Raw genomic sequence first — 129,919 nt, forward strand, 5'->3', positions numbered from 1 at the left:
TCCATGCCCTAACTCCTCTCGGATCCCCACTCTGCAAAGGCAACCATTCTCAACTCATTTGCTTCTTTTTTTCCCTGTGTTTACCTCCATGGAACATGCTTATTCTACTCTTTTTGAGTTTCAACTTTAGACACTTTCTTTTTAAATTTTTAAATTTTATTTATTTATTTATTTGAGAGAGAGAGAGAGAGCACAAGCAGGGGAAGGGAGGAGGGAGAGGGAGAGAATCTTAAGCAGACTCCACACTCAGTGCAAAACTGAACTTGGGGCTTGATCTCATGACCTTGAGATCATGACCTGAGCAGAAATCAAGAGGTGGACTCTTAACCCTCTGAGCCACCCAGGCGCCCCAACTTTAGACACTTTCTATTGACTTGCTCCCACTGAAGATTTTGTTTGCTTTCTTCCACCTTCTTCCACAACCCCCACCAACCCCACCGTGTTTGTTCCCAATGTAGTTGTGTCACCATTTTGTTGAACTTGGTGCTACTGTCATCACGACTGTGTACTTATAGCTCACAGCAAAATAGTGTATTATGATTACATTTTCTTCCTCACCTATTTTTTCCTCTTATAGTTAACTATTCTTTTCATTTGTTTGACTTTGTAAGTGCCAGCCGCTCACTTATCCTTACATTCTTGGACAAACTCTATGGCACCTCTCAACATGCGAAAAATCAGGTACTCTGTGAGTGTCTTTGCTTAGATTCCCTCTTGCTCCTTGGGTCCCTATTTGGACTGGTGCTCTCCCAGCCTGCAGCCCACTGCTGTCCTGGGACTGCTTCTCACAGGGATGTCCCTTCTTGCCTCCTCAGGGCTGGGTCTCATTTCTTGGATACTTAGCCTTCCTCTTTCCCGGTGAACTTTCTGGTTTAGGCGGAGCACTTCCTCTCACACATTCTAAAGTCATGGCACGTGGGTCCTTGTGTGACTGAGATGTCTTTATTTTACTTTCTCTCTTGTGTGGGAGCTTGGATGCTACATAGAAATCTGGGTTAGAAATAATTGTTCTTCAAAATGTTAAAGCTGTCACCACTGCTGTTGAGAAGTCTGTAGTCATTCTGATGGCTGGGGCTTCATGTGTGTCTACTTCTTTTCCTCCAGAATCTTTCAGTGGAAGTGGGGTGGGTGGGGTGCAGGCCTGGCAGCCAGGGGTCTGGGAGCTGAGTGGGGAAGAGGCCGGGGGCTTCAGACTCTCTTGTAGCCCCCTGTCTTCGGCTGGGCCTTAGTGCCCCAACCAGGGTCCCCTGGTTCATGTCTCTAGATATAGTGTGGCCTACAGATAAAGCACAGGATTCCTAGTTGAATTTGAATTTCAAATAAGCAGTGGTATTTTAGAATGGTGTCCTATGCAACATTTGGGACACATTTATACTAAAAAAAATTATTAGGTGTTTATTCGAAATTCAAATTTAGTTGTGTATCTTGTTTTTAATTTGCGAAACAGGGCAACCCTATCCAGAGACAACCTCTTTTTTCCTATCTGGGAAGGTCAGTCACCTAGCTGAGAGGGCTGGGGGAGGCATACCTGTACAGAGGGGACTTTCCAACCCAGATTTCTACAGAGCAGCCAAACTCATACAACGGTGACAATAGATGGAAGACATTTCAGCCATATGAGCTCCTATAGACCCAATCCTCCTGTCTTCAGCCTCTCTTGGCACAGCCCTGCCTCCCCAGGGACTCGGCACGCTAGTTCTCACGTCTCTCCCGCCACACGCCCCACTCTTGCAAGCAATGGATAGAGAAAGTGAAACGAAATCACTCCGTGTCTGTCTGTTTTCCAGATTAGGAAGTTCCATTCACATCTTTCACTTGTTGCCAACTCTTTCCTTTTCTCTTTGGTCTAGCAGGTTTTTATCTTTTTCTTCTTGAATTATCATTTCTTTTTTTTTTTTTTTAAGATTTTATTTATTTATTTGGCAGAGAGAGACAGTGAGAGCAGGAACACAAGCAGGGTGGGGAGTGGGAGAGGGAGAAGCAGGCTTCCCGCTGAGCAGGGAGCCCGATGTGGGGCTTGATCCCAGGACCCTGGGATCGTGACCTGAGCCGAAGGCAGAGGCTTAACCACTGAGCCACCCAGGCGACCTTGAATTATCATTTCTGAGGAGTGTCCTGAGGGAGCAGAGAGAATTGAGGGGTGAACTTTCGGTAAAAGATGTACAGAAAAGTGTGTAAATCATGAGCTCAGAGTGAGATGAAGTCTTACAAGGTGAACGCGACCATGTGACCAGCACACAGCTCAAGAGAAAGAAGTGTAGTTAGTACGCCAGAGGACTCCTGAAACCCGTTCTAGTCACTACCACCTCTTTAAGGATAGCTGCTACCCTGCCTTTTGGAAAACTTTTTGCAAGGGATAAATAGGAAATATCTTAATCTTTTCAGGCCAAAGGGTCTCTTTTGTAGCTACTGAACACTGTCCTTGTAGCATGAAAGCAGCCATGGGCAATAGTAAGTGAATGGACTTGGCTGGGTGACAATAAAACTTTATTTATAACGGAGTCTTGGGCAGGATTTGGTCTGTGCGCCGTAGCTTGCCAATCCCTGTTCTGGAGAGTGGCTTTGCCTATTGTCCAACTTTACAGAAACGGAATCATACTGCATATATTCGTTTGTGTCTGGCTCTTTCCCCCTCAGCATTATGTTTGTGAGAGTCAACCATATTATTGCATGTAGTTATAGTTTATTAATTATTTTTAAAAAATCTTTCTTTCTCTCTCTTTCTTTCTTTCTTTCCTTCTTAGATTTTATTTTTTTGAGTAGTCTCTACCCTCAATGTGGGGCTTAAACTCAAAACCCTGAGATCAAGAGTCACATGCTCTACTGACTGAGCCAGCCAGACTAGTTTATTAATTCTTTTTGCTGTATAGTATGTTGTTGTGTGAACATACTACAATATATTTATCCATTCTACCATCTGTGGTCATTTTGGTAGTTGCCAGCTTTTGGCTGTTACGAAGAGTGACACGAACAGTTTTGTACATATTTCTTGGTAAATACACACGCTATTTTCCTTAAAAAACGTATACTCCTAGGAGTAGGACTATTGGTAGGAGGTTTAAGTAATTATTTTTGATCAGCTGTATTTCAATGGGAGCTATTTCTTGACAGGTGAACTTGGCCACTTTGGCTTCACATTCTCCTTCCTTCTTCCCAGGGTTCCACCTAAATAACCCACGGGGTGTGTGTCCAGTTATTGGCTGGGCTCTGTTCAAAGTGGCCTCGCTGGAGCCAACAGCTCCTGGTCCTCAGATTCATCTACAACAAAATGTGGAACATGCTTGGGGCGCCTGGGTGGCTCAGTTGTTAAGCGTCTATCTTCGGCTCAGGTCATAATCCCAGGGTCTTGGTATTGAGCCCCACATCGGACTTTCTGCTCGGCGAGAGGCCTGCTTCTCCCTCTCCCACTCCCCCTGCTTGTGTTCCCTCTCTCGCTGTGTCTCTCTGTCAAATAAACAAATAAATAAAGTCTTTAAAAAAACAAACAAACAAAAAACCAAAATGTGGAACATGCTCTTCAGGCCGTTGTTGGAAGATCATGTAACAGGGCGTGTGTCTGGTTCTGAACATGTGGTAGAAGCAATTGTTGCCACTCTCTTGAAGGGTCTGGGCCCCTTCATAGTTTTGGATGATTGATTGGTTTGGGGATCTTGGTTTTGCTCAAGAACTTTAAAGAAATCACAGGTGAAAGTGTCTACTAGTGTGGGCCCTCAAAAGGTGCCTGTCACCTGGAAGGAGCTCAGTTCATGTCTTAGTTTGATATAGTGACTTTGGGCTCAATCTGGAAAAACAGATTGCAGCCTGAGACACAGAGAGCCCACAACTCAGTGGTCCCCGCCTGGGTATTTGCCCTGGAGAAGCGCCTGCCCCTGTGTATATCAGGAGGCCTGCTTGAGGGTGACCAGGGAGCTTTGCTGGGACTGGCAGAAAATTGGAAATAAATTAAGTAACCATTGGCAGCCAAATGGATGACTACATTTGGTATGACTGGAGTACTTTACTGCGGTTAAAATAGATAAGTTAGACCTACATGGGTCTGCACGGGTTCACAGGGATAAATCTCAAACGTGTAACGCTGAGTAAAAATATCAAGTTGCAGATACATATGTAAGGTCTGATAAGATGTATATGAAGTTTAAAACACAAAATGATACTCTGTTTTGTTGATGGTTATACACACACACGGTATATAATATTTATAATATATGTGCAGTAAGTGCCTAAAAATGTGGAGGAGAAGGATTCATGTCAACTTTAGGGGAATGCTTACTTCAGGGAAGGGAGAGAGAAAAATGGGTTTGGGGAGGCCTAGAAATGAAGCTAGAGTGGCCAATTGTTCACCTTGTCAAAGAAGAGTGTTTGTTGCATTAGTCTCTGCATTTATATATATATATTAGCCCCAATTGAAAAACTTTAAATTATTTAAAAAATGCTCTAAGTTCCATTTCTGGAATGGAAGCATGAGGAGCTCCATAGATCTACTAAACAAGCAAAACCGGTACAAACCTTGTAAGAAATCATTTCAAATCTCTGGAAATTGTCATAAGGGCACACAGCAAAGGAAGAAATGTTTATTCAAGAAAACCTACTGAAACATGGTAAGAACAACAAGTCTGTGGCATTTGAACCACGACCCATTCTCTCCCCCACCCCCTTAGCTTTGACGACAGAAGCTCTGCTCAGGTGGGGGCTCAGCCAGAGCCCAGGTCCCAGCTCCTCCCAGCTCCCAGTTCAAGGTTATGGTTTCACCCTGGGAGGAGCAGGCTGCCAGTTATTTCTATCACTCCTGTGTCAGAAGGTCTTCCAGACCATCCCGAGATTCTGTGATTTGCTGGAAGGACTCAAACAGCTCAGCAGGTAGTCATACCATGGCTGGGGCTTAATAAGGTAAAAGCGTGCAAAGCAAACTCAGCAAAGAACACAGGCCCATGGGGGGAGCCCAGTGGAAAGAGATGCTAGCTTCCCAGGGTCCTCTCCCAGCGGAGGACACAATTAATGTCCTCCACAACACGCGGGGGGGGTGCAGCCAGTCAGGGGAGCAGGTGAGAGACGTGTTGACAAGGATTTTTACTGGAGATTGGTCACGTAGGCCTCTTCTGCCTAGCATGTAGCAAAATTCTAGACTCTGAGAAGGAAAGCAGGTGTTCAGCGTAAAGCATGTTGTTTGCATAAATAATGAAGCCCAATGAGCCAGTCTTACCAGTCCAGGGAGTGGGAACCTTCCAACCCCAACTTCCCAGATGCCGGGCAAGGCCAGCTTTTTCAGCAGGCCTTTCCAAAGGTAGCGGCGAGGCCTTCAGAGTTAACTCTTTTCTGCACCTGAACCTCTCCCCACCCGTCAGCTTCCTGTTGCAGAAGCTAAATTCTAGATGAGGGTGGCCACGAGGTCCAGGCTCCTTTCTTCCACATAGCTCCCGTTCATGGAGTAGAGGCTCTACCTCAGGCATGACACACTGAAAATAATGAGGTCCCTGTCCCATTGTCCTAGCTCGTTCATAGGGTGGAAATTCCACACCAGGAGAGGCAAGCCGAGAAGCCAGAGGCAAAGCCAAGTGTCACTCCAAGAGACCCCTTCCCTCTGCCACAAACACGTATGGCGTCCTGTTATAGACTGGGCAAGCTAGGCCAGGGGTGTGAGGTGACCGGGCCTGGTCTCTATCCTCAAGGAACTCATGATCTGGGGGGACAGCGGGCCCATACCCAGAAGATTCCAGCACTGTGGCCTTTTCAGAGGTCCCACAGGCCTGACTGGGAGTGGCCACGGGGACAAACTTCTATTGGAGTGTTTCTCAAAACAGGGAACCTGTACTACCTGCAGGAGAGTCTGGGTAGGAGTGGGAAGAGGGAGAGGAGAAAGAGCTGGGGTAGGGGAGAAGGCAGGGTGCACAGGAAAATGTATATTCTCAGGCCTCTCCCTAGGCTTTCTGACTGGGACTCTGCACTGTTAGAGTGTCCCCAGGTGCTTCCTATCAGCCTACTGTAGAGGCTTCAGTGCAAGGATTGCATTTTTAATGCAGTTAAAATGCCCTGTCTTCTTCATCTGAAATGCACACCCTCTTCCTGTTTGTTGAAGCCCTTTTGACTCAGCTCTTTGGAGAGAGCTTCCTCAAGCCCAGGATTCCCCAGAACTTCATTTGCTTTCTACCGTATCCATTATACCACCTGAATAATATTAGAATATTTGGTTTATATTTTCCTTTAAATCGTTTTTATATAAATACATTTCTTTCAGAGGAAATTTTTATTACGGTAAATGGAAAACCAGTGCGACCTGTCATAATCGAAGGGAACTAAAAATACCAGCTGCGAACACCAAATGAAGGTATCCCCCATTTTTTGAAAGTTCACACTGCGCCACTTTGCTTTTATGAAAGACCTCTTAGGTATCAGTATTCGTTTCCGCTAACCGAAAGAAATCCAAAGATTTTCCCTTACGAGAAAGGGCGAAAATAGTGTTCAGCGTTTGTCTTGCAGCAAGCGTGCTGAAAGAGGCCGCGAGCATCCCGAGCAGCAAAACGGGCGCCGCCCAGCGCCTTCCGCCGGAGCTCCACTCAGCATCTCAGCATCAAGACTGTATCCGTGCGCATCTGTGCCTTATTTCGATTCACTCTGTGCATCCATTAGCAGGATGTGTCCTGAGGGACCAGAAAAGCCTCAGAGAGGTTACTTTTTGAATCTGGATATGACAAAAATTTTTCCACATAAACGAATGGTGATTGCTCCTTCACTTGACGCCACTCTGGCTCGTGCGAGTTTTCAGAGGAACGCCCTACTTTTGGAGAGCGGGGGAAACCTGTAGGACCATTATGTTTTCCCTAGGTGCTTGCCGAGGCTCCAAGGCCGGGGCCCGCGGTCTCTCTGGTACAAAGGGAGATGAGCTCGTGTTGGAGAAATGTGAAGCATATTAGACCCATGGAGACGTCTCCTGGACACGTGTGGAAGGATTGCAAGGGAACTGAAACAGAAATGACTATTTTGCCAGAGGACTTGGTGACCTTTTATCTTGGGATGCCACCTCCATTGTTGGTGGGCCCCCAAGGCAGAAGACGAGGGGTCAGCCACCCGAGCCACCCTCATGGCCTCCTGTGGGCTCCTGCTGTCCTGTCCCCTGAGCCAGCCTGGAATTGTCAGTGCCCGCCTCGCAGTGCTCCTGGCCAGTGACAGGCACGCCATACAATCTGCTCAACGACTGACTCTTTCATTTCTCTTGACAGGGTAGGTCTTACTATTTTCCTACTACAGAAAAGGAAGCTCAGATTCAGACAGGTTAAGTGGATGGGCCAAGGTCACACAGCCGGCGGTGGAATAGCTGGGGTTAGAGCTAGGGACTGCTGTGTAGGTCCCACTCTAAAGCCATGTTTTAAAAAAATATTGTACACTTATAAAATATATTTTAAACAGATAGGAAAAAAATAGAGAACAATACAACAGATGCTCATGTGAACCTCACTCAGCTAGAACAGATATTCTGATGTTGTGGCATGTACTTGGGTTGGGAATCCTTGAAGTCCGGGGAACATTCTGATGAACCTGAAGTCCGCTTTGGGTCCTTCTCCATCGCGTTTCTCTCTCTCCCTACACATAACCCTGTCTGAGGTCATTGTGAATCTTTGTCATCCATGTTATTTACTTTTATTACATATGTATGCATCTCTAAATGACAGCAGCATCATTTTGCATGTTTTAAGCTTTACATAAGTGGTTTCATGCAGGATCTATAATTCTGCTATTTGCTTGTTTTCATTCAATATAATGTTTCTGAGGTTTATCCACACAGATATGCGCGTTCCGGTTTGTTCTAACTTCCGCAGAGGGTTGAATGCACCTAGAGTAGCCATCCATTCTCCTGTCGAGGGACACAGGGGTCATTTTCTGACACCCTGCCTGTTCCTACATAGAGTGCTGTTGTAAATGCCTGGTGTGTGCATGCACTTCCGTGGCCTGGGGGTAAGGGTTTCGCCCCGGTCTGCACCTAGGAGGGCCCGCAGGGCATTTGCACCTTTAGCTCTACCAAGTAATGCCCAGCCATGCTCCAAAGAGGCTGCACCGCAGTGGGGGTGGGGGACAGTGCAGGTGGGGCCAGGCGGGGTCAGGACAGCGCTCCTGGCCCTGCGCTCCGCTTTCTGCCAAAGGAGGGGTGCGAAGTGGTCTCTTCTTGGTCCGACTTGCTTTTTCTCTGAATTCTAGTGAGGCTGAGCATCTTTTCATTTGTTTACTAGCCATTCAGGTTTCCCTTTCTGTGAAATCAGCTCATCCCTGTTGCCCGTTTTTGTTTTTTCTCCCCCTCTAGCTTTTTTTGCTTATCACTTTGTAGACCTTCTTTCCGTACCCTGTTCCTAGACGACTTCTAAGGAACGTCGTCTCTCCTGTTTTTGCTTCTCCTGATCCCCGCGGTCCGGGTGGTGTCTGGAGCGTGCTCTGCACCTGCGAGGTGGCTGCTCCGGCCCACCGCCTCACGGCCGGAAGCCATCCGGTGCTGCCACCAGGGGGAGGAGCTGCTTCACTGACCGCGGTCTCTCGCTCCCTGCGGCCGCTAGGGGAGCGCAGCCACCGGGAGAGGGGCGGGGCGGGGCGGGACGGGGCTGGCGCCCCAGGAGGGGCGTGGCCTGAAGCCGAGGCCGAGTGAGACCCCCCTCTGGCCCCCCCTCCCCCGAAGGTGGCACGGGAGGTGTGGCGCTGGCTTAGCCGGCGCTTGCTACCGGGCACCTGACGCTTGGGCAGGGCAGCCCTTGTCCACGGGACAGTGATCCCTTCCCTGCCTGAGTAGACAGGGGTCTGGGGCTGGAGCCACCAGGTGGCCCTTGGGTTTTTCTGCTCAATATGCTACCATCCTTCATTCTTCCTGGTTTTAAATGAACCAAAGAGCAATCCTGGCTGCTCGACCTTCCTCTTCCAGGGAGCCTGATGTAATCAGTGTTTGGCTCTGGAGTCCTGATTCCACTGAGTTTCACATCCCGCCGGCAGCCGACTCCTGTCTGACCCACGACCGCTGCAGGCGGGACTCGGGCTGGGAGGGGCGCAGGGGAGCCAGGCGAGCTGAAACGCTGGACTGGAAGAGTCTGGTCGGGTGGCTCCCAGCACAGAGCCGGGGCTGCAAGACTGAGGGCTGAAGGTCCCCAGGAACCAGCCGATGGGTGCTCCCACTGGGAGCCATGAATTGGAGGGACACCGGGCACGTTGTTGGCACACAGGAGCCGGTCTGGGTGTGAATCCCGATCCCAGTGTGCCCCCAACCCTGTGACCTTGGACAAGCATCAGGTTTCCTGTCTCTTAAAATGCTGTACCTAACAGCAGCGCCTGCCTTGCCGGGCTGGCAGGCTCTTTGGAGGTTAAATGACTGAAGCATGCAGGGCGCTGTAGGGAGCTGCGGTTGGGTTAGCTGCTATTAATCATATAGAGAAAAACCTCCAGCAGACAGTGCAAAGTGATGGGAAATTATGCATTTTTCTGAAAGACAAACTATGTGCTTTGTTCAATTGCCACACAGAGTATATAAAAAAATAACGGTTTCTCCCTTTCATCTCTGACCCCAGTCTCCCAGTTCCAGAGTCCTGGAGGGTGCACTGTACCAGCTTCTTAGGACTCTTGCCACATAGCCCCATTCCCCGCCCCCCCATACATACATACACACGCATATACATGCACACTCAGTGCCATATATGTATAAACACATACATACTGACATACTATTGGGAAAATAATTACAATCTCTTGTCAATCCAGAAAACCTCTCCACAAAGGGGGAAGAGAAAGAAAACAGTTTTTATTGCATAAGCATTGAACCAGACGGCAATGCAGGGAATCTGCTAAAGAGATCACAAAGCTTACCCTTTCCTTTTCTCTCTCTCTCTCTCTCTCTTTTTTAAAGATTTTATTTATTTATTTGACACAAAGAGAGAGAGCACAAGCAGGGGGAGCGGCAGGCAGAGGGAGAAGTAGACTCCCCGCTGGGCAGGGAGCCCGATGTGGGACTCAATCCCAGGACCCTGGGATCATGACCTGAGCCGAAGGCAGACGCTCAACCGACTGAGCCACCCAGGCGCCCAAAGCTTACCCTTTCCTATAGCCCGGCAGGCACAACCCATTGCACATGAGTTAGTTGTCCTTACCCAAAGGAAAAGTGAAATTCCTCCTATCCCTGGCTTTAAACTCCTGGGAAGAATGGAGACAGGCACAAACCTTCCGAATGTTTACATTTTAGAGAGGGAAACTTGACTTAAGAAAAAGCCAGTCCTAGGTTGCAAAACTGTCAAGAAACTTATTTAGCTTTTATTTATTTATTTAAACGTTTATTTACTTATTTTTTCTACTAATCTCTACACCCAGTGCAGGGCTCAAACTCATGACCTTGAGGTCAAGAGTCACATGCTCTTCTGACTGAGCCAGCCAGGTACCCCCTTATTGAGTTTTTAAAAAAGGTTTATGTATATCTCAATGAGACAGAAATAGCATTTACAATTTCAACTTCTCTAAAGGAAACGCTGAAGTGGATGAGAGGGTTTGTTTCTCTTTTATGTACCAGATAAAATTCAATTTCTTTAGTCATAGGTTTTTTTTTTAAGGTTTTTAGTTTTTTATTTTCCGACTGAAAAATTATTTGTTTAAAATTTTACCGTATAAAAAGTAGAAAGTAGAAATTGAATAACTCCCTGTAAAATCCTATTGTGTGTGTCTGGGTGCATTTATATTTTTTGAAACAAAAATAGGATCAAATTACATATGATGTCTAAATTATGTATTTTACCCTTATAGTGAACACACATTCACAAAGACACACACTCATACACATACATGTACATACCCATATACACATACACCCACACACCCACCCACACATATCCACACATTCTTACATATACACATGCATCTGTGTACACACACTCATAAACACTCTCAGACACACATGCATACATGGACACACACATATATGCGTGACTGTGTGTTGTGTGTGTCTTGTGTGTGGAGGCGCTCATGGCCTTGTCCACATCCCACCAATGGAACCAGGTTATATACTTAGTTCTCTGTCTTGCCTTTTTCACTTGGCATTGTACCACAGAAGTTGTTTCTTCTCGGTAGAGGGATGATAATGATAATGCGGACCCCTAACTTAGGTCTGCTGATATTCCCTTAAGCACTCCATTTGTGGGGCGCCTGGGTAGCTCAGTTGGTTGAGCGACTGCCTTCGGCTCAGGTCATGATCCTGGAGTCCCGGGATCGAGTCCCACATCGGGCTCCCTGCTCAGCGGGGGGTCTGCTGCTCCCTCTGACCCTCTTCCCTCTCGTGCTCTCTCTCTCTCATTCTCTCTCTCTCAAATAAATAAATAAAATCTTTAAAAAAAAAAAGCACTCCATTTGTGTGCGTTTTATATGTGTGCTTTTAACCCCCATGCCCTAAGAGGCACATACTGCTATATGCCCATTTTACAGATGGGGCAACAGAGGCTCAGAGAGGCCCAAAGGGACACAGCTGGTGCCACTTCGTGGTCTTTAGGCAGTGATGTTTTCTGTCACGTGTGTGCACATGAGTGAGTGAGGAGGGGACAGGGTTCAGCTCTCTGGGTTGTGCCTGGTTCTGCAACTAGCTCCTGGTGTGGCCTTGCCCAAGTTCCTCCTGGCTTGGGCCTGGGGTCCCCCTTCTGGTGGATGAGAGGTTGGGCTTGTGGCATGTCTAGGCCAGCTCTGAGTTTCGCTGGTTCAGATGCACCCAAACCTGTGGGCCCATTACCTCCTGAGAACCGGGTCCTGCCCACCGAGTTCTTCAGTGATTCGGGCATCCTGCAGTAATGGAGAAGCCTGGGCATGGGAGCAGAGGGCACCTGCTCGTTGAGGGTCTCTCGTCCCTGTCGTCGCCCCACAGCCATGCCCTCCTCTCCTCCTCCTGTTCCAGTTATGAACTCTGGCTCAGGCCCTGCGTTACAGTGAACTGATGTAAACACCAGTCATAGCTGAACCTATGCTGAGCTCTGGCTACCTTTCCTCTCTTACTAATGGTGTTATTTTCTCTGGGATTAATAATGCCCTTATTCTTATTTAATTTTTTCCTTTTGCTTAACTTTCTACGTCCCCTAAGCATTCTGGAGAGACTGAGAGAGGAGGTCCCTGAGCACTGTCTGGGCCATAGTAGATACTCAGCAAATGTGTTGCAAGAATGGAGAAATCTTGGTACTGTCGGGGAGCTGGAGAAATCAGAGCAAGGGAAGACTGGTCTCTTCACAGCTCTAAATGCGTCTGCCCTTCACAACTATCTTGAGACGGATGCTGTTCTCACCTTTCTTTTTGTGGATGGGGAAACTGAGGCACGCAGCGGTTTCAGGTCACACAGAGTAGGTGGTGCCAGATGTGGCCCTGGGGAGCCATGGTAGAGAAAACCCACAAGAATACGCCCCCATGTTAGGAAATGTTTCCCCTCCCCCCAGAGGAGATAGCACATCACCTCATTCAATTCTCCAAAGCCCTGCAAATGAGGTAGGAATTATTAGTTCTACTGTCTAGATAAGGACATGAGGGATGGGAGAGGGGAGGTGAGGTGCCCAAGGCCACACAGCCAGGGTGTGGGGGCTGGGGTGGGAACTGGTGGCCCCGAAGGCTCTGCTTCTTTGGTACCCAGCTACTTGCACCCGGGAATGGACAGTGAGAGAGGCCAGGAGGGCAGTCCTTGGGTGGGTCTGCTTTTGAGACAGAAACCTTTTTTTGGTGGGGCTGGGTGGCTATTAGAGAGTATGTGTGCTGGTTCCCCCCCCCTTCTCTCTTTCTTTCTTTTTCTTTTCTTTTTTTCCAGTAATCTCTAAGCCCAACATGGGGTTTAAACTCATGACCCTGAGGTCAAGAGTTGCATGCTCCACTGACTCAGCCAGCTAGGTGCCTTAATTTCTCTTTTTTTCTAACTGAAAGTTGTTCACACAATGATCGCAAACCACTTGAGCAGAATAAGTGCAAAACGCCTTATTATCCAACCCCTGCAAAGATGACCGCTGTTAATGGGTGGGGGACATTCTGTACGTGCACAGCTGTCTGTTAACACCGGTGTCAGGACACCACTCTGCTCTGCACCGCACCCTGTTTCCCCACTTAATGATCTGTCTCAGTTGGTACACACACACTTCCTTCTTTTTAACAACTCTGCAGTCCTCCATTGAGTGGTCAACGTCATTTATTTAGCTAATCTGTTACTGGTGCCCATTAGGTGGGAGAAATTCTTTTAAAAGTAGCTCAGCCCAAACTCATTAGTAATTAGAGAAATTAAAATCAAAATAACAAGGAGGTATCATCTCACCATATGGGTGAACATTAGAAAGGCCGGTGCGGGTAGGGGTAGTGCTGGAGGGGTGGAGTCCCAGAAAGCCTTGTGTCTGCGGCACGTGGGACTGTGCAGCCGCACTGCACTGCGAGGGAGCTGGCAGAGGCGGGGGAAGCTAGCGTGAGCCCGCCGTGCCTCCTGATGTCCCAGAGGGTGGGGGTGGGGAGGACCTGAGTGCTCACAGTGGCCCTGGAGTAGACACAGGTGAGCATGTCTCTGTTGCATTGTTTTTTGGAGACTTGGGGACAGTGCGAGTGGCTGTCAGGAGGGGAAGGACAGAAGGTATTGAGCACTTGCGCTGTGGCTTGTCCTAACTGAGATGTGCAGTGGGAGTAAAATGTACACTGGATTTTGGAGACTTAGTAAAAAAAAAAAGTCAAATATCCCATTAATATTCTTTTATATTGGTTATGTGTTGAAATGACAATATTTTGGATATATTGAGTTAGACAAAATTGTATTATTGAAATGCATTTCACCCATTTCCTTTTACTTTGTTTAATGAAGCCATTAGGTCATTTAAAATGATAGGTGTGGCTTTCATTATGTTTGTGTCAGCCGGTGCTGCTGGGAATACCCTGCAGAAGTTAGACGCCCTGATTAGATGAGATCTTCCTAACATCTTTTTAGAGTTTGCCGGCCTCTTCTATTTCAAGATAAATCTTGCTTTTTTTTATCTACCAGTCTGATAATCTCTGAATTTTTGAGTGTCTAGCTTATTTCTATTTAGTGTAGGTATCCATATGTTTGTGATTACATCTCCCATCATGCTCTTCGTTTTCGATGTGGCTTCTGTTCTTTGTGTCTTTTCCTTCTTTTCCTGTCTCCTTTGCACTAGCAACGGTATTCCCTTTAATCATCACTATTGTTAGCTGTACCTTTTTATTTTGTTGCATTTGCTCTAGGGTTTACAATATGCACCGTCAACTTCCTGCATTCTACTTTCAGATAATATTATACCTCTTCCTATATAGCACAAAACCCTCTTTTTTTTTAATTTAAAGATTTGTTAATTTATTTGAGAGAGAGACACAGAGAGAGAGAGCACAAGCAGAGGAAGAGGGAGAAGCAGACTCCCCACTGAGCTGGGAGCCCAATTTGGGGCTCGATCCCAGGACCTGGAGATCATGACCTGAGCTGAAGGCAGAGGCTTAACCATCTGAGCCACCCAGGCGCCCCAGCACAAAACCCTCCTAACAGCATACACTTTATTTCTCAGTTCCTATCTTTTGCTCTGTTGTTTTTACATAATTTACTTCTGCATATGTGATAAATTCCACAATAACTGTCATCAGTTTTACTTTAAACAGTCAATTGTCTTTTATTATTTCATTTGTTTCTTTATTTATTATTTATTATTTTGTTTAGTTTCAGAGGTAGAGTTTAGTGATTCATCAGTTACATATAACACTCAGTGCTCACTACATCAAGTGCCCTCCTTAATGCCCATCACCCAGTTACCCCATCTCCCCAGCCCCCCAACAACCCGCAGTTTGTTCCCTTGAGTTAAGAGTCTCTTATAGTTTGTCTCCCTCTCTGATTTTGTTTTATTTTATTTTTCCTTCTGTTCCCCTATGTTCATCTGTTTTGTTTCTTAGATTCTACATATGAGTGAAATCATATATTTGTGTTTCTCTGACTGACTTATTTCACTTAGTATAATACCCTCTAGTTCCATACACATTGTTGCAAATGACAAGATTTCATTCTTTCTGATCGCTGAGTAATATTCCATTGTGTATATAAACCACATCTTCTCTATCCATTCATCTGTCGATGGACATCCGGGCTCTTTCCATAGTTTGGCTCTTGTGGACATTGCTGCTATAAACATTGGGGTACGGGTGCCCCTTCAAATCACTATGTTTGTATCCTTTGGATAAATACCTAGTAGTGCAATTTCTGGGTCATAGGGTAGCTCTATTTTCAACTGTTTGAGGAACCTCCATACTGCTTTCCAGAGAGGCTGCACCAGCTTGCATTCCCACCAACAGTGTAGGAGGGTTCCCCTTACTCCACATCCCCGCCAACATCTGTCGTTTCCTGACTTGTTAATTTTAGCCATTCACTGGTGTGAGATGGTATCTCATCATGGTTTTGATTTGTATTTCCCTGATGCCAAGTGATACTGAGCATTTTTAAAATTTATTTTTATTTATTTTTAAGATTTTATTCATTTATTAGAGAGAGCTGCAGAGGGAGAGGGGGAAGCAGGCCCCCCGCTCAGCAGGGAGCCCGATGCGGGGCTCGATCCCAGGACTCTTGGATCATGACCTGAGCTGAAGGCAGATGCTTAACCGACTGAGCCACCCAGGCGCCCCGATGTTGAGCATTTTTTCATGTATCTGTTGGTCGTTTGGATGTCTTCTTTGGAAAAATGTCTGTTCATGTCTTCTGCCCATTTCTTGAAACAGTCAATTGTCTTTTAAAAAATCATTCATTTCAGACCCAAGTGGTACACTATAATTAAATTTCTACTCATTTATGCCGTGCAGTCAATCCTTGAACAAGGTGGGGTCTGCCTCCTCATTCCCACTGTTCCACCTTCGTTGGCCTCTTTCCTGGACTCTGCCAACAGCCTTCTATCAGGTGGCCTATTCCTGTCCATCCTGAGGTATGGCCATCAAAATGATCTTTATAAAATCCCATGCTGGCTTCCATGCATCCACACCCAGGGTCCTTCCCAGCCTGGCCCAGTCTGCCTCTCTAGCCACCAGTCCGCATACTGTTGGCACAGAACTGCTCTCTGTATCCAGAACACACTGGGCCTTTTCCCATGCTGGGTCCTCTGCCCAGGCTGCCCCTTCCTTTTTGTCCCTCCAGCGAACTCAAGCCTGAGGGTCTCCTGCCCTGTGAGCCCCCAGGACCCCCTAAAGCCAGGAGTCCTCTTCCCTGGGCCTCCCCTGCAGTTTGGGTCACTCTGCTTGTACCAGAGATGCATTTAACTTAGGTTATGGCTTGTGTTTAGTGGTTACTATACTTCTTCGAGCCTTATGGCTTGTATCAGAGGCTTCGTGTTAAAGCAGAGTGGAAATAATCGTGCAGGCAAGGAGGGTCTTTCCTTGTCACGGTTCCTCCCCAACCCCCATAGGGATGTCCCAGAGGTCTCGGAGACCACAGCTCTCATGGCCACACATCTGCATTTACACTGGCCTTGTTAACCCTGGGGCCCCAAACCTTTGGTGTGCCTGTGAAATCCTGTACAGGTTGTGCACAGACATATTCCACGGGTATGTTAGGCATTAGGTAGTGTGGCAGGCAGAATAATGGTTTCCCCCAAATGTGTACATCCTAATCCTTGGAAACCTTGCATAGCAAATGTCTCGTGGCAAAGGGGAATTAAGCTGCCAGCTAGCTGACCTTAAGATGGGAAGATGAGGGGCGCCTGGGTGGCTCAGTTGGTTAAGCGACTGCCTTCGGCTCAGGTCATGATCCTGGAGTCCCAGGATCAAGTCCCGCATCGGGCTCCCTGCTCAGTAGGGAGTCTGCTTCTCCCTCTGACCCTCTTCCCTCTCGTGCTCTCTATCTCTCATTAAAAAAAAAAAAAAAAAAAAAAAGATGGGAAGATGATCCTGGATACCTGGGCGGGATACCTGGATACCACCAGAAATGGGGAGGGATCAGAAGTGGGAGACAGAGGAGGCGATTGGGGCAGGCAGAGCAGATGCAATCCTTGGCTTTGAAGATGGAGGAAGGGACTGCAAGCCAAGACATGCCAATGGCCTCTGGAGACTGAAAAAGGCAAGGATGTGGATTTGACCCTCGAGCCTCACCTCCCAAAGGAACGCAGTCCTGGGACACCTGATCTTGGCTCACTGATGTCCATTTCAGACTTCCAGACTATGGAAGCATGAGATCACAGCTTTGTATTGTATCGAGCCACTAAATTTGTGGTTGTTTGTTCTGGCAGTGATAGAAACAAATGCAGGGATTCCCTGAACTACACTACACTTTTCCTGTTGTGGGTGTAGACCCTAACCTCTCATAAGATGTCACTTCACCATGTTTGCCTTCTTCCCTCCTCCAGAACGTGAACTCATTGAGGGCAGGGCCCTGCATCATAGCTCAGAGGCTCAGAAGAGTGAGAAAGACCAGGTTCTTCGACTATTCAAATAACAGCTGGAGGAAACAGCTGAAATCCCCATCCCTTGGTGATTTGTTAGAGAAATTATGACAAATCTAGGATGGCGCACTATACGGCTGGTAAAAAGAAAGTGTATGGAACACTCTTTTTCAGCTATATTGTTGAGTGAAAGCAGAATGGAACAGAACCATGATTTAGATATAAAAACAAAGGAATAGGTATTTATTTTCCTTGAGAATTTATATATTCCCTTAGCTCAGTATTTTTGTTCAAGAAAATTTGATGGAATGTGCTGGAAGCTGGCAAGCCTTTTCTGTGAAGGGCCAGATCATAAATATTCTAGGCTTTGCGGGGCAGAGGTCTCCATGACAACCCCTGGGTTCTGCTGCTGCCGTGGGAAAGCAGTGTGACCGTGCCCCAGTGACGTTTTACTCACCGAGACAGGTGGTGGGTGAGATTAGTAGTAAATAAAAATGTGGAAGTTTTGAGAGGCAAATACAAGAGAGGTAGCCCAGGAACCATCGGCCCGGCATGCAGAACTTACCTCACTGTGATGAATGAAGATACCTCATCACCAGACATCCCAGTGACTCACCGGGATGGTTTGTGTCCTCCCCTTTGGCTAGCGTGTCCGATGTCAGCCCCGGAGAAAGTGGCTGTGAAGGGCGAAGGTTGGAGTATGGAAATCTTGGGCTGCACGTAACTCAAGGAGGCCTGACCACTTGGGAACCTTTATCATAACAAGTGGCATGGAGCACAGAGTCCCGTGGCTGGGTCATTCAGTGGCTCCAGGGTGGTACCCAGGACCTGGATCTTTCCATGTCCCCAACCTGTCCCCTCTGTGGACCAACCACAGTGGTCTCTGTCTGCTTCCTCATCACCACAGGGCAGTGGCTGCAGCTCCAGGGGCATGCAGCCTTGGAAAAACTCGGCAGAGAAAACCCTTCCACAAGTCCCTCCAGAGATTTCCCTCCATGTCCCCTGGGTGGAAACTGCCATATGGCCTGTTACAATAGCCATGGTGCAAGGAGTGGCTTCCACGACAGTTCAGGCAGGATTTCCTGATGAGCTGGGACTGCCTCCTTGTGACTGCAAACAGGGATGGGGACCAGCTGGGGCTGCTAGGGTTGGCAAAGAAGTGGGGCAACTTGGCTATATCCCAAAGCCTCTCCTCTGTCTTGGTGATCCCCAGCTGGGCCTGGTGTGAATGGCTGAAGCCATCTGGGTGGTAGCTGTCTTTCAGGGTCACTGGTGGAGAGTCATGACCCCTTAGAAGATTTTCTGGTGTTTGGTTTTGGCTGACTGGCCATTGTCCTGTCATAAAGACCCCAGCATCTCCCTCCTCTCTGAATTGGCCAGACACACTCCATTTCTGTACAACGGACTTGCTGTTCTAAACTCCCTGCTGCCAGGTTAGCTCGGCTTCAGTGACAGGGACGCATGCCTGCTCTTACCCTGTCTGTCCACACTGCGCGGTGGAGGGATGTTCCCGTAGGACCTCCTTGCCTGAAACCCGGGTGCCGAGGAAGAGACCCACTCTTTGGTGTGGCGTTTGAAGTCTTTTGTGATTGGCCTCATCTCCTTTTCCTGACACCCTCCTGTGCTTTAACCATCCCGACAATGGGGACACCTCCGCCCCCCCCCCCCCCCCCCCCGCCCCCTCACATGCCCTGGCCGCTGGACCTTGCTTGCTCCTATGATTTTCCGGCGAATCAGTCCTCCCTGCCCTCCTTGGGATTGCTCAGTACTTCCTGAGCACAGGAACCCCTTCTTCAAGAGAAATCTACATTGAATTGCAATATGAAAAACAACAAAGGCGATCTTTCATTAGTAAATTTTTATTTTGCAAGTTCAAACTGAAAGCATCTGCTCATTATAAAGTCAATCAGCGAGAACAGTGGCGCTTTCTTAGTGGGCGCAAGCAGAACCCGGATGTGCTGATGGCTGCCATCTCTCGCCAGCCTCGGCATCCAGATCGTTTCCCTACTGTGTTCTGTGCTCAGTGTGCAGAAATCCTGCTTCACAAAGATAAGAACTAGCAAAGAGTCAAAGTTTTCTAAGAGTACTCCATGACATGCATGTCCCCTCACTTATGAAGAGACAACCTTCACTTGAGGTGAAAACAGGAGCGGGAGGAATTCAAAGTGGAATCCCTGACAATCTCTGACAACAGGAGGGTAGAGGTGTCTTGTGTTTAGTAACAAATATGAAAGTCAGACAAGAAGCACCCAGGGCTTCAATTGGATACTAAAAGCGAAGCTTGCTTATTTATTTGCACACCATCTGGAGGAGCTGAGTGTGAGTCTGGGAAATGAAAAACCATCTCACATGAAGGCATAGCTCCCCTACCATCCCACAAGAGTCCACTCAAGTACTGGGTCATTGTGGGCACTATGCTTTGGGAAATGCGGATTACAATGATAATGATTCTAGAAATAATGGCAGCTGAAGGCTGTTTATTGTTTTAGTATCTGACAGGCACTTTGCTCAGCACTTTCTCACTCAGTCCTCATACCAACCCTAAAAATGATTTTTCTCCCCTTTCTGCATATGGGGAAAATAAGGCTTTGGAAAGGTTATGTTGCCCAAGAGATCACACAGCTAGCAAAGTAGCAAGCCTGGCACTAGAGCCTAGATCTCGAACCCAATGCATCGACAAGATGTATCATGACACACTGACAAGTGTGCTTCCCTCCTTGATGCAGGGAAGTGTGGCAGCTTCTAGTATGTGCTTGTGGGTGGAACAGGCGCAGTGGTTCTGTTAAGAGGAAGTCAGGGAAACAGAGCTGCCGGGGGAGGGGGGGCTCTCCGCAACCACGGCTGCCCACACCAGCACAGCCCACTCAGAGGAACTGCTCTGCCTTTGCGGCAAGAAAAAAACCCCACAGGTTATGAGCCTCCACCAGGGAGAAGGATCAGCTCATTTCAACTCATGCAAGAAATGTTCTTAAAACCCTCTGTATAAACACTAGGGAATGGATGCATGCATAACTGCCTAAAAGTACACTTTGCTCAATGCAGGTTCAAAGTGGTGCCACCGCCAAGTGACAGGTGTGGCTCCTGCCCTCCTAGAGTCTGGCCTATTTGGGGACAACCTGTGCTGGGTCTAAGTGGACCCCTGTCATGTTGGCAGAAGCAGGTTTCTCACTGGACCTGCCTCTTCTGCCTGGTTTAGCAGCTGGAACCTGGGAACATAGGCTGACCGTCATCACGGTCACACAGCTCGGCACTAGACAAGAGCTGTCTCAATCTAGCATTGTCTCCCTCTGGGAAGGTTCTAGGGAATTTACTGACCACTCCTGTTTAAAAAGGAGCCCTGTGCAAGGGGAAACTCCGGAGAAATTATCGAGGAACAGCTACCAAAATGCACTCTTTGAATCCACTGTGCTTCCAGAAGTATGGATGGCAAATAAAATAGATGGATTCCCCATGTGTTGTTTAAATGTCACCCCTAAAGTGTATTCTGGGAGTGGCTGTTTTCTGATTATGCTCAACTGTGGGCTGAAGCAGGCAGCTTCATCCCTACTGGCAGTCTTGGGGAAGATACTGCAAAAGCTAGGTAAGAGAGCAGGCAGCCAAAGCGATGTGTTTGCTCTCTCCTCCACACCAGAGCCTGCTCAGTGCCAACGTGCAGAAGGTCATGTGTGCTGGAGGGCAGCTTGGATAAGTCTAGTCCAGGACACCCCAGAGTGGGCCAGGGCAGCAGAGCTCCCCATATCTGTCCCTGACACAGACCTGGCTGAGGGTGGAGTTTCTTTCCTCACTGTGGTTGGGCTTGAGTGCCTGGGCTGGTAGGAACTTGTGGTCCACCACTAGCCCCATTTTGGGCAATGTCGCTGTAGTAGAAGAGAATAGAAAGTCTCTACACGAGAATAGAAAGTCTCTGTAAGACTGAAACTGGAACAGAGCGCAGAGAGAAGTCTTCCTTTAACATCACAAGATTTTGAGATGATTCCCCTGCTCAGAGACCAGGTCCAAAGTCCTTGCTTTTCCAGGTGTTGGTCACTTATCTACAATCTCCTTTTCCAGCCTTAGTAGCAGAGCCTATGGCCCAGGCAATCTGACCCAGCTCTGGTCAGCTGTTTCTGTGATGTCCCCATGAGCTGCACCCATGGGATTGCTTCTTCACCGTCTGAGGCCCCAGTAAAAGGTCTGCTCCTTGGCAATGCTCTCCTTGAGTCCCCAGCAGTGTGAGGTCCCTGTATCCCTTGATTCCTATGGCACTCACCCTGTGGTCTTCCTGTGCTTCTTGACCTTGTAATGTCTTGTCCATCCTAGCCAACTGGGGGTCCTTGAGCGCAGACTCTGCACACTCCCTATCACAGCATCCAGCACACACTGCTTTGCACATGGGCCGCTATGCATGTAACACACAATAACCAGGGTGACTGGCTGGTGCCTGGGGGCTCTCTCCATTCCTAATGCTTCCTGTGCAGACACAGCAGGAGGTCTTACCGCAAACACTGACCTCAGTGCTCATTGCCTTCTTCCACCAGATCTGAAGGCGGGGGGATGAGGTCTCGGGGGTTCATCCTGGCCACCAGGCAGACATCATAACTGTCATGCATGAGGACATTGATGGCTACAACATTCCATTGGTTTTCCCATGGGTCCAGCTCCAATATTTCTTTGGAGATAACCTCATGTCGGTCTGAAAAATAGCAAAGTAGGAAGACAAAATATCATGGGGGTACGAAATTCAGAGGTCATCTTCACTCTATTGAACAACTTCCTCTAAAAGGCACCAAGCACCAAAAAGTAATGAACAAACAACGGAATAAACATACTTTAAATGGAGGACACAGTGCCCCTAACATTTAAGAAACTAAAAAAGGCCATATTACAACTCACATTCAAAAATTATTTGAATAATTGATATGTTAACAGCGCATACCATTGTCTAAATTTAATAATTTATTAATGTTGGGAGCTAGGGATGAAATTGTCCTTATTTCTACACCTAGGGGGAGATACAGCTTGTGACCTTGTGTGAGTTGCTGACCTCCCCAAACTTATGTTTCCTTAAAGGCAGACAGGGATGCTAATACTCAGCCAGGGTTCTTGCAGGAAACAAATGGCTCACCCTAAGTGGGTGATTTGAAGAGAATTGATTGAAGGAACTTTTGGAAAGGTGTGGGAAGGGTTCGGGAAGACCCACTAAGAACAGCAAGGGCCATTACCACCCCTAGACCTGAGAGGCAGCAAGGGGAAAAATGGGTACTTGCCTTGGAAAGGGCAGCTGTTAAAGAGTGCAGCCTGGAAGGAGGAGACTTAGGCAGGGAAGATGGAACATCCATCCTCAGCAACCCCACAGGGAAGGGGCAGCGATAATAAGTGCCCTGACTCTACTCTCCTTTCACCCAACAATCTCTGCTCTTGCCTCCCACCAGATGGACTCAACCAGAAGCTAGAGGAGAAGGGTGTCTGTGAATACACACAGTATTTGTCAACTTCACAGGACACAGAGCATGATAGAGAATGGGGCAGAGTGAGTCTGGAGGGGCAAATGGAAGATTTCCAGCCTAGTTGACTATTTCACAATTTTATGATGATCAAAGGAGATAATGTATGCATAAGTGCCCAGTCCTTGCATATTAAAGTCAATTTTTGAAAATGGCCCATGCGTGCTTGTAAAGGATGGTTATTTTGTAGTTTTTGGTGTAGTGTTCCATATGCATTCACTAAGTCATGTTAGCCAACCCTTCTATGTATTTATGGATTTTTGTGGGCTTATTCTTCCAGTTACTGAGAGAACTGTGTTAAAATATCCCACTAAGATTGTGGATTTGTCTGTTTCTCCTTTTAGTACCGTCAATTTTTAGTCTACACATTTTGAGTCTGTTATTAAGTACATATAAATTTTACCATTTATAAATTTATCATTATGAGTGATCCTTGTACTCTAGAATAAGTTCCATTCTTTTGACTGATATTATAAATTCTTTTTTTTTTTTTTTTTTAAAGATTTTATTTATCCGACAGTGAGAGACACAGTGAGAGAGGGAACACAAGCAGGGGGAGTGGGAGAGGGAGAAGCAGGCTTCCCGCGGAGCGGGGAACCCGATGCGGGGCTCGATCCCAGGACCCTGGGATCATGACCTGAGCCGAAGGCAGACGCTTAACGACTGAGCCACCCAGGCGCCTGATATTATAAATTCTAAAAGGTAGGATTTTAAGAACTATTCTAATGAACTTTGTCTTTTAATTGGAGCATTTAGTCCATTTACATTTAATGCAATTACTGATATATTTTGGTTTATATCTACCACCTCATTTGTGGATTGTCTTTGTCTTACTTGTTCTTTCTTTCCTCCTTTAATGCCATCTTTTGGATTGGCTGAGCATTTTTTTTTTATCATTCCATTTGCTTTACTTTACTCATTTAGAAGTTATAAACCCTGTTTCTATTTTTTTTGGTGCTTATCCTAAAAAGTAAAACATGCATACTTAACTTATCAAGACCTAAACATAATCAATACTTGACCCTCTTCTTGGAGGGCTTTAGAATAGTTTAATTATATTTACCTCCCTCCTAATTTATTAGCTACTGTTGATGTGCATTTTAATTCTATATATCTTTTCGCTCTGCAAGATATTATCATTATTGTTTTATACAGTAAATGTTCATTTAGAATTAACCTTTTTTACACATTTACACTTTTACACTTTCATTGCTCTTCATTATTTCTTGCATCTTAGACATTTCATCTAAGATACTTTTCCTGCACCTGAAGTATGTATGTTAGAGGAGGTCTACCAGATTTTGTTTCTCTAAAAATGTCTTTTTTCACCTTCATTTTCTGAAAGAATTTTCACTCCCCAAACACCATAAAATAGTAAGACTGATACTCATTCTATGTCTGCTGTGTACTATGCTTACTGTGTACTATGTTTATGGTGTACTATGCTTAATGTGCTGGCTGCATTTGAGGCATTATGTTATATCATCCATGTAATAAGCCTGTGAGCAGGTACTATTGTTATTCCAGTTTTACAGGTTAGGAAAAACTTACAGCAATTAAATGCTGTGCCTACAGCATACAGTTAGAAGTGGCAGAACCAGAATATGCACCAGATATGTGGTCCTTAAGACCTGTGCTCATAACTACTAAGCTGTTGAATGGAGGACATCATGGTATCACTGTATTTTTACAGCTTATTGATGAGACCAATAAGTGGGACCTAAATCTTATACAAATTTGGTGGTCCTCTTTAAGGAAAATATTACAAAATCACAAGTACAAAATTAGGTATGAAAGCGAATATTTACTTTTTTCAGCTTTACTGGGGTTGATTGACAAAAATTGTATATGTTTAAGATATACATTGTGAAATGAATACCAGAATCACGCTAATTAACACATCATGACTTCACCTAGTTACCTTTGTGTGTGTGCGCATGTGTGTGGTGAAAACACTAAAGCAAAGTTCAAGTATACAATACAGTATCGTTAACTACAGTCACCATGCTATGCATTTTCAGAACTTACTCATCTTATAACTGAAAGTTTGTAGCCTTTGACCACCATCACCATTCCCTCTATCCCAAGTCCCTGGCAACTACCATTCCACACTCCACATCTTTGAACTTCGCTATTTTTGATTCCACATATAAATGAGATGGTATAGTATTTGGGTGTTTTTGTTCCAGATTATTTCATTTAGCATAATGTCCTCCAGGTTGTGGCAAATGGGCAGGATTTCTTTCCTTTTAATGGCTGAGTAATATTCCCCTGTGCGTGCACGTGTGGTATATCACATGTTCTTTATACCAACTCTGTCCAGTAGAACCTTCTGTGATGAAGCAAATGTTATATAATCCATGCTGCGCAATACAGTAACCATTAGACACATGTGGTATTGAATGATTTAAAATGTAGCTAGTGAGACTGAGGAACTGATTTTGAACTCTTATTTAATTGTAATTAGCTTAAATTAACACAAAGCTCTACATCTCTTTTTGTTTCAGTTTTTTAAAAATATCTATTTGATCTATCAATTTCTGAGGAAGGTATCTTAAAGTCCATGCAATTTTTGTGGATTTATCCTTTTATCTTATGATTTGTAAAAGTTTCTATTTTATATATTTCAAAGTTATTAAATGCAAAAGGGTCATGCCTGTTGAATCAGTTAGGGTTCTTGGTAGCAACAGCAGAAGCCAATTTGCGCTGGTGTTAGCAAAATCGGGATTTATTGGAAGGAAGGTAGCTCAGCAGATTGAGCAGAGCGGGAGGCATGGCGGGAGGCTGCGTCAGGGCAGAGTGCTACCACGGCTCCTTCACACGGCTGGCTGCTCTGGGTATGGGCAGTGCTGCTAGAAAGCCTACCGGCACGTAAAACATGACAGGTGTCCAGTACAGCTGTTCCGTCTTCTTGCTTGTTACTCGCTACGGAGATGACACAGCCTTTTCCGTCTTAGTTCCTGCCATCATCTTGGAATGCATCTTTTATCATTGCCACACTGGCTTACCATTTTTGTTTTGCTTTGTTTCAGCTGGGTGAAGGCTTCTGGTGTCCTTATTCAAATTAATGCAGGCTGAGGCCTTTTACAATTTCAGAGTAGAGAGTTTTCTTCACTAATTTTGCTTCCTTCTGCTCATTTCAGTGTTTATTGGGGAGACTTTTTTTTTAAGATTTATTTATTAGAGAGAGCAAGCATGTGGGGGCAGGGAAGGACAGAGGGAGAAGGAGAAGGAGAGAGAGAATCCTCAAGCAGACTCCATGCCCAGCACAGAGCCCAATGCGGGGCTTGATCCCAGGACCCTGAAATCATGACCTGAGCCGAAACCAAGAGTTAGATGCTTAACCGACTGTGCCACTCAGGTGCCCCAGGGAGACATTTTTTTTTTTAAATCCATGTATGCATATTACCATCTTTCCTAGATGTCTGTTACGTTATTTACCTGGAATGAAAATTACTGCATCAGTAGCAAAGAAGCAGACAACCAGTGAGTTTTCTTTTTTTTTTTAAGGATTTTATTTATTTGAGAGAGAGAGCAAGAGAGAGAGAGAGTATGAGTGGGGTGAGGGGCAGAGGGAGAAGCAGACTCCCCATTGAGCAGGGAGCCCGATCTGGGGCTCGATCCTAGGACCCTGGGACCATGACCTGAGCCGAAGGCAGACGCTTAACCGACCGAGCCACCCAGGCGCCCTGCGAGTTTTCTTGAGTATGAAAGCTCTGAGATAGTGTGCTAGATCACAGGCCTGATTATGGAGACTTGAACTCTGGAAGAGTGCAGACCCCACAAAAGCTGTCACCTAGAATCACCGGGCAGCGCCGCAGGCCTCCGTGGGGCCATCCTGAATGCTGTCCTAAATTTCTACTAACAGAGCTCATAAAGTGAGGAATCAGTGCTTGGCATTTGTGTTTACTTATTTATGTGAGTTTGGGTTCTGGAAACATTATCACACTAACAAGGGAAAAGAAATGGGAGGTTGAACTCAGTGTCAGCTTTTTTCAATTCAGTTAATTTTCCAAAAATAGACACACTTAATGCAACAGCATCTTAATTATTAAAGGAGTTAGGAAGCTCTCCCTGAATCCTGACACCGCCAATAGTAAGCAATTTAAAACCTTATTTTACATGAAGTAAATAAAAAATTCACATGATTTTTTTGAAGTAAATAATGAGATGGCAAAGAAACTCCATTTGTGTGGTAGACTGCCTTGGGCTGTACCGCCATGTGTTTTAGGCGGTGCTCTCTGCCGTTGGAGGTCCTTCTGTGGAAAAATTTGAGAAGCACACTGCAGTATAAATTTCATCCTTGAATTCAATCAGACTACCAGAAAACCAAAAACTTAGGGTATTTTTAGTCCTTTGTAGAATTTTTTCCTTTTGACTTGCTCTTCAATGAAATGCTAACTTGCCATTTTATTCATTATAGGAGTATTATTGAGGGCATTTCCCGCTACTCTACATGAGGCTACGGTGAGAAGTTTCTCCCATGTTTAAAAGATATGTACCTTCTAAGCAGTGGTTTGCTCTTCCCTCGAGGACACTGCAAACAGGGCATGCTCTCCTTTCTGCTCTGGCCTCTCATGAGAGCAGAGGTAAACTGGCTAGTGAAATACAGCTAGGGAAAAAGAACTTTATTTATTTATTTATTTAAGATTTTATTTGACAGAGACAAAACAAGAAAAGGAACACAAGCAGGGGGAGTGGGAGAAGGAGAAGCAGGCTTCCCGCTGAGCAGGGAGCCCCACGTGGGGCTCGATCCCAGGCCCCTGGGATCATGCCCTGAGCCGAAGGCAGACACTTAGCAACTGAGCCACCCAGCCACCCCTGAAAAAGAACTTTAGGTGCATTTATGTACCAACTTCACCTCCTCTTCCTTGATTTTATTTTTCTATCTTTATTTTCCTTCCATTCAATTTCCCGATTTATTTTAATCTCTATCTTACTGTGGTGCATGCATCTCTCTATAAGCCATCTCAAATTCAATTTCATTTTGAATGAATTGGCCTGTGAATAAATAATCAATCGTAGAATGAGTAACAGACCTGAGGCTAAGTTGGCTTGTCCTCAGCTGAGGGGTGTTACCTGCCCTTTCTTGTGGTGAAGGAGCCACGGGCCAGTGAAAGTCTCCATTTAAATGCCCCTGATTCAAGCAGGAAGAGGAGGGTCATGAGTGTCACAAATAGGCATGACCAGCAGCTGATGGCCTCAGCTAGTGGAGGAGGCCAAGAGTCCATTCAAATGGGCAGAAAAGAAACAAACGAATGGCTGAGTAGATCCAATTGTCTATCTGCAAAGGAGGTGGAAGGGGGAGCAACAGCTCTTTATAGCCCTCTAAAGATATCAGTGTAATTACAAAATCATGTTGCATAGTTACAGTCTTTGTATATAAATTCAATTAGTTGATCAAAGATTTTATATTTTCCACCAAGTTGAAGGAATGGATATGTAAAACCACTTGTGATCCAGGGATAATTGGCATTCGACATAATGGATTGTGTCCACCAAATCCTACTAAGTATTCTAGGTTTATTTATAAGAAACATAGAATGTGTTTTATGCTTAAAGTTACATGTAGGAGTTAAAATAGGAAATGATTCTTTCAAGAAATTTTTTGACTTTCATTTTCCCAAGAGGAAGACATCGTTTTTTAAAATGAGATTATGCTTTCTTTAAGCACAAGTGGAAGGTCTATGAGACAAAATTATCCAATACAGACCATTATATTTAATATAAATATTGGTATGTTTGGATTTAGGTCACTATTTTATTATTTCTTTTATTTTTGTACCTTCATTTCTCCTTTCCTTCTTTTTGAATTATTTGAATATTCTTAATATCCTATTTTAATTTGTCTTGAGTTTTTAGCCACACCTGCTTGTATAGTTTTTTTAGTAGTTGTTCTAAGGATCACAATATACATACTTAACTTTTAACAGACTAATTAATATATTATCATTTCGAGTGGAACATAGGAACCTTACTACCATGTAGTTCCTATGTCTACCCTTGGGGAAATAGTCCTCTCTGTATAACATTAACATACACTGAAAACGGGGCACCTGGGGGCTCGGTGGTTAAGTGTCTTCCTTTGGCTCAGGTCATGATCTCAGGGTCCAAGTAGGGCTCCCTGCTCAGTGGGGAGTCTGCTTCTCCCTCTCTGCCTACTCCTCCCCCTGCTTGTGCTCGCTCTCTCTCCCTCTCTCTCAAATAAATTAAAAAAATTAAAAATAAAAAAAAACCCATACACTGAAACACTGTCAGACCATTCACCATAGCAACTTCTTTCTAACTACGTCTCCTGAGGCAAGGGAAACAAAAGCAAAAACAAACTATTGGGACTTCATCAAGATATAAAATTTCTGCATGGTGAAGGAAACAATCAACAAAACGAAAAGGCAACCTATGGAATGAGAGAAGATACTTGCAAATGACATATCCAATAAAGAGTTAGTATCCACAATATATAAAGAACTTATCAGACTCAACACCCCAAAACCAAAAAATCCAACTAAAAAATGGTCAGAAGACTCATGAACAGACATTTCTTCAAAGAACACATCCAGATTTCCAACAGATACATGAAAAGATGCTCAGCATCACTCATCAGGGAAATGCAACTCAAAACTACAATGAAATATCACCTCACATCTGTCAGAATGGCCAAAATCAACAACACAAGAAACAACAGGTGTTGGTGAGGATGTGGAGAAAAAGAAATACTTGTGCTTTGTTGGTGGGAATACCAAATGGTGCAGCCACTGTGGAAAACCGTATGGAGGTCCCTCAAAAAGTTAAAAATAATCACACTACTGGGTAGTTACCCAAAGAATACGAGAACACTAATCCAAAGGGATACATGCATCCTTATGTTTATAGCAGCATTATTTATGATAGCCAAGATATGGAAGCAGCCCAAGTGTTCATCAACTGATAGATGCTACATCTATCTACCTATCAACTGATTGATCGATAATGGAATGTTACTTAGCCATAAAAGAGAACGAAATCTTGCCATTTGCAATGATGTGGATGGAACTAGAGTGTATTATGCTAAGTGAAATAAGTGAAATAAGTCAGTCAGAGAAAGACAAACACCATATGATTTCACTCATATGTGGAATTTAAGAAACAAACAAGCAAAGGGGAGAGAGAGAGAGAGAGAGAGAGAGAGAGGCAAAGAAATTAAGAAACAGACCCTTAACTATGATGGTTACCAGAAAGGAGATGGGTTGGGGGATGGATGAAATAGGTGATGGCGATTGCACTTGTGATGAGGAATGTAATTGCTGTGATGAGCGCCGGGTGATGTATGGAAGTGTTGAATGACTATACTGTATACCTGAAACTAATATAATACTGTATGTTAACTAACTGGAAATAAAATAAAAACTTAAAAAAAAAGAAAACACTGTCAGACAATGTTAAAATTTCTGCCGTCAACTGTCAAACATATTCTGAAGAACTGAAGAGGAGAAAAGTAGTCCATTATATTTATCCAGGTATTTATCATTTCTGTTTCTCTTCCTTGATTCCTGAGGCTCCAACTTCCTCTGTATCATTTGCCTTTGATCTGAGGAATTTTAACTTTCTGTTGGCAGATCTGTTGGCCATAAATCTCTTAGTTCTACTCCATCAGAGAATGTCTTATCTTAATTTTGCCCTCATTCCTGAAGGATATTTTTGCTGCATATATAATTCCAGATGATTATTTTTTTTCCAGAGATTAAAAATTTTGTTCCATGCCTTCTGACCTAGCTGGAGAAATCCACACTCTTTTTATTTTATTTTTTTTTAAAGATTTATTTGAGAGAGCGAGAATGAGAGAGAGAGTACATAAGAGGAAGGACGGTTAGAGGGAGAAGCCAGCTCCTTGCTGAGCAGGGAGCCCGATGCTGGACTCGATCCAGGGACTCCAGGTCATGACCTGAGCCGAAGGCAGTCGCTTAACCAACTGAGCCACCCAGGTGCCCCTCCACACTCTTTTTAATACTTTCCCTTCATATGTTATCTGTTGTTCTTCTCTGGCTTCTTCAAGATCTTTTCCTTATCTTTAGTTTTTAGAAGTGTGGTTATAATGTGTCTGGGTGTGGTTTTTTCAAGTTTATCCTGTTTTTAGTTTGCTGAGTTTCTTTTTTAAATTTAAATTCAATTAATTAACATTTAATGTATTATTAGTTTCAGAGGTAGAGTTCAGTGATTCATCAGTCTTATGTAACACCCAATACTCATTACATCAAATGCCCTTCTTAATGTCCCTCACACAGTTACCCAGTTCCTCATCCAGCCCCCATCCAGCAACCCTCAGTTTGTTTCATATGATTGAGAGTCTCTTATGATTTGTCTCCCTCTCTGATTTCATCTTGTTTTATTTTTCCCTCCCTTCCCTTATGAGCCTCTGTTTTGTTTCTTAAATTCCACATGAGTGAGATCATAGATAATTGTCTTCCTCTGATTGACTTATTTCAGTTTGTTGAGTTTCGTGAATCTGTAAGTGTATTTCATTAGCCAAATCTGGCAAGTTTTCAGCCATTATTCCTTTAAATATTTTTTCTTCACCCACGTTCCTTCTCCTTTCCTTCTGGGATCATGACAGGACTATTAGACCTCTTAGTATTGCCTCATAGGTCCCCAAGTCTCTTCACTTTTTTTCCCAATTTTTTTCTCTTTGTTATTCCGATGGGATAATTTGATTTATCATCTTCAAATGCACTTACTTTTCACTCTTTCCTGTCATCTCCATGGTGATATTGAGCCCATTCAGTAATCTATTTGTTATTTTGTTTTTCAGTTCCAAAATTTCCATTTGGTTCTTCTTTTTTTTTAATGACTTCTATTTCTCTACTGAGACTTTCTATCTTTTTATACCTTTCAAAAGTAGTCACTTCGGGCGCCTGGGTGGCTCAGTTGGTTAACTGCCTTCAGCTCAGATCATGATCCTGGAGTCCCGGGATCGAGTCCTGCATTGGGCTCCCTGCTCAGTGGGGAGTCTGCTTCTCCCTCTGACCCTCCCCCCTCTCATGCTCTCTCTCTCTCTATCTCATTCTCTTTCTCAAATAAATAAATAAAATCTTTGAAAAAAACAAAAACAAAAGTAGTCACTTCTTGGAGCCCCAATATAATAACTGCTTTAAAGTGTCTGCCTAGTTATTTCAAAATCCGTGCCATCTCAGAGTTGGCATGTTGTCTTCTCCCTTGTGAGACGTTGATATTTTCTTGGTTCTTGGTATGTCAAGTAATTTTGAATTACATATAGGCATTGTGAATATTATGATTCTGGGTCTTGTTTAAATCCTATTTAAAAAAATATTGATTTTTTTTTTTTTTTAAGCAGAAAACTGCTCCAGTGAGGTACATTAGTTCCCACCTACCTTTTGTGGGCTGTGCCCCAATGTCAGCTCAGTTTTCAAAGCCCTTGCAATGTTATTGGACTCTCTCCATGTGTGTGTTACACAGTGGCCAGGGAGGGACTGAGCACTGATTACTATGCAGATCAGTTCTCAAAGACTTTCGTATGCCATTTAGGGCTAAATCATCCATGTGCAGGTGGGGCATGAGCCCAGGAACTCATAACCAACTTTATGGGATCTATTTTTTTTTTTTTTTTTTGCTTGTCAAACGATCCTTTGTAGTTCTAACTAACTAGCATTCCACTGCACCGCTATTGATGTCATCTCTAATGTCATGAGGGTGGCGGCCATCAACATTGCAGCCCAGAGTGGGCAGTCCCCAGGATCTCTTCAGTGGTTCCAGAGATGGAAACTGGCTAAAGCTAAATGGCTTTAGTGGTTAAAGCTCCGTGCTGTATCTATCAGGCAATGTTGACAATCTCATCAAAAATGGTATTTCCGCTGTGATTAATGTTTTTCTGCTTCTTTCTCTTGGTGGTTCTTTAAGGGCTTTGACAATCAGGGCAGAGGCAGAAGATACCACTTCAATCTGGGTCTGTCTGTTCTGAATGGTCAGTTTCACTGTAATCCTTAGACCCTTCCAATGACTGGCTGCCTTGGTGATGTCATCACCAACCTTTTTTGGGGACAGACCCAGGGCGCTGATCTTTGGGGTCAGGGCAGATGTGGCATGACTGCCCCACTCATGCCCCTCAGGTATGTGACTTTGATCTCCTTGGGGTCGAACTTAGGTGGCATGGTGGAGGTGGCTGGTGTCAGATGAACCTGGATTTGGGGCGAACGAAGACAGTGAAGACAGTTGCACCTTCACTTTCTCTGAGACAAAAGCCAAAAGCTATGGGATCGTTTTCTTGAGCTTGCTTCTATCTGCAATCTTCCTGACACTTTTTTTGCCCCTAGGAATTCCCTTGTTCCCCTTCCTGGTCTTCTGGCTAAAAAGCTGGGACTTTAGAGTCCCCACGCTGCTGCACACTTTCCTCAAATGTGTTTGCTTCCAGGTCTAAGGGCTAGTAGATTGAGAGAGAAAGGCAATGAGGTCTTTCCTCACACTCTTGGGATCAAAGTTCCCCTGGTCAAGAGAGAAGGGTACCAGCCCAGCCTCTGCTGCTGTAAGTCACCACCTGCATTGCCTGAGGGCTGGGGTGGGAGAGAATGGAAAATGAAGAGGACAACATCCCCCACTTTCTCTGACCCATGCGGTCCTCTTTCTTGTTCCTTGAAAAAGTAGAGGACTTCTTTTAGAGCTCTTTCTATACACACTTGGTGCAAAGTTCTGGGTTTCAGGCTGCCTTTGAGTCTCAGACAGTGGGTACCAAGGGAAACAAATGGGGGAACTTGTCATTGATTCGCTGGTACCGCAAGTTCTGGTTTTCTTCCCCAATCTGCCCATGACCATATAGTTTCAGAGTTCTCAGGTAGCTGCTCCATGCATTCTGCCCAGGGGCATTGCTTGCATTCAGTGGGAGAGACAGGGTGACAGGTGCTTACTCCATCTTGACTGGAACCCAGTTTACAGTCTCTTGTTAAAATCAGGAAGATGTCCCTAGCTTTTGGTCCAAAGAGATGTTGGGGAGTTACCTTAGCAAAAAAATAAAGAACAAAGTTTCTGTGATACATATACCCAATGGAACACTATCCAGCTATAAAAATGAGCACAGATGATCTCTATTACCTGATATGGAATGATTTCTGGGAGATATTGTTAAGTGAAAAAATTAAAATGCATATTTTTAAAGCATCTCCTCACACATTGCCTATTAGTTGTGAGGAAAAAATAGTAACTCTGCCATGGTGAAGTTAGACAGTATCTTGACCAGGTAAATAAAAATAACATTGCCAGTGAGGGGCAATGGACTTGATTTGCCTCTAGATGTCCTGAGAAGGACATAGCAGGGATGTAACATTCTAGCCAGAAACACATAACCTCGGTTTTATCACAAGGAATCATCAACTGGATCTCAGAAGAGGAATATCTTATTTAAAAAGGGGGAAGATTGTATTATTTTAAAATGCCAATGTTATAAAAGGCAAAAAATGTATGTAGAAATATTTCAGATTTAAGGAAACTGAAGAGACATATCGACAAAATGCAATACCTGATGGTAGATGGGTGTGGAGAGGAAAAAATGCTGTAAAGGACATTTTTAGGTCAATTGACAAACTTAGAATACTAAGAGTAGAATAAATAAAAGTATGAATCAATGTTAAAATTCCTAAAATTATTAGTTACACTGTGGTTATGTAAGAGAATATTTTTTTATTCCACACACTCCAGTATTTAGGGGGAAAGGGCATATGAATAGAATATGAAGAGAACAAAGTTCCGTACCTGTCTGCATGTATGAATATACACATACCTACAGCCAGATGGATTCAGTGACTAAGCAAATGCTAAATAAAGCAAAAGGGGCAACGTGTTAGCAATAGGTGAATCTGTGTATTGATTATGCTGTTTTTATTTTTGTGACTTTTCTGTAAGCTTGAAATTATTAAAGAACAGAGTTCCCTAATTTCGGTTCTGTCGTGGCCATTGCGATGTCAATGTTGCAGGATCCCAGGCCTTTTCTGCTGCCTGCAGTCCATCCGATAGCAGATTTGCCCAGCCTTTCCCAGCTTGGAGATTGGAGAGAAAATCGTATGTCATGCTTACGAATCAATGTCAGTCTTTCAAGTTTGCAAAACCTTATAAAACATACATAGATCTGTACGCCAGCTCAGCACAGAGCACTGAGGCTGTGTTCCTATTCTTGGATGCGTTCTAGAAAAAAGAATGCAAAACCAGTGATTACATGGTAAGAAGAAACTCATGCAAGATGAACAGAGTGACAGTCGGTGAAAACCACCAGAGGCCGAATCTGTTCAGATGCATCTTTTTACTTAGAAGTAATAAACCCTCTTTGTTTAAAGGTGGGTGGTTGGGATGGTGTAGAAGACAGTCAGTGAGATCACTGACAGATCAGCTGTCAGCCATATCCTCTCTGTGATGTTTGTTCCAGAACATGCTGATTACATCCACCTGCTACTCTTTGCCTGAGGCTTTTCTCTCAGCTCAAGTGGGGCAAGTCGGGAGTGCCAAGGAGTCAATCTGAGGATAAATACCTCAGATTCCCCACCATAGGGAACAACCCAGAAGCTGATCCACACTGTCTCTGAGTTTTCCAATGGGACTGAGCGCCAGTGGCCCACGGCGGTAACCTGCCTGTTAATTCTTCCTTGTGGCCCCGTTCCTTTCTTGTCTCATTCTCTTTCCCTCTCTCAATGCCTCCCAGAACTATGTAAACTCAAATCCTGTCTCAGGCCTGTTTTTGGAGGAGCCCAGCCTTAAGCAGATGGTTACTTTTATTTATTGGAAACCTAGTTGGAAAATGAGGCCAATTGGTGTGGAGGGAAAAGCTGGTATGGAACAGCGAGTTAATCCCTTAGCAGTTAGGACAGGAACCGATGCAGTGAGGCCACAGGATTTCAGGATGGCATGTTAGCTTCTCTCTAGTGACAGGAGGTCCCCTCTGTTGGAGGATATTACCTTCCTGATCCGCTGCACATGAACCATTGCTCTAGCGTCTAGAGAACAGTGCTGGGTGATGGGAGTGGCAGAGCAGGGTGAATTGATGGCTGTTGCACCATCTTGCCCTGTGTTGTGGAAGGTCTCTGGGAAGAACACAGATGGAACTGAGAAAAGGCTAAGGCAGACTTGGGATGAGAAGCAATAAAAGGAGACACTTGTATGCCTCCCTCAACGGGAGCTTTAGTACCCATCATTTTTCCTTCTTTGTCTTGGTGGCCAGCAAGCTGAGCTAAATTCTGGAAATTTTTCTTAGCTTAGGTTTTCTGATAAACTTACCCCCTCCACTTATTACTAAGCATGTTTTTAGTTTCATTGCACCTGTGCTTATTCTTTAAATTGTCTCCATTCTTTTTGGAAATATAAACGATATATATGACATATAAAAAACAAAAGGAGCAACTCTCCTTCAGGATATTACAAGTTTAGTACAACTTCTTCCAGGGAGGACTGAAATAACAATGGTAAAACAGACAAATTCAGTTATACTATATTTCTCTCTGTGGCCGATAGTCCTAGGATAAAGCAGAAATTGATCGTGTAGTTGCCACCAAAGCTTTTTGTTCCTTTCTCAACTTTTTATTTTGAGAAATTTGAAACAGTCGAAAGCAGAGTACAGTGAATACCTGAAGACTTTATATCTAGATTCAATAATAGTTAACGTGTTTCTGTATTTTTACTGCCTCCCTCATGTTTACACATGACCACCCATTTTCTTTTTCTGAAACCCTTAAAAATTGGTTGCAGACATGATACTTCACCCCTACGCAGCATACCTCTTCTAAGAATGAAGATATTTCTTTACATAATTACAATACCATTATCATACCTAAGAAAATACATTAATTCCATCACATTAAATAACATCCTGTCCATGTTCTGATTTCCCCAGTTGTCCCAAAAATGTCCTTACATGACTGTTCTTTTCAGTCAGAATCCAATAAACACTCACATGTTATATTTGGTTTTTATGTCCCTCTGATCTCTTTTCGTTTAGGATGGCACCATTTTTTTCCCCCCCATGACACTAACTTTTCTGGGTCTGGGGCCAGCTTTCTTGTTTGAATGTCCACATTCTGAATCTGTCTGTTTTCGCATAGGGTCATTTAACTTGTTCCTCTCCCTTGTGTTCCTATAAATTGGAGGTCTAGAGGCTTGATTAGACACAAGTTAATCATTTTGGTGGTGGTAGGTGGGCAAGAGTCCTTCCTACCGTATTATACAGAAAGAAAATACAGCTGATCCTTGAACAACATGGGTTTGAATTGCATGGGTCTGCTTATATGCAGATTTGTTTCAACAAATACGGTATAGTACTGTAAATAGATTTCCTCCTTCTTATAATTTTAACAACATTTTCTCTAGCTTATTTTAATATAACTATTATAGTATATAATGCATTCCTTCTACATTTATTATATATTCAATCAATTACAGTCAATAATGATTTTTGGTGTTTAAATTATTCCAAATTTGGTCACTGACTGACTGCCCTTTTAGGCTGGCTTCTCTGTCTTTTGATATGACTCCCTTAAGTCTTTGACAGCTCGCTTTGCTTTCGGGTATTACAAGGTATCCTAAGCTCACCTCATAGTTTTTGTGCTTCAAAACCTGGAATCAGCTGTTTCTCTAAGGAACACAGCTACCTTCTAAGCCTCCGGCTGAAAGCATTACTCCACTAATGTAGCAACTTTCAGTTCTGCCCTCACTTCACTCCTTCAGGGCTGGGACTGCATATATTCGTTCTCCAGGGCTTAACATAGGCTTATTACCTAGAAGTCATTCAATAAAGCTTTGTTGAATGAATGAACAATGGACATCAGCCAGGGCAGTGGTTCTCAATCCTGACTGCAAATTAGAAGAATCTGAAGAGCTTTGAAAAGATATTGATGCCCAGGCCCCATACCCAAATATTCTGATTTAATTTGTCTGGCACAGAGAGACAACTTAGCCTCCTGGTTAAAAAAATACAGACTTTGGAGTGCGACGATCTGGATTTTGAGTCCCAGATTGAACATTTACCCTCTGTGTGATCTCTTTTAGGTGGCTTCCGTTTCTGCTGCGGTCTGTAAGGGTAATTAGAATATCTACCTCACAGGCTCCTGTGAGAATTAAATAAATTAACATATGCAAAGTGCTCAGAACAGCTCCTAGCAGAGTCAACACCTGGTAATTGTTAGCTGGCCATTTGATTCTACATTTGTTAGTGAGGTAATTAATTTTTTGAAATACTTCCCAATGTGTTTTCTCTTTTTGATAACTCAGGTTTGTTCTTGGCAGCCTCTCTACCTACAGGACTGGGCCCCGTGTTGGAATGAGAGAAGACACAGAGGGGCTTTGAGAGGAATTCTTGCTGGGGATAAGGGAGGCAGAGAGAATCTCCGGTCCTGGGTGGAGGAAGGACAGATTCCTGGGTCCCCTGGAATTATCCAAGGAGGATGGTGAACATGTGTCAGATGGGTTAAGGGGGACTGAAAGCAGAAGGGACTTAGGGCTGGACCCTGGGGGAACCTCTCTGCCCAGAGCCCCACCTGCTTGGGTAGCCAGGTAGCGCTGAAATGGAGAACCAGAGGGCTCCCTCAGCTTGCTCAAGGAGGTCCCGTGTTACCTTGGAAGGAATGGGAGAATAACTACAGACTGCAAATACGTACGTGTGCCAACTGGCTGGTGCAGGGGTAGGAGGTGAGGGCATCCTGCGCCAGAGATTTAGGGGGAAACACGTTAAAACCAGAGGCTGGAAGAAAGCTGAGTCTCAAAGAGCCAGTAGTTGGGACGAGAGCCAGAGTGGGGGCTTTGTCAGAGGGAAGGCAGCTGAGCCCTCTGGGAGCAGCCACTCCTCGCGGGATATCCGAGAATCCTGGGGGCTCACTGGAGCTAGAAAACACGGGAGTGGGTCTTTGGTATTCAGTTCATTACAGCTGTCACCGAGATGTCTGCTCTCCAGGCTCACGCGGTCCCTTGAAAGGCAAGATTTCTTTGTGTCAAACATTGACACAGGGGTCTTGCAAGCTCTTAGGTCACACTATGTTCTCCTCTCCTCCTGGAGGCTTCAATGAGCAGGGAATAGTTCCTGCCACTAGGTGTCACCTGCCACCACTGTCTCTCCTTGTCTCTAGAAACCTACATTTCTGTTCCTAGATGGAGCCATTTCTGCCTCTGCGAAGCAAAGAACTCGCCTCCATGCACTCTCCCTGTGCGCAATTCAGCTAATTCTCCTCATTAGCATCAGACGCCAAAGCCGAATTACTTTGGGGGTGGGGGGAAAGAAAGGGGAAGAGCTCCTTTTCCCTGTACCCTGTACCCATTAGTAGTCATTTCTTGTTCCCGATTCTCCCTGACAACCACAAATCTACTTTCTATCTCTATGCATCTGCCTTTTCTGCACATTTCATATAAATGGAATCATACAAGATCTTTTGTGATAGCCTTCTTTTACTTACCATAATGTTTTCAAGATTCATTTACGTGGTAGTTTGTGTTAGTATGCCATTCCTTTTTATTGCCAAATAATATTCCACTGTGTGAATGTACCATATTTCCTTTGTGCATTCATTAGTTGATAGAGATTTGGGTTGTTTCTACTTTTAGGCTGTTAAAAACACTGCTGCTGTGAACATTCATGTACAGGTGTTTGTGTGGACGTGTATTTTCAATTCTCTTGGGTCTATAACTAGGGGTGGAATTGCTGGGTCCCATGACAACTCTATGTTTAACCTTTTGAGGAGCTGCCGGACAGTTTTATAAAGCAACTGCCCCATTTTACATGTTCACCAGCAATGCATGAGGGTTTCAGTTTTTCCAACCCTTGTCAACATTTGTTACTTATTTTCTTTGTTAGAGCCATCCCAGTGGTGATAAAGTGTTATCTCTTTATGGTTTTTGATTTGCATTTCCCTGATGGCTAACGATACTGAGCACTGGCCATTTGTTTATAACTGGATAAATGTCTATTCAGGTCCTTTGTCAACTTAAAAAAATGGGTTATTTTTCTTTTTATGACTGAATTGTAAGAGTTCTTAATATATCCTAGATACAAGTCTCTTATCAAATATGGGGTTTGCAAATATTTTCTCTCATCCTATGGGTTGTCTTTTCATTTTCTTGATGGTGCCCTTTGAAGTACAAAGGTTTTTAATTTCAGTGTACAGTTTCCTTATTTTTTCGTTTGTGCTCAGGTGTATTTAAGAAACCACTGCCCAATTCAGGATCACAAAGATTTATGCCTATGTTTTCTTCTAAGAGTTTTACAGTTTAAGCTCTTATGTTTAGATTGTGGATCTACTTTGAGTTCATTTTTGTCCATGGGTGAGGTAGGAGTCCAACTTCATTCACTTGCATGTGGATATCCAATTATTCCTGCACCATTTGTTGAAAAAGGGATCCTTTCCTCATTGAATTGTCTTGGCATCCTTGTACCACCCTGGAATGTCAAGTGTATTCCACTGATCTATATGTCTGTTATTGTGCTGGTACCACACAGTCTTGATTATTTTTTTTTGTCTTTTTTTTTTTAAGATTTTATTTATTTATTCATAAGAGACACACAGAGAGAGAGAGAGATAGAGAGGCAGAGGGAGAAGCAGGCTCCCAAGGAGCAGGGAGCCCGATGCGGGACTCGATCCCAGGACCCTGGGACCATGACCTGAGCCGAAGGCAGACGCTTAACCATCTGAGCCACCCAGGCACCCCACACAGTCTTGATTATTATAGCTTTGAAGTAAGTTTTGAAATTAGGAAGTGTGAGTCTTCTAATTTTGTTCTTTTTCAAGACTTTTGCATATTCTTAGGTCTTTTGCATTTCCACATAAATTTTAGGGTCAGCTTGTCAATTTTTCTGTGCAATATCTTACATTTCATTTAGGTTTTCAATTTCTTTTCATGATGTTTTGCAGTTTTCAGTGTATAAGTCCTGCTTAGGTCACGTTTATTCCTATTTTAGTATATGTGCTGCCGAAGCGAGCACAGGTCACGTTTATTCCCAAGTATTTTATTCTTTTTGATACTATTATTAATGGAATTGTCTTCTTAATTTCATTTTTCGATTGTTCATTGTGAGTGTATAGAAATACAATTGGTTTTTGTATATTGATCTTGCATCCTGCAACCTTGCTGAATTCATTTATTAGCTCTAAAAGCTTTTTTGGTGTTTGGATTCTTTAGGATTTTTCTAAATAAAAGATCATGCCATATGCAATTATTTGTTCTTTTCTGATCTGGATGCCTTTTATTTATTTTTCTTTCCTAATTGCCCTCATTGGAACCTCCAGGATAATGTTGAATAGAAGTGGCAAAAATAGACATTCTTGTCTTTTTCCTGATTTTAGGAGGAAAGATTTCAGTTCTGGACCACTAAGTTTGATGTTAACTGTGAGGTTCTCACAGATGCCCCTTATCACATTGTGGAAATTCCCTTCTATTTCTAGTTTGCTGGGTATTACTATCATGGAAGGGTGTTGGATTCTGACAAATTCTTTTTCTGCATGTATTGAAATGATCGACCTGTTTTTTGTCCTTCATTCTACAAATACGGTGTCTTGCATTGGTTAATTTTCATATGGTGAACCCACTTTGCATTCTTGGGATAAATCCTGCTTGGCATGGTGTATAATTTTTTTGGTATGTTGCTGGATTCAGTATGCTTGTATTTTGTGGAGGATTTCTGCATCCTTATTCATAAAGGATATTGACCTCTAGTTGTCTTGCAATGTCTTTGTCTAGTTTTGGTATCAGAATGAATTGGAAAGTGTTCTCTCCTCTTCTATATTTTGTAAGTTTGTGAAGGATTGGTGTTAATGAGCTCTGAAGTTTTTGAAACATAATCTTGGCTTCCTCACTCTGTTGGAGGTGGAGAAAGAGGTTTGGTTTTTGTTTTTGTCCCTCCCCACCCCACTCCGCCCTGGTGAGTCCCAGGACTCTGTCAAGAACTGTGCAGAGTCTGAGATTTTACACGTTAGCTTGTTACAGTTTTGTGGACACTGAGAGATGCTGTGAAACTCCTAGGTCTGAGGTGAAGGACAATGTCACTCACAGCAAGAGCAGTAGCAGGGTGTTAGCATTAGCTATTTGAGACCCAGTTCCCCAGGGCAACATGAAGACTGACAGGTGATACCGGGACAGTCAGTGCGCTGCATTATAGGAGAGGAACCCCGAGCTGAGGGACCCCAAATCTTTTTTTTAAGATTAATTAATTAATTAATTTATTTGGAGGGAGGGGCAGAGGTACAGGGAGAGGGAGACAGCAGACTCCCCACTGAGCACGGAGCCTGGTGAGGGGCTCAATCCTACGACCCTGAGATCATGACCCAAGCCAAAATCAAAAGTCAGGTGCCTAACCGACTGAGCCACCCAGGGGCCTCAGGACCCCAAATCTTTTATAATGGCCAGTAAGCATGCCTGCCTTTTACTATGGAGGGAGACACCGTTTCTGTCTCCTGGGCTGTATGCTATACGAACCTGCTTAAAAAAATAGTCCAGCACAAGACAGTGTTTCTGCTCAGAAGACATGCCTGAGACTCACAGAGAATTATCTCCCAACAGATGTACTTGTTAATATTTTCCTTCATGCCCCCCCCCCGTTATTCCTCCCTTATATGGACTATTTTTTATACATTTTAAATTTAGTTTTTGTTTTATCAGTTGTACATGCACATGATGTGAAGAGTCAAACAGCTTTACAAGACGCATTCCTTAAAAACAGTCATCTCCTCCCCTCCTCCCCATTTACGGCTCCTCTATCAACTCTGGCTGAGTCTTCTGCCATTGAGCACTGCATCTGTAAATAGCATTTTTTATACTACTGCCACTTCCTGATTTCTCAGATGAAGGTATTGACTCTTGGCGTCTGCTGTGGAAAATGTGGCTTCACCTTTCTTTCATATCCCCACATCTGCCTACTTTCTGGTTTCTCATTTTTTCCAGGATAGTTAAGGTGTCCTTTTGGTCAGCTCAAGATGTAATATTTATATTACTAGACATTGTTCTTATAAAAGCTATTCACAGATGGGCCGTATGCTGGACTTTTCCTTTCCTGTGCAACTTCTTGTTTTCTCAAAGTCAGTTGTTTGATTTTGTAAGCCTTCGTTGCTCTTCTCCAAACGTCTAAATGTCTGGATCTTTCAAAACATTACGATTTGAGCAGTTTTCTCTGCTGGAGGTCCCCTCCCACAGAGCCGTTCAAGCTGCTCCATTCCGTGTGGTGGATCTCCAGGCCTGCCGCGCCGGTGGCCATTCTCAGGGTCCCCCCGCCAGCCCAGCGTCTTCCTGGGAATTTCTTCCTCTCTATTGTGTTTGATCTTGTTCCCTGGATCCCATGTCAACTCTTTTTTGGTTTATATGTCCATTTTTGGTGAATCACATCCTTTTAATAAAAGGGCACAGAGGAGATACATGTTTGAGACATTGTTTGGCTGAATTTGTGCCCTTGTGCTTAATGAATAGTTCAGTTGATGTAGAAGTGCAGGTGGAAAATAATTTCCCCCTAGAATCTTTGAAGGCATTTGCTTCATTTTCTTTTAGCTTCCAAGGTCATGGTTCAGAATCAGATGTCATTCTGATTCTTGACACTTTGTATGAAACTTTTTTCCCCTCTCTCTCTGGAAGCTTTTGGGATCTTTTATTTGTCCCCAGTGTTTTGTAATGTCACAGTGACGGGCTTCAGTTTGAGTTTGCTTTCATCCACTGTGTATCTTTCACACGGTGTATCTGTTGACTTCAGTTCTGGGAAAATTTCTCAATTTATTTCACAGATGATTTATTCCTCCCCGTTTTCTCTGCTCTTTTTTACTGGAACTCCTCTTATTCAAATGTTGGACCTTTTGGACTTTTCTCTCTCACTTTCCATTGAATTGCTTTTCACTCTGCTTTCTGAGAAGTTCCTCCCACTCCAGGTTTCCTATTGTATATTTAATTTTGGCTACCATATTTTTAATTTCCAAAAACTCCTTTAAATATACTTTTCTTCTTCCATTGATGCAATGTTTTCTCTTATGTCCCTTAGGTTACTTCTCCTGTTATAGTTTCTGTTTCGTCCAAGTTACTTTTCTTTACTTTGACTTTTGTCTCTGACAGACATACTTTCCTCAAATCTCTGGTAGTCTCCAGCGGTTTGCTCATCTTTAAGAGTTGGATGCCATGGAAGCTTTCTCTGTGAGGTTCTCCATGGGGTGATTTGGCTTTGCCTTATTTCAGGGCTGGTCAGGTCCCTAGAGACAAGTCTTCCAGTCCCCTGCCTGGAGGGTATGGTTGCCCACATTCTGGGAGCCAGGGAAGGAAGAAAGGTGGGGATCTCAATATTCTGTGTGCAGTTGTTCACTTACTCTGCCTGCTTTAATACTGAGTGCCTGACTTCCACTCCTGGCCTCAGCTTCAGTCTCTGCTAGGGTGGAGGAGGGGCTCTGCGTCCCTAGTGAGAGTGGGGCAGGAGATTCAGGTCTGTCTTGCTTTCTTTCACCCAGCATCACCTTCATTCCCTCCTCCAGAGGTTCCTGCTGTTGCCAGTTCCTGAGGCTGCCTGGGGTTCTGTGCTACAAATCTGGGGGTTTTGTTTGTTTATTTGTTTGCTTTTCCTGTGGCCAGCTCAGGATGGAACTTTCTAAGGTCTGGTTAATTACTACTCATTCATCTGCCCTCCAGCTTCTAAAATTTGATTTCTGTTGCCCTCCCTCTTCTTTCCTTTGTCCGACTGGGTTTATTCCTTTTACTATCATTTTAGTGGGGCTTAGGGAGAAAATAGAGGTGTTCAAACTAGTATTTTAACCAAAACCAAATTATTATACTTATTACATGTTTACATATCTGTCTGTCCCATTTTGGACATCTTGATGGCATCCCAAATGCTTATCAAAAGTTATGTTTCAGTCACCAAATTTTTACTGAATTAACTAAATAGATTATAAGAGATTAATTTCTTGATTGTGGTTTCCTGACTAAATAAATGGGATGACTAGGTTTGTATCACACAAGGAGAGAAAATTCAGTGCCTGTTTTACGTCTGATGCTGAGGTTGCTGGGTCATAACAGGCATGCTATTATACAATTGCTCTATTTTTCATAAAACCCCAGTGATGATTCATTCAGCTAATCCCAGAAAATCCACCATGTTAGAACCAAATAATTAAAATGGATTTTGAGAGCTCATCTGGTAAATCCCTTTCCCTCTGGCTGAAAGCATCATTAGGCCACTACAGTATCAAGAAAAGAGGTTGTCTTGTGGTATGAGTGTAGACATGTTTGAAAAGCTGGAGGATATCAGTTCTCTAACTCATTATTATACAAGGAAAGATAAGACACAAGACAAAACAGAGTATCTTCCAGGTCCTTAGACACTAATTATCACCCATCCCTCTGAATGTCCTGAGGCTACCTTTTGTAATTCTCTGTTCTTCTCTTCTGGTCAAGAGAAAGCCAAAAGCCAGAGGATGGAGAGGAGATGGTGATCACAGCTGGGGGAGAGCCCTGGCAGGTGTGTGGGTACAGCAGCTGGGATCTCTCTCCTGACTCCTCGGGTCCCTCCTTATACCCAGAGCATGAACGAGGGGGCACTCATCAGATCTCCTTCCTGAGCCAGGTTTCTTGCTACTATGATAGATTCCTTTACACAAGAATGTGATGTTTAATATAAAAGATATTAAAAGTGTTTAAAAAACCTCTTTGGAAAGTCCTCTGAAGAAAGGGAGGGAAAGGAAAATTGAAGTTTTTTATTATGGGAATGTTCAAGCATTCACAAAAGTAGTGAAATAATGCCCTGCTGCATCCATTATCCAACCTTAACAATTATCAACATTTTACTAATGCTGTAAAATCTGCTCTTGCCCCCCTCACCCCACTGACTTTTTAAAAAAGTATTTGCTGGAGTAGATGAAAGCAAATTTCAGACAGCATATCATTGTCACCCATAAATACTTCTAAATGATCTCTAATTGTTCACGTTCTTCTTTTTTTCTTTCTCCTTTATACAAAACCACAATGCCATTATTATCATAACCTAACAATGAACAGTTCCCTACTATCCTCTAATATTCCAGTCCATATTAAAATTTTCTGGACTATCTGAAAAATATCTTTTTACAGAGGATTTGTCTGAATCAAGAGCCAAATAAGGCCCACTCATTGTATTTGGTTCATTTATCTCCTGTCTTTTTTAGTTTGTAATGATAACTACATTCTTTAACTTCCATATAACGATGTGCATTAACAATGAAGGTAGGCTTATAAAAGGCTTGGCTTAGCTGCAGTGTCAGCTTTATTTGAATCTGGCACCCTTCCAAAGTTTTAAGTGCTCTGGAGGCATGCTTTTCATGGATATGTACTGGCCCAGTGCTTCTATTAGTGAGGCTAGAATTGAACAGTTAGTCATTTTAATATAACTGCACTCTGCCTTATTTACTGATGCAACTAGTCAAGCCTTGCAGAGAGTTGCTTATTAGCTTTGTGCATATTTAAAAATTTCCCTGGTATGTTAAAAATGACAAATCCATACTGTATATTGCGAAGATGGTACAATTTGATACTTGGGAACTAAGTGTGGTAATATATGCATTAGGTATTATTTCAGAAATGCTTTCAAGCAATTTATTTGAAGTGGGAGTAATGGAGAAGGAATAAGTGGGTCCTCTGAGGGTGGGATCTGTTGGTCAATAAAGACGGGGTTAAAATCCAACACTTCCGGTCATGACTCTACTTCTGCCTGTTCTTCGCGTTTTCCGATCTCTTGTCAGCCCTGCAATCGGGATTAGACTTGCTTCTCCCATTTCTCTTCTCCTCTTATTCAGCTAAGAGTTACTGAGTGCCAGACACATTATAAACTAGATCTCATTTAACTTGTGCAGTAGCCTGTGGAGGTAGCAGCTCCCTTTTGCAGATGTGAAAAGCCAAGTTCAGAGCTTTGGTGAGCTGCTCAGGGTCACTGAACTCTGAAGGCTGGGCTTTTGCCAGGGCTCAGCCTGCTCTCAGGATTATTTTTTGGTGGCAGGGTCAATTAAGTGGGGGGGGGGGGTGTTAAAGTTAATGCCGAGGGAGGTTATAAAGCATTTAGAATTGGATCAATTTACCTGCTCCGTGGAATCCCCCGCAGACATAGAGCTTGCCATCCACTGTTCCGGCATTGGTAGAATTGGTTCGAAGGGAGAGCAGGGGACTTGGCATAGGTGGGCCCTCTCTCCAGAAGTCCCCATCAGGGTTATAGATCTCCACCACATCCAGGCACTTTCGAACCTGGCCTTTGTCTTGACCTACACAGCCAATTCCACCTACAAAGAATGGTACACAGAAATGAGATGACCAAGAACTGGAATTTCCCTGTGTCTTGCACCCCCCTCCTCTTACAGTCTGTATCACACATTTATAGGCCTCTGGCTTTCCTGTCTTGCCTGGTGCTACTTCTCAGAATTTCTAAGCAATAGTGATGCCTGCTCTGTACTCCATAGCCAAGTTTAATATCAGTTTTGTAGAGTGTTCTCTTTGTGCTTATGCATGAAGCGGATTCCACTGCAGGCTTTATGTTCTACAATATCCAACGCTGGTTCACACCATGAGCAACCCCTTTAGGATAAGAATTTCAGGTTTGCATGTGAGCGCAACTCGACTCTGACAGCTGTCTTTCAGTTGATCGTTAGCAATGATTTCACTGACCTCCAGTAGGGATGCGTCCTTTCTCTTCCTCATCAATGTAAACCTGTCTCTTCCTCTCTTCTTAGGTTGCATGAACTTTTCCCCATTAGGGAAGGGCCATTCTCTGATAAATTTCAAGTTTAGGGTCAAAGAAAGGCTCCAAATGCCCAGTGCATCTCCCATTTTTGGATGATACGGTTCACTCAACAGATATTCACGGGTTTCCTGTGTTATCAAGGCAACATGCTAAATGATAAGAAGTTTAGGAAGATGAATAAGGCATATTTTCTGCCGTTAAGAAATTAATGCGGTGGAAAAAGGGTCACGTATGCAAATAAATAGGTAGACAGCATGGTGACAGGTAACTGAAAAGAGATACCAATTAGGTATCTGTAAGTAACAGTGATGATGGCAGAGAACTATGGAGGAAGTTTTTTTTTTTTTTTTCCCCTCTTTGCTGAGGGAGCCCAGCCTGTTTCCTCTCTCAGTATGGATCCAGGGAGTGAGGCTATCAACTCAGGAAGCTCTTAGCAGCTTTCTCTCTTATCCGACTGGATAAATAATTTAGCCCATTCCAGTGCCAAGTGTGAGCCGCAGCGTTTCTGAGGAGGGGAGCACGCTGGCCTTGGTTATCTGCACGGCTCTGCTGTTCATGGCTCTCTTTCAGTGTGGTACTGTGGTAGCTAGAGGTTTCTTAGTTCAACACGAAGGGGAATTTCTGATTTGTGGGGCAAGACAGCCTTAAAGAAGAGGATTTATCACCAGCAGCTAAACCTGGCAACCACCCATCAGGTAAGAATGAGATGCTTTAGTTACCTGCTCCCCAAGACCCAGGAGAGAGATTACTAGGCTGGATGATATTACAACCACTTCAGAAGACCTATTAACAAGGGGAAGCAAACAGGTTAAATGCAAGTCACTGGGAGTCAGGCTGGGGCATGCCGAGCAACCAGCATCCTGAACATAACTTAGAAGTTTCAATAAAAGCCCATTAGAAAAGCTTCCCCAACATAATGCATATAAAGAATGGGTATTGTTCTCTTGGTTTTTGAAATAATTAGGGCGCTTGCCATTTCTGTTTCTCTGTTACTAGGTGTATTTAATTATAATGTTGAGCCCTTCCGCTGCTCTTTGAAACATGTGCCTTTTCTGTTTGGTTGGCAGACAGTGCACACGCTCTACTCGAGGGTGCCATGGCTGGCGGGCCATTGTCTCGGCTTCTGGCCATTAACGCCTGAATGCATTCTCCGTCTCACTTGGATGTAATTCCACCAACAGGTACACTTAGAGTGTCACTCTGTGACAGCAGACTAATGAACTTAAACTGAAGGTGAATCCTAATTAGATAAATACTCAAATACAAGCGTGATCTTTATTAATAAGTCAGCAGCAGCACTACAAGAGAACTCTTTTGATGAGAGAAATCTAGGGTAGGATCAGTACATCTTTAGAATTTCAATGAGATACCTCCATATCTTTAATTTATATGCTATCAGAACCTCTCAGCCTGACTTTTCTTTATTCAAAACAGACCAATGAATAGAAATCATCTTTGCAAGTCATGCCCAAATCGACCTCGAATGCAAACTATATACCTTAGGGTTTTTTGGTGGTGGGGGACAGAGGAGGGAGAAAATGATAGGACAATGCCTCCCTCTCGTTTTTGTTTCTACAAAGATGAAGACCCACTCTTATGTTTCGCTGCTATAGATTCTTCCCCTTCTGTGGGTGTGCACACGCAAAGCCTGTCAGGGAGCTGGCTGAGGTCACCGGTGAGATGACCTCCTAGGATTCCCTGTCCGCAGCACCCTGCCTACAGTGGTATTGGCTCCCTGCTTCTGCCTGCTGGGCTGCCTTCAGGTGGCAGGCTTACTCTATTCTTCCCTGGGCTGGATCCAAAAGAGGAAAGGGATTGTGTAATTGCTTGGGCAAACTCCCAAAGTTACTTGCATTGCTAAAGAAGCTTTTTGGAAACAAGCTTTAGTAAATATGTTTACTGTCGTAGGCTTTCTTGTGACACAGAAAAAAAGCAGGTAGGCTTTTGGAAACAGATCCTGGTTCATACGCTTGTGTCCATTTCCTAGTGTGGGTCCATATAACCTCTTTAGGCCTCAATTTTCTCATCTGTAAATGAATGATAATAATACCAATTTCATAAGTTGTGGCAAAGAGTAAGTAATTACATAACTGTAACGGGGGAGAAGGGCATTACTACTGGAATTTCTTTATTCTCATGTGCTGCTTGTGAACAAAGTGGTTAGCATGTAGCAGGTACTCAGTCAAGTTAATTCCTTCTCCTGAATGTTCTAGAGCATCGGGTAAATAAGCCAGTGTTCGCTGAAGTAGCTGAAATCTTACATTTGCTTTCTCTGGATTTAACTATTTGCTAGGTCTATAGTTGATGGTTACTGACTGTATGGTCAAATCTCTCTTAAAAGTTTCTTCCAAGGTTGGGTAGAGACAATCAAAAGGTCAGAGGGCTGCCGTTCAAGCAGGCCAAGCCTTCACCTCCTCCATCAGGTGGGGAGGAAGGCTCCCGGATGGGATTTAGAGGAATTCATCTGGTCCTAAACGTCTGAGAGAGGTAGGAGCCGTCAGGTGATGTCCTAAAGGCCAGACAAGGACTTTGCAGCCCCAGGCCTCCAGGAGTGAGGCTGGCCCACACATCTGAGTGGATGGGCTACTTTCTGACTTGCATGTCCAAATGCAATCTGTTCACTGCTGATATAATGCCTGTGACCATTTTGTTCTTACTGGAGTTGTCTGCTCTCTGAGTTTTTTTACTCTCATTTTAGAGTTCCCGATGTGGAGCCCACGACCCTAGAAGACATGATCTTGTTCCTTTCTTAGTCTAACACAGGCATCTCAGCTGTTTTCAGAAAAAAAAGTCCCCGAGGACTGGGTTGAAAGCACGCTTATCTGCCATTTACAAAATTCCAGGTGACGCCAGCCCTGCTTATTTTGTGTGAACATGGGCTGGTAGTCCTCATTTATAATAAGGCCATTCTCTTCACTGGCTAACCCTTTACTGCCCTTTGCCAGTTTTTTCTCACCAGGCTAAGAAAACAGTCATCCGTCTGCATTTTGTTAGCTCTTCAAAACACAATACCATGAAAATCAAATAAAAGAGTTGAAAAGGAAGATCAAGCTCATTTGTTAAAGCTTGATTTTGCTTGATTTTGGAGGGAAAATCAGGTGTTTGCAATGTCTTACATTTCCACCGGAATTAGAAATACATTTCCAAGTGGAATTGTAGGCAGCTGAATAGTTAAGTTCTGTCACTGAGCCTGTGGGTGCCAAATAAGCTGCAATTACAAAGTTGCCACCCCACCTGATTCTGAATGGCCCCTGGGCTTTATGTCTTGACCTGGTATTGGGGCATCAGTGGATTTCACTATGTGAGTCAAGTCTGGCCTCACCCTGTCAGTTCTTTCAAGCCCTGGGCCTGTCTTTCCCTCATTCCTTCCCTGTTCCTCTTCACTAGCTTGTGCTGTGGGCCCCGGCCGGTCAGAAGGCTGAGCCAGTATGGGGAGAACAAGGGAGAGCCTGGGAACGGTGGGGAGGAGCATGCTTAGTGGATGACCTGGAGATGTCGCAACAGGTCAGAGGTGACAGGGCACAGCCTCAGATGAATATCACCACCATCCAACTTGGTTCAGCACCCTCCGTATCTCATCTGTCACCCAATTCTGTTGGTTGCACCTCCTCAACTCTTCTTGTGTCTATCCCTTCCTTGAAAGATACACAAGCTTTCATGATCCAGACACTGTCAGGAGCTTCACGTTTCCTCCAACACACCCCACCGCCTTATGCTCCAGGCACGCTGGGCTGCGGGCAGTTCCCCAAACAGGTTAAGGCCATTCAGCTCTTGGCCTTTGCTTAGGCTGGTCTCTGCCTAGAATGGTCTCTCTCTCCTCCTCCTCCCCCGCTTCATAAACTCTTACCTTTCTTTTAAGGCTCAGTTCAATAGTCACCACTAAGAAATTTCTCATGTCTGGGGTGCCTGGCTGGCTCAGTCCACAGAGCATGTGACTCTTAACCTTGGGTTGTGAGTTAGAGCCCTACGTTGGGTGTAGAGATTACTTAAAAATAAAAAATCTTAAAAGAAAAGAAGTCTTTATGTCTCTCTACACAAAATTGGCCATTCCTTTCTTTGGGCTTCCACTGTCCTTTGAACAGAAATTAGATTCCTATAAAATATATTGCTCTTTATTTATGTTTGTCTATTAGATTAGATTGTAAGTCACTTGAGGGCAGAAGTGTCTAATTCACATCTGCATCCTCAACAGTTTATAGATAGTTAAGAAAAATTTAACTAAATGCATAAATGGATCAGCTCCTCACCTTCATCCCAGGTATCTTTGTTTCTTATACTTTTTTTGTCAAAACAAAAGGCGATAACTGGTTTTCCAGAATGGGGCAAGCCCTGGGTCCAGAGAGCTGAAAACTCACTTCCTGTCAGTTTATAAAGGTTATCTTCTTAAGGATATAGGAATCTCAGACCAGGTATTGGGAGAAATTGTTGGTGTGAGTCTGTTTTGGGGCTCCTCTCTTCCCCCAGTTTGGCCTGCCTAAAGAATCAGTAACTTCTCTTAACCTGGGCTGGACCTAACCTGACAGGACACAGGTCAACCCCCTGCAAATACTTCTCTAAAATGGCCTTGTGAGAACTAGTCATCAGATATATTCCACAGCTGAAAAATGTAGACACACAGGATATAAATCCTTGAAAGCGAGGTATGCATTATTACATTCTCTGAGCTGCTAAGTATAATGTCTTTCTTCTAAGGGATCTTAATAATATTTATTGACTAACTATTAATGTTTGGCATATTTATCTCATGTGTAAACAAAATGATTTGCAAAAAACCATCATTTTGTGCTCATTTCCATATTTACCCAAGAACTAGTACAGAAAGAGAGTGATAAAAAATGATTACATCTATGAATTAGGATAAACTAGTTGAAGATAACACATTCTACTCTTTTATGATGTTTTAAAACATATGTTATCTCTGCCTTAGTGAGTGGAAGATTCCAAATGTAATTAAACATTTTCTTAAGTATTCAGGAGTAACAATATGACCTGTTGTCATAATATGCCATAGATACGTACGAGACTCTATACATCAGGCTTCATGAAAATAGACCTAAAATTTACTTTCTTGAACAAATCCTTGCTATTGGTGTGGCTGTTAGCAATTTATCTCTTTTCAGAGCAAAGAGCATAGAATGTATAGTACTTTAAACTTCTAGTTAATTTTATGCATTTTTTGGATATTCCCTTTGTGTTTGTACTAGGTATCAGAGAATAACACGTTAAAGATTCTCTTTTTGTTTTTGTCCTTAAGACACAGTCAACTGGGCGCCTGGGTGGCTCAGTTGGTTAAGCGACTGCCTTCAGCTCAGGTCATGATCCCGGAGTCCCGGGATTGAGTCCCACATCGGGCTCCCTGCTCAGCAGGGAGTCTGCTTCTCCCTCTGACCCTCTTCCCTCTCGTGCTCTCTGTCTCTCATTCTCTCTCTCTCAAATAAATAAAATCTTAAAAAAAAAAAAAGACACGGTCAACTGGGAAACCAAAGGCAAATATGAAACCATAAGTAATATAGCACTATGATTATACATGGATTGAATGAAGTAGAATTTCTAACTAATGGTCATAATGAAATGTGGGACTGCCAACTCTCCGTGAACCTTCAGGATACCAATGATAAAAATTACTATAGCTAGTTGCAATTTGGGAGCCATAGGCAAACTTTGGTCTCTTAGAGTACTTTTTCAGGGTTCCCTGTTGAGAGTGCCAGATAATCAAGGTTAAAATCCTTCATATGGGGACGACTGGGTGGCTCAGTTCGTTAAGTGTCCAACTCTTGATTTCACTCAGGTCGTGATGTAAGGGTCATGAGATGGAGCCCCGCATTGGGCTCTGTGCTCAGCAGGGTGTCTGTTTAAGATTCTCTCCCTCTCCCTCTGCCCCTCCTCTTGCTGGCTCTCCCTCTCTTTCTCTCTTTCAAATACTAAATAAATCTTTTAAAAAATCCTTCATATGATTAACTGGAAATACATTTCATGGACACCCATAACAAAAAGAAGATGAGCCATTCACTCCAGTTCAAAGCCACCTCAGCTAATGAATCTCTAAATCCAAGCCTTTTCTCAGAGAAAGTTGGCACGAAGAATACCTTGTCTGGCGTCTTTGGCCATTGTAAAAACATAGTGCTTTTTTTGGTGCAGCATGAACTTAAGAAATGTCTATCTAAGTCCAGAACACTTCTGGGATTCGAGCAGACTACACCCAACAGTCTGCTCTGATAACTTATGAATGCCAGGGTACATTTTTTAAAAAAATATTTTATTTATTTATTTGGGAGAGCGAGCGAGCATGAGAGAGAGCATGAGCAGCAGGGAGGGGCAGAGGGAGAGGGGGGAGCAGCCTCCCTACTGAGCAGGGAGCCCGATGTGGGGCTCCATCCCAGGACCCTGGGATCATGACCTGAGCCAAAGGCAGACGCTTAACTGAGCCGCCCAGGCCCCCAATGCCAGGATACTTTGACCGAATGAGCTTGCCATCCTCCTAGGGTACCTGACTATACGGTGCTGCCCATGGGAAGGGAGTTTGCCTCATTCATCTCTTCATCTCTTCTAAGAGCTGGCCCTGGGGCCTGGCTTATGTGATACATGTTTAGTAAATATTCTGGGTATGTGATCCCTCCACCTCTTCGCTGTTCTCACCATTATTTGTATTTCTCAAAGTCTAGTCCTACAATTACGCACACCAGAACTGCCTGGATGCTTCCTATAATTCAGATTCCTAAGTCCCACTCCAGACCTCCTAGCTCAGAATTTGCCGAGGGCGAGGGCCAGGGAGATGCCATTTTAATAAAGAACTGAGGGAATTTGAGAAACACTTATATTAACCTTTAAAAAGGTGCTTAGAGTTTTATCCAAAGAAAGATAAAGGCAGGACCTTACCATAATAACACTTCTTTCATCTCATACAATCATTCACCTCTAAAGAGATCTTTGAAGTGCATTACTCTAGTGACTGGGACCTTCGGGGTGACTTCCCCTGCGTCACCCACAGTGGCTCTCCAGCTGGGGGGCAGACTGCAGTGTGACCGCTTCAGTAAGCCAGTGAGGCCCAGAGCAGTCTCCTGGAGAAAGTGACACCAGTGGTTTGGGACATCAGTTGTGTGGGAAGGCTTCTGGTTAGCTGGCTCCCCAGACAGGGAAAGGAAAAATCCTACTTTAAAAAATCACCCACAATACCTGTAAGTCTGATTATTTTTGTGGCTTTCTAGGGGGTGGACAGGCTACAGAGATGAGAGAAGTCAGTTCAGTAAACCAATATTTACCAAGCTCCTATCATAGAAGCCAGGCCCTGGGCGGGCTCTTGGAAGGCACGCGGACACGAAAAGAGGCAAGGTCTCTTCCCCTAAGTGGTGAGGAGGGCAGTGACCGGCCCAGAGCAGCTTGCGCAGGGAACCAGTGCAATCAACCCTGACCTGTGGTCACACAACCACCAAGGGCATCTTTTTTTTTTTTTTTTTTTAAAGATTTTATTTATTTATTTGAGAGAGAGAGAATGAGAGACAGAGAGCACGAGAGGGAAGAGGGTCAGAAGGAGAAGCAGACTCCCTGCTGAGCAGGGAGCCCGATGTGGGACTCGATCCCTGGACTCCAGGATCACGACCTGAGCCGAAGGCAGTCGCTTAACCAACTGAGCCACCCAGGCGCCCCCACCAAGGGCATCTTTTGCCAGATGTGTAAGAGTTAGCGAAACAGGGGTGGAGGCATTAAAAGCAGAGAGAGGAGAGTAAGCACAGGCACAGAATGGAGGTATGTTCAGGAAATGACTGTCCATTCCCGAGGCTGGAATTCAGGTTTTGCGGGGTTGGGAGGGAAGAGGCTAGAGGAGGTGAGGCTGCATAGGCAGGCTGGGGCCAGTTTGGGAAAGGTCTGAACATTTCCACAAATAGATGCTGGTGCTCACTTTCTGTATTTGATTTTCCTGACCCACCAAGCTGAAGCAATGTCTGAATACAATTTGACTTTTTAATAACACTTGCTGGAAATCCCTATTTATGAGTATCTGTTGTCATTCCAGAAGCAAGCATAATTAATTCAAAAGCATAACTAATAGTAGGAAATCTAAAATGCCTCCTAGTTTATTTCACAAAGTCTTTTATTTTTCAAAGAGAACCTCTGGTACCATATTTAAAATCATTTGTTTTTCTAATACAGACACTCAACAAGAGCTCACGACTAGGGTTTAAAGAGGTGGAGGCCAGAAGGTTTGATATTTCTCCAAACTTTACTAATAGGAGTCTGCATTTAATTCATCTCCTACATTATTACTCATAAAAATATGATTTTAAACCTTGAAAACAAGGAGTTAACATTTTCTCACAGTAATAGGATATATTACCCTAAATTTTTTTAGGCTGCCTGTTTAAAGGACATTTTTTGGAAGATTAGGATATATTTGGGTTAAAGTAGCTTAACTATCTGTTATAATGAGCTTTCATAGTACACATGACAAAAGATTGTTCTTAAAAAATAAAGCATTTAGGGGCGCCTGGGTGGCTCAGTCTTTAAGCATCTGCCTCTGGCTCAGGTCATGATCCCAGGGTCCTGGGATCGAGCCCCGTGTTGGGTTCCCTGCTTGGCAGAAGGTCTGCTTCTCCCTCTCCCACTCCCCCTGCTTGTGTTCCCTCTTTTGCTGTGTCTCTCTCTGTGAAATAAATAAGTAAATAAACAAATGAATCTTTTAAAAAAATAAAAATAAAAAATAAATCATTCAAAAATGCATGGTTTTCGGGGCGCCTGGGTGGCTCAGTCGTTAAACATCTGCCTTTGGCTCAGGTCACGATCCCAGAGTCCTGGGATCGAGCCCCGCATTGGGCTTCCTGCTCAGCGGGAAGCCTGCTTCTCCCTTTCCCATTTCCCCTGCTTGTGTTCCTGTTCTCGCTAACTCTCTCTGTCAAATAAATAAATAAAATCTTTAAAAAAAAAAAATGCATGGCTTTCAACAGCACCCTCTGGTCTCTTCCCAGAGAGTTTCCGTCGGTTCAGCCATTGAGCCCATGGCCCACTCCTTCTTGCACGTCCCAGTGAAAATGGCCACACTCTTGAGAAAACAGCCAAAATGAAAACCAGCCAGTATTAAATACCTGGGTTTTCAATAGGGTGTCATTTACTCATAAGGCTTATATAGACTCTTTAAATTATTTCAAGCTCTCCAGGAAGTTATGCAACAGAAGAGCCAACTATAGTGCGCAAAACTGACAATAACACATGTAACTGAGCGAACAGCAGAGTCACTTAGGCAAACACTCTAGCGGTATCTTTTCCTGTATTTTTATGTTAAGAAGGCAATTGATAGATTTCCAGGAAAAACTACCCAATATCTGACAAATAGGGCTCTTGGCTAGTTTGCCATAATCCCAGGAGCTGTTTTCAACTAAATTCAAGTTATTATTATCTGTGGCAAGACACTTTTCAAAGACATTTCCCCAGAAACTTAGCACAGATGTGAACTGAAGCCAATATTCTAACATCTTGACAACTCATATCAAACCTTGAAGGTCAGCCATGGCCACGGTGTCCAGTAGTTCAAATGGAAAGAACACATTCTGGACGATATTTTCCAAGAGTCCCTCACATGAAAATGTGTACCTGCTCTACACAGAAAAGCAGGCTGTGTGGACATGCAGTATGTCATTGGTGCATAGTTACAATGGGAAGGAATGAAAAAAGTAGATCGGCTGAACGTTTTCAAAGAGCTTTAGAAAAAGCGGTAGAACTGGACACACAGCCACTGGGGATCTTAAACTGAGGTTCTCCACCCACCCACAGCCCGCCCCAGAAGCATTTACTCCATGGGGCATCAGACTGAGGAGATCATCAGAACAAGATTCTACTACAATCACGGTCATGCTCTTCTTTGTGTAACTTTATTCTTTACCTTTTTGATCATATTTTTTCTCTTTACTGGTTTACCAAGGGCTGATGACCATCCTAACTTTTTAATTTGCCTCTCCTAAACTATTGCCTGAGCAGCTAACTCGAAGTATGGTATGGAGATATGTCAAACTGAGGTCACCAACAATGACACAATACAGAAATGAAAACAATGTCCCTCCACTGAGAGAGGGGGATAATAATTTTCTCAAGATTGTTAAGAAAAAAGAACCATCCACAAAAAATACACATAGGCCCCAAATGGTGTCATTTAGACCAAGTTCTCACACCGGTGCTTATGACATAACCTAATTGCAGTTTCAACCTCCCCCAGAAATGTGGTCCTAACTGGTCAGTCAGGAATTTTTCAATCCCTGCCCGTTAGTCTGCACCTGGGTCCTCTCCAGCTCCCTAGGAAAGATGAGGTCATCTGCACGATCAGACACCTTGCTTTTCCCCTTAGAAAACAGCCTTGCCTTGGAACAATCCTCTCCTTTTGCTAATAACTTTCTTGTCCCTACCCTCCGTCTATTTTGTACAACTCCTCGGAGCGCCTCTCCACTTGCTAGATGGGGTGCTGCCTGATTCACGAATCATTGAATAAAGCCAATTAGATCTTTAGATTTACTTGGGTGAATTTTGTTATTTAACAGGATATATAACAGTGACTGTTTATCATGAGCCCTAGAGACAATATACCTCCAGCTCCAGTAGAGCTGATCACATCTCTATTGCAGTGCTCAGGTTCTTTTCTTCTGTGTAGGAGCCAGGCTCTTTGCCAACCCGAGACCGGGACCAATTAATTGTTCTATCAGTCTCTTAGTTAGACCAGGTGTACGACTCTCCAATACCCTCTGGGGGGCTGTGTCTTCTTATAAAGAGTCTGAAGGGATAAAACCCTTCCCACACTGGTGGGACAGATTCCTGAGGATAACAATCCCATCCCCACGTGCTGCTCAACTCAGGTGATCCTTGAAAATTTCTCCCTCACTTTGGCTGATATAGAAAATAGTAAACAAAACAGTTAAAATTCCTTTGCCCAAATAGCTATGGAAATTAGCATTGCCTTTGGTTTTTCTATTGCTAACCCAAAAGAGTCTGTGCTATTGCTGACACTTCATTTTGTACGTTGATTACCACCACAGAGAAGTTAGAACGATTTCTATCCATGCAAAAAGAAGAGGCAAACTATTGACTCAGGGAATTGCTGGGCCTTGTTTTGATGATGAGACCTGGAAAAGTCTAGATCGTGCCACGAGAGTGCCCTCCACTCCCTTCTTGTAATACTTTGTTATACTCGTATATCACACAGCTTGATTTATTTCTCCAGAGTCTTAAGTCTACACAGTCACTGTCCTAACAAATGTTTCAACAAATGATTTGAAGACAAAAGCAGGACAAACTCATGCCAATCGATAAGCAAATTAAAAAGCAGACCCACAAGTAAAACCTTATCTTCAAGAAGAATCAACAATAGCAGAGAGCATCTGGACAACCCCAATGATGTCTCCTGTTGCTTAGGTTAATAAGAGACTAGGAGGGGAGAATGAGAATATATCAAAGTTCCACACTCCTAGGAAAAGCCTAGCTGTTCTATGGCCATGGGAACACATCAATATCAGAAGTGGTTTTCAACCTGATTAATCAATCAGTGACAGCTTGCTTCAGTGAACGTGCTTCTAGAACCAATCAGTCAGATGGAGCTGCAGACTCTGAAAGGGAGCCAATCAGCAGCGGACCGGCTCCACTGACTTTTCTGCTACGTCTGGCTTGACCCACCCCTGCCTCTATCATGAGCACAAACCATACTTCTGACAGCAACCCACTCCCACCTGTGTAACAAACAGTAATCCAAAATAAACTCCTGCCCACAACCCTGAGATTATTAGGCAGCTTTGTTCAATCGAAGTGTCTCTGACCAGTTAATCATTCCTACACATAAATAAACAATACGCTCAGCTCTTTTTGATTCCAGATACTGAGTGCTGGTCTCATCCTTGAATGTTGATCAATAATTGACATTGAATTGAGAAACAGACTAATTTAATATGCACTCATGAAATGAAGATATTAAAGCATGAAAGTAACTCAATCTAATCTTTCTCTATCATGCTTTGACTTATATTGTCCCTGGTGCCAAACATCTTTCTCCTTTTCCTTCTTCTAAGTCCTACCTATAGAGTGAGTGACTTGACCCTCCATATGTCCCTATGTGTGCACTTAACTGTATGCATGACTGATCTGACTGTATCTTATTCTGGTCCACAAGTTCCTTCTGGGCATAGAGTGTGATTTTGTTTCTAGATCCTCAGCACCCAGCCCAGAGCCCAACATACCACATCCCCAACAAGTATGTGTTGAATCAAATTACAGTATGATAAGAAAATACAGTATCTCTCCAATGGAAATTCATAGTCTATATGACGTCAGTGTTACTCAATTGAATCTTGCCTGTTATTTAGAAAGGATTTCCTTGCACTGAATTATTTCTCCTCTCAATTTGGAAAGGCCAAATTTTGCTCGTTTTCATTCATCTAGTTCCCAAGAACTGTTTTCATTCCTAAGTCTCTCGATGCTGCTTCTTCCCCATTAGCCCAGGCCCTGCTACCTCCTTCTTTCCACTTCCCTCACTGTACAAATTTTGAGTTTCTATACCATATTTTCTTTCCGTACTTCATGTGTTTCCCCCACCGTTTTACATCTTTCTTAGCTCAAATGGCATGTTTTGTAATTTTAATTTTTAAAAATTTTATTGTGGTAAGAACACTTAAATGAGCTCTAGCCTCTTAACACATTTTAAAATGTACAATACAGTATTGTTGACTCTAGATACAATGTTGTACAGTAGCTCTCTATACTGTATCCATCTTGCTTAACTAAGACTTTATGCCCATTGATTAATAATCCCCATTTCCACCTCCTGCCCCTGGCAACACCATTCCACCCTTTGATTCTGTGAATTTTACTATTTTAGATACCTCAGATAAGTGAAATCATGCAGTTTTTGTCCTTCTGTGACTGGCTTATTTCACTTAGCATAATATCCTCAAGGTTCATCCATATTTTTGCATATTACAAAATTTCCTTCTTTTTTAAGGCTGAATAGTATTCCATTGCATGTACATGCTACATTTTATCCATTCATATGTCAATGAACACTTAGGTAGTTTCCACCCCTCTCTATTGTGAATAGTGTTTCAATGAACATGGGAGTGCTAATATCTCTTTGAGATCCTAATTTCAAATATTTGGATAAATACCCAGGTTTGGATAAAATCCCTGAATAAATTCTGGGTTGCTGTATCATATGGTATTTCTATTTTTATTTTTTTTAGGAACCTCCATACTATTTTCCATAGTGACTACATTGTTTTGCATTCTTACTAACAGCATGCAAGGGTTCCAATTACTTCACATCCTTGCCAACACTTATTCACATGCAAAAAATTGAAATTGAACCCTTATCTTACACCATACACAAAAGTCAGCTCAATATGTATTAAAGACTTAAATATAAGACATGAAACTATAAAACTCTTAGAAGAAAACTTAGGAGAAAAGCTTAGTGACATTGGTTTTACAATGGTTTGATGGATATGACACCAAAAGCACAGGCAACAAAAACAAAAATAAACAAATGGGACTACATCAAACTATAAGTTTCTGCACAACAAAGGAAATAATTAACAGGGTAAAAAGGCATCCTATGGAATGGGAGGAAATATTTGCAAACTGTGTATCTGGTAAGGGGTTTGTAATTTTAATTTTTATACATATTGCCAATATTACTAGAAGTTCAGATAGCAATAAAACTACAAAAGTAACAGAAATCACATTATATTTTTACCCAAATCCAATGGGTCAAACTATAAAGCCAATTCTTAAATTCTCTTGCTAAGAGGGAAGAAAGAAAGCATAGATAATAAAACTCACATTTTATCCAAGCCATAATTTAGCTACTGCCCTGGCAAACCACTTACAAAAGTTATTAAAGTCAGAGGGCAAATCAGCTAATTTGATTTTTCAGCTCCTTTCCTTTCTCTGGCTCACCATCCAGCTTGCACATCAACTGTGTAGTGACCAAAATTCAGGTACTGGAAAGAAGCAGAGACCTCACTTGCCTCAGTCTCTAAAGAGTGAGAATTTCTTAAAAGACCCAGTTAGAACTTTAACTTCAAACATTCAACCATTCTATTTCTCCACTCCTCTCTTTTTGAGAAGACCCTGAAGATCCTGTGAATTCAGGACTTATAGATGAGATGTATGATCTTGCCTAGAGCATGTGAGTTTCTGCTTTATCTCATTCTTCCAGTTATGAAAAAACATCACAGGACTTATATGCTTACATAGTGGTAAACCAGATTTCCTAACTCAGCCCTTGTGGAGAGCACCTAGCTTATGATGTTTGGCAAGAGATAAGGAAATCGTGAAACCCTAAAGCCCTAATCTTGAAGGCAGAGAGTTGCAGGGCCAGCACCATCCAATGTATAACTCAGCGGGGTTACTGACGCCCACCCTCAGCTGACTCAAGGTAAAGACAGAACCAGGTACTTCCCTAAGGGCCTCTGCAAACCCCTGATGATGGCTACCAAAGCAGTCTTAGTTGAATGGCAGGATTAAAATCAGTAATCTTGTTGTAAGAAAGGTAGAAAGTAAGGCTCTGTTGTCAGATGACTGGTTCTGTTTCTGCTATGCCATTTGATAGCTGTAAGTTTGAATAAGGTACTTACCCTCAGATCTTGTTCTTTCCCCTTTTTCCCTTTATAAAATTGTAAAACAAACATAACATACAAAAAGAATTGTGTCTAAAAAAATGAAGTACAGCAATCATTTTTCCTTTTCTTGGTAACATGTAGTAGTAGGTCTTGGCAGGCTAATGATCCTAATGCAACTAGAAAAAAATGGGTAAATTGGAAAAAATCACATTTTTAAAGACATTAGAGAGGTGTGGAAACAATAAGGACTGGATGAACTAAAATTCCAGAGAGGAAAAAGCCCTTTCTGGGCCATTTTCTGCACCTGGGATATTTGCTAATTCTAGACCAAGGCAAAGAACTGGACTGGACACAGACAGAGAGACTCTAGTGAGGGAAAGAGAAACCAGGGTGGGAGGCGGGGAGGGTGAGTTGTGTGGGGCTGGTGTGACAGATTGAAAACTAGAGGATCTGCAAAGAGGAACTTCCCACACGTGGCCAATTTTTTTTACTTGAAAATGCTGAGTTATAAAGGCAATCTGGGATTCTGGGCCAAATACTTTTAATGGTCAGAGGAACATCTCCCAGAGTTGCATGGCATGTGGAAGACCAAACCTGACTAAAGCGAGGAGCCCTGTGGCAAACGAGAGGTCTCCCTTTGAGATTTTGTCAGGTTTTGAAGCTGTTCAGGAAGGCTAAAGAGCAAAGCTAAAAAAATTCTGAAGGGAAGAACTGAATCCCCACAGTCTTTCAGGGGAGAGGACACAGAGATCCATGAAGTGCTCAGTCCAAAGCCTGGAAGAACCATGACCAGGGAACAGGGACAAACAACAAGTGAACTGAGTGTTGCTAAGGCTGTGACCCAGCCCTGGGCCAACTCAACCCCTGATTGGATGAGGTGATTAGTCCCTTGCTCTGTCTTACCAATGAAGGGCATAATCTTCTCTGGTGGAAGGACACTTTTTGGTGCCTTCCCATTGTTCAGCATACAATGAAAAATTACCAGACATGGGAGTAGGCAGGGAAATAGGGCCAATTAAAGGGAAAAAAACCATAATAGAAGCAGACTCATGAATTATCCAAATATTGGAATTAACAGACCAATAAAATAACTGATTAATAAGACAAAATAGAGGAAAAGATGGACAAAGGGGAATGAAAAAATTGGAGAAATTCATCAAAGAATTGGAATTCCTGAAAAAGAGTAAGGTGGATATTCTGGAAACAAAAAAATCGTATCTGAAAATAAGAACTCATAGGATAGTTAACAGCAGTCTGAACACAATAGAAGAAGGGATAAGTGAATCTGAAGATAGCTCAATAAAAAATATTCAATCTGAAGTATAGGAAGAAAAAAGTATGAATGGAGAGTCCAGATAAGATCATAGCCCACATCTAAAGGTCTAACATACAGCTAATTAGAGTCTCACAAAAGGAAAGAAGGGAGAGAATAAAGTAGAAGCAATATTCAACAAGATAACAGCTGAAGAGTTCCTCCAAACTGATGAAAACATCAATCTGTAAATTCCAAAAGCTCAGTGAACCCCAGATAGAATGAAAACAAAGACATCACACTTAGGCAGATCTCAGTGAAATTGCTGAAAACAAAGGTAAAGAGAAAGTCTTAAAGAAATATTTCCCCCCAGTCTACAGTGTATCTTCATTTTCTTAACAGTGTCTTTCAGAGAACAAAAGTTTTAAATTGTGATAAAGTCTAATATACCAATATTTTCTTTCATAATGGATAAAGAAGATGTGGTCCATATATACAATGGAATATTACTCAGCCATCAGAAAGGATGAATACCCAACTTTTACATCCACATGGATGGGACTGGAGGAGATTATGCTAAGTGAAATAAGTCAAGCAGAGAAAGTCCATTATCATATGGTTTCACTTATTTGTGGAACATAAGGAATAGCGTGGAGGACATTAGGAGAAGGAAGGGAAAAATGAAGGGGGGGGAATCGGAGGGGGAGACGAACCATGAGAGACTATGGACTCTGAGAAACAAACAAGGTTTTAGAGGGGAGGGGGGAGGGGGGATTGGTTAGTCCGGTGATGGGTATTAAGGAGGGAACGTACTGCATGGAGCACTGGGTGTTATATGAAAACAATGGATCGTGGATCACCACATCAAAAACTAATGATGTATTATTGTATGGTGACTAACATAGCATAATAAAATTTAAAAAAATATTTTCTTTCATAGATTAAGGTTTTGGTACCATATGTAAGAACTCATTGCATATCTCAAGGTCATGAAGATTTTCTTCTTTATAACTCTGGAAGTTTTAAATTCTTGTACTTTTTTTTGAGAGAGAGAGGGAGAAAGAGAGAGCGTGTGCAAGTTGGGGGGGTGTTGCAGAGGGAAAGGGAGAGAGAGAGTATCTTATGCAGGCTTCACGTTCAGCCAGAGCCTAATGCAGGGCTCAATCTCATGTCCCTGAGATCATGACCTAGCTGAAAACAAGAGTTGGACATTTAACGAACTGAGCCACAAAGATACCCCATTGTTTTACATTTATATATATGATCCATTTTCAGTTAATTTTTGTGTAAGGTATGAGGTTTAGGCTGAAGTTCTTTTTTTCTCTTACATATGACCATTTTTTCCAATTATCTTGATTGTATAAAATTTTAATCTATAAAGGTGACTGAGTGAGGACATGGAGAGATCAGTGACATTGAAATAAGAATTTATTAGTTACAATTCCTAAGAGAAGTGGGCATGCCATGCCACAAGGGGCTGCAGGGGAGAAGAACCAAGGTCAGTCGGAGGCAGAAGGGGCAGAGGGAAAGCATGAAAACAAGCTTTTTTTACTATATGGCAGGAAGTTATTAGGTGGAGATAGCCCCTATTTGGCAGGAAGAGAAACACAGATGTCAGGAATTGTGGTTGGAGATTTGTTATATCATTTTCAAGCATCCACAAAACCCAGAAGGTGGAGAGATGTAAACTTTGGCAGTTAGTTTGGCCCTGTGATCAATGGATGCCAAATCTTCAATGACAGAATCTATAAAAGTTCATTAGAACACCAATGCTGTCTGCCTGAAAGACTATCCTTTCTTCATTGAATTTCTTTTGCATCTTTGTCAAAAACCAACTGACCATACTTGTGTGGATCTATTTTTTGGGCTCTGTATTCTGTTCCATAGATGTATCTATCTACCTATCTTTGTGCGAATGCCACACTGCCTTATTTTAGCTTTATAGAAAAACTTACAACCAGATAGTGTGATTCTTCCAATTTTATACTTTTTCAAAATTATTTTAGCTACTCTAGTTTCTTTGTCTTCTCATATAAATTTTAGATGAGATAGTCTATAGCTACAAAAGAATTCCTGGCATTTTGATTGACATTACATTAAGTTTATAGATCAATTTGGGGAGAATTGACATTTATACTTGCATCTTCCAATCCTCCTTGATTTCATCAGCATTTTGTAATTTTAGCATATAGGTCCTATACATGTTTTGTTAGATTTATATATAAATATTTCATTTTCTTTGGAGCAATTGTAAATAGTTTTCAAATTTTGTTTTTATACTTTGCTAATGTATAGAAATAAGATTGACTTTTTTTATTCTTTGGCAACACCAAACTCATTAATTCTAAGAACTTAAGAAATAGATTCTTTGAGATTTTCTACACAGATGATTCTATGTAGATGTCATTTGACACGGAATTTTATTTCTTCTTTTTCTTTGCCTAACTTTTCTTTTTCTTTCCTTATTGCATTAAGACTCCGAGTATGATGTTGAATAGTAACAGTGGACATCCTTTCCTTATGCGTGAACTTAGGGGAAAAAGCATTCAATTTTTCCACTAAGAATAATGTTAACTGTAACTTTTTCATAGGTCCCCTTTAATAGGTTGAGAAGTTGAGGAAGTTTCCTTCTCTTCCTAGTTTGCTGAGAGTTTCTAATCATGAATGGGTGTTATATTTTTTCAAGTGATTTTTCTGCATCAATTGATGTAAGCATGTGGTTTCGTCTATAGAATTAATACAGTAGATTACATTGATTAATTTCTGAATATTGAACCAATCTTGCATTCCCAGGATAAAACTCATTTTTGGTCACGGTGTGTTATTCTTTTTATATATTGCTGGGTTGAACTTGCCAATATTTTCTTGAGGATTTTTGTGTCTATGTTCATGAGGGATATTGGTCTGTACTTTTCTTTTTCTGTACCATCTTTGGTTTCAGATCAGGCAATGTTGCCTCATAAAATGAGTTTTTGAGTGTTTCCTCTCCCTATAGGTTCTGAAAGAGGTTGCAGAATTGGTGTTATTTCTTTCTTACATGTTTGGTTAAATTTACCAGTGAAAACTTTTAAGTCTGGCAATTTATTTTTTGGAATGTTATAAACTAAGAATTCAATACATTTAATAGTTTTGAGTTCCTGATTTCATCTTAAGTGGCTATGTAGCTTGTGGTTTTCAAGGAATTGGTCCATTTCATTTAAGTTGTTGAATATATGTGTCTAGAGTTTTTTGTAGCACTGCTCTGTTATCCTTTTAATGTCTGGGAAGACTGTAATGATATGCTCTTTCTCATTTCTGATACTGGTAGTTTGCACCTTATTTCTCTTTTTATTTGTCACTCTTGCTAGATGTTTATCAATTGCTGATCTTTTCAAAGAAACAGCTTTGTTTTCATTGATTGTCTCTATATTTTATTTTATTTTTTTAGCTTTCAATTTCATTGTTCTCTTCTCTTATTTCCTTCCTTCTGCTTGATTTGGATTTATGTTGCTCTACTTTTTCTAGTTTCCTAAGGTGAGTGCTTAGATATTTGAGACCTTTTTTCTTTTCTAATGTAAGCACTAAATGCTACAAATTAAATTCTAAGCACTATTTCCATAGCACTCTGTAATTTTTTTTTTAAGATTTTATTTATTTTTTGACAGAGAGAGAGAGACAGTGAAAGAGGGAACACAAGCAGGGGGGAGTGGGAGAGGGAGAAGCAGGCTTCCTGCCAAGCAGGGAGCCCAATGTGGGGCTCGATCCCAGGACCCTGGGATCATGACCTGAGCCGAAGGCAGACGCTTACTGACTGAGCCACCCAGGCACCCCCATAATTTTTGATATATTGTGTTTTCATTCAACTCAATATATTTTCTTTTTTTAAATTTTTATTTAAATTCTAGTGAATATACAGTGTAATACTAGTTTTAGGTGTATAATATAGTGATTCAACACTTCCATACAACACCTGGTGCTCATCACAAGTGTACTCCTTAATCCTCATCACCTATTTAACCCATCCCCCCTGGTAACCATCAGTTTGTTCTCTATAATTAAGTGTCTGTTTATTACTGAGAGAGGAATGTTAAATATATCTTTGTTGATTTGTCTCTTTCACCTTTCAGTTCAATTTTTCCTTCATGTATTTGGAAGTTCTATTGTTATGTGCATACACATTTACTGCTGTTATGTCTTCTTGGTAAATCAATCATTTTATCATTATGAAATGTCCTCCTTTATCCCTGGTAATTGTCTTTGCACTGAAGTTAACTTTGACTTTAATATAGACACTCCAGCTTTAACTTCATTAGTTTTGCATCATATATTTTTTCCATCCTCTCACTCTTAAATTATCTACGTCATTATAGTTGCATTGGATTTCTTGTAGACAGCATATTATTAGATTATTCTATTTTTAATCCATCCTGACAGTTTCTGTTTTCTGATTGGTATCATTATTCCATTTGCACTTAAGGTAAGTAGTTTTTATGGCTGGAATAAGGTCTACCATTTTATTGTTTGTGTTGTGTTTATTCCCTCTGCTCTTTGTTGTTGTTGTTGTTCCTCTTTTCCTTGTCTACTCTCGGATTATGTGAACATTTTTTAGTTTTCTATCTTAATGTATTTATTGTGATTTGACTGTATCTCTAACTATAGTTCTTCCAGTGGTTGGTTTGGGGATTAATAAATTATTTAACACTTCATAGTCTACTTAGAATCAATATTTTGCCATTGTAATTGGAATGTAGAAAACTTGCTCCCTTCTAAGTCCCGTTAACCTTCCCTCTTTATGCTATATAAATATATGTCTCATATATTACATGCATTGAAAATCCCATCAGAAAATGTAGTTTTTTACTTTCAATCACTAAAGGCATTCTAAAGCACTCAAAAGGGGAAGAATTTTCTATTATATTTACCCAGATATTTACTATTTCTATTGGTCTTATTTCATTCTTGATGTTCCCAGTTTCCTTCTGTCATCGTTTCCTTCTGTCTGAAGAACTTCCTTAAACAATTCTTTTGTGGAGTAAATCTACTTGCTACTCGCTAGAGTAAATTGTTTTAGAGTAAATCTATTCCCATGCATTTTAGTTTTCTTTCCTTGAAAGTATTTCATTTCCACTTCTGAAAGATATTTTCATGAAATATACAATTCTATGTTGACAGTTCTTTTAACACTTTAAAAATGTTTTTTCCCTGCCTACTTGCTCCCATGGTTTTTGATGAGAAATCATCATCTTTTCATGTGATTACCAGATAGGCATATATCTTCTTACGTGACATGTCTATTCAAACCTTTTGCCCATCTTAAACTAGATTGTTTTCTTAAAATTGAGTTGCAAAAATTATTTACAAACTACTTTATTCTGAATACAAATTTTTTAAAAAAATTTATTTGAGAGATAGAGAGATAGTGAGGAGGGGCAGAGGGGGTGGAAGAAAGAATCTGAAGCAGACTCTGTACTGAGCACAGAGCCCAATGCGGGGCTTGATCCCACAACCACGAGATCATGACCTTAGCCAAAACCAAGAGTTGGATGCTCAGCCAACTGAACCACCCAGGCACCCCCTGAATACAAAACTTTTATCAGATATACGATTTATAAATATTTTCTCCCAGTCTCTTGCTTTTCTTTTTTCTTAATGTTGCCCTTTGAAGAACAAAAATTTTTAAATTTTAAGAAAGTCCAACTCAACACTTTTCCTCTTATGGATCATGCCTTTAGTTTCATATCTTTGCTAATCCAAAGTCACCACATTTTCTCCGACGTTTTCTTAAATCTGGAGTCCATACTGAGGTTTTTGTGTTTTTTTCCTTCCTTTTTCCTAAGGAAAAAGCTCATTGGTTTGCATATAGCTACCCAATTGTCTTGGCATATTTGCTGAAAAGTTCATCTTTCCCCACTGATTGCCTTGACAGCTTTGTCAAAGACCAATTTATTTTTAGACTCTCATTTCTGTTCTATTGATTTAGCTGCCTGTCCTTAGGCCAATACTACATCTTAATTACTATAGCTTTATAATAGGTTTTTAAAATGAGTTAAGTCCTCAAACTTTCTTCTTTTTAAAAATCATTTTGGTTATTCTACATCCCTTATGTCTTCACATAATTTTAGAATCAGCTTGTCAATTTTAAAAAACAATGTTGGTTATTTACAATAGCCAAATTATGGAAGCAACCTATGTCCACTGATAGATGAATGGATAAAGAGGGTATGGTGTGTATATATATATATATATATATATATATATATATATATACAATGAAATATTATTCAGCCATTAAAAAAAGGAAATCTTGCCATTTGCAACAAGCTACGGAGTGTGATGTTAAGTGAAATAAGTTAGTCAAAGAAAGACAAATACCATAGGATTTCACTCATATGTGGAATTTAAGAAAATGAACAAAGGAAAAAAAAGAGACAAACCAAAAGACTTTTAATTATAAAGAACAAATACGGTTACCAGAGGGGAGGTGGGTGGGGGGAATGGGTGAAATAGGTGAAGGGGATTAAGAGTACACTTATCTTGTTGAGCACTGAGTAATATATAGAATTGGTGAATCACTATATTGTACACTTGAAACTAATAGAACATTGTATGTTAACTATACAGGAATTTAAAAAATTAAAAAATATTTAAGACTAAAAAATAGAAATAAAATAATGCTGGGATATTATAGGGGTTGTATTGAATATATAGCTCAATTTGGGGAAACTTGCTATCTTAATGATTTTGAATCTTTGAATACATAATCAAGGAATATATCTCATTTATTTAGATCTTCTTTAACTCTCGGGAGTGTTTTATAATTTTCTGCATATGATTCTCACAGTTTGGGGGTTAAATGTATTCATACACTTCTCCTCCTTCTTTTAAGTAGGCTCCATGCCCAGAGTGGAGCCCAATGCAGGGCTTGATCTCATGACCCTGAGATTAAGACCTGAGCTGAGATCAAGAGTTGGATGCTTAACTGAATCACCCAGGTGCCCTTCTTCTTCTTTTTGATACTATTGGAAATAGAATTATTTTCTCAATTTCATTTTTGGAATGTTAGTTGCTAGCACATAGAAATACAGTTAATTTGTGTGTACGATCTCATATCCTGTGATCTCTTTAGACTGTGACCTTGGCTAAAATTAATTATTAGCTCTAGTAGTCTTTCTTTTCTATTTATTTACTTTTTGTAGCTTCATTAGGAGTTTCTACACACAAGAATATATAATCTGTGAATAAGGACTTTTTAAATTCTTCCTTTCTAATCTATATACCTTTAACTTCTTTTTCTTGCCTTATTGCATGGGTTGGAACCTCTGGTTCAATGCTGAATAGGAGGAGCCAGAGCAGGCATCTTTCCCTGTTCCTGACCGGAGGTAGAAAAATCACCACTAAGTATCATCTTAGCTGTAGGTTTTTCATAGACACCTTTTAACAAGTGGAGAAAATTCCCTTCTATTCCTAATTTGTTGAGAATTTTATCAAGAATGGGGGTTGAATTTTGTCAAATGCTTTTTCTACATCATTGAGGTGACCATTTGGTTTTTGTCCCTTATTAAAATGGTGTATTACATTGAGTTTTGGATATTGAACCAACCTTGCATTCCTGCATTTCTGGGCTAAATCCCACTTGGCCATGGCATATAATCATTTTTTATGTTGCTGGAGTCACTTTGCTTATTGTTTCTTAAGGATTTTTTATGACACATAATCATTTTTATGTTGCTAGATTCAATTTGCTAAGTGTTTCTTAAAGATTTTTGAATCTATGGTCATGAGGGATATACACCTATAGTTTTCATTCAATTTAAAATATTTTATTTCCTTTGTGATTTCTTTACCCAAAGTTTTAGAAGTATGCTGTTTAATTTCCATATATTTGAGCATTTCCTTTTTCTGTCTTTGATTTATAATTTAATTATTTTATGGTCAGTTATTTACTTTGAATAACATCAATTTAAAACATCTATTAAGAGGCACCTGGGTGGCTCAGTCAGTTGGGTATCTGCCTTCAGCTCAGGTCATGATCCCCGGGTCCTGGGATCAAGCCCTGCATCAGGCTCCCTGCTTCTCCCTCTCCCTCTGCCCCTCCCCCAGCTTGTGCTCCCTGTCTCTCTCTCTATCAAATGAATAAATAAAATCTTTAAAAGAAATAAAAACAAATCTACTGAGACTTGTTTTATGACCTGGCAAATGATTAAGCCTAGAGAATGTGCCATGTACACTTGAAAAGAATATGTATTTCACTATTATATGTGTGTACTACAAATGTCAGGTAGGTTAAGTTGGTTGATAGTGTTGTTCAAGTCTTTATCATTTTGCTGATTTTCTGTCTGATCGTTCAATCAATTATTGAAGGTGGGATACAGATCTCCAATGGTGATTTTCTAGTTCTCATTTTAGTTTTTGCCTCATGTATTTTAGAGCTCTGTTTTTGGGTGTGACACATTTATAATTGAGATATATATGTAATATATGTATATATTCCTGGTCTATTGATCATTTTATTATTACAAAATTATCTTTATAGTAATAGTTCTTTTCTTAAAGTCAATTTTGTATGATAATGATAAACCGTCTTCAATTCTCTTAAAGTTACTGTTTGCATGGTAGGTCTTTCTCTATAAAATAATAAAACTTTCAACTTATTCATGTAATTGAATATAAAATGTGTCTCTTATAGACAGCATATACTTGGTCTTATTTTCTTATTCAGTCTGAAATCTCTGCCTTTTGATAGAAGTATTTGGTCCATTCCCATTTAATGTAATTTTTTATGTAGTTGGATTTACAACGTCTCATACTGTTTTTGTTCCTCTGTTCCTCCTTCACTGCCTTCTTTTGTGTTTATCATTTTCTAAGTGTACCATTTTAATTCTTTTGATTTTTAAACTATTTGAAATTTTTTTAGTAGTTGCTCTAGAAATTCTAATATGTATGTTACTTTATCACAATCTACTTCAGGTTAATACTGCCTTAATTTTATTAAAATATAGCAACACTGTTCCAATACATCTCTTGTTCCTCTCCAATTCTGATAGTTATATGTATTATATCTACATATGTCATAAATCCAACAGTATAGTTCCATAATTATTGTTTTATCTGCTCTTATATCATTTAAAGAAATTAAGAGATGAAAAAAGAATATGTATAAAGTCTTTTATATTTACCTATATATTTGTCATTTCCAGTGCTTTTCATTTCTTCCTATGGATTAGAATTATTCTGGTATATTTCTTTTTAATCTGAAGGATTTCAGTATTTCTTTAGTATTCCTTTAGTATTTCTTGCAAGTCTGCTAGCCACAAATTATCTCAGTCTTTATTTATCTGAGAATGTCTTTGCTGCACTTCCATTTTAAAAGAATAGTTTTGCCGAACATAGAAGATGGACACAGAAACATTCTTGGTTGAGTATTTTTCCTCGCAGTACTTTGAATATATTATTCCAGTGCCTTCTTGCCTCCACTATTTCTGATGATAAGTCACCTGTTGAGTATATTATGATGTTATGATCATATACTATGATCTGTGTTATTTCTTTCTTACTGCTTTTAAGAATTTTTTTTGTCTATATTTCAATGCATGGTCTACAATGTGTTTAGGTGAGGATCTATGTGAATTTAGCTTATTTGGAGTTTAATGAACTTCTTGGATATAGAGATTAAAGTTTTTCCATCAAGTTTGAGAAGTTTTTGACCATTATTAGTTGAAAAAAAAATTCTGTTCCTTTCTGTCTTCTTTGGGGAACCATACGTATGTTGGTAGACTCGATGGTATTTTATATTGTCTCTGAGGCTTTGCTAATTTTTCTCCAATATCCCCCCTCTCTTCTTCAGATTAATAATTTCCACTAATCTATTTCAAGTGCATGGATTCTTTCTTCTGACAACTCAAATCTGTTTTTGAGCCCACTTAGTAAATTTTTCATTTGGGTTATTATACTTTACAACTTTAGAATTTCCATTTGGTTCTTTTAGATAATTTCTATTTCTTTATTGATATCATTGGGAGTCACTGTCATTTTATTTTCCTTTAATTCTTTAAAGGAATTCTTTAAAAATTCTTTAAAAATGATTTTTGTTCATTCTATGAACATATATTTAATAGCTACTTTGAAGACTATGCCTGCTAAATCTAACATCTGGAACCCCTCAGAAACAGGTTTTATTGAATGCTTCCCTGCCCCCACCCCAGCATGGGTTACACTTCCCTATTTTCCTTTGTATGTAAATTTTTGTTGGTAACTAGACATTTAAAATAATACATTGTAGCAACTTTTAATTTTATTTCCCCCCCTAGGGTACTTTTTCTCCTTTGTTGTTGTTGCTGTTGTTTTTAAGTAATTTGCTTAGATTTAATATGCCTCTCCTGTGGTTTGTTTTGCTTTCTCCTCCATTTTTAAAAATTCTCTCTCTCTCTCTTTTTAAAGCATAGGTGTTACTCTTATTTCTTCATGGCTCAGGTCAAGTCAAGACTAATTGTTTGTACTCAAACACTGGTAAGGCTTCCAGCCTCGCTTGGTGGGTCTATGTGTAGGCTGGGAGCACATTCAAAGCTCAGGCAGTTTTCAAGTCTACCATGACTTTTACCTTCTGCCTGGCCTTCTCAGATCTCTGTACATGTGCTCAGACTCCCAGTCATCCAGGAATGTGTGAAGAGCTTATATTCTCTTACGGGCTCCATGTCTGTGCAGCTTCCCTAGTCTCCAGGGATGCATGGAGAATTTATTAAGCCCCTCTAGGACTCTCATATCCAGGATTTTCCTGGAACATCCCTATTAAATTTCCGGCTAATTCTCCTGTCTGCTGCTGTCCCAAGCAGGACTAAAAACTCAGGTTAGAAGAAATGTGGGCTTTTCCCATTTGTCACTGTTAAGTGTAGGTTCCCACCCTTCACTCCCAAACATGTCAGCCTCCTCTGGCAAACAAAGATGCTGGTTTTCACAGCTAGCCCACTCTGCTAGAATTCCCATGCTGGATCAACTTGGGTAGGGAACTGGGGCAGCTCAGGAAAGAATGCCAAGGACTGCCTGAAGACTTACCTCAAGTTTAGCAGTTTTGAGAAGATAAGCTCTTCTCAATTTGTTGATCTGAAATGGCTGTTTTTGAAAAATCTCTCTGGTTTTATAGTTGCTTTTTGGGGAGAGGATGTCGACTCACTCACTTCTTCATAGTTGGAAGCCGCCTGCTTTCACTTAGCTTTTGGCCTGCTAAATTCCTACTGCCATTACAAGATCTTAGAAGCTCTTCAGAAAAATTTTAAAAATGTTTTCCCAACATTTTTTTTTTTGGCATTTTTAGTGGATTAGTCTAGATATCTAGTCTGTTATACAGAAAAGTTAATACTTTATCAGTTTTTTATGAGCATTAAATGAATTTCTTTATGCAAAGAATTCAGCAAAGTATCTGTAACACAAAGGGGCTCAAAAAACAGTAGTTATAATAATGTCTGAACACTTATATTGTAGGGACTTTACAACTTTGTTTTATTTAATCATGACTCAGTTCTGAATATCCAGAAACTATATTCTATGCTACTACAAAAGCCTTCCTGACTGGTCTCTCCATTTTCAGTCTCTTCGCACCTTTGATCTGTTCTTTAATCCTCACCTCACCAATACTCCCCAAATATTTTTTTTATTTAATTTAATTTTATTATGTTATGTTAATCACCATACAATACATCATTAGTTTTTGATGTAATCATGTTGCTTCTGCATAGTTTTTCATTACTTTCTATTATTCTCTTGGTTCTCCACTATAGTCCTTTGTAACCTGGCTCCCAGTTTAACCTGTAAACTCTGTCTCCTGCAGCTCCCTGCACCTGGTGGGTTCGTTTACTCACTCTCCTTTCATTTTCTATTCTTACCACCTCCACTCTCACCTCCAAGCCTTTGCTTGAGCTTTCTCCTCCTTGTCTTCTTCCCTGCTGCTCTGCATCATCTCCCTTCCTGGGTGTCACCCACCCAGATCTTGCAGATCTGTTAGCATCTGCCTCTTTCATTCATCTAGTGGGCATTTGTTCATGCCAACAAGGGTGAGCTTCCAAAGGCTGTCTGGAAGGTGCTTTTCCCCATATAACTTACCAAAAACAAACAAAACATTACATTTTTATCCTACATCTAGCCTAGCTGTGGCTCCACATGAGGCAGAAATCTCATTTTTGTTCAGTTGATAAATCACTTTTATCCCACTTTTGACTACCTCCAACTTTAATATAATTAGGAGATCAGCCCTTCCCTCCCTGGAGTTATACATCTATCCTAAGCGATCTATCCTGGTTTAGATATTGTCTCTTCTGGGCCTATGACACAGCATATGGTTATAACCAAGTAACAGATATATTTCCAGGGGAAAAACTTAATTATAATTACGAGTCTCATCACTGAGGTAGTCATAAATTATGTTGCATAATGTTCTTAAAATTATAAAACTATTAATATTTGAGTGCATTAATTATTTTGCTTCATGCTGTGCAGGCAGCCAAGAGATAATGGCTTCCCTTCAGCAAAAAAAAAAAAGTCTATTCAAATGCCTGGTTTGCTCTCAGCCCATATCTCATGTTTTTTCTTTGCCTTCTTTTTGGTATCCATCACCTTCCCTATGTTCTTGCCAGTTAGTCATCAATGTGCATGAGATGAAGTAGAGAATACTGGAATCCTTATCAGTTTACCAGCCAGTCAGCCTCCTTGTCCCAGTCTCACCCTTTCCCACACAGGACAGGGACAGTGGGAGAGGGAGACGAGGTGACGAAATGTGCTTAGAAGAGCAAAGGACTTAATAAAAGAGCAAAAAATAAGAAGTGAAGAAGGATAAGGGAAGCATAGGAGATGTTCTAGAATTTTTACCCACTTGAGTGGAAATGAACCAGTCTTTCACCAATTCCTACTGATTAGTACAAGATCACACATATTTAAGAAATAAGAAAAAAAATACATTCAGATGAGAATTATTTGATTACACCTCTACAGAAATTTGGTGGGTGAGGCAAAATGAAGAGGGCTGGCATAATGTGTGTCTTACCTATGGTGGCTTACTCTATTAGCACAGATAATCACAGCTGGCTGCTAAAACACACACTTCATCAACTAAAGGTGGCCAAAGGCTTATTCCCATTTCAAAATATTTTACTTGATACTATATATAAAGATGTATCAATATTGTTCTTGAATTCCAAGGGACTTGAAAATTCCATACAAATAATTTTGTTTTCCATAAGTCAATGGACTTCCATTTAATCTTATCTGGCTGTGCTCTAGAAAAACAAGAAATAAAAAAACACATTTGGCTAGTTACAGATACATCTGAACTGGGATGCAAGAGGAAGGGAGAATAGGTCTTATTTACTGAGGCAAACTGCTGAGAAAAATAAAAGTAGTCATACTCTTTTAGCAATCTGCTTTCTTCTTACCCAAAACATAAATCTCACTGTTGACTACAGCTGTACTGAATCGGTATTTAGAGAACTTCATGGGCGCCCGCTCTGTCCATTGATCTTGGCTGGGGTCATACTGCAACAGTCTGTTGCTTAGTCGATCTGGTTCTTCATCAGGGAGATCCATCTGTGTGAGATATGACAGCTGGTATAATAACATACCACTCGGAAATCTCTGTGAGTACGTGAATGCAATTAATCTAAGCAGACAGCCAAGGAGATGAAGAGGAGTTAGCTGCTGAGACTCACACTCACAAACACACCAACCAGATCCCGTGACTTGGGGTGATAAGTCTACCATCAATGTCAGAGGAATTTGTATTCTGTAATAATGGAGCTAGGGGGTCGGCTCATAGCAAATTATCTGTGATCTGAGCAAGGAGACAAGACAGCACTTAAAAAAAAAAAATGAAGCAATGGCAGAGCCTTAAAAATGAAACCCAACTTTCTTGAACAGTATTTAAAGTGCAATTTTATTTCAGCAAACTTTATAGTGCTAGAGTTTAATGATATTTGTGAGAAACTCATTTTAATAATTCATAAGGCATTTTTCTTTATATCTTTCTAATCCAAATGGAACAAAATTAAGAAAACATTTTAGTGTTTTACTAATTAGAGTATTTTTATACTATAATTATGACCTATATGGGAATGGTCTGAACTTCATCTTCAAGATTGATGGATTAATATACATTATTTGCAGTTATTTTTATGTATTTTACTTATATACATTTTTAATGACTAGAGACAGTAAAAATTGAACTATTTATTCTTATACACATGAATATGGCTTCCCCTGATCATAAACTTCAGGCGAAGTAGTGCTTTTTTGCCTTCAGTGTGTCAAGAACTTTTATAACTTCAGTCTAAGGATGCTTTTTAAATGTCTTTTGTTTTGGATGCAGGTGTTTGACACAGAAATAACTGCTATACTTATGAAAGTTGTAATTAATTTAATTACTTTAAATACACCAGGGATAAGATCATTATGTTGCAATCACAACCCCAGGTTATCTTGCAATTTAATGTATTGTATTAGATAGGGACCGCTTTTGTTATGCAATAAATATTCATGTGTCATTTGTTCAAAGACATTATACTGTAACACATATTGACTTTATTGTTTTAATTTTCCTTCTAATTTTTAAGTATTTGATCTTTATTTTAGTGGCAAGAAAACCAAAGAAAAGCTTCTACATTGTCTTTGGAGCTTATTCATGCAAAATTAACTATGTAATGGATAGCTCCGAAAATGCTTAATTACAAAGGTTTTAGCCTCTAGCTGTGATTAAATCTGTACTACTTTTTGATACACAGGACACATTTCAAAATGTATTAAATGTGATGTTTAAGGTTTAAAAACAGGTATGATATATGGCAAAATCCAAGCTTATGAAACGAATGCAAAAAGCATCAGTTTTATCAGTTTTATCATGAAGCCAATTTCCCAAACAAGAAAGCATACAGGCAAAAATAAGTTTGCTTTCTGTCATGGGGATGGACAATGAGCTAGTAAGATTCATCTTATGAGAACAACTGGTAGGCCAGGGCAGAAGGCAGCTGGCCTGCTACTACCACGAGAGTTCAAGGCACGTGGGGGGGGTGGGGAGACACCCAGAGAGAAGGGGTGGGCCCCTGTGGTCATGCTCTACTGACTCAGCAGTCTTGGCTTGCCATCTCTTTGCTGGGCTTCCATGCAAATGGCATCCTGGTTTCTCTATCTGCTGGTGCCCAGCAAAGCCATAAAATGTTTTAAATCACAATATACTTTTGTGGAAATGACTGGGCCATCACAGGTTGAATATTCTGGTTTCCCATGTAGAGTAAGAACTTTAAATTCGGAAAAGACCTGAGCCTTACTTGCCTCAGCTTACACAACTATTAAGCAGACAGAAGTGGAATGAGGATCTAGTGTCTCCACCTCTTGCTTAGATGCTCCCTACAGATAATTTCTCAGCATAAGCATCTTTCATAATTATCAAGAATGGGAAGGATTATAAAGAGCAAAGCATGAATACTGAATGAAGTCATGTCTATGAATAACACAGTTTAAAATTCATTCTCCTAAACTGCTTTAACACTTTACGATCTTAAGTTTAATAGTCTATAAAGTAAAAGGCATTTTACCAAGATGTAAGTCATGCTCTTTTAGTGTTCAACAACTACAATATTTTTCAACACAGCACCAGACGTAGCACAGCCATGCCAACTAGGTATATAGGAAATTTCTTAACCTGAGGGGTCCAGCCTCCGATCACATAAAGTTTATTATTCACGGTTACTACAGCATGGCATGCCAACTGCAGTGGAAGGGGAGACACCCTTCTCCAACTATCCCGTTCTACAGAGTACTTATCCACACAGTTTGTAATGAGATACTGGTTTTTAACTTTCATCTGTCCTCCTATAACATAGAGGTCATTATGGACACTGCCCAGAGCATAGAGCTCTCGAAATTCAGCAGTGCATAACTTTTCCCAAAACTGGTTTCCTCTATCGTGATACCTGCAAATTAAGAGAGAAAACCCAGGATTAGTGTTAACTGGAAAACAAGTTATCCAAAAAACACACTTAAATTTCTTTTCTAGCTAGAAACAACACGATTTGGTTGATCTAATTGGGGAGGAAGAAACATTAGTATAAGATAGTAGCACAGGTTTGTGCTGCTTTTTTTTGGCAAGGATTGATGAACAAACTATAACGTGCATGGAAATAACTAACCCCATCTCTGCAGAATTTTAGAAAATATATGGACAAAGTATAGATTATCCAGGACTAGCTTTCATTTCCTGATTCTGGGAAAGAAAATCAAGAACAAATAGGAAATCTTGCAGCAAGTCATTTGTAATTTTACTATAAAAGAGGAATAAGTAAAAATGAAGAAAAATACAAAAATGTCTTATTCTGTGGACTAGAAGTCTCACTTTGTTTTTATTTAATTTTTTTGAAGATTTTATTTATTTATTTATTTGACAGAGAGAGACACAGCGAGAGAGGGAACACAAGCAGGGGGAGGGGGAGAGGGAGAAGCAGGCTTCTTGCAGAGCAGGGAGCCCCATGCGGGGTTTGATCCCAGGGCCCTGGGATCATGACCTGAGCTGAAGGCAGACGCTTAATGACTAAGCCACGCAGGTGTCCCTAGAGGTCTCACTTTAATACTACATTAAAGCAATCAGCTTTCCAGTAGAGAATCTCAAAATATCTCAATTCAGAGATTTCTAATGGGACAAGGTAGAGTATGTAGAATTTTAAGGATTGTTCTTATAGTTCTAACTGGCTTAGAACAGGGTCAGGAACACCTGTAGGTGTCTGCTACATTTAACATCTATTTTAATGCTCTGGGTAGGTATAATTTTAGTAATTTCTTCCATGAAAAAGTATGTCAGTCTGAGAAGAGTTTTGGGAGGTCGGGACACCAGGATATATGGTCTTTAAATACCTCCTAGAGTCCAACACATTAATTGATTGTGTGTGTGTGTGTGTGTGGCATTATGTAGTCACTAAATCTATGATTTTGTGGGTATCCTTTGTCGTGCCTCTTGATAATGGTAAGTCTGTTTTCTCCAATCATGATTTGGGACAAAGAGTCTAAGAAGAACAAAAGTACTTATGGGGACAGTGGGATATGAAATTGGATCTGTCCCAGAAAATCCAGAATATATTCTGGAATTCAAAAGTAAAACAAAACCAGGAAAATATGGAAAATAAGAAAAAAAAAGTTCTGTTTGGAAACAAATGAAGAAATGATAAATGTTCTATACGGAGTACAGTTTTAAAGTATAGAGTACAGTACAGTTTAAAGTACCCTACTTACTTTGTATCAAACATTTGACAGTGAATCGGATTATATGAGTTTTGCCCAACTGAGCAACTCTTACATTCTTCCCTAGAGACAACTCCTTGCTTCAGGCTTGACAGGGAAGTTGGAAGACAATATTCCTTTCCTGTCTGGCTTGTCACAAACTGAAAGCAGAAACTCAACAAATCCAGTCATCGTTGTCTTCTGTGTAATCTGGGTAGGAAACCAGTCCCTAGAATCACAGTTATTTTCATCACTACTTTTAATTGTACTAGATTTTAGAAGAGGAAGGAGGATTAGGTGTCAAGTGTGGGGGATACTGAAGTAAAGCCAGTGGATGAACATATCAACAGAACTAAAAAAATGGGTTTTTGGCTTTCTGAGACATGGTTTAAGAAAACAGGCCAAGAATGAAATACATCCCATGAAGGTTGGGAAGTATGTGTTTGAAGGGCAAGCTTGCTAATCTGATTTTCAACACTTTGAACTGAAAATGGGGAGGGAAAATGCCCAGATAAAACTATAAAACATATTATTAAGAAAAATGGATATGACATAAAAAGGAAATAGTGACAAAAGTGGCTCAGCTTCACAGAGGTTGATAGTGTAAAGACAACACTTACATCCTCAGCTGTGTGTACACCCAAGTATGAGAGAGAGTTAAAGGACACAGGAAGGTATATCTTTTCTGAAAAGAAATGGCCTACTAGGGTACAGGTCTATTTCCTAAGTCAAGAAGAAATATATCTGCATAGAAATCTATGAACTATACAGAGGCAAGTTGAAGAGCATCCAGGCAAAGATAAAAGGGATAAGAACAGAAATAATAGAGTAGGAATGTACCAAAAATGATCATTTCTCACACATATCACAAAACTGGCACTAACATGACCTTCAGGAGTGCTCTAAGATTTTAACTATCTGGGTATCTGCTGGAAGTCTGGCTCATTGAAGCCCAAAGCAATGCTTTTGATAATTTCATTATTTGCCTTGCTGACAATTTCATTATTGAAGGAGGTAAGCAGGGTAACGGATACTTTTACCCTAACTCTGACCACTGTGGAGTAGCTGGTTGGTGATGGGAATGTGGCTGAGTTCAAGACAGATAAGAAGGAAAACACAGAGTATATAGTTAGACATATGTCATCAAAAAGGAAAGTAGGCTTTCAAAAAAGTTAAGAGGAAAGATGCCTGAGGATCATAAGAAAGACACATGGACAGGGCTGGATGTTTATTAAAAATAATGGCAGTCAAGAAATGGGCAGAAGACATGAACAGACATTTCTCCAAAGAAGACATTCAAATGGTCAACAGACTCATGAAAAAATGCTCAACATCGCTCGGCATCAGGGAAATACAAATCAAAATCACAATGAAATACCACCTCACACAGGTCATAATGGCTAAAATTAACAAGTCAGGAAACAACAAATATGGGTGAGGATGCAGAGAGAGGGGAACCCTCTTACACTGTTGGTGGGAATGCAGGCTGGTGCAGCCACTCTGGAAAACAGTATGGAGGTTCCACAAAAAGTTAAAAATAGAGCTACCCTATGACCCAGCAATTGCACTACTAGGTATTTATCCAAAGGATACAAACAGTGATTTGAAGGGCCACCTGTACCCCAATGTTTATAGCAGCAACGTCTACAATAGTCAAAATACGAAAAGAGCCCAATTGTCCATTGACAGATGAATGGATAAAGAAGATGTGGTAGATATATATATACACACACACACACATACACACACACACAATGGAATATTACTGAGCCATCAAAAAATTGAAATCTTACCATTTTCAACAATGTGTATGGAACTAGAGGGTATTATGCTAAGTGAAATAAGTCAATCAGAGAAAGACAATTATCATACGACTTCACTCATAGTGGAATTTAAGAAACAAAACAGAGGATCATAGGGGAAGGGAGAGAAAAATAAAATAGGACATAATCAGAGAGGAAGACAAGCCATAAGAGACTCTTAAGTCTAGGAAACAAACTGAGGGTTGCTGGAGGGGAGGGGGTTTGGGGATGGGGTAATTGGGTGATGGCATTAAGAAGGGCATGTGATGTAATGAGCACTGGATGTTATCTGCACCTGATGAATCATTAAACTCTACCTCTGAAACTAATCATATACTATATGTTAATTAAGTGAATTTAAATACAATAAACAAATAAAAATAATGGCAGAACTGTGGACTGTCTTGATGAGGAAGAAAAAGAGCTATGCATCTATGATGAAAAGAATGGCCCTTGGGATCCGACATCCTGGCTCTGTAGTCTCTACCTGATGATTCTGAAGAAGGCTGTGCTTGCTGCCCAGGGACATGCTCGGCCCCCAAGGGCATAGGGCCAGGTCATTCACCCAGGGCTCTGCAGTCCCTCCCCCATCACTACCAGGGGAGATGAAGGTGAAAAGGGGACAGGTCTATCACTGAAAGCAGATAATGGAACGTTAAAAGATGACAGGAAAATAGTAGACCTCTTACTTCTTTCTTTGTCCCAACTTTGCCGGCAAGAATTCCTTTCTCACTGAAAAGTCTGAACAAACCCTCACAGAGGGAACTGAGAGGGGGAGGATACTGAAGGAGAGCTTTACGCCTAGTGCTTATTCTATGTACATATTTCTTATTTACCCAGTTGGACTGAAGCCCTGAATTGCTTACTCAATACTTGCTGAAGAAACAGTAAATGAATGACTAGTCCTCACACAGGAGACCTAGAGGACAAGGTACTTCTTAGCAGACACTCCTTTCTCCAATGATTCTAGACTTAAAGGATTCTTAGGCCACGAACATTTCATGCTATTGGAGGTTTAGGAAAGATCTACAAATTAAGGATACAGAACGAAAACCGACAGATAATTAGTAATTTTTGGTTGAGAAAAAAAATTATTTACTACTCTGAATTATGAAAAAGTTCAAAGGAATCCATATTAATAAACTTTTCTTCTTGTTAAAAGTTGTCTTAAGCTCTTCAAAACTTGTAACTAAACAATTACATCCTTTCATATGGATCAATAATGAAAGCTAAGCATGAAATTGTACAATGGAATCATAACATATATACATTTAACTTATGGAAATCCAGCTGTATGCTCTGAACAAATAAAAGGAGAAAAAATAATTTTGAAATGTGGGTGATTTCATTATGAATTTTCTATATATGTAAAATATGTAATTACAGGGTAATTTTGACTACACATCTTTGAAGAGATGATCACTCTTTCAGGAGTACTTTCTTCTACCATTGCTAATGTTAGAGCAAGATAATTAAAACCAATTTACAAATTTGCAAGATACAAACCTATAGATTTCAACATTCTTGTTCTTTTGTCTAGAGAGTTTAGAGGCACTTGCTTCTCCGGCCACAATTATGGTGTTGTTTTCCAGGACCACACCAGCACACACAGTTCCCAAGCCCTCTCCATACTTGGGAGACGAGACAAAATAGGTCTTCCGTGAAGCGGGATCATAACAAAAACTTGTGTCCCCATAGTTCCTATGTCTTGACCTGATTCCTGAAGAGTTGTTGCCAATGCAAAGCAAAAGACTAGTAGTCTCCATGCCATAACGAAGATTTAGAGAGTGCTGTTGGGGTGTCTTGATGGCTTTGAATGCATTTTGAATTATGTCAATGCAATCTGCATCACACAGAAGCATTGTGTTCCTTTTCAGGGCTTGTCTTAAAAAAGAAGGATTTATAAGTTCCAATCTGACTTGCTTCAAAAGCTCAACAAGATGCTCTGTACGCAGTTCTTGGTTATGATTTACCCATCTCAGGACTAAGTCCAGAATGCTCTCCTCCCGGGATATGTTAAGGTCATCTGATTTAATAAGTGTCAGAAATTGGTGTGCTTCAATTTCTAGTATTTCTTCATGTAAGCTCACCTCAGCAAAGTGCTGATACAAGTATTTCTTCGATTGATCAGATAAATCTTCAGCTCCAATCTGCTTTGCAAAATAATAGATACCTACACAGTTCGAGGCGTCCATATGGTCCATCATATATTTTTGACACACACTAAAGATTTCTTCCATCTGCATAAAATAGGCAGCCATAGCTACAGTCTGAACATTGGCGTTATCAATCTCTAAAGCCGCATTGTACATGTAATTCAGTATCACGGACACGCTTTCTGCTGTGATGTCATAAAGTATGACTTCCTTCTGAGTACATTCGAGTAGTCCACAGGTGAACATAGCTTTGAAATAAGGACTAAATGCAGCCAGGACTAGCCTGTGGCAAGGAAATTTCTCCCCTTCTGCTATGAGTACGACATCGATCATTTCTGCTAATTCTTTCATGCTCTTAACTTGATTCAGTAAATTCAAACTATGTTGGTATTTTTCTTTTGCCTCAGCCTTGCACTCCATGATACACTTTTCAGTGTTTTTAAGTACGTCTTCTTTAAAGGTAGCTGGATTCTTGTGGGGCTATTTGCATGTCTGATTACTCAAAAAGCTACAGAGATGTGCTGGAACACTCCTGAGGGAAAGAAAAGAATCTGGTTTCCCATAAGAAAACAGTTCTCTGTGATTTAAATATGCAGCATTAGTACTAAAAAGTATTTATAAATAAATGTTATTCACTCCAAATGCAGTAGTTTAAGACAACCACTTTTGTACCTAGAAATAATGTCAGTGATTGCATAAACAGTAAATTATCAACTTCTAACATTAACCTAAGCAGCAGCAGAGATTTTTTTTTTCTAGGAGGGCTGGAAAGTCCTCTCTCCCAAGATGAATGGAGAGAGAAGTGATAAGATAACCCGTTTTGCAACTCCATTTGCAGTTACCAAACACAGCTGCCTGCAGGCCAAGGGGGCAGGGGCATTAGGTAACCTGCCCTCTGAGGACGTGCATCTCTGAAAATGTCATGTGTCCCTGCCAAAAAAAAAACAAAAACAAAAAACTGCACTCAAATGTTATAATGGCCCCAGAACCACACAGGATGGCTGAGAAAAAAAAAAAAAAGTCTATTAAAATTCTGCCCAGACTTTTCCTATGGGGCAAATAATTCAAAACAGTGCTTTGGAAAGCACAGCCAAACGTCTGCTGATCTGAGAATTCACAAGACTTGAAACTTACAGCTAAATCATCCTCAACCTAGAATGTGCACAAAAACCATCCCGTTTCTCTATCCCCACTCCTTGCTCAGCTTCTCTTCATTCCTTACTTCACAGTAGTGGAAATGGACTCACTTCTCCCCTTAAAAAGCCCTGGTCTAATCAGAAGTCTCTTTCAGCTAGTTGTCTGTCTTCACCTTGCCCAGGGGAATGGAAACAGGGTGTTTCAAGGAAGCTAATTAGCTGTTTGGATTTAAAGAAGGAATTCCTAGAGTGAGCAACCTTCACAATGAGGAGCACATCTCTGGGCCCAGTCATCCTGTCTAGTTCTTCCTTGGCTAGAAGTTGCACGCGGTAAGAATGAACCATGGTAAAAAAGTCAGTCCTTGCTCTGCAGTTATAAATAAATCCACTTTCTAGGTAAGAATGAGCCATGGTAAAAAAGTCAGTCCTAGGGAGTTAAGAGAGCATATGAAAGCATAATTTGTCAGCTGCAAAGGTTCTACATTTCTGTAATCCTATCAAGATTAGAAATCGCAGCAAGATTTCTCCGTCTCAATTCTCACTGTGTCTCAATGAGAAATGGCACTTTTTTCAGTGTTGAATTAAAGTTCATTTCAGGAAACAAGTGTTAAGCACGACAGGAATGTTTAAGTATATGATGGCAACTATAAGACCTAAAAAATCACTGTGCTGGAGTGTGTGGAATGATAACAACTAGCCGATCCAAGAATCTGTATACTTGAAATAGGAATAAAAACCCTTCTTGCCAGATTTTCCAGCAGTAATGCCTCAGCTTTATTTCAATAAAAGCTTAAAACTTTCTTTGTGAGGTCCTGCAGATTAAAAGTGAAACTTTGTTTTAGATTTTTACAAAGAGAATCCAGTTATGGGTAATTAAGAGGTCATTATATTTCTGAGCTCTCCTACAACACATTATGAGTAGCCCAAATCATATTATGTGGGCCTCTTTGTACACAAACACATCAGTCAACTTTAAAGATGGCAGCTGTTACTTTGAGCTGAAAACCAGAAAAGTTTCCTTATAAGGAGATAAATACGAACGAGTTTCTCCTATTCCATTTGTACTGATACCTAAGAATCACTTAGATGATATCGATACCAGTGCTAGAAAGCCAAGAGCAGTTTCCAGATAGGATCACTAGATCGAGTACGAGGCAGGCCGTTCAGAAAGTGCCTCAAGTTCCCAGAGTGTTGACCTTGTTGCTGCTAGGAAGAAATGAGATGCTGGGGGCTCAGATGTTGTGGCTGTAACCCTAGGATTTTGTGTGTGTATGTGTGTATATATGTGTATATATATATATATATATATATATATTTTTTTTTTTTTAAAGATATATTTATTTGAGAGAGAGAGAGAGAGAGAGAGAGCGCGCGTGCACCAGCAGGGGGAGGGGCAGAGGGAGAGGGAGAGGCAGGCTTCCCGCGGAGCAGGGAGCCCGATGCGGGGCTCAATCCCAGGACCCTAGGGTCATGACCTGAGCCAAAGGCAGACACTTAACCGACTGAGCCACCCAGGCACCTCAGGATTTTGTATCTTTAATGCAGGAACCAAACCACCCTTGTTGAACTTTGTGGCATAAGGCTATCTTAATAAAAACACAAGCAGCATTAGTTTGAAAGAGAAGTATGTGTTCCTTTTCTTTATAAATATAGTAGTACCTTATAAACACTGTGGACAATGTTGGGTTTCCCCCAGAATCCAACCTGCCTTCTGTTGGAGTGGATGGTGTAGGACCACTGTGACTGGTTCAGGGACGGGTGTGAGACCAGAGATGGGCTTAATCAGAGTGAAGCTCAGGTTTCTGGTTAGTGGCTGGCGGCATCCATGTGTTCTGCAGATGAGAGGTCTGGAACTGCAACAGCCATGTCCCCATAAGTCAGCATGAGGACACAGCTAATACAGGGAAGAAGGCAGAGAATCCAGAGTAATGGATTTGAAACATGCTTTATATCTGTATTTTTCAGGCGTCAGTGACAAACTATTTCCTTTATTGTTTAAGCTAGTTTGAATTGGGATTGCTGTAACTGACACTCAAGAGTCCTTACTGGTATAAGTGACATATGCAAAAAGGTTGAGAAAAGGTTGCCTAAGGTAATTACATTAATATATATTTTGTAAAATTCCACTTTTGTTATATTCTTATGTTTTCTATTAGTATGCTGTCAAGTAAAAGAACCATAGAAGCTTCTAGTTATCTTCATTTTTTTTAAAGATTTTATTTATTTATTTGAGAGCGAGAGAAAGAGAGAGACGGGGAAGAGCAGAGAGGGAGGGAAGAGGAGGGGGAAAGAATCTCAGGCAGACTCTGCACTGAGCGCAGAGCTAATACGGGGCTCGATCTCACAACCCCGAGATCATGACCTGAGCTGAAACCAAGAGTCAGATGCTTAACCAGCTGAGCCACCCAGGCACCCCTTCATTTCTTCTTGAAGGCAATATACACTAAGTCACTCTTCTAAGTTTACCTCTTCTCATTAAATGGCCACAACATTTTACAGGTGCAGGAACTGAGTTTTGAACACAGTTCTATCTGACTCCAAAGTCTATACTCTTAACCATTCACTCTCGTGCAAGTGTGGGCAATGGAGGGCCGGAGAGTAAATATTTCAGGCTCTGTAGGCTCTAGGGTCTCTGTCCTAACAACTCAACTCTGCTGTTGTAATGCAAAAGCAGGCATAAACAATACATAAACAAATGAGCATGGCTGTGTGCCAATGAACTGTTTTAGGGCTATTGAAACTTGAATTTCATATATTTTCATGTGTCATGAAACAGTATTCTTTTGATTTTTAAAAGCTATTTAGAATGATAAAATCCATTCTTAGCTTGTGGGCTATACAAAAACAGGCCGCAGGTCAACAACTCTTGCTCTACTGTTATAAATAAATCCACTTTCTAGATCCTGAGGAGGACAATATCTCATCTGGGTGCCCAACCTCCACTTCTCTGCTTAAGCCCAGTTGAAGAGTTTTGATTCAAAAAGATCATCTGGTTGTCCCCAAGATTCCCAAATATAAATCAATTTCTTGAATAAATTTGGATGCAGCCTGTCTGCCCCAGATATTGGCTTTAACAACAACAAACACTTTTAAAACAGAAATAATCGTTCCCAACAATCTGAAGAAGGATTTATAAATTTTTTATTTTTATTTTATTTTATTTTTTTAAAGATTTTATTTATTTATTTGAGAGAGAGAGAGAGAGAGAATGAGAGATAGAGAGCACGAGAGGGAAGAGGGTCAGAGGGAGAAGCAGACTCCCTGCTGAGTAGGGAGCCCGACGCGGGACTCGATCCCGGGACTCCAGGATCATGACCTGAGCCCAAGGCAGTCGCTTAACCAACTGAGCCACCCAGGGGCGTATATATTTATTAAGTATTCCCTTCTTTTACTTGCCTTTTATACACCTCCTGAAAGCTACTCGAAATTTCTATGGATTTATGGACCAAATGAATCTACTGATGGAAATCCTGAAAAATATCCAGGCAGTTAAAAGACATTCTAACACACTTCAAAGACATTCTCAGCAATGTGTCCTGTTCCTGTAAGGTGCAGAGAAGATACTAGCATTGCAGATGGGGGCTTTGAGAGAGTCCTGGGTTTGAATCTCAGTTTAGCCACTTACTTGCTATAATCCTAAAATGACTTAACCTTTCTAAACCTTGGTTTGTTCATCTGTAAAATGGGGAGGATGTATATAAAAGTAGTTAGGTCAGTTCTTGACATCCAAGTGCTCCATAAATGGAAATTATTATTTTACAGTGTAGCAGAATGCAGCTCAGAGGCTAGAAACACGGGCTTTGGCTGGATTGCCGAGGCCTGGGTTTGAATCCTTGCTCTACTATCTAGTAACATGAGCAAGTTTCTTAGCCTCGTTCAGTATCCTCACTTGAGATTAGCTTTGAGAATTATTTAAGAATAGTTGGGAGAATTAAATAAGGCCGTGCGTGTACAATACATCATTTGCCTGGTAAAATCTGCTTGGTACAGCTGAAGCGGGATATACCTGTATAAATAATTTTCTAATAATAACAATGTTTGGGTCCAGATACAAACTGCTTGTGGGTACAGACAGCTCATAAATAAAAGAGAGCTGACAGCAACTTTTTCTTATACTGAGGGCAGAGAGGGCATTCTCCTCTCATCAGCAAAACAAAATTGTATAAATGTTCTCATGATATCAATGGGAAGTTATTCTCTGCTCCAATTTATAGAAGACTGAACTGGTGCATTCATATTAATAGTACCCATAATAATAGAGAAAAAATGAGTAGCAAAGATAAATACAAATCACAAGAATAAAGCCTAATTACTCTGCAAATCCAAAATGCAGTTATACCCATGTCCAGTATATTTAGTTTTGAGAGATGGACTGCTACAAATTCTAATGTGGCATAAAAATGTTAATTTAAGCTGCCAAGGATTTACTTTTATAATGTTTGATATTATTCTTTGAAGTTGCTACTTTTTCTACATAACGAATGATACATGAGCTTGCTTCCATGTTTTGCTGAAGTCAAAACTAGTTTAAATTCATAGTAGCACTGTTTGAAATAGCAAAAATGTGGAAATAACCTAAGTATTGATTAACATGAGAACAGATAAACTGGAGGATATTCACTCAAGAGAATACTGCACAGCATAAACAAAAAATGAACTAGAGCTACATGTATCAACATGAATTTCACAAACATCATAATCTGTGCAAAAGACTGCAGAAGAATAGATGCTACAAACCATTGATCTCATGTTTAAAATATGCAAAATAATTATGTTCTAATAGAGTAAATATAGACAATATATTCTGACAAAATAAATAAATGTGCTTTCTCTCTCTGCCAAATAAAATAAAATCTTAAAAAAAGTTTAAAAAATTATATATTCTTTAAGGATACATACAACTCTGGTGGAATATAAAGAAATGAAGGGTAATTATAAAAAACATCAAATTAGGGTTGCCTTGAGGAAGTATGGAAGGAGGGGATACAATTGGAGAACTGCACTTACCGTAGTGAGCACTGCACAATGTCTGAAATTGTCCAATTACTGTGTTGTACACCTGAAACTGATACGACATTATATGTCACATATACTCCAATAATAAAGATAAAAAAATGTATCCTGAGCCTATTGTCACCAGCACCACCCCTCATTCAAACATTACCAGGCCCTTCACAGTCTGGCATCCCCCCGCCTTTTCTACCTCATCTCCTAGCTTTCCTTCCTTATACTTCAGTCTTTTAGTAGTACCGAACCACTAACAATTCTAATGCGTGTTACCTTTACACATGGTGCTCTGTCGGGAATATCCTTCTCCCCCTTCCACCTGAAGAAATACAAGTGGTTCTTCCAAATTCAGCTAGACATCACTTCCCCTGTGAAGCCTTCTCTGCTTTTCCTTGCCTGTACCTTGAACATAGTTGCATCTGCCTGCCTCCCCTTTCAATAATGAGCACATTGAGCGTAGGGGGCTCATGTTTTAGTCATTTCCATACTCTTAACATCTGTCTGTGATGATGTCTGCTACATTAGGGCTGCTCAATAAGGTCTGTGCAACTAAATGTTTTGCTTTGTCCTAAATTACAATTTCATGATAACCTTTTTTCTTCTTGTTTTATGCATGTTAATAAACCATTATCTTGAAGATTCTTTTCTACATTTAAAAGTTGTGCTTGACTCTTTAAGTTGCTCATGTTTTGTCCGAGTCAAGCAAATCACCCAGAATCCTTAACTTGATTTCCCTGATGCACTGAGACACCCACTTCTCACTTCACTTCTACTTTCAAAATTAATTCCCAGTTACCACGTGCTCTCAGGGATTCGGCCCCAATTTTTAGAGAACTGAAGCCAGAGATCACAAATTGGCTGCTCACACTTTTTTTTTGCAAAGTAGTTGTTAACGTGCAACTGTAACACTGTAACATCTACTGAAAAAAATGAAAGGTTTGGCAACATTGGAGCCTTCATTCCCATGGTGACAACAGTGTATTCGACCTGAGTAGACAGTTGCCACCTCTCAGATGGCACATCTTATCTACTTTCCCCAGCCCCCATTATCCTGAGTGTCAGTCCTCATTTATAATTCTCACGCTGTTGCTTTTCTCCCCCCACCCTTTTAGTTACCCTCCAGCCACTTCTTTGTGACCTCTGGTTTTCACCATTCCATCCCCACACCTTATTTTGCTTCAGTATCACAAACTTGCACAGGCACTGGTAGGAAATGGCTACCTTAAATGCACTTTGAGTCTCCCACTAGTATGGAAAAACACCTGATTCACTTAATAGCAATAATCCATCCCATACTCTAGGTGTTTAATAACGGCCAGGCCTGTAAGTGATAAAGCTAAAAAGACAAGTTTTCTGCTTGCTTTCCTTTGAGGAGTTCACACTGTTTTGCATTCTCAGAGCACTTTATACTTTTCAAAGTGCTTTAATATGCATTATGCAGTAGCTCATTAGTTCCTCTTAAGAATCACGTGTGTGGGGGGGAAATGCAGAGTAATTATATTCCTGGCTTTAAAGTTAAGAGAGTTGCCTGGGGATACTTTTGATGCTTATTGAAGCTTTTTAAAGTGCCAGGCACTATTCAAGGTCCTAGGCAGACAGCCAGGAAGGGAAAGACAGAAGAGTCCCTCCCTTTATGGAGCTTATAGTCTAGTGAGGGAGGCAAACGTTAACGTAGATAATGCTAGGACGGTGACTACTGCCACATTAAAGAGGGAAGAGACTCCTGGCTGAGCAAAACTGGTCTCGAGAAGGAAGCGGCTGGCTGGGCTGAGCTGTGAAGGTAGGAGCCGGCCCCATGACGACGGGAGGGAAGCGCAGTGGGTCCCACAAGTGCCAAGGGCCGGGAGGCTGCCCCCAACTCCGGCCCTCGACCTTTCTCCATTGGCCTGGCCCTAGAGCTAAGACAAGGCCCTCTACAGGGGCCCGCGTTTCCTCTGTCACCGTTACTTACAAGCTGCTGACCCCCGGCTTGAGGCACGGCCCCACTGGCTCCGCAGAGGCCGCAGGGATGGCGCCGCAACCTGGCCTTGTGGCCGCGCGGATCGGGCCAGTCTGGCCGGGGCGGGGCAGCTAGCGGGCTTGACCAGCGGGCACTGCCCAATATGGGCCTGTGCAGGCCTGACGATATAAATAGACCGCGCTGGGAGCGCAGGGGACCGAGGGCCCGCGCCCTGCGGAGGGGGCGGGAGGGCGCTGGCAGCTCCTCTGAAGTGACAGGTGCTCGCCCTCCGCTCCCCGGGAGCCCGGGATCGGGCCGCTTTGCGCCTGCGCTAGTCGTCCAAGCGGCTCTGCGAAGGCAATCCGCAATCTGCGGGCCCGCGGGCCGCTCTGCGCCTGCGCTAGTCTTCCCGCGCGGGCCCGCGTGCCAGGGCGGCGGAAGATCTGCCCGCAGTGGGCGAGGACATAGTTTTAAAGAGCATCTGGAAATCAGATTTCTATAAATGACACATCTATCCGCTTAATCTTTTTTAAAAAATGCAAACGACCAAAACCCACTATGTGTGGGCTCACTGAATGTGGCCAGGGAATAGGGTTGCCAGATGAAATGCTAGTTAAATATAAATTTCTGATAAACAACCAACAGTTTTTAAGTATATGTCCCAAATACTGCATGGTCAATTCACATTTAATGGAATGTGGGTGCTTGTTGTTGCTTCTTTTGGGTTCCGTACTTTTATTTGCTACGTCTGGCAAGTCTGCCTGGAAAAATCAGCAGCCCCATGACCTTCGGCCTCAAGTGGGAGGTCCCCTATAAGCCCGAGAAAAGACTGGTGAGTTATGCCCAGGTTTGGGGTGGTGCAGGGAAGAGGAATGTTCCCTGGAGGGAAGTGTAACAAAATATCTACTGGGTGGATAAGGCAGTAGTATTAGGTCAGCCGGTTTAAAATAAAACAAATTTGTGGTAACAAAAAATTGTTATCTTATGCAAATTTATTTCTTATATTCTGGAGTGCAGACGTCCAAAACTGGTATCCCTGGGGTAAAAGCAAAGTGTCTGCAGGGCTGCACGTTTTTTTTTTTTTTTTTTGGAGGCCCTAGGGGAGAATCTGTTTCCTTGCCTTTCCAGCTTCTATTAACTGTACTCATTCTCTCTGCAGCTCATGGCCCTTTCCTCCATCTTCAAAGCCTTTGGAAAACAGCTGAGTCTTTCCCAGATTGCACTTGGTACTGATTTTTCTGCTTCCCTCTTTCCTTTATTTAAAGTGTGGTTAAATATACGTAAAATTTACCATTTACCATATACATAAAATTTTAACCATTTTTTAAAAGATTTTATTTATTTATTTGACAGAGACACAGCAAGAGAGGGAACACAAGCAGGGACAGAGGGAGAGGGAGAAGCAGACTCCCTGCTGAGCAGGGCGCCAGATACGGGGCTTGATTCCAGGACCCTGGGATCATGACCCGAGGCGAAGGCAGACGCTTAACCGACTGAGACATCCAGGTGCCCCAAAATTTTAACCATTTTTAAGTGTATAATTCAGTGGCATTGAATACATTCACAATGTTGTGCAGCCATCCCCACTAACCATTTCCAGAATTTCGTCATCAGAAAGAAAAACAGTCTCCCAAACAGCAACTCTATACCCATTAACTCCCAATTACCACCCCTACTCCCCTGCTTCCTCTCTCCTCCCAGCACCTGGAGACCTCTATTCCACTTTCTGTCTCTATGAATTTGCCTATTTCAGGTGCCTCATATAAGTAGAATCATACAGTATTTGTCCATATATGTCTGGCTTATTTTAGTTAGCATAATGTCCTCAAGATTTATCCATGTCGTGGTATGCATCCATATTTCATTCCTTTTAAAAGTTGAATGATATTCCATTGTGTGTGTGCGTGCACATATGCGTCTATGCGTTTACACACATAGCATATTTAAAACAAAACACATTTCCCCATGTTGGTAAATAAAATTCCTTAAAGCATTTTAGAAGCTCATGTCAATCCTTGCATTCATTTATATTTACATGTACATATTAGAGTTGTTTGATAAAATTCCTGTCTCCCTTTCCCACAAACATCTCCTGATCTGTGAGCCCCATTTAGGTCCTTCTACACCTGATTCTATTCTTGCTTCGGGTTTTGTTTACCAGATGATTGTGCTAAGCTAATGAATCTTTCTCCATTTGCTCTGAAGACTGATTTCCCATGTGGCTACTTTATTTCCTCTCGTTCATTTGTTTCTAGAGGAAGTGAAATATGGTGTCAAGAGCTAGGGCTTTCTGTGGGTAGAGAGGCTAAGTTGGAAGCTGGGCTCTCAGGGACTTTAGCTGATTCTCGGATGATTCACCAGATGATTAATGATGGATTAATATTATCAAATATACTGATGTACCCAAAACTTGTTTTAGGGAACATGCTTTTTGAATAGATTATATATGAATATGTACTTTACTCAGAAGTGACTTACTGCTTCGTTTTTAGCCTTCACTTTCTTAAAATGCTGAGTTGCTTCTCCTGTATTCCTTTGGGTATATTTTGCCATTTTGGTTTAATTTATTCTTCCTTCTGGTGCCTTGAAGCTAATCTACCCTGTGCCTGGCTCCCTTCGATTGTGATTTGCCTCTGAGCAGCTTTTCCTTAATAGAGAAGTCACTTTTCTCCCCACATATCCACTTCTGTGCCATGACATTGCCACATTTTAAAGGAAAAGTACACACAGCTGAACTACTATTCCTGACACTGGTTCCCATCTTGAACTATTTTCTATCACTTGGCTTGAGCAGTTCCTTGATTAGGGAAAACCAGGCTTCTAAATGAAAAAATGAACAACCAACCTGATTATTTTAAACTTAATTTAACACGCCCCCCCCCCAAAAAAAACCGTCCTGCCACAGAATGACAAATGGATACACACCAGTGGTAGCAGCTTTCTTTTCGTGGTCTTCATTCTTACTCTCCTGCTGTAGTTCTTCTGCTCTATCTTCTTGTCTATGGAGTGATATTTTTGAAATATTATCTGTTTCTTCCCACCCTCTTTCCTTCATCATATATTTCCTTATGATGCTTTGCTTCTCTATGCCGTTTCAAAGTTGAAAGTGCTCTAGGGTCATTGCCTCAGGGGTGGGGGTGGGTAGGAATCAGGACCTCAGAAAACCTGGCAGGTGGGGAATGGAAGAAACGCTCTCTTCTGATTCCAGAAGCCTCGGTTCTTTCAAGAAATAAATGAATTATTGGCATTTGTAATACATTTGGGAGGAAACCTAAATTACAGTAATGGATCTTCTTCCCGTAGTACCCCTTTCCCCAACTGAGAAACAGGGAGGTCTCTGGAGGAGAATAAAGAAGACCCATGCCATTTCAAATAAAAATAAAAAAGCATTTCTGATGTGCAAAAAAAAGAAGACCCATGCCCTGTTCAGCCAGACTAAGTGTGGGGTGGTTTGGCAGCCAGAACCCAAAAAAAAATAACCCCACAGCATCTTGGCCAGCGAGGGCTTCAGGTAACCATTCCAGAGGCTTGCCTATCCTCCTGGGGTCCCAGTGGTAGAGAGAGCCACCGAACCAGAGAGGCCTGTGCAGACAGGTACGTGAAGCTTCTGGCAAGACCAAGGACCTAGGGGCAACGGACTTCTTGTGGGTCTGTGCAGACAGATGACAGACATTGAGCAAGCAAAGGCACACCCCTTGGCCTGACTCCAGTGTTGGTTAGACACCCCTGCCCCCCAGAACTTAGATGTGACCCTGAGGAAAGGGAAGGTTTGGCTATCCTGGTGGCATGAGAACTTCAACTAGAACGTGTTGACACTAATAAAGTAGTATTTCACCCACACTGTAGTTTGTGGACTGTGGAAATGGAGGGCTTGACACCCGCAGAGTCTGGTGCAGAAGCATTGAGCATCCGCAGAAGTGGTTTGTCACCCTATGTGGGACAGGGTTCAGGGAGCCTGGAGATTCTTCTTTCAACTTGAGTTTCAGCAAGCAACAAGGAGCACCTTGAAAGGGAGAGGGACGAAACAAGAACCAAAGTTATCACACTGTTAATTTATGTCTTTTGTCTGTAGCTGGTTCTCTTCTCATCCTGAATGTTAGCGCCCTGAGGGGCAGGGAGTATGTCTTTCTTGTTCACTGCTGGATCCTTAGCACCTGGAAAAGTGCCTGGCACAAAGGCGGTGCTCAATAATTCTTAGGGAGTGAACAAGTAAGTGGGTCAGAACCGTTTGTTGCGGGTAGTGGAATTCAGTGTGGCTAGTGTAGGATGCCCTGGAAGCAGGCTTGGATGTTATAGCACTGGGGGCGGTGTGTCCCAGGGCAACGGAAGAAATGCCCCCGTCGCCTGCTGCTCTGCCCCGTGAGGGCATGGACATCAGAAACTTCTACAACTGCCTCATACTCTTCCTTCACAGAGCTTGTCAGAGGACCTTGATTCACTTCCAGGTGACCTGACTCTCCTCCACCTCCAGGTGAACTGTGGGTGCCTCTGATTGACAGAAGCCGGGTCACCTCTCCACACCCTGGCTTTGAGAGAGGCTGAGAAATGGATCCTGAAGAAAAAAGTGTTTTTATACTTTCCAGCTCTCATAGTTGGAGGGTTGGAAAGGGCGAGGGTTCTAGCAATTGCAACACCTTCATTTTGATATCCTCATTGGCTGTTTTGGTCTGAAGGGCTCAGAGCATTGTTGCCTGTGGCTGTCACATGGTGTTCACCCTACAGAGCTTTGTTTTGTAGCATGTGTCCACACTTGTCATAGTTTCCCATCAAGCCCGAAAGCTCCCAGAGGCCAAGGGCTCTGTCCTGTTCACCTCTGTGGTGCATTCACGTGGCTGCCTCAGCCCCTCCGGAGAATAGATGGTCAGGGAACGTTCACTGATTTGGATGACCGAGAGGCAAGGCTGGTAAGTGACAGGAAAGTGGGGCTGGGGAATGGGACACCCGGTATCCTAACCTGGCACCACTCCTGAAGGCCTCACAGCCTCGTGTAACTCAGACTCCTGGAGGATAAAGGCAAAGTGAAGATGCATCTACTTCACGGCCAAGTTATTAGGAGGATGGGCGAGGGGAGCGAACGGATATGTAAAAGGGCTTTGATAAACTGTAAAGTAACTCAACGTCATTTTCCCTAATGAGGCATGTGATATTCACTGGAAACTCCTTTCCCCAAAGATCTTGAAAATGGGACCGAAAGCCATTTCTTCCTGGTAATATTGATCGTATCCCATCTTGAGGCAGAGATATGGACCATATTTCTTCCAGAGGCTCTTCCACTTTCAGAATCTGTCACAGGGAAGCATGGGGAAGGGAGTTCTCAGCTATTCAGCCCTGCTTTCCCCCTTCAGTGATGATAAACCATGCTCAGACAGTCCAGCCTTCAGCCTACAGGTGTTCAAGGCTGCACCCTAAATCTAGTAGATCTGAGGGGTTTTCAAAGATCATGAACTTTCTGGAAGCCAAATTTCTCTCCATACCCCAAGATTATTTCATGTTCCCCAGCAATGAAATCCTCAAATCCCGAATATATGAATCATCAAATCTTGCTTTTTAAGCAAGTAGTTTCTCAACACAGGTATAACTAATTATTATCGTCTGTTGCATTATTATGCAGTGACCACTATTTATACACTGTGTAAGTTCAGGTATATAGGTTTTGCTGCTCTAACAACCAATTTGACTAATAGTTCCCTAACGAAAATGAAATTTCTTTTTCCTTCATGCAGAATTACAGGGAGTGAAGAAGCAGATGGGGCAGTGTGAGGCACCATAATAACTGGCCTCAGTGGTTCATGGCTTAACATAATAGAAATGATCTTTTGCTGATGCAAAGCCTGAGGCAGATATTTAGACCATCGAGGTAGCTGTCCTTCATCTAGTGGTCCAGGGACTCCAGCTGACAGTGGCCCCCCCCGAAGGCCCCCGGGTCTTCATCTCCTGGCCAGCCAGAAGGAAAGGGATGCTGTAGAGAGTACATAGCTGGTTTGTGGGTCAGGCCCAGAAGGGGTAAATCTCACTGCTCACATCCCACTGGAGAGGATGAAGGTGCATAGCTTTGAGGAAGGGTGAGAAGTGGAGTCTAGTTCCATGTCCAAAAAAAAGGGGAAAAGGATTTTGGTGGGTATCTGTGTGTCATGGACCAACTGGAAGCAGAGACACTGAGTGCAAACCAGCACTGACGAACACAGGACAATAGTTCCTACAGATTGGAAAATGGAGTTCAGAGTTAGAACAATTTGAGAAACGCTTTGTTCTATAACCCTTATTGGAGAATCAGAATGCAGAATGAAAGGTTCTGATGAATCCTGCAGTAAAGATGCAAAGCAGTTCAGGCACCTGGGGGATTCAGATAGTTAAGCGTCTGCCTTCGGCTCAGGTCATGATCCCAGGGTCCTGGGATCGAGTCCTGCATCGAGCTCCCTGCTCCTTGGGAGCCTGCTTCTCCCTTTGCCCCGCCCCCTCATGAATAAATAAATAAAATCTTAAAAAAAAAGATGCAAAGCATTTCCTAAATATTCTTGACTCTGGATCAGTGATGTGACTATGGGTCTGGGTATGATGCATGCTAAGACCCTGTGGGGCACACCTGAGAAATGGGTGGAAGAGGACCTCAGCATAAGTTAAGAATATGTTCAGATAGAAGCTTTAAGTCTCTGTAAAGACAAGAACTGAGAGACATCCTTGGAAAGGGGGAGATCCCTAGTGTCAGAGAGGTGGAAGGTTATGGGATCAAGGCGGGGAGGTGGGAAGGAACCAGAAACCAAAGTGGCACAAGCACCTCTCCATCTCCCAGACCTACTAAAGACAGCTGTAAAGGAAATGACAGAGTGCTGTCACTCATGTATGTCGATGCTGTCTTCCGCCTGGCGCTCCTGCGGGGGCTCTGACTCTGTCTCCAGCAGGTGGCGGTGCCAGTGATTAGTGGGTCGTGTGAGCCTTGCCGTTTGCATAATGCCTCCTGCCTAGTTCTCATTTAATCCACACGCCACCCAAGAGTGTGTGTGAGGAATAACAGGGCGGTGCCACTGGCCGGTGAGGGATGTGGCCACAGAATCCCACCCCCTCATTCCGTATCTGTTATACCAGCTGCTTCATCATCCTACTGGTTATTTTCCCTTTGCATCTTTAGATAGTCCCCAAGTGTGAAGAGAGGATCTCCTGTCGCTAGAGTTTAACAGAGCAAGGCTTTGTGACACTTTGCTAGATATCCCCCACCACCTCTTACTGTTGTGGGTTGAATTGTGTCCCCCCTATTTATGTGTGGGAGTCCTAACTCCCTGGCAACTCAGAATCTGACCTTATTTGAGATAGAGTCTGTACAGAAGTAATTAAGTTAAAATGAGGTCATTAGTGTGGGTCTTAATCCAATATGACTGGTGTCCTTATCAAAAAGGGAGACATGGGGGCGCCAGGGTGGCTCAGTTGGTTAAGCGTCTGCCTTTGGCTCAGGTCATGATCCCAGGGTCCTGGGATCAAGCCCCCACATCAGGCGTCCCTGCTTGGCTGGAAGCCTGCTTCTCCCTCTCCCTCTACTACTCCCCCTGCTTCTGCTTGCTCTCTCTTGCAAATAAATAATAAATAAAAATCTAAAAAAAAAGAGGGGGGGAAGACTTGGAGACAGACATGTATGTGTGGTCGCCCATGCAAGTGAAGTTGGTCATCTACAAGACAAGGAAAGAGGGCTGGAATAGATCCTTCCCAGTCCTCAGAAGGAACCTGCTGCCCCTGCCATCACCTTAATTTCAGTCTTCCAGCCTCCAGCACTTCGAGAAGATAAATTTCATGCTGCGGTGGTACCAGTGTGTGATGCTTTCTTACAGCAGCCCTAGAAAATAATCCACGACCCCATCCCTACCCACAAGCAGATTCAGTCTTCATTGTGAGTGGTGGTGTTCAGGTTGCTGTAAAAATGCCTGCAAGGGTTGTATTGTCTTCTGATTCATGAAGATGTTATGAACAACTTAGTCAATAGCTTTGCCAAAATCAGGACACCTTGTGCAGATGATCATTTCTTTAATTTACTTTATAAGAGAAAATGAGCTTAGCTTGACCGAATTTGCATATATTTATTTGTTTTTGTGGGGGAGTTCATACTGACTGCTAGAGGTTGCAATCTTTTCTAAAATGTTCTTAGCCCATCCATTTGAAAATACATTTCAGAATTTTCCCAAGGATCAACTTCAAGTTTGTTAATCGATAATGATCATAATCCACTTTTTATCAATTGCAGCACTTGCCCATCTGGAGACTTACCAGATCTGAGTTCCTTTAGGAAGGCTGGAGACTCTCTCATCCTATTGATGAGGTTCTCCTGTGTTGGGGATTTTTCTCCTTCTTTCATTTTGAAAGAATTTCAAACATACAAAATGGTTTCAAGAATATTACAATAAATTCTCATATATCTTTCACCTAGGTTCACCAGTTATTAACTTTTTGCTGCATTTACTTTCTCTCTTGATATATATATAATACATAATTTTTTTATTCTACATATAATTGTTTTCTGAATATTTGAGAATAAACTCCAGATATCATGACCCTCTACCCCTAAACACTTATGCATATAATTTTAAGAACAGGAATATATTTTACATATCCATGGTGTGATTATCAAAATTAGAAAATTTAATATCAGTAACAAAACTGTTACTATACCTATAATCCATACTGACTTTATGCCTAAGCCCTCATGTTGCCCTTTATACAATTTCCCCCAATGCAAGAGCACATGTTGCATTTATTTATTTTTTTAAAGATTTTATTTATTTGAGAGAGAGAGCACAAGCGGGGGGGGGTGGCGCAGAGGGAGAGGGAGAAGCAGGCTCCCCTCTGAGCAGGGAGCCCAAAGTGGGGCTTGATCCCAGGACCCCCAAGATCATGACCTGAGCAGAAAACAAGAGTCAGGTGCTTAACCGACTGAACCACCCAGGCGCCCCTCTTCTATTTGTTTTCACGACCTTTTCCTTAAACCAGAACTTTCCCTTCTTTGTTCTCATTGCCAACATAGTTTTAAAAGTCTTTTGTGATGCCGTTAGCAATTTTCATCTGAATCAAACCAAACAAGGTCTCAATCTTCATGACGTAATGCTGGGGTAGAAAGTGGTTCTGCAATAAAATATCCCATCTGGATTTGAATCCTCATTCTATTATTTCTCTGTTGTCTCTTCCTGGACAAGTTTTCCTAATATCCTTACTTCAGTTTCCATACATACAAAAATTGTGAACTTAAGCGCTCAGCTTGCAGGACTATTGAATTGAAGAAGGTAACATGCACAGTGACAAACACATGGCACGTAGTATGTGTAAAATGATATTTCTGACTTTCCTTTCTTTCTTTCTTCTGGTTCTAGGCCATGCCTCGTATCTGTCCCTGGTATAGTGTATGCTCTCGTCCACCACTGAGACTCCCCCCTCCAGCACAGAGGTATATCCCACTGACTGATTCCACCAACTGAGTGTTAGCTGCTGAGGACCCATAGTTCATTCCCCTCCTGGAATTGCTCTAGACCCAGAGGAGGTGTCTGGGTCAAGTTTCCCCCCTCCCTGAGGGCAGCCTGCATCCCATGACTGGTTGTTGAGGGTGTATAAAGGCCCTCATTTTGGGACAGCTTTGAAGAGCCAGCCCAGACCCAGAGCCTCCTATGGCTTATATGTCTTTCACAAGGAAGTCTCTGACCTTAGATTTAATTTCTATTGTTCATTTCTACTGAAAAATATGCCCATTATAAATATTTGATCATTACCAAAAAATTCAAGGACGTAAGTAAAAGTCCCCAAAGTCCCAATATTGTTGTGTCTTCCCATCCATCAAGGTGCATGTGTGTGTGAGCGTGGGCAGTGTATTTTACACAGGTGATATTGTGCACTGCAGGCTACGCTCTGTTGATGCCAGAGACCATTGACCCTTCCATACCCAGCCTCTCCTCCTCCCAGACTAATATCATTTAGGCACATGACTTCCCAGAGTGAAGACAGCATCTTCCAGTCTCCCTTGAAGCTAGGCACAGTCATGTGACTTTGTTCTGGCCAATGGCATGTGAGAGACCAGAGGGTGCGCGACTTCTGGGCCAGGTCCTCAAGGAGGAAGGGACATGGCTGCCTCTTGCCCTTTTTCCTTCCAAGTGATGACAGTACTAAAGAGCTTTTAGCAAAAAAACAGCAGACCCTGTTATGTCTTGATGGACTCATTTAAAAAGTTATACGTTGACTTCATTTTGTTTTGGTAGTTGGGGTTTAGATCTCCCCCACCCTCTCTGGGTGTGGGAGCCAAGAAGTTGCACTGTGCTGGGATGAAGTTTGTCTAAGATGCCCAAGTGGAGATTTCGAGGATGCCATTGGATGTGTAAGTCTTGGCCCCACACAGGAAAGGACTTTCTTTCCTTCCTTTAAAACCTTTAAGCTTAGAAAATTCTACTCTCCATCCCCTATTTCAAAACTTTTTATGAATAATTGTATTTCCTCCCAGCATTTTTTGGTTTGAGTTTTTAAAAAGGGCTTCTTGGGGACGCCTGGGTGGCTCAGTCGGTTAAGCGTCTGCCTTCGACTCAGGTCATGATCCCAGATCCTGGGATCGAGTCCCACATCAGGCTCCTTGCTCAGGGGGACCCTGCTTCTCCCTCTGCCTGCAGCTCCCCCTGCTTGTACACGCGCTCTCTCTCTGACACATAAATAAAATCTTAAAAAATATAAAAAAATAAGTTTTTTGTTCATTTATGAAAGTATTATATTCAATAACAAAAGTCAAGAAAATGCAAAACATTATAGAGATCACCACAGTTAAGGTGTTGGTTATATCTTTGCAGACAGAATTTGTAGTACTTATAGTAAATACTCTATTTTTCTCTTGCATGAGATTTGTATTTGAACTTTGTTTATGGTATGTTTCACTATAGAGATTTAAATTTGTTATGTGATCAAATTTATCCATCTTTTCTCTTTTGGGCCTCTGGGATTCACATACTTAGAAGACACCTCCCCCGACACGCACACCTAAAGATTGTACAAACATCCTCCTGTTGTGTTTTCTAGTCGTCTTTTGTCTTTGGCTTTTACACTTAAATTTTAATGCCTCTGGGATCAGTTGTGTGAAAGGAGCGTGCCCCTCTTTGCCCTCAATGATGCAGTAGTTTCTCCACCACAGTTTATTCAGAACGCGTCTCTTTCTTACTAATTTGTAATGCCACCTTAGTCATAAGCTAAACTTCCCTATGTAGCTGGATCACTTTCTCGGCATTCTGTTAGCTCTCTGCCTTTCAAATCTCCACCCGCATTTGCAGCATTACCTCTCTGTTCTAATGGTTACATCTTTAGAATATGCTTTACTACCAGCAAGGGCAAATGCCCCTTCATTACATTAAAAAACATTCTCGGCTTTCCTTGCCCATCTAGTCATGACTTTTTTCTCTTTTGAAAACATTGGTTATGGAAAATTTTATGTAATCACAGTAAACTAATTGAAACTGTACCGCAGGGGCACCTGGGTGGCTCAGTTGGTTAAGCGACTGCCTTCGATTCAGGTCAGGATCCTGGAGTCCCAGGATAGAGTCCCGCATCAGGCTCCCTGCTCAGCAGGGAGTCTGCTTCTCCCTCTGCCCCTCCCCCCTCTCATGTGCTCTCTCTCTCTCTCTCTCATTCTATCTCTCAAATAAATAAATAAAATCCGTATCCTTTAAAAAAAAAAAGAAAGAAAAAAGAAACCGTACCGCAAAGGATAACAACAACAAAAGCCTTTTGACAAGCATAGCTCTAGACAAAAACACCATGTACTTGTTTTGATAAAGGTACACACTATTTGCCAGCGGGAATCACACTTCCTTTTCTGTAACTTGGTTTGGTGTTTTGACAGTTGATAGACATGTCAGTGACATAGATCATCACTTCTGGCGTCTGCATGGTATGGTGCAGGGAGTATACCAGAATATATGTAACTGCTTCTCACTGATCTCGTTCCATTTCAGGTCTTTTCTTTTTTTCTGTTCTCTTGTCTAGCAATTGTAAATATGGTGATGAATTTCCTTGCATGTGCAGCTTTTTGAGCTTCTAATAATTTTCTTCTTCCGATAGATTCTTAGATATGGGATTTCGTGGGCAAAAGGTGTGCATACTTTTTTTTGGTTTTATAATTTTTTGTAGTTTGTTTAAAGTTTTTATTTTAATTCCATTTAGTTAACATACAATGTTTATTAGTTTCAGGTGTACAATATAGTGATTCAACGCTTCCATACAACACCAGGTGCTTATCACCAGTGCCCTCCTTAAGAAACATCACCTGTTTCCCCCATCTCCCCACCCACCTCTCCTCTGTTAATCATCAGGTCGTTCTCTATAGTTAAGAGTCTGTTTCTTGGTTTCTCTCTTTCTTTCTGTTTCTTGGTTTCTCTCTCGTCTTTCTCTGAATGACTGATTTCACTTAGCATTATACTCTCTAGCTCCATCCATGTCATGGTAAGTGGCAAGATTTCATTCTTTTTTTATGGCCATACATGTATGGAATGGAATATATACACACATACTATATCTTCTTTATCCATTCATCAATCGATGGACGGACACCTGGGCTGCTTCCATATTTTGGCTGTTGTAAATAATGCTGCTATAAATATAGGGGTGCATGTATCCCTGTGAATTAGTGTTTTTTTATTCTTTGGGTAAATATGCAATAGTGCGATTACTGGATTGTAGGGTAGTTGTATTTTTAATTTTTTGAGGAACCCCCATACTGTTTTCCAGAGTGGCTGCCCCAGTTTGCATTCCCACCAAGAGTGCGTGAGGGTTCCTTTTTCTCCACCTCCTCGCCAACACCTACCTGTTTTTTTCTTGTGTTGTTGATTTTAGCCATTTGGATAGGTATGAGGTGATATCTCATTGTAGTTTTGATGTGACTTTCCCTGATGATAAGTGATGATGAGCATCTTTTCATGTGTCTGTTGGCCAACTGCATGTCTTCTTTGGAGAAATGTCTGTTCATGTCTTATGCCAATTTTTAAATTGGGGTGTTGATTTGTATAAGTTCTTTATATGTTTTGGATACTAGCCCTTTATTGGATATGTCATTTGCAGATATCTTCTCCCATTCCATAAGTTTCCTTTTAGCTTTACTGATTGTTTCCTTCATTGTGCAGAGGCTTTTTATTTTGCTATAGTCCCAATAGTGTATTTTTGCTTTTATTTCTCTTGCCTCAAGGAGATATATCTAGAAAAAAGTTGCTATGGCCGATGTCAAAGAAGTTACTGCCTGTGCTCTCTTCTAGGATTTTAATGGTTTCAGGTCTCACATTTAGATCTTTAATCCATTTTGAATTTATTTTTATGTGGTATAAGAATGTGGTCCAGTTTCTTTATTTTGCACATCGTTATCCAGCTTTCTCAGCACCATTTGTTGAAGAAACTGTCCTTTTCCCATTGGATATTGTTACCGTGTGCACACTTTGCCCTCAGGGTTTGTACCCGCAGCCTGCACACACAGGGTGTGAGAGTACCCAACGTCTACATCTTGGCCAGTGCCAGCCCTTGTGATCTTTCCTCTGCTCTATTCTGTTAGGCGAGAATTATTATCCTGTTTTTATTTTTGCTTTGTATTGTTAACAAAGTTGAACATCTTTGCATATGATTACTGTTCATTTGTATTCTTTTGTAACTTTTCTTGCCCAATTTCTTTGCCTAGTTTCCTTTTATGGGTTTGCTTTATTTTATTATTGGCTTATTTAAGGCTTGGATAGAAATGATATCAAACATTAATTTTTTTCCCTGTAATGTATTATAAATATTCTCCCCTCCCCCTTTGTCTTTCAACTTTATGGATTTTTTAAAAGTTCTGTTGCTTTCTGGGTTTTGCAATATGGTTAGAAATGTTTTTCCCCAATCCCAAGATATTTTTAAAAATGCATCAATATTTCTTCTAGTGTGTTTATGGCTTTGTCTACTTAAAATCTTTAAATTTTTGACCCATTTGGGATTTATTTTGGTGTCAAGAATGACGTGGGGATCCAGATTTATTATTATTTTTTCCCAAGTGTTGAGTTAGTTATTCCAATTCTATTTATTGATCATTCCATCTGGAGTGTTCTGATTTGAAATTCTAACTTTCTCCTATATCAAATTTCCTTACTTACTTCTGTCCATTTCTGTACTCTCTTTTTTCCTACTGGGCTGTCTGTTTGTCCTGTCACAGTAACATAATACTTTAATTCCCCTAGCTTTATAATATTCTTTAACTCATGCTAGGATAAGTTTCTCTTCATTTTCAATATTTTCTTGACTATCTTTATCTACTTCATTTTAGCATCATTTTGTCTGGTGTCCAAGAAAAAGCACTCTGTAATGTTATTTAGAATTGCAAAAAAGCCCAATATATTATTTGGGGAAACAAAATAATTTTACCATATTGGGTATTTTATCCAAGATTCAGATATGACGTCATGGAACACTACATCAAAAACTAATGATGTAGGGGCGCCTGGGTGGCTCAGTTGGTTAAACAACTGCTTTTGGCTCAGGTCATGATCCTGGAGTCTCAGGATCGAGTCCCGCATCGGGCTCCCTGAGTCTGCTTCTCCCTCTGACCCTTCCCCCTCTCATGTGCTCTCTCTCTCATTCTCTCTCTCTCAAATAAATAGATAAATAAAATTTTAAAAAAAATCCTCAACTTCCTTTAAAAAAAAACTAATGATGTAATGTATGGTGATTAACATAACAATAAAAAATTTAAAAAAAGATTCAGATATGACGTTCTATTCGTTGGAGCCTTCCATGATGTCCCTTGATAGCATTATTTTTCTCTTCATGAAAAATGCCTCTAGTTCTTGGCCTGGGTGGACCTCACTGAGGGGCACACACCATGTGTCATGCACCTTAGAAAAAATTTAAGACTTTTAAGGGCAATTTGGACTATCACTGATTTTTCCATACGTGCAGACTTTAGAACCCAACCCATGAGAGCACAAGATCATGCGTGCTGTTCAAATGACCACTGGAGGGCCAAGTGGGCTAGAGGTATTTTCATTCTCGTTTTTATTTTTGTGTTTGTTTATATTGAAATAACTAAATTAAACTGAGTACCATTGAGGAAAATAGTGCTCTATTTGGTTACCATTTAATCCGAAGCACTTACATAGTTTTTGGTGCAATATGATTTGCCATGATTGACTCAGTGTTTCCCCTTTGGTTTCCGGGAGCTCGCTGCAGAGATACTGTGACTTCTGAGGGCAGGTGTCTGTTAAATGTTGAACCTGTGCAAATTTGCTATACTCCGAGTGAGTCCATGTGCAGCTCTGGCATATGATCAGGTTGTAAGACTCAAGATACTGCTTTTTACCCATAAGAGTTAAAGGGTGTCCTGTAACCTTGGCCGGTGCCAAAAAAAAAATCCAGCGTTCCTTGGAACACTTCAAAACTTTTCCTTATTAGTGCAGGCCCAGTCACAAGCTTCCCTCAAAGACCCAGTGTTGGGGGTGAATAGCAAGATAACCGTGGACTCTTTTAGAGACCTGTGAGACTTTGTTCAACTGAAAAAAGCGTTTTCGCTGTAATTATTTCTGACCTGCTTAGTGGTTTCCTACCCGCCCCCTGCCTTGATCCTTTATTCCCTTCAAGTGTGCTAGAGCCATAAAAAGGTTACCAAGGAGTGTGGGGGGGGGGGTAGTTAATTTAGATCCAGGAAGGTGGGATTTAAATATAACTGTGTAGCTGACAAAATGATTTATTACTTTGTAGGTCATTGGAAAAGAGCAGAATTTCTCAAACTGTGTTCCATGGGCTGATATTAATCATACAAATGCCCTAAGCACAAAAAGTTCTCAGGGTTCCGGGGCCAAGTTGGCTTAGGAAATGCTGCCTGCTAATTCCCCACTCAGAACTCTACAATGTGCATTAGCATATTAAAAGTTCTGAGAAGTACAGCAGCAAAGAATCCAGTTTTAATTCGCTGAGTGATTAAGCAAGTATATTAGTGCAAGGGATAGTTTCCTTTTAGGCCAAACAGGTTTCCCTTAACACCAACTTTGGAAGGGCTAGAGGAGATTTAAGGGAATTTTACTCCCTCTTTTGTCAGAGGGTTCCAGCAGCCCTTTAAAATGTATGTCAGTGTCAGAATACTAGAGCTAGATTTTATTTATTTTTTTAAGATTTTTTATTTATTTGACAGAGAGAGACACGCGAGAGAGGGAACACAAGCAGGGGGAGTGGGAGAGGGAGAAACAGGCTTCCTGCGGAGCAGGAAGCCCGATGCGGGGCTCGATCCCAGGACCCTGGGATCATGACCTGAGCTGAAGGCAGATACTTAACGACTGAGCCACCCAGGCGCCCCTAGAGCTAGATTTTAAATGAAATGCAATCAAAATCAAATTCCACTGAAATATAACTTTGCTTATTTATTCATAACATCAGTGGTGTACTTAAGTGCATTAGATACAATAAATGGTGGACCTTTTAACTCATGTAACACTTTCAGAAAATGACCTAATGTATTCATTGATTATTCAAATAATAGGTATTAAAGGACTTCTGAATCATTAGCACTGTGCTGAGAGCGGTGAGATATTTTAGAGTCTAGCAGTGGTAAGGAATAAGAGAACTTGGAGAAGACAGGAGACCCATATCGTTTGTGTGGCTCCTGGCTATCCTTGGGCAGAATTCAGTCACCAGCTTTCAGTGGCTGTGGGAGGAGCAGTTCCAGCTTGAGCCTGAGAGGGGAGGTGGCGCCAGCTGGAAAGTAGGTCACCTTTTTTCACTGGGGCTCTTGAGGGTTTTGCCAGGGACACTGACACTCACAAACGAAATTCTGACATGTGTCAGTTAGTTTGCAATGATAACATGGCTGCATAACAAACCACCTCAAAACTCAGTCGCTTAAACCGGTATTATATTTATTACTGCAGGTTGCCTTGGGGTGATCTGATCTAGGCTCAGCAGGTGTCCCTGCCCCAGACTGTGGCAGCCGGGGCTGCTCTGCTTCCTACTTCCCATCTGTGAGTCAGCTGGAGCATCTCTGTTTACATGTCTCTCATCTTCTTTGGGCCAATGGACTCCCCAGGAATGTTCTTCGCATGAATATGACAGAGGCAAAGATGGCAAGCCTAACCATGCAAGCACTTTCAAGCCTCTGCTTGCACCTCATCTGCTAACATCCCCTCGACCAACGCATGTCAAAGGATGGGAAACTATACCTGGCTCCTTTTGGGTGGATGTTACATAGCGACGGGTGTGGATGTCTACTCTTGTACCAGGGAACCAGTAAATAACTAGAGCAGTAGTCTAGTCTGACACATCGTGGGAAGGACCCCTTCTAGGACCCCAGGCTGAGGATGCCAGCTCCCCTTCAAGAATGTAAATTCCACTTAGGGCCTCTGATACCTCAGTTCTGGCTCCTGGATATGAAAAAGTCTGTCTGCAGACACATGAAAAAGTGCTCAACATCACTCGGCATCAGGGAAATCCAAATCAAAACCTCCATGAGATACCACCTCACACCAGTCAGAATGGCTAAAATTAACAAGTCAGGAAACGACAGATGTTGGCGGGGATGTGGAGAAAGGGGAACCCTCCTACACTGTTGGTGGGAATGCAGGCTGGTGCAACCCCTCTGGAAAACAGTATGGAGGTTCCTCAAAAAGTTGAAAATAGAGCTATCATACGATCCAGCAATTGCACTACTGGGTATTTACCACAAAGATACAAATGTAGGGATCCGAAGGGGTACGTGCACCCCAATGTTTATAGCAGCAATGTCCACAATAGCCAAACTGTGGAAAGAGCCAAGATGTCCATCGACAGATGAATGGATAAAGAAGATGTGGTATATATACACAATGGAATATTATGCAGCCATCAAAAGGAATGAGATCTTGCCATTTGCAACGACGTGGATGGAACTGGAGGGTGTTATGCTTAGTGAAATAAGTCAATCAGAGAAAGACATGTATCATATGACCTCACTGATATGAGGAATTCTTAATCTCAGGAACAAACTGAGTGTTACTGGAGTGGTTGGGGGTGGGAGGGATGGGGTGGCTGGGTGATAGACATTGGGGAGGGTATGTGCTATGGTGAGCACTGTGAATTGTGCAAGACTGTTGAATCACTGATCTGTACTTCTGAAACAAATAATGCAATATATGTTAAAAAGAAAAAGAAGAAGATAGCAGGAGGGGAAGAATGAAGGGGAGTAAGTCAGAGGGGGAGACGAACCAGGAGAGATGATGGACTCTGAAAAACAAACTGAGGATTCTAGAGGGGAGGAGGGTGGGAGGATGGGTTAGCCTGGTGATGGGTATTAAAGAGGGCATGTTCTGCGTGGAGCACTGGGTATTATGCACAACAATGAATCATGGAACACTACATCACAAACTAATGATGTAATGTATGGTGATTAACATAACAATAAAAAATTAAAAAAAAAAGTCTGTCTGCATCCAGTGAGACCCAAGGGCTGGCAGCTGACTTTGAATAACATATAGCAGCCTTGGGCGCCTGGGTGGCTTGGTTGGTTAAGCGACTGCCTTCGGCTCGGGTCGTGATCCTGGAGTCCCGGGATCGAGTCCCACGTTGGGCTCCCTGCTCAGCGGGGAGTCTGCTTCTCCCTCTGACCCTCTTCCCTCTCGTGCTCTGTATCGCTCATTCTCTCTCAAATAAATAAATAAAATCTTAAAAAAAAAAAACAAAACATATAGCAGCCTGGGAACAGAAGTTTGGCCAGATGAGCAGGCTGATCCCCAGCCCATATATTCTAGACACATCCTCCTCCTCCTCAGACTCAGGCCCTGGCTGCAGCCAGCATATACAGTGCCTTTGTGCAGACTGGAAGAAGGTAGCTCATGAGACCCTCTTCAGGGAGCCACTGGAGGATGAGTTCCAACCAGCCAAGAGATGGCAGAGGAAACTTCACAAAAGGATTGAATGTTGGAAATATTTGACAAGAGACATAAGGCAAAAGCAAAGAAGGGGACAAGATGAATGGAATAGAGTGTGGGGTAGACCGTGCAAAATGGCCTCTCTTCCGCACTGACTCTGGGCTTCGCCACATGACTTGTTTGGTCAATGGAGTGATAGTAGATGTAGTATAAGCAGAGACTTGAAAAGCACTTGGGTGTTGGGACTTGCCTCTCTTGCTGCTGGAAGCCCTTCTGTGGCCATCTGAACAAGCCCAGGCTAGCCTGCTGGATGATTAGAGGTGTATTGCTGTTGCCTCAGCTGACATCCAGCCACTGCCAGACCCCTGAGTGAGGCCCCTCAGGACCAGTCTTGCTGTCAACCCCTTAACTAGACCACGCGGCCAAGCTGACCCAGAGGAGCTAGCTGCTTAGCCAACCCACAGGACTATGACAAATAATGAATGTTCACTGCTTTGAGCCTCTCCATTCTGAGGTGTTTTGTTAAACAGAGAGAGCTAAATGATACATAATGTAATTGTTGTATGCCCTGGCAATGAACAAATAAGATGGAGTAAGTTTTTGGATTGCCTTGCCTTTAATGCTGACAGATCGCGTTGTCCAAATTTAAGAATATTTAAGAATAAAAAGATAAACTATAAGAAAAACAGTATTATTGACGAAAATTGGGTAGGAAAAGATAGGAAGAGGTGAAGGAAGAAGAGACAGAAGCTGATTCTATTGTTCACTTTTTAGACAAGACAAAGAAGACATTACAGGTGTTATATAAACATATAAATATAGAGATAAGCACTAGAGCAGAATACAAATCTTCCTTAATAGATGAAGCACTGCAATAAAAGGTAGAGAAAATACATCACATTATATATTAAAATATATACCAAATTTTATTAGATCTTAAGACTGTATCGATTGTAAGATCACTATTGTTTTAATCATCACTGTTGCCAATGAAACCACAAAGCACCATCAGTTGTAAGACACATCCCAATTCCAAAGATGTTAAAATGGGGGAAAAAGTGACCAGGCATTGCTACAATGCAGCATCTAAAAACAGAAAACATTGTATAAAATATGACAAAACTGAGACCAAACATATGTCAAACTAACAAATGTAAATATAATTCTCCCATTAGAAGAAAAAGATCTTCAGACTGGATCACAAAGCAAAATAGAAAAACTAAAACTAAAAGCCATTTGTAACAACACAGATGGACCTAGAGGGGGTTATGCTAAGTGAAATAAGTCAGACAGAGAAAGGCAAGTAACACATGATTTCACTCCTCTATGGAATTTAAGAAACAACACAAATCAACAAACAAAGGAAAAAAGAGGCAAAAAAAACCCCAGACTCTCAAATGCAGAGAACAAACAGATGGTTGCCAGAGAGGAGGTGGGTGGGAGGAGGGGTGAAGTAGGTGAAGGGGATTTAGCGTATGATGATGAGCACTGAGTAATGTACAGAATTGTTGAATCAAAAGAAAGCATATAGACAAAGATACACCAGCAGAAAAATGAACTGTGTGTGTGTGGGGGGGGTCATCATAATCCTAATATAAAACAAGGTAAAATTCAGGCCCCAAAGTATTGAATAAGACAAAAGCTGGCACTTTATTATGCCACAGAACACTATGGAAATACAGCAGTTACACACATCTATGCATCAAATCGTAGCATCTTTTATTAAGCATAAACTAAGGAGACATAAGGAGAAATACACAAAACGCACCGATCATAGACCTTAACTCATTTATTTCAGTGGAAGACAGATAAAGCTGACAAAAAATTGTTATATCAACTCCATTAAATATTTGATAGCCATTGCAAATGAAGATTATATAGTTCTAGAGGAAAAGTATACAACGTATGAGAAAAAATACATCCCACGTGTGTAACTGTGTTATCTCATTATAACCTGCAAATTGGGTGTTTAGAGGTGAGTAAAATTGGAAGAGCCATAAGGGAAGCGTGATTCATTGTTTGAGCAAAAAGAATTGAGAGTCTGTAGATTTTAGCAAGTAGTTTTGATGATTTCAGTATTTTAAAGAAAATGCTAAGTAATTATTTAGCATAAATCTGTATAGTCCTTATAGAGAACATCTACAGCAACACTGGCCCATTGAGGGTATGTGTAGAGACATCCAAACAGGAAATACAGTCATTTATGAATTCATTCATATCATATGACTAACTCCAGAGCATCTGACTTAAAACCAAATTTAAAAGGTTAGACTTAACAAAGGCAGTGTAATCAGGACACTGAGTGAGACATTTGCTGGTTGTTCTCTGTGCTCTAAACATTAGCTTTGACACGTGAAAAATACTTCCCACCAACTATTCTTCCACTGCAATCTGTAACACTTAGCTAAAAGAACGTAAATATCTGAAACAAATAATATTAAGTTCCCAAAGAATTATAGATTTCCAGGGGCGTGGGATGGGAAGGGAAGAAGGGTACAATAATGGAATTCTGAGAATCATTGGTTTCAAACAAGGAAACTAAGACAACTCGGATTGTTTAAATGACTCACCTATGGTTACGCAGCTAGGTAGAAGCAGGTTTGAGATTAGAACAAAATTACTGCTTTCCAGAAAGAAAAATGTTAAGTTTCTTCCAGCTCTGCCACCTGAATACTCATTAGACTTAGAACCCACCATAGTTTAAGATAAATGTTACATTTCATGTGTTATACTATGTATGTGTTAGTGTGTCCATACAGTTTTGATTTTCTGAACCTGTAAGAAGTCTTGCATGGAAGTCTCATACCTTAGGATTTCATATGGCACTTTATTATGCCATATGAAACATTGGCACAACATTGTGTCAATACAGTAGCAGACTTTGTCATCCGTTCTCTCTTGTGGCCGCGGTCCCCTTGCTCATGGCAGCTGTTTCGCCGAGCTCGTTTCCTGACTTGGAATGTGCCCAGTCAGCTGTGGAAAACAAAACCCAAGAAGCACAAAATTTAACAGTTGCATACATTTATTTAAAAATAACAATGCGTGCAGGGCTTCTTATGTTAAAAATCTTCTGTACACATGTTTCAAAGCCAAAGTGCACCGAATTTCCAAAATAAAGCTTGTAGAAATATAAGCAGGCGGGAATGCACTCAGCAAGCTGATGGTTCCCAAAGCCAGATGTGAAGCTAGAATGCTGTGGAGAGATGCAACAGTGGTTTCTGAGTTAAACAAATTTTCAAAAACAGTAAACAGGGTGAATGGATAAGATCTCGGGTCAACAGAGGGAACCAGGGAAGAATCTAAGAATCGAAGCGTGGCCCGTGAAAGGAAGGCTTTGGGATGAATGCTTAAAGATTTGGGTTATATATATTTATTCAAAAATATATTTTTGAATATAAGTATTCAAAAATATATTTTTGAATATAAGTATTCAAAAATATATTTTTGAATATAAGTATTCAAAAATATATTTTTGAATATAAGTATTCAAAAATACTTTAAAGCACCTGTAGTGTGCCCAGCATTGCATAGAATAGGTTGTTAATGTTGTCAATTGTCTATATGTTTATTTCCATTTTATAGATTCTTTGTCACAAATCTTCAATCCCAGTATTGGTCAGCTACAGCAGGTGCCCAGAATATTCCTGGGACCTTCCTGACTGCCTACCTGGAACATGCCTTTTTTTTTTTTTTTTTTAAGATTTTATCTGTTCATTTGAGAGAGAGAGCGAGGGAGAGGGAGAGCGCGTGCACATGAGTCGGGGGAGGGGCAGAGGGAGAGCCAGACTCCCTGCTGAGCAGGGAGCTTGATGTGGGGCTCGATCTAGGACCCTGAGATCATGACTTGATTCAGTACCACCTCAAGTGTAAGATCTATCTATCTATCTATATATAGAATCTATCTGTTTTCCTGTTTTGCGTTGAAGAGCTGTTTTGAGTTTTGAATTGTCATCGCTGTTCCTCTATTAGGGTATATTATCCAGAGGATTTTCTGCCTTGTTAAAGAGCAATACAAGCCAACAGCTCTTCAGGGGTTTCTAATTTCTCATGTTGTATTTGCCTTTCAATAGAATATATTCCTCTGTTTAGAAGCCATTGTCCTGTTTCACATTATGTTATATGATCTTTGTGTTTTGAGACGCTTTTGAGCTTTTATCTTGAATTTCACTTTCCTCCAAACAATGGCCATTTTGTAATTCCTCTATCTCAGGAAAGGCTCAGAATGGACGGAGAGGGGGAAAAAGGATAGAGTGTCAACTGGAATGGGACCAGCTGTAGGGCCTGCTGGTGAGAAAGAGGAGACTAGGACCTGCGCTCAAGATAGCAGCTCAGCTATGGGATGGGCCCAGAGGGCGACAGCCAGTAGGTTTTCAGGGTTCAGTTATCTTAGGTAACTTTGATCTGTCCTATTCTGATATTTACTTATTCAACAGATTTCCAGTCTGGTCATGATGGAGTAGCTGGTATTAGATGTAACCTTCTACCACTAATAACTGTTTTAAAATTGGACAAAACTTAAGCAGTACTTTTCAGGCATTAGTGAGTAGCTTAGAGCCATGATCTTTGAGCCAAGGGAAGCTACTTGAGATGACTTCCATGTTTACCCTGGCCTTCCACTTGGGTGTGATTTGCAAACCACAATGCAGGAAAATAATACCCTAATTACGTAATTACTGTTTCTTTTTTGTGGTGGGAACACTTAGGATCTACTCTCTTAGCAAACATCAAGTACATAATATAGTGTTATTAGCTGTGGTCACCATGCTGTACGCTAGCGCTCCGGGACTTGTTGATCTCGCGGCTGGAAGTTTACAGCCTTCGACCAACATGTCCCAACTTCCCCCAGACCCCAGCCCCCGGTGACTGTCACTCTACTCTCTCTTTCTCTGGGTTCCGGCTTTTTAAGATTTGGATTTTTTAGACATGTAAGTGAAATCATACGGTATTTGTCTTTCTCTGTCTGACTTATTTCACTCAGCATCATACCCTCAGGGTCCATCATGTTGTTCCAAATGGCAAGATTTCCTTGTTTTCTATGGCTGAATAATACTCCATTTGTGTGTGTATATGTATATATATATACATTTATATACAATTGTATATATTGTGTGTATACATTGTTTGGTGTGTGTATGTGTACACATATCACAGCTTTATCCATTCAACCACCAGTGGACACTTGGGTTGTTTCCATGTCTTGGCTATTGTGAATAATGCTACAATGATATCTTTTCAAGTTACTGATTTCATTTCCTTTGGATATATTCCCAGAGTGGGATTGCTGGATCATATGGTAGTTTTATTTTTAATTTTGTGAGGAACCCCCACACTGTTTTCCCTAGTGGGTGCACCTGTTTACATTCCCGCCCACAGTGCATGCCCACATCCTTGCCAGCATGTGTTATCTTTTGTCTTTTTGATGATGGCCATTCTAACAGGTGTGAGGTGCTATCTTACTTTGATTTTGATTTGCACGTCCCTGATGTTGAACATCTTTTCAGGTACCTGTTGGCCTTTTGTATATCTTCTTTGAAAAAATGTTTATATGGGTGTTTTGCCCATTTTTAATTGGATTATTTGTTGTGGTTGTTGTTGTTGTGTTGCTATTGTATTACTCCCTTTTAAAGCTGTTGCCCAGTGGAGCCTGGCTGGCACAGTCACTGGAGCGTGTGACTTTTGATCTCGGGGTTGTGGGCTTGAGCCCCATGTTGGGTGTAGAGATTACTTTAGAATAAAGTCTTAAAAAAAAAAAAACAATAAAACTGTGGCCCAAATATGATTTCCCATAGCATAGCCAAAGCAGGACAGAGTTTTTAAAAAGACCTTGCTAAATATCAAGGAGAATAAAAGTGAAAACCAGGAACATACAAGAAGCATAAAAAGAGGTCAGCTTACAAAAGATCTTAGTTTAACAGACTTGATTGGGACACAGGCCTTGTGCCACTCACTTCTTCCCTCCCGAACCCCCAGAGGCTGGTACAACTAGACAGGCTCTTGACATGGGTTCTTACTTCCCTGCTCCTGGCCTGTGTCCACGCGGAAGGCATCACCAACAGCTCACAGACTCAGCCTCTCAGACATGGTAAGTCATTCACTGCCTGGTCAAGAGAGTGATTCTATTTTATATGCCTTTATAAAGCCCTTCTTGGTTCTTGTTTCTGGATTGATAGATTCTTCCCAGTCCCCAGATGATAGGCAGAATTTTGATAACTGACAGAATGGATTATCTCACTCTTCAAGTCAGACCCAATCCACGGGATAAAAGTCCAGCAGGTAACGTTGCCTACCTACGTACTAACCCCAGCCCCAATGCAACAGGTGTTATGAGTACATCACAGTGGTGGGTCCTTCTACAAACATTTGGTTAACATGTGAGCCTGCTGGAATTTTTTCTCCCCCATGTTCTCTGTTGCTATTTTGCCTAGTGTTTTAGTTATCTATGGCTGTGTAACAAAGCACCCCGAAACAGTGGTCTAAAAAGGAGCAAAAGTCCGTGAGTTGGGGGGTTGAACAGCTGCATAGTCCTTGCTTGGAGTCTCTTATGAGGTTGTAGGCAGTTGGTGACTGGGCCTGGGTCACCTTGAAAGCCTCTTGAGTCCTATGTTTGGCACCTGGGCTGGGAAGAATGGCTGGCGGTGCTCCACAGGCCTCTATCTCTGATCTTCCCATAAGGGGTCTCACCAGTATGGAGCCTCCTTACAGGACCATGGAAGCCTCCATTCACTGGTGGCTTGTGAATCTCTGCCTTTCCTATTCAGTATCACCACGTGGGGATGAAGGAAACTGTGAATATTCAGATGAATAGTGTACAACCAGGACCACAGCCGTTTAAATTCTATGTGATCAGGAAGAGAAATTTCAAGAAGGCATTTGGTATACACAATGTAACCAGTCTTTGATTGGCTATCAGGTTTTCAATATCGTTGTACTACTTCCCGAGGAACAAGCCCAAGGGATAAGTCTGGGCCTCTTGTGTTTTGGGAGCTGGTGATGACCACCACGGAAGGTGGGAAGGCAAGGTGTGTGATCTGGGTTCTGGCTGCCTGGATTTAACTCCCAGCACAGCCACATCCGTTGTGAGCTCTCCAAGCGGATGTGGTTTCCCCAATCCCTCTTGGCCTGTCTTCCTTTGAAAAATGAGGATCCTAGTAGCACCTATCTCATGGTTTTTGTGAAGCATAGATTGGGTATTTCACCGTTTTTGTGAAGCATAGATTAGGTATTTCACCAAAAGCGTTTAGAACATCTATCTATCACAGAGCAACACTCAAAAAACTGTTAGCTATTATTACCATTCACGCAAGGTCTTAGAATTTTTTGCCATGAAGCATCGGATTTTTATTGACAAGCCTTTGGCCTGACGTCCCCATCTCTCAGAAAATGTTGATGTGAGTATACATGAGTAGACATAAATAGAAAGAAGAATAAAAATATTCAGATGGGTTTGACACAAAGACAATTCTCCTTTAGCAATTAGGAAGCTATAAAAAGAATGAGAGCAGATAGTGTTCTCAACACATTTCCAAACAACTTGGCTCAAGGATCAATTACAGTACAGACAAGTACTAAGCCCCCCTGGAAGCTCCTTTGCACAGCCCTATGAAAGTTTCAGGGCTGATTACATTTTTTTTGGCAGCAAGAAAATTTGTCAAGCAGGAGTGTGAAAATTGAAATTGTCAAGGCTGCAACAAAAAGCAAGCACATTTCACCATTTTGTGGAAACATCAAGGTTGAGCTTCACAGCTGCTGTCCTGGATGAAAGAAAACACAGGCCCCTGGCTAGAAAAAATGGAACGTAATTATGTCATGATGAGCTGGGAGAAAATGGCAAGGAAAAATTGCGATGCAAAGCATGATGGATGCTATTTTGTCGATTGGAACTGCTGGAATGTTGCGGTAGAGCAGGGTGGCATAATAACTCTGTTTTCTTCTTTCCCAACTTGGCAAGCAGAAACACAGCAGCGGACCACATCTTTTTTTTTTTTTCTCGACATAATTATGACAGGTTTGTAGAATGGATTGTAGAGTCATCGATAATGAAAATAAAGTGAATACACCACTTTAAGACACAAAGCCGTAATTCTATTGAGTAGGAATTTTCTGTTGCTTATCTATATTTTGAAAATACCATGGGGGTCTTCTCTGAGTATAATTTACATGATGACAAACCATCCATCTTTGAATATGTGGCTTCCAGGTAGTGTGGATTTTATTCACATCTGGTCAGCGTTAATCACATTTTAAATCATGATTTATGTCACAATCAGGAAGACCCAATTCAAATCATCAATCAAGGAGACTTGATTTCTATTTGTTCCCTCTGCAAAGGGTGCGGTCTAGCAGTTTGGTTTGCTGGTAAGTTAATGGGTGTTCTGCAAAGACTTAGAAGGTGTATTCTATTTTAATGCAGTATTTAAAATTTCATGTTTTCATCACTAAGAAATCAGATTGATGATTCAGGTGTTTTAACAACCAAATTATTCATAGCATATACTTTTAATTTCTTTACTGGGGGATTAATCATTTCTATCTTTTTTCTCTTTTTTTAGACAGAGAGATAAGGGGTGGAGAGGGGAAGGGGAAGAGGGAGAGAGAGAATCTTAAGCAGGCTTCGTGCTCATCCGATGCGGGGCTCGGTCTCACAACCCTGAGATCATGACCTGAACTGACATCAAGAGTTGGTCACTTAACCGACTGAGCCACCCCCCAATCATTTCTAATTTACCCAAATAACCATAGATATATAGGGAATATATCTGGCATGCCATATTTAAAAAAAAAACAACAACAACATGTGTCTGAGCCACTTTATTTAACAGAAATAACAAACATATTAAATGTGCAGGTGTATGTTTTTAAAAGTAACGTTGGGGTCTAGCATGTGGGGTGAATTGGCAGGTAGAAGGCTGGAGGCACAGATAGCAGTTAGGACGTTATTTCAATGGTCAGGGAAGGAGGCGAGGAGCACCTGACCCCAGGCAGTGGTACTCAGTTGGAAGCAAGGAGACAGCCTTCGTGGCAGTGAGGAGAGACCTCTGGGAGGAGCAGATGAAGAGCGGGACAACAAGTCATGGGAGGTAAGGCTGGAGATGATGTTTTACACAAGGCTTCAGTGAGACTAATGTCTTCTTTCCAATATCAGTTTTCTTCACTAAGAGCCGCTACCATGTTTAAAAATCAAATTACCATTATTATAGTAGCACTTAAAAATTCTATATAGTGTTCACTGACTGCTTTCTCCTTCTGTGCTGAGTCTTTTATCAGTTCATTTAGAACTCCAGAGTTTAAAAAAAAATCACACATAGTTTTGGGTTGACTATTTGCATATAAATTATCATAATTCATATATATATGTCAAATGCACTTGCATATAAAACAGAGAGAAATTAAAGATCTAAGTAAGTGGGAAAATATACCATACTTATAAATTGGAAGTTTCAATTTAGTTAAAATGTAAAATCTCCCCAAACTGATCTTTAGATTTAATCTGACTTCAATCAAAAGCCCAGAAAAAATTGATAAGTGAATTCTAAAACTTAAATGAAGTACAAAGAACATAGAGTAGCCAAAATAACCTTTAAAAACTACAGCAAAGGGGACGCCTGGGTGGCTCAGTTGGTTGGGAGACTGCGTTTGGCTCAGGTCATGATCCTGGAGTCCCGGGACCGAGTCCCTCATCAGGCTCCCTGCTCAGCAGGGAGTCTGCTTCTCCCTCTTCCCTCCCCCCTCTCATGTGCTCTCTCTCTCTCTCAAATAAATAAATAAAATCTCAAAAAAAAAAAAAAAACTACAGCAAAGCTGAAGACCTCACAGTCTAAATTCAGGACTTACTATAAAGCTAACGTAATCAAACCCAGCATGGTATTGGTGTTATAATGGACAAATGGATTATTGGAATAGAAGAGAGTCCAGAAATACACTTACACATAGCTGATTGATTCTTCAGCAAATGGCACTGGAACCCAACTTTTCAAAATGGGCAAAAGACTTAAACAGGTGCTTCAAAAAGAAGAAACAGAAATAGCCAATGAGCACATGAAGAGATGCTCACCTCTTAGTCACCAGAGAAATGCAATTTGAAACCTGAAATGAGGTCCTGTTATATGTCCAACCAAGTGACTAACATTAAAAAGACAGACAATATCAAGTGTAGGCAAGGGTATGGAGCAACAAATGTCTCATATATGACTTGTGGGAGTATAAAATGGTACAACAACTTGGAAAAACTGGTGTTTTCCAATACAGTTAATGCAGTTCCCAGAAGTGCCACTTACAGGTTTTAGCAAAGTGAAACAAAAATGTAGGTTCAGCTGAAGATACACAGAAAAAATAGTAAAAAACTGAACATAACACAAATGTCCAATAGTAGGAGAATAAATATACAATTTGTAGCATATCCATAGAATGGAAAAGAGGAACAAACTACTGAATCTCAAAATAATGCATCTCAAAAATAATATGAGCAAAAATCTCAAATGTGAGTAAAAGAAGCTAGATATAAAACAGTACATATGCATGATTCCATTTATACAGAATTCTACAATAGGCAAAATGATCTACAGTGACAGAAATCAGAGTAGTGGGTGCTTTGAATGGGGAGAGTTGACTAGAAGTGGGTACAAGCGAATTTTCTGGGGTGATGGAGATGTTCTGTATCTTGACTGAGTGTTAGTTACATGGGTGTAGGTATTTTTCAAAATGTATTGAATTATACACTATGATCTATGCATTTCACTGTATGTAAATTTCACTTCAATGAAAAAAATTCCCAAGGGATTCCCAAGGAATAATAGTTTCATCTAATATGTACATATGAGAGGTCTTTAGAAGTCTTCTGATGTGTCCCACATTAATAATGTAGGAAGCACTAAAAACTATAGTTCCACATTACCAAAACTCAGAAAACATGGATGTGACCAAACCTGTTTCAAGGACAGTTTGTAACTCTTATTATTAAACATCTGTAAATGTGTCAATATCTTGGATGTCATCCCATCCTCCCTTTGGCTGGTAAGAAATCTTAAAACCTGCTTTCCCCTGGCAATATTTCTGGGGCTTAGTAAGTGGGGAGGGATTATAATTCTCTTGATCACTGCTGACTTGAAATCTCTGCTTCTACTGATTTTGTGATCTGTGTCCTAGACTGTTGCTACCTTTGCTCTTTTCACACTCCTTCTTTTCCTGGGATAACATCCACAAAACCAGCACAATATTTTCACTGAAGGTTGTGTGTGGAGTCCATTTGGCTGAACTTTTGAAGCTGTGGAGCAGTTTAATATTGAACATAACACATGAAATGATGCATATGCCTCTGTGGATCTTTCATTGGCCATTTTTTACGTTTGCTATCCAACATCTGGGCTCTCTCCTTTCCACTTCTCTTCTCCTCCTTGGCTTCCTGCAATCTCCAGGATTCCTTCTCACTTTGCAGATATTTGTAGTTTCCCTCCTCACCAATCTAGGTCTAACTTTCAACATGTCAGAAGGTCCTTAAGGTAACTTACTGAGATCCCTGAGAGTAATTTCAAACTCATGAATATCCTCCCTTTCACTTCCTGCCACAAAAGGAAATACAGAAAGTTCTTACAAACATCCTCCAACTGGAAGAAAGGTGGATGGAATGTGTAGCTATGCAGCCCTGGGGAAGAGAGAAGGAATATCTTTGAAAGTGGGACATCTCACACATCAGCACAGATGATAGAGGAGGCCAGAAAAGGCCATTTCCCAGGATTCTTTGGTGTTTTGCCCAAAACATGAAGAAAATGACTCAATGCCCATGAGAGTGGGACACATCTCTGTGAGGATGGTTGTCCCAGATATAAGACATTAAATGAATGCTCAAAAGAGAGAGGGTGCTGCTCAGTGCCCTAGTAAGGGCTTTAGACACCTCAGCTATCTCAACATTGCCCCCCACCCTACATGGCACATGCTTCTCAGGCTATAGATTGTGGCTCAGAGGGGAAGACAAATGGGTGTCAGATCAGGTGGAAAATATCAAGGGGAACTTATCCACATGATAGCAGAGCGAATAGAAGATCTGGACAGATGGGTACCATCATTAGCATGTGCAAGATGAAAAGAAATGGCATGTAGCTCTGTAAGTTTGTAACAACAAAAATGCACAAAATGTTGCATGGAAATGACAAAGAGCCCAGGCTGGAAGCAAACATAATCTAAGGAGCAGAAGGAAACCTCCAGGTGTTTTTCATGATATGGAAGAACTGCAAGAACTAGCTCAATACAGGGGTAATAAAATAATAGAGATGCAAAGAAAAGAGATGTGGAAGAACAATGAGACTCCAAACACCATTACAGATCTGATTCATAATTTAGAGAGAGCCAGAAATCAAATTCCTAATATAGAAAAAAAAAAAAAGTTTAAGATAATCACAGTAACTTCAGAGGAAAAATACAAAAGGACTAAAGCAATTAAGAAGGAGATGGGGAGGCCCCTGGGTGGCTTAGTAGGTTAAGCGTCCGACTCTTGGTTTTGGCTCAGGTCATGATCTCAGGGTTGTGGGATGGAGCCACAGGCTCTGTGCTCAGTGGGGAGCCTACTTGAGATTTCTCTCCCTTTGCCCCTCCCCCACTTGTGCTCTCTCACGCCCTCTCTTCCTCTGTCTCTCTAAAAGTAAGTAAATCTTGGGGAAAATAGATGATGGATTTGAAGGAATGACAAAATGAACCAACGTAAAGATAACTAGAGTTTGTCAAATATAGAACTCAAGATACTGACCAGAAAGAATTTTCATTAATATGATAGAGGAAAACATCCCCATCCCATGTAATGAAAGAACAATAACATCTTTGGCTCATAGGGGCACATACTATCTAGGGGAAAATTTATACAGAACAATCAATACCTTACACTTTGTTAAGTTATTGGACTTTGAGACTAAAGACATAATTTTTCAGGCATCCAGATGGATAAAGAAGTCATTTATGAGGGAGGACATCACTTTTGATTTCTCCACAGTAGCATTCATTTCTAGTAGACATTGCAGAGGAGTAATACTGGTAGTGTTCTGAGGGGAAGAAGGTGTGACCCAAGATGATGACGACCAGCCACAGAGTTCTAGTAGAAAGGAAACAGGAAGTCACACTCAACCACGGAAGAGTCCAAGAAATATTGCATATGGCACTTCTTGTAAAAAGAATGACTTGACATTAAATAGAACCAATGATGAGATTAATTTTTTTACCCTTATTCAGTGAAAAAAGAAAAGGTCAATGTTACGTGTTAAATTCATATAAAAACACAGACTAAAACTGAGCAACTGGGGAAATGTTTATTGAACCAAATGTGTTATAACACTTGACAAAATGAAAATACAGCTAACAAGATGCCGGTGGGTGAAAGAGATGTAAGAATAAAAATCTCATATTTCATAGCAGGGAATCAATAATTTTTATCCAAAATTGAGGCATGTAGAAAAAAATACAATAAATTCAACTTTTCAATTGTTTTATAACCTTGGAGAAATCTTTTAGGGACATCTTATAAAAAATATTTTTTTCTGAAGTTCAGCAATTTCTTAAATTTCACACAAGTTTTTATTTTTTGGTAAAGTCAAATATTAAATATAAATCCTTTGATTTGTGTATGTCTTCTGATGTAGGTCTGGAATGATATTTATGTCATGCTTAACACTGTTTTCTTTTCCTTGTTGGTGGAATTTGGGGCAGTTTTTTGTTTTGTTGGTTTTTGCTTACTTTTAATATGTTTTCTATATTTTCAAAATTATTTAAAAATTATTTAAATTTTTATTTTTATTTTTTATTTAACTGAAACTTTAGTAAGTTTTTGAAATAAATATGAGAATGGCCAATACAATTTAGAAAAGACAACAGCAGGGGCACCTGGGTGGCTCAGTTGGTTAAGCGTCTGGCTCTTGATCTCAGCTGAGGTCTTGATCTGAGGGTCCTGAGTTCAAGCTCTGCATTGGGCTCCATGCTGGGCATGGGGCCTACTTAAAAAAAAAGAAAAAAAAAAGACAACAGCAAAGAAGGGTGACTTGCCCTATTGAATACTGAAACATTATAATGCAATTGCAGGAAATAAAGCAATGTGGAGTGGAGGGAAGAACAGGTAGCTATTTCACTGGAACAGAATGGAGTTTATACCCTGACTCATGCTTTTATGGGAATCGGTGTCTGTTAGATGGAGTGCCTTAAATTGGTGGCATTATTTAATAAATTCTGTTAGGTATTTGAAGAATAAGTTGAAACGCTATCTCATAACATGTAACACAAGAAGTCTTTAATAGTTTAAGAATCTTAGAGTTTAAAAAAAGGAAGAATAATAGGAAGCAACATAAGAAGATGAGGAAATTGTAGGTGATTTCTGGTAGGGGAGGACTTGGTCATTCTGATGCCTCAAGAAGAAAAACAAACGAAAATGATAATAAGATTGACTACTTGAAATTTTAAATGTTTGTATGTGACAAACCACCACACAAATGATTAAAATCAAATGTGAACTGGGGAAAATTTGGCTATGTATGTATCTATCTATCTAGTAGGCAACTAATTAATATCTTTAACATATAAGCGCTTGCACAAATGAATAAGAAATGAATGGCATGAACAGACTAGTCACAAAGACAAGAAACATTAAAAAGGTAGAAAATGAAGTAAATATTTCCTTTTTTTCTTTAAATTTTTTATTGTTATGTTAATCACCATACATTACATCATTAGTTTGTGATGTAGTGTTCCATGATTCATTGTTTGTGCATAACACCCAGTGCTCCACGCAGAACGTGCCCTCTTTAATACCCATCACCAGGCTAACCCATCCCCCCACGCCCCTCCCCTCTAGAACCCTCAGTTTGTTTTTCAGAGTCCATTGTCTCTCATGGTTCGTCTCCCCCTCCAATTTACTCCCCTTCATTCTTCCCCTCCTGCTATCTTCTTTTTTTTTTTTTTTAACATATATTGCATTATTTGTTTCAGAGGTACAGATCAGTGATTCAGCAGTCTTGCATAATTCACAGCACTCACCATAGCACATGCCCTCCCCCAGTGTCTATCACCCAGCCACCCCATCCCTCCCACCCCCACCACTCCAGGAACCCTCAGTTTGTTTCCTGAGATTAAGAATTCCTCATATCAGTGAGGTCATATGATACATGTCTTTCTCTGATTGACTTATTTCACTCAGCATAACACCCTCCAGTTCCATCCACGTCATTGCAAATGGCAAGATCTCATTCCTTTTGATGGCTGCATAATATTCCATTGTGTATATATAAACCACATCTTCTTTATCCATTCATCTGTCGATGGACATCTTGGCTCTTTCCACAGTTCGGCTATTGTGGACATTGCTGCTATAAACCTTGGGGTGCACGTACCCCTTCGGATCCCTACATTTGTATCTTTGTGGTAAATACCCAGTAGTGCAATTGCTGGATCGTATGATAGCTCTATTTTCAACTTTTTGAGGAACCTCCACACTGTTTTCCAGAGTGGCTGCACCAGCCTGCATTCCCACCAACAGTGTAGGAGGGTTCCCCTTTCTCTGCATCCCTGCCAACATCTGTCATTTCCTTACTTAATTTTAGCCATTCTGACTGGTATGAAGTGGTATCTCATTGAGGTTTTGATTTGCATTTCCCTGATGCTGAGCGATGTTCAGCACTTTTTCATGTGTCTGTTGGCCATTTGGATGTCTTCTTTGGAAAAATGTCTGTTCATGTCTTCTGCCCATTTCTTGACTGGATTATTTGTTCTTTGGGTGTTGAGTTTGATAAGTTCTTTATAGATTTTGGATACTAGCCCTTTATCTGATATGTCATTTGCAAATATCTTCTCCCATTCTGTCGGTTGTCTTTTGGTTTTGTGGACTGTTTCTTTTGCTGTGCAAAAGCTTTTTATCTTGATGAAATCCCAATAGTTCATTTTTGCCCTGGCTTCCCTTGCCTTTGGTGATGTTTCTAGGAAGAAGTTGCTGCAGCTGAGGTCAAAGAGGTTGCTGCCTGTGTTCTCCTTTAGGATTTTGATGGACTCCTGTCTCACATGTAGGTCTTTCAACAATTTGGAGTCTATTTTTGTGTGTGGTGTAAGGAAATGGTTCACTTTCATTCTTCTGCATGTGGCTGTCCAATGTTCCCAACACCATTTGTTGAAGAGACTGTCTTTTTTCCATTGGACATTCTTTCCTGCTTGTCAAAGATTAGTTGACCATAGAGTTGAGGGTCCATTTCTGGGGTCTCTATTTTGTTCCATTGATCTATGTGTCTGTTTTTGTGCCAGTACCAAACTGCCTTGATGATGACAGCTTTGTAATGGAGCTGGAAGTCCGGAATTGTGATGCCGCCAGCTTTGCTTTTCTTTTTCAACATTCCTCTGGCTATTCGGGGTCTCTTTTGGTTCCATACAAATTTTAGGATTATTTGTTCCATACAAATTTTAGGATTATTTGTTCCATTTCTTTGAAAAAAGTGGATGGTATTTTGATGGGGATTGCATTGAATGTGTAGATTGCTCTAGATAGCATTGACATCTTCACAGTGTTTGTTCTTCCAAACCATGAGCGTGGAACGTTTTTCCATTTCTTTGTGTCTTCCTCAATTTCTTTCAGGAGTATTTTATAGTTTTCTGAGTACAGATCCTTTGCCTCTTTGGTTAAATTTATTCCTAGGTATCTTATCGTTTTGGGTGCAAGTGTAAATGGGATCGACTCCTTGATTTGTCTCTCTTCTGTCTTGTTGTTGGTGTATAGGAATGCCACTGATTTCTGTGCATTGATTTTATATCCTGCCACTTTACTGAATTCCTGTTTGAGTTCTAGCAGTTTTGGGGTGGAGTCTTTTGGGTTTTCCACATAAAGTATCATATCATCTGCAAAGAGTGAGAGTTTGACTTCCTCTTTGCCGATTTGGATGCCTTTGATTTCTTTTTGTTGTCTGATTGCCGTGGCTAGGACTTCTAATACTATGTTGAATAGCAGTGGTGAGAGTGGACATCCCTGCCACGTTCCTGACCTTAGGGGAAAGCTCTCAGCTTTTCCCCATTGAGAATGATATTGGCTGTAGGTTATTCATAGATGGCTTTTATGATATTGAGGTATGTACCCTCTATCCCTATACTCTGAAGAGTTTTGATCAAGAAAGGATGCTGTACTTTGTCAAATGCTTTTTCTGCATCTATTGAGAGGATCATACGATTCTTGTTCTTTCTTTTGTTGATTGATTTGCGGATGTTGAACCAACCTTGCAGCCCAGGGATAAATCCCACTTGGTCATGGTGAATAATCCTTTTAATGTACTGTTGGATCCTATTGGCTAGTATTTTGGTGAGAATTTTTGCATCCATCTTCATCAAGGATATTGATCTGTAATTCTCCTTTTGGATGGGGTCTTTGTCTGGTTTGGGGATCAAGGTAATGGGGGCCTCATAAAATGAGTTTGGAAGTTTTCCTTCCATTTCTATTTTTTGGAACAGTTTCAGGAGAATAGGTATTAATTCTTCTTTAAATGTTTGGTAGAATTCCCCCGGGAAACCATCTGGCCCTGGGCTTTTGTTTGTTGGGAGATTTTTGATGACTGCTTCAATTTCCTTAGTGGTTATAGGTCTGTTCAGGTTTTCCATTTCTTCCTGGTTCAGGTGTCTGAACCATCCTAGAGATACATTTCTAGGAATGCATCCATTTCTTCCAGGTTATCTAATTTGCTGGCATAGAGTTGATCATAATATGTTCCTATAATTGTTTGTATTTCTTTGGTGTTGGTTGTGATCTCTCCTCTTTCATTCATGATTTTGTTGATTTGGGTCATTTCTCTTTTCTTTTTGATAAGAAAAGAGAAATGATAAGAAAACCCCTGGCCAGGGGGGTTTATCAATCTTGTTAATTCTTTCAAAGAACCAGCTCTTAGTTTTGTTGATCTGTTCTACTTTTCTTTTGGTTTCTATTTCATTGATTTCTGCTCTGATCTTTATTATTTCTCTTCTCCTGCTGGGTTTAGGCTTTATTTGCTCTTTTTTCTCCAGCTCCTTTAGGTGTAGGGTTAGGTTGTGTATTTGAGACTTTCCTTGTTTCTTGAGAAAGGCTTGTATTGCTATATACTTTCCTCTTAGGACTGCCTTTGCTGTATCCCAAAGATTTTGAACAGTTGTGTTTTCATTTTCATTGGTTTCCATGAATTTTTTTTAATTCTTCTTTAGTTTCCTGGTTGACCCATACATTCTTTAGTAGGATGCTCTTTAGCCTCCATGTATTTGAGTTCTTTCCGACTTTCCTCTTGTGATTGAGTTCTAGTTTCAAAGCATTGTGGTCTGAAAATATGCAGGGAATAATCCCAATCTTTTGGTACCAGTTGAGACCTGATTTGTGACCTAGGATGTGATCTATTCTGGAGAATGTTCCGTGGGCACTAGAGAAGAATGTGTATTCCGTTGCTTTGGGATGGAATGTTCTGAATATGTCTGTGAAGTCCATTTGGTCCAGTGTTTCATTTAACGTC

The 129,919-nt window shown here is 41.4% G+C and overlaps 1 protein-coding gene across 3 annotated transcripts; it reads right to left on the reverse strand.

Annotated features, from left to right (window-relative positions):
- Nucleotides 1-19,231: 19,231 nt before the first annotated feature.
- Nucleotides 19,232-92,824, reverse strand: KBTBD12 (kelch repeat and BTB domain containing 12). Of its 3 annotated transcripts, XM_027581733.2 has the most exons (8): nt 92,623-92,824; nt 90,672-90,729; nt 87,324-87,558; nt 83,879-85,060; nt 79,003-79,273; nt 76,745-76,895; nt 46,858-47,055; nt 19,232-22,032 (listed from the first exon to the last, which is right to left on the reverse strand). In XM_027581733.2, the coding sequence occupies exons 4-8, from the start codon at nt 84,946-84,948 to the stop codon at nt 21,851-21,853; spliced, it is 1,872 nt and encodes a 623-aa protein (XP_027437534.1). In that variant the 5' UTR covers nt 84,949-85,060; nt 87,324-87,558; nt 90,672-90,729; nt 92,623-92,824; the 3' UTR covers nt 19,232-21,850. The 3 variants fall into 3 exon arrangements, with proteins under 3 accessions (XP_027437534.1, XP_027437533.1, XP_027437535.1); XM_027581732.2 differs by lacking the exon at nt 87,324-87,558; XM_027581734.1 differs by lacking the exons at nt 19,232-22,032; nt 46,858-47,055; nt 87,324-87,558 and adding an exon at nt 76,306-76,588.
- Between the last annotated feature and the right edge of the window lie 37,095 nt (nt 92,825-129,919).

The sequence above is a fragment of the Zalophus californianus genome, chromosome 1 (genome assembly GCF_009762305.2).
Source record: "Zalophus californianus isolate mZalCal1 chromosome 1, mZalCal1.pri.v2, whole genome shotgun sequence".
Lineage (NCBI taxonomy): Eukaryota > Metazoa > Chordata > Mammalia > Carnivora > Otariidae > Zalophus > Zalophus californianus.

What these genes read in the sequence shown, in the direction of transcription:
- KBTBD12 (XM_027581732.2), bottom strand. Translation starts at nt 84,948, where the DNA reads ATGGAGTGCAAGGCTGAGGCAAAAGAAAAATACCAACATAGTTTGAAT. An exon ending in AAGAATGTTGAAATCTATAG is followed by an intron (nt 79,274 to 83,878) that starts GTTTGTATCTTG and finishes CTTAATTTGCAG; the next exon opens with GTATCACGATAGAGGAAACC. An exon ending in CGGGGGATTCCACGGAGCAG is followed by an intron (nt 22,033 to 46,857) that starts GTAAATTGATCC and finishes GCTATTTTTCAG; the next exon opens with ACCGACATGAGGTTATCTCC.